Source organism: Cryptomeria japonica, chromosome 8 (assembly GCF_030272615.1).
Source record: "Cryptomeria japonica chromosome 8, Sugi_1.0, whole genome shotgun sequence".
Taxonomy (NCBI): Eukaryota; Viridiplantae; Streptophyta; class Pinopsida; order Cupressales; family Cupressaceae; genus Cryptomeria; species Cryptomeria japonica.
In genome coordinates, this window is record NC_081412.1 from 57288345 (window position 1) to 57432523 (window position 144179).

General features: G+C 37.6%; 1 protein-coding gene across 1 annotated transcript; it reads right to left on the minus strand.

Annotated features, from left to right (window-relative positions):
* Positions 1 to 6429: 6429 nt before the first annotated feature.
* Positions 6430 to 89876, minus strand: LOC131857518 (uncharacterized). The gene is made up of 7 exons (XM_059210179.1): positions 89599 to 89876; positions 47937 to 48230; positions 46929 to 47211; positions 41427 to 41714; positions 6917 to 7108; positions 6737 to 6835; positions 6430 to 6516 (listed from the first exon to the last, which is right to left on the minus strand). Exons 1-7 carry the CDS (start codon positions 89874 to 89876, stop codon positions 6430 to 6432), a joined length of 1521 nt encoding a protein of 506 aa, XP_059066162.1.
* Between the last annotated feature and the right edge of the window lie 54303 nt (positions 89877 to 144179).

A 144179-nucleotide genomic window follows, 5' to 3' on the forward strand; every position in this document is an offset into this window, starting at 1 on the left:
TCTCTCGTTCTCTCCCACTCTCTCCCTCCCCCTCCCTTTCTCTTTTTCACATAACTCTCTCTCTCTCTCTCTCTCTCTCTCTCTCTCTCTCTCTCTCTCTCTCTCTCCCATTCTTTATCTCTTAAGTCTCTCCCTCTCAACCTTTATCTCTATATCTTGCTCTCCTCTCTCAGGTGCGCATCTCTCCCATTCTCTCCCTCTCTCCCTTTCTCATTATCTCTCCTTCTCTCTTCCCCCTCCCTCCCTCTCTAGGGTCATATGGTATCCTAAGGGGCTACACGTGTTAGAACACCATATGACCCCTTAGGACACCATATGACCCATTAGGACACCATATTGTCGTAAGGGGTAATGTGTTGTCCGAAGGGGTCATAAGGTGTTTCTAAGGGTCATATGGGGTCCTAAGGGGAAAGGAATGTGTTAGTACACCATATGACCCCTTAGGACACCATATGACCCCTTAAGACACCATATGAAACATTAGGACATCATATTGTCCTAAGGGGTCATATGGTGTCATGAGGGGTCACATGGTGTCATTAAAAGTCATAAGGGGTCCTAAGGGGCCATGCATATGTTAGAACACCATATGACCCCTTAGGACACCATATGGACATCATATGGTCCTAAGGGGTCATATGGTGTCCTTAGGGCCTGCACATGTGTTAGAATACCATATGACCCCTTAGGACACAATATGTCCCCTTATGACACCATATGACACCTTAGGACATCATATTGTCCTAATGGGTCTTATGGTGTGATAAGGGGTCATATGGTATCTTGAGGGGGCACATGGTGTTGTTAGGGGCCATATGTAGTCTTAAGGGGACACACATGTGTTAGAACACCATATGACCCCTTAAGAGACCATATGGACATCATATGGTGTCCTAAGGTGTCATATGGTGTCCTAAGGGTCATATGGTGTCATTAGGGGTCATAAGGGGTCTTAAGGGCCCACACATGTGTTAGAACACCATATCACCCATTAGGACATCATATTGTCTTAAGGGGCCATGTCGTGTACTAGGATGTTAAAAGGGGTCATATGGTGTCCTCAGTGGTCATATGGTGTGCTAAGGGGTCATATGGTGTTGTTAGGGGTCATATTGGTTCCTAAGGGCCCACACATGTACTAGAACACCATATGACCCCTTAGGACACCATATGACCTATTAGGACATCATATTGTCCTAAGGGGTCATGTCATGTACCACGATGTTAAAAGGGGTCATATGGTGTCCTAAGGAGTCATATGGTGTCGTTAGGGGTCATATGGGGTCCTAAGGGCCCCACATGTGTTAGAACACCATATGACCCATTAAGACATCTTATTGACCTAAGGGGTCATAGGGTGTCTTTAGGGGTTACATGGGGTCCTAAGGGCCCACACATGTGCTAGAACACCATATGACTCCTTAGAAAACCATATGACCCATTAGGACATCATATTTTCCTAAGGGGTCATATGGTGTCATAAGGGGTCATGTTGTGTACAAGGATGTTAAAAGGGGTCATATCGTGTCTTAAAGGGTCATATGGTGTCATTAGGGGTCATATGGGGTCCTAAGGGCCCACATGTGTTAGAACACCATACGACACCTTATGACACCATATGGCCCATTAGGGCATTATATTGTCTTAAGGGGTCATATGGTGTCATAAGGGGTCATGTCATGTACTAGCACATTGAAAGGGGTCATATGGTGTCCTAAGGGGTCATATGGGATCCTAAGGGACCAGGCATGTGTTAGAACACCATATGACCCCTTAGGACACCATATGACCCCTAAAGACACCATATGACCCATTAGGACATCATATTGTCCTAAGGGGTCATATGGTGTCATGAGGGGTCACATGTTGTCGTTAGGGATCATAAGGGATCCTACCCCATTCTTTCCCTCTCTTAAGTGTCTATATCACATTATTTCCCTCTCCCTCCCTATCCCTTTCTCTTTCTCTCTCAAGTCTCTCTCTTTCCCTCCCCATCTCTCTCTCCCTCTCTTTCCCTCTCTCCCTCTCACCCTCTCACCCTTTCTCTTTCCCTCTTTCCCTCTCAAGACTCTCTCTATCTCTCTCTTTCTCTCTTTCCCTCTCTCCCTCCCCTTCCCCCTCCCTTTGCACCTCTCTCTCTCAGGTTTCTTTGTCCCATTCTCTCCATCCCTCTCTCATAATCCCTCCATCCACCTCTTAGATATCTCTATATCTACCCCACTCCCTCTCTCTCTTCCCCTCTCTCAAGTGTCTCTATCCTATTTTTTCCCTCTCTCCTTCCCCATCCCTTTCTCTTTCTCTCTCAAGTCTCTCTCTCTTTCCCTCCCCATTTATCTCTCCCTCTTTTCCTCTTTCCCTCTCTCCCTCTTTCCCTCTCTATTTTCATCTTTCCCTCTCAAGTCTCTATCTTTCTCTCTTTCACTCTCTCCCTTCTCCTCACCCTCCTTTTGACTCTCTCTCTCTCTCTCTCTCTCTCTCTCTCTCTCTCTCTCTCTCTCTCTCTCCCCCAATTCTCTCCCTTTATTTCCTTCTCTCCCTCCCCCATCCTCTATCTTCACTCTCCATCTCTCCCTTGCATTATTTTCCTCTCTCCCCTTCTCTCCCTCTATCTCTCTTCCCTTCTCTCCCTCTATCTCTCTCCCATTCTCTCCCTCCACCTCTGTCTCTCATAGGTGTCTCTCTCTTTTTCTCTCCCTCGTCCTTTCTCTCCTTGCACCATCCTCTCTCTCTCTCTATGGTATTTTCCTTTCTTTATATCACAAAGAGGGATAGAGAGAGAGAGGTGAAGAGAGGGATGGAGGGAGAGTGAGAAAGAGAGAGAGGGAGGAAGGTGGGTGTTAAGGGATAGACTAGAGGGAGAGAACCCAAGTGTAAGAGAGGGAGGGAGGGAAAGAGAGGTAGATACCTAAGAGAGAGAGGGGGGAATGTAGGGAAAGAGGAGAGACTAGAGAGAGAATGCTGATACGAGCATGTTGAACTGAAATTTAACTAATTCTGAAATTTATGTGAATTCTCTAAAAACTACAATCTGCATTATAACTCCTAGAGATCTGAAACCACTCTCAAACATCTTGACAATATATACATAAAATATCACTTAGAGTATAAGTCACCTGACTTAAACTTAAATGTTATATTTTATGTATATATTCAAAGATAGAGGAAGTGATAAAGTAAGGAAAAATTTTAGTTTCACAATTCAAGATGCACTTTCCAAAATGCAAATGCATTTGGCGCATGCCTTGTTTGGTGCACACCTTATTTGGTGTGCACCCTATTTGGTACTCACCAAATAAATTAGGCATGCCCAAACCTTACGTTCATCATGCCAAGCCTATTTGGCACACACCAAATAGGGCACCTGTCTTATTTCGTGTGCACAAAAGGTCTTGATGGGGGCCAAAAAAAAATTGGCATCTTTTTGGTCCCCCATCTTGGTGCACTTGCCCCATCGGCAACAAATATGGTATTGTTATCAATCAAGTCTTGAATATTATTTCTCAAGGAATAACACTTTCCAGTGTCATGACCAAGTTGATGATTGTATTGGAAAAAGGATTCGGCATCATAAGAAGCTGGCAAAGGCTTAGTTGTGTCAATTGGTTTAATGGGGGGAAGTTTCAATACATTCCTTTCTAACAACTGTGACATAATACTATGCAAAGATTCATTAAGAGGAGTGAATTATTTTCTAAAGTGTTTGGACAAAGGAGGCACACCTATTGTTGCAGCTGCTACTTGAGTGTTTTTGTTGTCATTGAATTTGATAAATCCCTTATTCAGTTTGAACTTCACAAAAGGTTGTTGAGCACTTTCACTTTTATCACTCAGAGCCATTGAAGATGATTGTTCCAATCAACTCATGTTAAGCTAATAATTGTGAAGTACTGTGCACAACTACGTAAAGGAAGTAAACTCAAAAAAGAGAAGTTTATCCCTAATATATTTTTGCAAATTAGAAATGAAAATTCTTTGAATATCTTGATCAGGCACAAGAAAATAAATTTGAGAATATAAATTCTTATATCTACCAATAAAATCAGTCACTTTTTATTTAACACCTTGTTTACAATGCATCAAATCAATCAAAGTAATCTTAGGACCAATATTATTGTGAAATTGTTGAATAAAATCATTAGCCAATTTTTGAAATGAAGTAATAGAATAAGAAGGCAAAGAAAAATACCATTGCAAAGCTTTATCCCTTGTTCTAGTAAATAGTTTAGCCAACAATATTTGGTCATGAGCAAAGTCACTACACAAAGTTTGAAATGTTTTCACATGATTCAAGGGATCACCTTTTCCATTATAAAGCTCTAGTTGAGGGACTTCCACATGTTTAGGAGGGACATCTCGAATAATTTCATTGGATAATGGGCTTCCTACATCAAATGTGGGCACATGATAATTAGATTGATTCATGGAAGTTATTTTTTGTTGTAAGGAAGATACTATTTGGGATAGATAATTGATTATAACTTCAATAGAAGGATTTAAATTGGACATGTTGGATTCAAAAGGAGGATTTGTTGATGGGTGTTTTGAGACACTCACCAACAGTCAAGTAGTTTATGTGAACACTCACCACCTCTCCTAAAAAGGAATGTCTTGAGAAACTAACTACTCCAAGGTCTCTATAGTCGGGTCTCGATGGTGATGAATAGCTCAATGGTTGATGTGATTGTACCTATCAAGGGGCCTGCTAGTTGAAACAACTTCCAATAACTTAACTTTTACAACAAAAGATAGATCAGGGGAACAAGAAAATAACAATTAAATCAATACAATAACAATTGAATGATCCACACGATTAGAATTTCATAGCCCAGTATTATCAATATCACTAATCAGCATTCAAATGATGAATTCCAAAAAAAATATAAAGTCAGACAACTTTACATATCAATGGAAATAAATAACATCAAACCAATAATCACCCTATCAATTTAATCCTCATATACCATTTACATGCACAATATGATTCAAAAAATAACAAAGTACCCAAAAGAACTAGTTTCTGATTCAACTAATAGAAGTTACCAGATAATGAAGAACATAACCATATATAACACACAAGTAGATCAGGAAATCCAAAAGCTGCTTTTTGCATTAAACTTCAAAGGGTATCACAAAATCTTCTAAACTCATAAAATCTACATAAAATCTCTAAAAGAATTTCTAATTGGACCTAAAATCATCAATTTGCGGACCCTTACAATGAAATAACTTCTCCAATTTATAGAGTTTCTTGTCCTACTTTCTAGGAAATAAATCTATCTAAATTAAGCACTACAAAATCAAGGAGTCACAGTTGACATGCAAGTCTCTGATTCAAACTCTAGTTAACTACTAAGAAATTGTGACTGGGTGACCATAACGAAAAATGGTGCTCCATGAACCAACACTTCATAATCATGCAAAACTTGCTCAATAATTAAAGTACATGTTGGAGCAGTAGTTGAAGTCCCAGTACTAGTGACATGCAAAATTCTCAAAAATATCATGTTGCCATTAGAAACTGTATGTTTATCTTTTACTTGTTTTTATAGCTATTGTAGTTACTAATGAAGTATGCAACTACCTCAGTAGGAGGATCAACAACATATTTGATTCTGAACTTGAACTTCTTAAAAATCTCCTTTGCGATCTTTCACCTATACACCAACTTCTCTATTATTCCTCTAGCCTGTTGACATTGAGTCACTAAGTATGTATATCTATCCATTGACTCAACACTAAACTCAGCATAAATTATAAAATAATGTGCTACATATGAGTCCCACTCATTGAGTGCATTGTTGTCCTCTAAATGTCCAGTACTAAGAATACTAATTCCAAAAATATCTAACAACTTTTCTAAAAACTTTTCATATTTCTTTATCGAACCAAGGATAGGATAATGGATATCTGTTATGCTCTTTCCATACTGCTGAAGCATCTCAATCTTTAATTCTAAAATTTATATATAAGACTACAAGTTCTCAATACTATCTCCTCCCAAGAGATCTTCCTTCATTATGGTATCTTCTTTGAGATTCAAAATATTTTTCAATATCTCATATTGTTTAGTAAAAATGTTGAACTTTCGCTCCCACTATTGAGAATGTGAAGCCAAAGCTCCTTCTATCTACGAGGCTTTCTTATATATCACCATAGTATTCTGCAAAAACATTCTAATTTTAGAAGCATTATTTTTTGCCCATGTTTTTGTTGTTGCGGCCACCTTTCTCACTTCAATGAGTTTTCTCACATCACCTTCTAGAAGCGATGAAGTTGAAGGTAAACTGTCACCTACACATGCATCCATTTGTTTGCCCATTTCTACAAGTAGCTTATTATGTTGTTCCAATTGTGCCTTAACTTCTAAATGAGAACTATGTTCTTTCTTCATTTTGCTCCTAACCACACTAGTAGCAAGTTCCAAAGTATCTAACTCTCCCCACTTGGTCTGTTTACCCAATCTAACCTGTGAAACTTGTTATTTTGGGGAGCTTTCTCCTTCAACTTGTATAGGAGCTGCAATATCAGCAAACACCTCACCCAAACTGGTTCTAGACAAATGACATATTGTCTTCGCCTTCTTTGTCTTCCTTGGCTCTTCAATGATTGCTTGTTGCAAGGTGATGTTTGGCAATACTACCTTCCTCTTCTTCTCAAAGGTGAAACTTAACCACTATGGTGTGTCTTCATCCTTATCACCTTTGTGTGCTACGATCTTTATAGTCACCTTATGTACCTTTGGTAACTGCTCTTCTCCATCATCTTTCTCTTCCTCTTGATTCTTACTTTTATCCTCTTCTTGCTCAGGAATTTGAACATCTTGGGTTGAAGTAATCTGTTGAGATTGGTTTGTTTGAAGAGCATTATTAATATTCAACTATTGTTGTTTATGAAACTCTCCTAACCTTTCACTCACTTCTTCTTCAAACCCTTTGTTGGCTTTATCTATCTCTTTAGATCCTCCTTCACCTGCTATTTCCCTAAAAAAATTCTCTTGGTCCTTGGGAGTTAAAACAAATCTTTCATCATCAAGCTCATCTTGTTCTTTCTCCCCTTTAGTCAACTGCTTCTCTTGTAGATTCTTCTCATCCACAGCCATAGGATCAACCTATTCTTATTCAGACACCTGTGAGTGTTTCTCAAGTCAAGCAGATTTCTTTCTTTTCTTTTTCTCAACCTTCCTTCGTGTCAATTATATAATAATTTGTTTATCCTCCTGATCAAAATCAGAATCAATATTATGAATGGTCACCCTTTTAGTAGTAGGAGTCATTACAGGGTGCAATCTTTTGTATTAATGGGGGTGACGTTACTGTTGTTGTAGAAAATGTATATGTGGGTGTAGACATTGGTGCTGTTATAGGAATTGTAGTAGTTGATGATGTAAAAATAGGAGCTTGTGTTGTTATAGTAGGTGGAGGTTGAGTTGTTGTGTCTGAAGGAGGTTGAGTTGATGTAGATGTTCCTTCATTAGCTTTTCCTTGCTCATCTTTCTCCATGGTGCCTTCTCTTGGTATTTTCCCAATAGCAACCCTAACGGGATATATTTCTACTAGTGGTACAGATCCTAATCCCTCCCTTATTCCAAAATCTGCTACTTTCTTTAACAACTCAGCTTTTTACATTTATTTCTTTACTTGTTCCATAAGCTCCTTTTTGGTTGGCAAATGTCCAACAGCTTCATCAGGTTTTGTAGATGTGTTGTTTCTAGAACCAGACCTTGTTCTTCGAGCGTATTCCTTGTGTACCTTTGACTGAGGATTATCTGTGGCTAATTCTTTGTGTTTTTCCTTTGAGACACTAGGTCTAATCCTCAAACTCAGTAATTGTTTAGTTCTTTTTACAATATTTTGTGTTATTAAATCTATATCTACTTCTTCTTATCTCGACCATCTTAATCAGGAAAGGGGCTTCTTATCAATTCTTTGCTCTTTGTATGTTAGGTCTAATAGCTCACCATCATCCCTCAATTCTTTAGGAAGATTTATCTCTATTTCAAAATGTCTTTTTTGTGGTACTGTAAGACAATAATAACTCTTCTCCCTAACTTCAAAATTGTCCTTAAGGTTAGCCTAGAAGTCTTCCAACTTAGGTTTATGTCCATCATATGCTTTTGGAATCATTTGCTTCAATTTACCATATGGATTATAGTATTCTCAAGCATAGTTAAATTCTTTCAAATGTAAGGCCTGTAACTCTTGCTCAACTGCCTTAGCCACTTGAATTTTTGAACAAGAAAATAACCAATTGTTATGGAAAAATCAAAACCTATTTTGGTCTTTGAAGATAATAATGATTGTAATCCGACCATCTACCTAACATACTCCAAAAGTATCACCTTATTATTACAATACCTGGGCAGCAACATGGGATTTCCTGTAAAGCCACTAACTCTTATATATGTAGAATGTTGATTCTGGAGGAACCAACATCCCCATTCCTTTATTACTATCATTGCCTCTAGGCTCATTCTATAACCTTCATCACTTGTGATCTTTGTGACAATAGGGAAGATGAAGGCATCATTTATCCTCTTAAAAAGTTCTTTTTCCTTGCTTAGAGGGAGTTGAGTGTAATACTCCCATACCTCCTTCTACCCTTATTCATCCCCAAGTTGACCTTTTGTTTGTAGTCCCAAAAACTTACCTACCCAAGCAGCTAACCAGATAACATAAGAAGTAGAGAAGAACTTCTTCATTTTATGCACATCGATCAATTGATTATGTATGTTATTTCATAATATTTGGGCCCAATCATAATATTGTTTCCAAATAAAAATAGTGGTCATAAAATATAACATCCATGGGTGAAAATATCGGTAATCTAGTTTACCGAAGACCTTGCTCAACATGATTATCAAGTCTCATTGTGGCTCTTTGAAATCATCTCTTAGAATATCACTTACATTTAAACTTGTCTTTCTCTCTTCTTCCAGCCAATGTTCATGCATATGTCTCTTACAGGAAGTTGTCTCCCTATCCCAAACCTCTACAACCTCCTCCTCAGTAGTCAATAGCACTTCATCACTAGAAGGAATACCAAATACCAAACCTAGCATGTCTACTGATAAATCTATCACTGTTCAGCCTTTGTCATCTACACATTTCTTGGTGTCTGCATCATAGAATTATGCAATAGTCATAATGAACTCTAGGGGTTGTAAATATTGTGGAAAAATTGTTGCATCCACTAGCCTTGAACTCTTGATCCTCCTATAAGGAGCATCCAACCTTGGTTTGTCTAACTGTGTTCTAATATCTTCTAGCTCTATATGATCTACATCAATATCAGTTACCCATTTGATCTGATCTTCCAATTTAGAAGCATAAGTTTGGCCCTAGTAGTGGTACTTCATTGTTATAGGTAGCTTATCTAGATCTTTAACCTTCTTTTTGGATGTTGGGTCCATTTAATTACTCTAATCTGCAAGAAAGAATAAAAAATTAGCTTATCATATAGTCAAAACATCAATTTTATCACCCACTTTGGGACTTTGAGGTTCCAATATTCCAAGGTGAAAAACCCCTTTAAAAACTATTAACTTTGGAACTTCAATGTTTCGGGGTTCCGAGGTTAGGATAAGATAAAACCACAAAGCCCAGAACTTCGAGGTTCCAGGGTTCCAAGGTTAAATGGTGAGAATGGTTCGTGGGACTTTGGAGTTCCAAAGTTCTGGGGTGGACATAGTTGAAGGTCGAAAAAATGTAGTCCCAAACTTCAAGACTCAGAGGTTCCAAGATGAAAAAGTGGCTTAAGGAAACAAATTTGGAATCCCAGGGATCTAGAGTTCCGAGGTTGCTTTCGGCAAAACAAAGGACCTCGGGACCCAAAATCCTGAGGCCAAGGCATGCAAAAAAAAATACAAACATGCAAAAAGAAGAAAAATAAAGAAAAATAAAAGAAAAGAAAAACCAAACTAGAAAAAAAAAATAGAAAATATAAACTAGAAAAACACACAAGATGGGAAGAAATCCACCAACCTGGCGGAAGGAAACACACGAAACTTAGAAACACAGAGGCACGAACTCAGTAGGTCAAAGCTAAAAACTAGAAAGCTTAAATGCACAAATGAACTTTGAAAAGTTCATTTTCCCTATTTATACCTCCCCATAGGACGTTCGTACAACTGCCTTAAACACAACCTTGAGAGTCCGAGGTTTCGGACTTCCAAAATGACAGACAAAAAACACAAACACACCTCGGGACTTCGAGGTTCCAGGGTGTGCCTCAACATCAAACAGGGCACCTTGATATTTCAAAATTCCAGAGTTTCAAGGTGAAACATGAAACAACTTCAAAATTTTGGGATTCCAGAATTTCAAAGTTCACAAACAAATAGGTGACAAAACACGAAGAACTCAGAGTTTCAAGATTCTGGGATTTTGAGACTTCAACAAAAAGAACAAGGCAAGACCTCGTGATCCCAGGATTCTAAAATTTTGAAGTCTAGACAAAGGACAAAAAACAAAGAGCCCACCTCAGAACTCTGGGGTTCTAAGGTAGAACTCAAAACAAAGAAAAGGATGCCTCGAGACTCTGGGGTTCCAAGGTTTTGAGGTCAAAAAAAGAAAAACTACAAAAAGAAAAGGAAAGGGGACCCATATTTTCAAGCAAGGAAACTAATGGGGTTAAGTATGTAGGGCATAATAGGAGTGGCATTGTTAAAGGATGGAGGAGTAACATTGTTGAATGAAGGAAGGGGTTGAGAATAAGGAGGGATATTGTTATATAAGGCAAAGGAACACTATGATAGGTAGGTATGCAAGATGATTGGGTAACAAATGGAAGACTCACTTGAGGAGGGATGAAATAATTATGACTAGAGGAGTTTCCCCCTTGACTAGCACTTGTAGGTATGACATTTTGAGTAGAGGTAGCCATGATGTTGGATGTAAATGTAGGAACACTAGCCATAGGGGTAGTCAAAGGAATGGATTGATTAACCTAACTAGGAGATGGTGTATGTTGGAGAGAGACACTGAATTGATGATCAAATGTTGTCATTGATGGAAACTTGAGTTAGATATTCAATCCATAGTTCATGATTCATTCATTCTAAAAGATTGATTGAAGTCCAACAAGGTCTAGTAAGAAGAACAATGTATCCCGCAAAGTATCAGTTTGGTGGTTAGTTGATTATTTTGGTTGAGTATTTTTCCTTCTAGATCTGGGAGATGTATTGTGGATATGTAATTTACCTTATTCTAGGTTTGTGCCCTCTATTTTTAGGTTTGGTATTGGCTGGAAGATCTAGTAGATGGTTTTTCTAGTAGAATAGTGTTTTGGTGCAGTAGTGTGTGAAGATTTGTTGTGCGGATCATGCAGAGTAATTTTGATGGCTTCTTTTGTCTTCGAGGTCGATGAGACAACATATGGGAAGCATGTGGACATCTTGTTTTGGTCCACTTAGTTGATTTTGGATCGGATTGAGCCAACTTGGGTAACACGTTTCATGTTGTGTGTTATGTGGTTTTTAGGGCAACATGGAATTGATTTAATTTGATGATGCAGATATATTAGTCTAGTTGATATGATCATTTGGCATGTTTTTGGTGATGGAAGAAGTATGCATGAGCAATTGTGCATAGTTTCACATGCGCGGTTGAGAGATTTATGCTCTGGTATATGACAAAGTAGAGAAGAACAAAGTAGTGTGTCAAAACAATGGAAGAAGACTTTTGTGCTTAACCGAAACTACATTTTGGCATTTGTAGATGCTATTCATCAGTTCATACAATTAGTTATCATTTGTAATCATTTGTAGGACAGTGAGTCCTCCAAGGGTTGTAGCCCTCTTCTTTGTAATTGAGCAGTGAGCTCTAGGCAGTGTGTCTGAATGCATGTACATTCCCCTTGTAATATTATTATACTCATGATGGGAGTATTATAATATTGTGGATCTCAATCCCACCATGTTTTCTCTCTTAACCAGGTTTCCATGTAAAAATCTCAGTGTTATGGTGTTGTTGATCTTGGCTTTGTGTTTCTACACATACTTTTCTTCATTTGAATAAAGTGGTTGTTACATCAGTTAAATTTGTTGAACATTGATTCACCCCCTCTTAGTATTCCCTTAATTCCAACAATTGGTATCAAAGCCTAATGATAGTTCTGATACTTAATATAAGTACAGATCCAATAGCCAACAAGATGAGAGGGGGGGGTGAATCATACAAACTTAATCATCCATAAAAAAAAACATTCAACCTCGTTAACATATATATCAGTCATATAACCAAAAAAAATTGTCAAACATGCAAACTCAAAAGCATATGAACAATATAAACCTCATAACACCAGATTTAACGTGGAAACCCAAATAGGGAAAAACCACTATGGGATTTTGGACCCACTAAGAAATATACTCTTCTAGAGTATGCTTGGTTAAAAGTAAATTCTGTTAAAGATTACAAACACATTGCTAGATGTGACCCGGTTAAGGGATTTCCCTTAGATCTGTTAGGATCTTCACTTTGTTAGAAGTGACCTTGTCAAAGGATTTCAAACACTCAATCAGAATGTCACCTTGTTAGAGGATTTACATATAAGACTATTAAGTCCACTCGGTTAAGATATTTCCTGTCACTTTCACAAAATAACAGTAATGAAAATCTATTTGCAACTTCACATCTAAAATGCTAAAGCAGATTCCTATTTGTTCAATACAATCTAGACATAGAACTAATCTTGTCTATCTGTTGGGCATCAATTCTCTATTATACTAACAGGTCTTCAAGCTTCTGTGCTCGGTAATCACTATGTAGCATCCTTGTGCATACATTTTCTCGCATACATTGTTTAACAACAGTTTCCTATTTATAAACAATTAGGTAACCACTTAATCTCATTGATCACATTTCCCATGATCAATCATAGCCATCAGATCTTCAATCTTGTCCAAGTTCATTGTATCTTTCGATCTGTAAATGTTTTACCCTACCTTGGAACTTGTGTTAGGGTAATGCGGTTCAATCTAAGCTGTAGATCTTCATGCCGAATTTCCATTGCCTTAGATTCGTTAACAAACTTCTTCCATGGCTTACCAATCATTGATCCGCTCCAGCTCATCAACTTCTTTCATTTAATATCACATGTAAACATTTAATGCATTCTATTATAGCTTGGTTACAACTCAGTGAATACTAAACTTCACTCGGTAGACATTCTATCTTCATTAACCGACAATGATAACCTTAGGGTTTACCAACTAGGTTCCTTAGGGTTTACCAACTAGGTTCTTTGCCTGATATCATAGTGTAGTATTAACCTTTACATTTTACAACATATGTATGATGTTAAAACAATCTAAAACATCAAGATCTCATCATTGTCTGACTCAGTAGAGTTGCCCATTGAATAACTTATCCCCTTATTCATCATATTCTTTCCTGTGTCTTTACTGACTTCTTTATAATCTTCATATCATACTTCTCAAGATATGGCAACATCATACTGAATTAGAAAATCCATTTCTTGACATCAATGACAAAATAATAATATCAAGATAGTAAAACATCTTTAATCAGTTATGTCCATAATCATCAACAGCCTTCTCAATATCCTTATTGAAATGTCAACAATCTTTAATTGTCTATTATAATGTAATATTGCCAACAATCTCCCCCTTTGGCATTGATGGAAAAACCAATTGATTTGACCTGTAAAAGATTCAGATTGTCGTGATTCTAAAATGCTTGAAATTCTCTCCCCCATACATTAGACTTCTCTTCTTTATTTCAATCTGTAGTCTTCTCTCATTCTTCTCCCCTATATTCTCAGTCTTCTCCCCCTTAGGTCTTCTCCCTCATTGGTAGGTCTTCTCCCCTATTGGTAGGTCTTCTCCCCCTTTGACAACAATGCCAAAAAGTAAAGAACTAAAACATAATTTCTTTCTATAAGAAGTTATTTCCTACTGTTTATGTATCAACTGAGTCTTGGTCAGAGCATTTGTCTTCAGTTCTTGTTCTCTGTATCATTGTTTGTATAATTCTAGTAATAATTCTAGTACACTTTTAGAAAAACATACTAAAGTGTATCACTTCAGCATCAACTCCCCAAAAGATATTCAATAGATTCATCGAAGTGATGCTTTCATCGAACTCGGTCAGTGAGTAGAAGATAAGGGTAGGACCCCTAACTTACTTCTGAGATATTCAAAAGTGTCCTTTTGTAGTGGCTTGGTGAAGATATCAGCTATTTGCTCCTTTGTGTTAACATATTCCAACACCACTTTCTTCTCTTGAGCTTCTTCTCTAAGATAATGATATTTGATAGATATGTGCTTTGTCTTAGAGTGCATAACAGGATTCCTTGAAATATTAATGGCACTAGTATTGTCACAGAATATAGTTACTGGCTCAGTAACTTTCTCATTTATACCTTCCAATAGTTGTTTGATCCATGCAATGTTGGTGCAATTTAGTGCTGCAGCAACATATTCAGCTTTGGCTGTTGACTGAGAAACACATCCTTCTTTCTTGCTAAGCCAACTCACTAGTCTTTATCCTAAGAAGAAAGCTCCTCCACTTGTGCTTTTCCTATCATCAATGTTGCCTGCCCAATCAGCATCAGTATAAACTTTCAAATCAAAATTATTTCCTTTCTGATATACTAAGCCATAATCTTCAGTGCCTTTCAAGTATTTGAGAATTCTTTTGATTGCCATCATGTGTCTTTCCTTAGGATCTGTAGAGAATCTTGCAACAATGCCTACTGCATGTGCTATATCTGGCCTACTGTGAACAACACATTGTAGTTTTCCAATCATGGATCGCTAGAGTGTCTCATCAACAGATGCAGATTCATCATTCTTTGATAGTTTACAGTTGGTAGTCATAGGAGTACTTACTGGTTTTGAATCTTCCATTCCAAATCTCTTCAAGATTTCCTTTATGTACTTGGATTGAGTAATGAAAATCTCATTTTTCATTTGTAGTATCTGTAAACCTATAAAATACTTTATCTCACTGATTAATGACATCTCAAATTCTTTGCTCATTTCATTTCCAAAGTTCTTGCATAAAGAGTCATTCCACACAATATAATATCATCAACAAATATGGCTGAGATTAGTATTCCATTTTCATCATTCTTCATGTACATGTTGTTGTTCTCACTTGTCCTTATAAAACCTTTGCAAACTAGTCTTTCTTTTTTCCGAATGACCTCACGTTTTTCATTTAGCTTGTTTCTAAAGATCCACTTTGTATCGATTATATTTTTGTCCTTCGATCTTGGGACCAGTGTCCATGTGTCATTCTTCTTGATTTGATCAATCTCTTATGTCATAGCATTTATCCAATCTTCACTATTAAATGCATCTTTCACTATTCTTAGTTCAAATTCAGATATCAAACATGTGTTCTGTCTCAGTTTGTTCCTTGTCATCATTGGATCATCCTTATCTCCTATAATCTGACTTGGTGCATGGTGTGTTCTGACATACTTGCCTAATATAGGCTCAGTAGGTTCTGTATGATCTTCATCACTCGGTAACTGGATATCTTCTTCATTTTCTTCAACAGTTATCTTGGTAGGACTTCTCGGTTGCACATAGACAAATTCATCATAGTCTTCTAGTTCTTTGGAATTTCCTTCATCATTTCTTTCTACAAATTCATCAATTTTCACATTTGCACTTTCTACTATTTTGTTAGATGATTTGATCAGACATTTAAATGCTTTGCTTCTAGAAGAATATCCTAGAAATGTTCCTTCTTCACTTTTTTGATCAAACTTGCCATTTTTATCATCTTTATGAACATAGCATTTACTTCCAAAGATCTTAAAATAACTTACATTAGGTTTCTTGCCATACCAGATTTCATAAGGTGTCTTCAAAGTACCTTTCTTCAATTGAACTTGGTTCAAGGTGTAAACTTTTTTGCTTATTGCTTCTCTCTAAAACGTTTGTGGAACCTTCTTCTCAATCATCAGTGTTCTAGCACAATCCATAATAGATTTGTTTCTTCTTTCAGTTATTCCATTCTATTGTGGAGTTCTCGATGCAGAGACTTGTCTTTTAATACCATGATCATTGCAAAATAGGTTGAACTCATCAGATGTGAACTCTCCTCCTCTATCTGATCTAAGACATTTCAGTTGTCTTCCTGTTTCATTTTCAACTCTAGCCTTGTACCATTTCAACATTTGAAAAGCTTCTGATTTTTCTTTTAAAAACTTACTTGTTACATCATTTTCTTCAATAGTTCCTCTTGCTCGTTTGATTTGATTTACAATCTCCTTTAGTCTTGTACTGTACTAGGTTATGTTCTCACCTTCATTCATCCTCATAGATTCAGGTTGTCCTCTTAGACTATCCACTTTTTCTCTTTGAACATGTTCATCTCCTCCATATACAGATATGAGCTTAGTCCACATTGCCTTTGCATCAGTACATCCTTCTAGATCATTAAACTCTGAATTGGTCAATGCAAATGTTATTTCAATCATTGCTTGAATATGTTCTTGCTTTGCCTTTATCTCTTCCATAGTCAATGGATAGGTGCTCAGTGCAACAAAATCATTCTCCAGATAGTATATAGCATATTCTCCAACTCCTGATAGATGTAGCTTCATCCTTTTCTGCCATGTAGAGAAACTTGACTTATTCAACTTAGGTGCATCCCTCTTATACATCTTTGGATCTTTAACTCAAGTGCCTTTAAACTTTCCTTTCAGAATCCAAAGCTCTGATACCAATTGATAGTTTTGATACTTAATATAAGTACAAATCCAATAGCCAACAAGATGAGAGGGGCGAGGGGGTGAATCATACAAACTTAATCATCCATAAAAACATCAGATTCAACCTCGGTAACATATATATCAGTCATATAACCAAAAAAATTGTCAAACATGCAAACTCAAAAGCATATGAACAATATAATCTTCATAACACCAGATTTAACGTGGAAACCCAAATAGGGAAAAACCACTATGGGATTTCGGACCCACTAAGAAATATACTCTTCTAGAGTATGCTCGGTTAAAAGAAAATCCTGTTAAAGATTACAAACACATTGCTAGATGTGACCCGGTTAAGGGATTTCCCTCAAATCTATTAGGATTTTCACTTTGTTAGAAGTGACCTTGTCAAAGGATTTCAAACACTCAATCAAAATGTCACCTTGTTAGAGGATTTACATATAAGACTATTAAGTCCACTCGGTTAAGAGATTTCCTATCACTTTCAAAAAATAACAGTAATGAAAATCTATCTACAACTTCACATCTAAAATGCTAAAGCAGATTCCTATTTGTTCAATATAATTTAGACATAGAACTAATCTTGTCTATCTACTAGGCATCAATTCTCTATTATACTAACAGGTCTTCAAGCTTCTATGCTCGGTAATCACTATGTAGCATCCATGTGCATACATTTGCCTGCATACATTGTTTAACAATAGTTTCCTATTTATAAACAATCAGGCAACCGCTTAATCTCACTGATCACATTTCCCATGATCAATCATAGCCATCAGATCTTCAATCTTGTCCAGGTTCATTGTATCTTTCGATCTGAAAATGTTTTACCCCACCTTGGAACTTGCACATTCACCTTGGAACTTGTGTTAGGGTAATGCGGTTCAATCTAAGCTATAGATCTTCATGCCGACTTTCCATTGCCTTAGATTTGTTAACAAACTTCTTCCATGGCTTACCAATCATTGATCTGCTCCATCTCATCAGTTTCTTTCATTTAATATCACATGTAAACATTTAATGCATTCTGTTATAGCTTGGTTACAACTCAGTGAATACTAAACTTCACTCGGTAGACATTTTGTCTTCATTAACTGACAACGATAACCTTACGGTTTACCGACTAGGTTCCTTAGGGTTTACTGACTAGGTTCTTTGCCTGATATCATAGTGTAGTATTAACCTTTACATCTTACAACATATGTATGATGTTAAAACAATCTAAAACATCAAGATCTCATCATTGTCTGACTCGGTAGAGTTTCCCATTGAATAACTTTACCCCTTATTCATCATATTCTTTCCTGTGTCTTTACCAACTTCTTTATAATCTTCATATCATACTTCTCAAGATATGGCAACATCATACTGAATTAGAAAATCAATTTCTTGACATCAATGACAAAATAATAATATCAAGATAGTAAAACATCTTTAATCAGTTATGTCCATAATCATCAACAACCTTCTCAATATCCTTATTGAAATGTCAACAATCTTTCATTGTCTATTATAATGTAATATTGCCAACACCTAGTTCCTCAGAAGGAGCCTAATAGATTGAGGGAGATCTAGGAAGGTGTCTTAATGGATTCAAGTGGTCTTAGACAAGAGCTTCCTGTTGCAATTGATGATCTTAGTCAGTCGAAAGCCAAAGTCTAGGAATTGAAAACAAATCTCAAGGATGTTGAAAATTTCATTCAGACATTAAAGGGGCAATTAAGTAAGTCCAAGGAAAAGAGAAAGGAGCTTGTTGATCAGCTCCAGGGGAAAGAAAGTCAAAGCATTGATTAAGAAGCCCTAAAAGAAAAGATAGAAGAATGTGATAAACTTGCTGGAAATAATGCACTTCAAAAGAATGAGATGGAAGCCATTGTGATGAAATTGACAAAGGAGATTGAAGAAAGGAAGGAGAATGAGGAAAGCTTGACTCAGTCACTAAAGGATAGATTTGATGAATGTTGCAGACTAAATCATGAAAATGACCTACTAAATCTTGAATTGATACAATCCAAAAATAATGAGAAAGAGCTTGAAAGACATATCATAATTCTAAGAAATGAACTTACCATTGCTAATGAGTACAAATAAAAATTCAATGCTAGCTTAGCTAAGCTAGATGAAAATGACCTACTGAAGCTTGAATTGATACAATCCAAAAATAATGAGAAAGAGCTTGATAAACAGATCATAATTCTGAGAAATGAACTTACCATTGCTAATGAGTAGAAATAAAAATTCAATGCTAGCTTAGCTAAGCTAGATGAAATTCTATAGTCAGAATAATAAAGGCAATATGGGAGGACTTGGATTTGAGAAAGGAGAAAGCTCTGGATCTGGGCAAAGCAATACTAAACATTAGAAGAATAAGAGATCTCTAGTAAGATAACCTAATTCTCATAAATTCAATGGTAAATTATTTATTTGCAACAAATTTGGTCATATGGCAAGTCAATACAGAAATAGAGCAAATCAGAATAATTCATCATTCTCCCATCAATATTTCAATTACAATAAATATGGTCATAAGTCAGTTGAATGCAGAAGTATGGTAAATAGGAGATATCTAAGATGCTATTCTTTTAGAATATTTGGACATATTTCTAACCAATGTAGATCAAAGGGAAATCAAATTAATTCCAAGCCTAATCAGACAAACAACATTGTTTTCTATGCTTGCAACACATCCGATCACATTGCTAAATTCCTATAGAAGTAAGAATGTGAACAAGAATACACTGGAAGACAAGAACAAATTTGATGATAATGGAAAAGAGAAGGTTTAAGAAATTAGAGAGGAGTACAAGAAGAAATGGGTCAAAAAGAGTGATTCTGAGGCAAGAAATGAGTCTGCACCTGATTCTAGTGTTGGAGCCTCATTTGGCAACTAAGCTAAGGCATCCAACCTTGAGGGAAGCTTTCGTGAAAATATTTCAAACCCCCTATTTGAGATCTATGCTTGATTCTGGTAGGTTGCAGAGGTATATATGACGGTTGTGGATATTTATGGTGGATTTCCAGAAGAATATGAAGGTCCATAGAAGATCTTTGTGAAATGAAGAGTACCTGGAAGTATTAGGGTTAAGTGCATTTATTGCAGTGAAAAGTTAGGTATGTGAAGGATAAAAGGTGAATTAACCATTCATTTCTCACCTTACATTCAAAGCGGAAGAGAAGAATAGCATAATAAAAGAGAATGTGCAGAGATTCTAAAGTGATATCCAGATTTGGTGTGTGATCTTGCATCTAGTTGAAAGGTATTTAACATTGAAACCCCTTTTTTGGTTGAAGTTTGAAATTTGAATTCGATAAGATGGCTATGTCTGGTACTAGAACTCCTTTGGTCATTCCAATCATTGAGTCTGCGCAACTGAGCTTCAAGAATCATCCATTCATTTTGGTGGAAGATGATTCTGAGAGCACATTTTCATCGGTGCCCTACGATGTACTACATATTGAAGATATTAGGGTATATATGACCTACCCCATTGAGGAATTGGGTAGCACACAAATGTTGAATATGTATTTAATAATCAGCTAGCAGACAAGAGTTCAATATTGAAACAAGAATTTCATGAATTGGAGAACAAGGGTTTTGTGTAGTTTGTTAGATTTCTGATGTTTTATGAATAGGAATGGATCCGGTTCATCTTGAGCCAAGTTCATGACATTTTTTTCTGGTTGGATAAGCCCAAAAAATCACCAAGATAGTCATTCAAGCTGTAATAGGAGAATTGCCATCTCTAAAAGCTATGAAAAATGAAATTGTGATCAATGCAATAGGATTAAGATTTGACAAACGAGCAATTACAATTAACGATATTCTAGAACATGATATCAAGTTTGCATCAATGGTCATTAGGTACAAAATCTATTTTCAACACTGTCATTTATACTGCATATGAGATGATGAGAGAGAACAAGAAACATGATCTTTGTGAATTGCTCCAGAGTGAGCTTATCAAGAATGTCAAGAAGATCAAATAAAATAAGAAACATCCTTTCAAATTCGGAACACTGCTTCTATGTCTGTTTTTCTACTTTATGAAAAAGGTTCTGGGTGTTGGTCCAGTTCAATGGGCATTTGATAGACCTGTAGGAGTTCAAATCCAGGAACTCCTGTACAATTCCGGTGACTCCAAAGTCCGAAGCAAGAATCTATGGGGTTATTTCAAGAACTTCCAATAGGAAATGCATGATAGGGAAAGGATACGGGTAAAAGTACAAACCTGTGTCATACTTTTATAAAGGAAAAGGTTAACACAACAATAACTGTTCAATTTTGATGTCATAAAAGTGGCATTTGTATTTTGAATTTGAAGATGATGTAAACTAATAAAATGTGTAAAATTTCATGAAATTTAAGTGCATTATTTTTTTTTTTTAAATTGTCAAGAATTGATATGTGTTTTTTACTTTTAAAGTCAATTTTTTTATTGATGAAAATTAGGGGGTTTAGTTCCCACCAAAAAACAAAATATAAATCAACTTTTGTTTTTTTGATTTTGATATCCCTAATAGATGACATACATATACAATGCATAATTTATTTTTTTTAAATCAATTTATATTTTCATTGTTATAACATTTTGAAGTTGAATATACCTGAATTTGACAGTTTTTTTCTTGCACCATATTTTGTCTAAGAAATTTATGATTATCAAAAAAAATATACCCTTTTGGAGAAGACTCTCTCCTCTAGTGAACCATATTTTTTTCAATTTTATTTGAGGTGATTCAATATTTTTTTTGTTTTTCAAACTAGCCTCTTACCGAACATTACAATACCTACTTGTAGTATTTTTGAAATAATATATATTAAATCTAATCAAAACATCATAAAAACTATAGATGAGTAGATTCTTTACTTCGATGTCTACAAAAGGGTATTTTTTGTTTTTTTAATAAATTAAATTTGCCTATTGAATTTTGTTGTAGAAGTCAAAAGTTTCAAAAATTTGTTAAATTTAGTGATGTGGCTGTCACTTAGGATGCCACTTAGCATGTTTCAACCGAAAGGGTTCTGGTCGGAACCCTTCCGGTCAAATCATTAGAGGCCAGTGCGACCGATCATTTGAGTGACCATGCATCTTCAACCCCATACAAATAATGATTTTTTTTTTTTTTTTTAAAATATGAAAATAAAGGTGTGTGAAATAATATAAGTGATTTTTGAATTAAATCAATTGTTTTTGCAAATAAAAGCGACATTTTTATTATATAAAGTGACAAAGATTTCCCAAAAAAATTAAGATTTTGGTAGAAGGCTTCAAAGTTTTTCCAGTATGTTACATTAAATTTATTTTTTTCAATTAAATAAATATCTAATATTAGAAGGCTTCAAATTTTTTTAAGTATGTTATATTAAAGTAAATATTAATTAGATCTTATTAAGCCTTATTTTTAAGATTTTTGTAATTATTTGTAGTTTTTGTACTTTTTTAATAATTGAGATAAAGGGGTCGTTCAGGTTTTAATAACTCCTAGGATGTACTAGGGGGTATGTTGTACCTACTAGGACTTTAAAAGGGATCATATGGGGCCCTAAGGGGTCACACATGTATGGCCCCTTAGGACACTATATGATCCTATGGGGTCATATGGTGTCCTAAGGGGTATGTTGTACCTACTAGAACTTTAAAAAGGGTCATATGGGGTCCTAAGGGGTCACACATGTGTTAGAACACACATGTGGCCCCTTAGGACCCCATATGACCCCTTAGGACACTATATGATCCTATGGGGTCATATGGTGTCCTATATGGTATCATTACGAGTCATATGGGCTCCTAAGGGGCCACACATGTGTGGACCCTAAGGACCCCATATGACCCCTTATGACACTATATGATCCTATGGGGTCAAATAGGGTTCGCAGTGGTCATTAGAAGTCATAAGAGGTCTTAAGGGGTCATTAGAGCTCATAAGGGGTCATTACAGTCCTAAGGGGTCTTAATGGATCTTATGGTGTTGTATGGGGTCTTATGTTATACATGATAAGATGCTAAAAGGGGTCAAAATATGTCCTAGGATGTATTAAGGGGTCTTCCATGCATTAATAGCTCCTAGGATGTACTAGGGGGTATGCTGTACTAACTATGACATTAAAAGGGATCATATGGGGTCCCAAGGGGTCACACATGTGTTAGAACACATGTGTGGCCTCTTAGGACCCCATACATGACCCCTTAAAACACCATATGACCCTATGGTTTCCTAAGGGGTCATATGGGGTCCTAAGGGTTCCCACATGTCTTAGAACACATGTGTGGCCCTTTCGGACCCCATATGACCCCTTAGGACACTATATGACCCTATGGTATCATAAGGGGTCATATGGGGTCCTAAGGGGTCACACATGTGTGGCCCCTTAGGACCCCATATGACCCCTTAGGACACTATAAGACCCTATGGGGTCATATGGTCTCCTAAGAAGAATGTTGTAGCTAGTAGGATTTTAAAAGTGGTCATATGGGGTCCTAAGGGGTCACACATGTGTTATAACACATGTGTGGCACCTAAGGACCCCATATGACCCCTTAGGATACCATATGACCCTATCGTGTCCTAAGGGGTCATATGGGGTCCTAATGGGTAACACATGTGTGGCCCCTTAGGACCCCATATGACCCCTTAGGACACTATATGACCCTATGGGGTTATATGGTGTCCTAAGAGGTATTTTGTACCTACTAGGACTTTAAAAGGGGTCATATGGGGTCCTAAGGTGTCACACATATGTGGCCCCTTAGGACCCCATATGACCCATTAGGACACTATATGACCTTGTGAGGTCATATGGTGTCCTAAGGAGTATGTTGTACTTGTTAGGACTTTAAAAGAGGTCAAGTGGGGTCCTAAGGGGTGACACATGCATTCTAACACATGTGTGACCCCTTAGGACCCCATATGACACTATATGAACCTATGGGGTCAAGAGGTATATTGTACCTACTAGGACTTTAAAAGAGGTCATATGGGATTCTAAAGGGTCACACATGTTTTAGAACACATGTGTGACCTCTTAGTACCCTAGATGGCCCCTTATGACACTATATAACCCTATGGGGTCATATGGTGTCCTAAGAGGTATGTTTCACCTACTAGGATGTTAAAAGGGGTCATATGGGGTCTTAAGGGGTCACACGTATTAAAACACATATGTGGCCCCTTTGGACCCCATATGACCCCTTAAGACACTATATGATCCTACGAGGTCATATGGTGTTGCTAGGGGTCATATGGGGTCCTAAGGGGCCATAGTGTAGCCTTTTTAGATCATATATGACCCCTAATGACACCATATGACCCCTTATGACACTATATGATTCTAAGGGGTCATATGGGGTTAGTAAGGGTCATTAAGGATCATAAGTGGTCTTAAGGGGTCATTAAAGGTCATAAGGGGTCATTACAGTCTTAAGGGGTCTTAAGGGGACTCATGGTGTCGTATGGGGTCTTATGTTATACATGCTAGGATGTTGAAAGAGGTTAAAAGATGTTTTAGGATGTATTAAGGGGTCGTTCATGTCTTAAAGCTCCTTAGATGTACTAGGGGCTATAGTGTAACTACTAGGAATTTAAAAGGGATCATACGGGGTCCTAAGAGGTTACACATGTGTTAGAACATATGTGTCACCCCTTAGGATCCCATATGGCCCCTTAGGACACCATATGACACTATGGTGTACTAAGGGGTCATATGGGGTCCTAAGGCCCCTTAGGACCCCATATGACCCCTTAGGACACTATATGACCCTATGGGGTCATATGGTTTCCTAAGAGTTATTTTGCACCTACTAGGACATTAAAAGGGGTCATATGTGGTCCTGAGGTGTCACACATGTTAAAACACATGTGTAGCCCCTTGGGACCCCATATGACCCCTTAGGACACTATATGATCCTATGGGGTGATATGGTGTCATTAGGGGTCATATGGGGTCCTAAGGGGCTACACATGTGTAGCCCCTTAGGACCCCATATGACCCCGAATGACACTAGATCACCCCTTATGACACTAGATGATCCTATGGGATCATATATGGTCATTAGGGGTCATTAGGGTTCATTAGGGGCCTTAAGGAGTCATTAAAGATCATAAGGGGTCGTTACAGACATAAGGGGTCTTATGGTGTCATATGGGGTCTTATGTTATACATGATAGGATGCTAAAAGGGGTCAAAAGATGTCCTAGGATGTATTAGGGGGTCGTTCATGTCTTAATTGCTCATAGGATGTACTAAGGGGTTGTATGATGTCTTGAAAGGTCCTAGGATGTACTATGTTCTCCTAAGTGTCTCAAGAGGTCCTATTATGTAACATCTAATTGTATATCTGTACAACATTTATAAATAATTAAGAATTAAAAGATTTTAACCATTAAAATTTTTTAAACTAATAAACTATATGAAATTATGAAAAAAAAACTAAAACATTAATATATTAACACTAATTTCTTTGCCCCCTTCTTCTCCTCGACCGCTAAACTCTAAGTTGGTTAGTGCAAAATGAGGGGAAAAGCCTTTTTTGTAGCTTATATAGAAAAGGGGTTCTGGTTGGAACCATTCTGGCTGGAAGGGTTCCAGTCGAAACCATTCCCTTTGCCACGCGGTTTCCATGTGACTACCACATTGGTCCGGCCAGAACTATTCTGGTCGAAACCCTTCCGGCCAGATCATATGAATTAGGTCTAAGTGTGACATAGATTCATATGTTTACCCATACCTAAGTCTATTTTAGAGAAATATCAAGACACTATTTGCTTCATGGTAGATACTAATCAATGTTTGATGGAATCTGTAGAGCCTCAGACTGTATGGATCATGCCTATGGGCTATGAAGTCAAAGAACAAATTTTGGAACTATATGCATAGTATATGTTGAGAAAACCAGTGGATCCCAATGAGGAAAGATTCAAAACATACAAGGAGAAAAATTTAAAACATCCTAAATAGTTTAAGAAACTAGTGATTTAGAAGAAGGTTTGGAAAGAAGTAGAAGATTTTATAAAAAGTATGGGAATTGTAGACACCTAAAATTGTCATGTCTAATTAAATAAATATTTTATTTATTTAATTATCTAAGCTTAATTCTTCTATTAATTAAATAAATCTTTATTTATTTAATTAATTCATTTATCCTCTTCTAGCCTTATTTCTCATTTAAATAAATACATTTATTTATTTAAATTATCATTTTCCTAAATTAAATAAATATCTTATTTATTTAATTGATCCCACTTCTTCTATTAATTAAATAAATCTTTATTTATTTAATTAATTCATTAGCCTTTTCTACCCATGACACATTTCATTCATCTCTTAATTTATACACTACCTACCCCTCTCACTATTTTATTATTTCTTTTACCTACCCTCTAATCATAGCCGACCTCCTTTTACACCTCTCAATCTTATCCCTCCATTTCATATAGTGTCTTCTATATAAGGAGATGCTTCCTTCATTATCAAACCCTAATCACTCAGGCTAATCAATCATTCTAATCATTCATGCTAATCATCTTTTATGCAATTGACTACACTACGATCCTACTTGCAACCACATTCCGTTCTTTGTTGAGCTCTTGTGCACATAAAATCTGAGAGCAACTATATCAAGCAAGATCAATGCAGATAGGAAGAATGGAGATCAAAACCCTATTGGACATGTGATGGTATAATCTTTGTTATTTCATTTGATTTGCATTGTCTTAGGTAATCTTCATATGTTATGGTGGATCTTTGTTGTTGTTAGGCTAGGGTTTTGTGCTTGGATTCATTTAGCCTTTCAATATTGTTATCATTGTTATCCATTTTCACCATATACATTTTGGCACACCCCGTGGGACATGGATTTTTCTTAGATCTATGTTTTTTGCAGATTTTTCAAACCCTATATTGCTATTTTGTAAAACAATTTGGAGAATAACCTTGTGCAGCTAGGGTTTTGGACACAAAATCAAGATCTTGGAGAGATTCGATCATATCTCACAAACGAATAAGAAATTTTGCACCAAATTTTTTTTGCAATTTGAAAAAAGTATCAAGAGCTCTCAATCCAAAATTCAGAATTTTTGGAGCAAATTTTCATTTTCTATGAACTTTTTATGATTTTTCATAAAAAATTAATTTTGAGAGCAAATGAGAGAATTTTTTGGATTTTCTTACATTTTTGGAAATCTCTCATAATTATACACAGGATCTATTCTTTTTAATGTTAATTTTGATGCAAAATATTTCCCTAAAAATTAGATCTTTAAAAATTAGGTTTTTTCCTTATTTTGATTAGATATCACAAAAAGCTTTTAATTTTGACATAAAATTTTGTGTGAAAGTCAAGAAATGTATCAAAAAGATTTAGTAAAATGTTCAGATTTTTTGGATTGATTTTACATTTTATATGAATTTTTTATGATTTTTCATAAAAAATTAATTTTGAGAGAAAATTAGCGAATTTTTTAGATTTTCTTACATTTTTGGAAATCTCTCAAAATTTTACATAGGATCTATTATTTGGGATTTTTAATTTGATGCAAAATTATTCTTCGAAAATCAGATCTTTGAAAATTAGGGTTTTGCATTATTTTACTCATATCTCACAAACTGCTTGGAATTGTGGAAGCCCATCAAGACTCTTCAGTAAAAAATTCAGATTTTTTGGATCGATTTTTCATTTTATATGAATTTTTTATGATTTTTCATAAAAAATTAATTTTTGGAGCAAATTAGCAATTTTTTTGGATTTTCTTACATTTATGGAAATCTCTTGAAATTTTACAAGTGTTAATTTTTTATGATGAATCAGATCTTTGAATTGGTCAACAAAACGCATTGTTGAAGGCCCCTATTTCACAAAGTCTTTTGGATCTAAAATTTACCTAACTTGTGTGCTTGCAGGAAAGGATGATTATTTCAAACAATCCAAACTACTAATAAATATTTGTTGTAGGTCCTTGGCAAGGGTTTTTAGATTTTTATTGTGTGCCTTCTTTTCATAGACTAGCAAACACTTCAATTGGTGCACTAAAATTGAATCATTGTCTTTTGTGTCTTGAGCAATAGGCTCTTTTTGTTTAATCTTTAGAGAGCCTATCTTCCCGTGTGGTCATTAGGACTACTAGTGAGAAGAGAATGACCCAAGTGGTAGCGAGGAAAACCCACCTCTTCTGAACCACTATAAACAACTGTATTCATGGTGAAAACTATGGATAACATGTGCTGATTAGTTCATACCGACACTATGTCTCCCCATAAACCCATTTGATCAAATTTATTTGATCAATTGTAGGGCATAACCCCTATCGGCTGGGAGCCTTCTATATTTACAGAGCTGAAAGTGTCGCATGTATGGCCACACGAGTGGATGCCCTTACTAGAACCTTTTTTTTTTAGAAGCCCAAATCCTTCTAGTTGTTGGGGCAGGAGGTCGGACCTTTGGTAGCAGCCCACACACATACGGTTCTTAGTAGAGATACAAAGTTCACCACGGGGAGTTTTCATGGGGACTGATGCTTGGCTGACCCAAGAAGTGAGTGTCGAGGGTGGAGCCAGTGAGGTCAAGCATCTAAGTATCCACTCTAAATAGCGTAGCCTCGAGGGTAAAACCTCATGTGGGATCAACAACTATTGTCTTGGCCAGCCATAAGAATTGTGCTTGACTTATTTTAAACATTCAAAACATTCAAAACCAAACAGCAAAACATTGTGTCTTTTGTGTTTTCAAGTGTATGCAAAACATTTTTACATCAAACAACACACTTTTCTTGGAGAGTCTAAACACTTGCAAACATTGAGTCCTCATCAACATTGTGCCCTCTTGTCATGAAAAATAGTCAAACATTCAGATTTGGTCACAACCAACAACTTCACAAATTGGAAAAATTTTACAGTCCATCAAACAAGAGCAATCAGTTTTGGAATTCTTGAGCTTCCTAGGTTATTTCTCCAGGTTTTCATCTAACATTCAACCTGTCCTTGGGTCTCACAAATTCAATCATTGCTTTACACCTTACATTACATTCACATTTGTCTAAACTTGAGTCAAAAGGTCACTTGCTTGTCCTCATCATACTTTGTCAACACACTACATACAACAACACTTTGCTAAGTGGTCCCTCATCAAGGTTTCTTACCTTTGGGTCTCATTTGGTTTTACTTAGAGTCAAGGTCAACCTACCTCATCAAGAGAAACTATCCTCTCTTTGGAAGTCACACCTACTCTACTACATACATACTTGGTCTTACACTTTGGACATTGCAAGTACACTTCAGACTCATTTACATTCCATTCAACTCTTGGTCTTCCATACTCTTCCATTTTTCATCTAGTCTCTCACATCTTGGTCAATACCTAGTTCATGGTTGAAACCCATCTTCAAAAATCTAGGAGAGAAACTAAAGAGGCTCAAGAGTCCGCAAACATGAGTTCTTATGAGTATGACAATGATATCTTTTTCAATTCTGATCATACTAGATTACCTGACATGGATGTCTATAGAAACATTCCAAATGTTGAGAACATGGACACTATAAACAACAATGCTACACACATGACAATGTGGACAACTTTTCAGTACATTCAGCAGATGTGGAAGAATCCATTATGAATCCCCATTTCAATCGATTGGTTGAGGAAATAATGAGGAGGGATAGACAATACTTCTTACAAATGATGGCACAAAGTGGAGACAAGATACCTCATGATTTTAACATGTCTCAAATAATGGAACATAGACCTTTGCAACAACCTCACTCCTATATGGTTCAAAGGAGACCTAATAGTGGAGGAAATAGAGGACCACATATGGTACCTGAATCACCATCAGCTTTGCTTCAAAAACTAGAGGTCCCACATACACATGGTCAAACATATGATACTTACCTTTGTAGACCATTATGGAAGTCTTATGCAGACAAATATGCTCAATCACATACTAATGCTAAGGATCAACCACCAAAACAATTGGATGTTCAAAGGCATGCTCAAAATTTGGACACAAGGAAACCTCATGTCAAATTTGGGGGCAACACAATGGAACATGACATGCCTGTAGAATATGGTATACATGCGCAAAATAGATATGGGGTTCCTCAACATGAATCTATACCAAGTGGTCCACATACATAGCATTACTATAGACCTCCTCCATATGAACATGTGTATGATCAATATCATCCATATATGCAACATGCTCCTCCTCCAATTGGTGCCTCAAGCATGGGGTATGGTCCAAGAAGTCGATCTCCACCTAAGAGCAGTTTGGAACAACAAATCAGGGACTTACAAAAGAAAATGGAGGGCATAAATACACCGAAGCCAACATACACAATGAGAGACATATGTCCTTATCCATTTGACAAGAGCATTCCAATGCCTCCATTTCCTACACATTTTGTGATGCCTAAATTTGACAAGTATAGAGGAAAAGGGGATCCTAAGGCACACATAAGATAGTTTTTCACAACTTGCATTGAGGTAGCAGCAGAAGAGACATATTTGATGAGATTATTCCCACAAAGCTTAGGCGATCAAGCTATGGAATGGTTCTCCCAACTTCCACCTGGAATTATGTCATGGGGTGACTTAGCAGAGGCATTTAACCAACATTTCTCCTACAACATAGAGATAGACATATCAGTCACTACTTTGTGCAACACCAAGCAAAAAGAGGGAGAGTCTTTTGCATCATTTTTACAAAGATGGAAAAATCTAGCCAGCAGATGCTCTTGTGAAATTCCATAAAAACAAATGGTAGAGATGTTCACACAAAATGTTAACAAAGACATTGGCTATGATCTAAGGAAAGCTTGTTTGTCCACCTTCAAGGATGTCATTGAAAAAGGCTTAGCAACAGAAAAGGTCCTAATTGAACAAGGAGTTATTAAGATATTCAAGGAAAACAAAGATGACTTTAAAGGAAAAGACAAGCCAAGATTTTGGAATAAAAACAAGAACACAGTCAATGATGGTGTTGTTGATGCCAACACAGTGTGACCCAAATTCATTTTTTTTGGATCAAGTTCTACAAACAATCAAGTGAATACTCAAACAACTTCCAGATCACGAAGGAAGTACACCCCATTGGGAGAACCACTTGAGTCAGTTTTCAAGAAGTTAGTGGCAAACAAGGTAATCACTATTCCAGATTTTCCTCCATATGAACCAAAGGTTAAACCAAATTGGTGGAATGATGATGAATATTGTGAATTTCATAAGAGAAAGGGTCATAAGATAGGAAATTGTCATCGACTGAAGAACATCATACAAGATCTCATTGATATAGGTGACACTGAGATTGAGGGACATTCCTCCAATCAAGAACATGAGATGTTTAAGGAACCATTCCCAAAACATGACAAGGGAAAAGATAAAGCCATAGAGGATCAAACCAACTATACCAGAGCATCTTATAACTATGATTCAACCATCAATCACATCTCGATGGACAATTACGTCTCTACTATTATCATCAAGGACAAAGCATCTGAGAATTCTACCCAGAGACCCAAGATTGTCCTAAAAGGTGTTGGATCTTCTTCTAAACCTACCTCTGAATGTCATGTTACAACCCACCAAGGTAAAATCACTTTGCAAGGTGCTCCAACTAAAAACACCACTTCTTCATCAACCAAACCTGAGTACGACCTTGTAGAAAAATTAGGGAAGACACCTACACTCATTTCAATCCTTGAGCTATTATGCATATCTCCCACACATAAAGCTATTCTTGACAAAATCTTGAGAGACACCACCATTCCTACTGATCTGAATGTGGATCAGTTTCAAGCCATGGTGGGATACCCTTCCATTCCACACTCCCTTACATTCACAAAAGCCAATGACGCCTCCATAAGTCAGCCACATAATGCACCATTACACATTGAAGCCTTCATACACAAACATAGAATCAAACGAGTCCTAATAGATGGAGGAGTAGGTCTAAACATTTGTACATTGAGCACTATTAAACAATTGGGATATTCTGACAAAGCTGTGAATTCTACAAACAAAATTACTATCAAAGCATATGATGATGAAGAGCGTTCATCTAAAGGAACAGTCACCTTACCTCTCAGAGTTGGGCCAGTTACAAAGGATGTGGTTTGTCAAGTCCTAGATCTAGATCTCACATACAACATACTCTTGGGACGTCCATGGATTCATGAGATGAGCGCAGTCCCTTCTACATATCATCGATGTATCAAGTTTCCACACAATGGAGTTGAAGTGACCATCAAAGCAGATCCAAATCCATTTATATATTGCAATAATCTGTGACCTAGATCAGAAATAACAATTCTAGCCAATCGAGAAGCTATTCCATCTTCAGCATATGTGGATCCAGAATCCTTGAAAGCTTCTACATCCAAACAAGCAGAGCTCAAAGACAAGTTCAAGATTAAAGACATGGGATGTGGCAAGTATATCTTTCATGTTGATCAACTCCCACTGTCTCCTAAGCCATTCAGTCAACAAGAACAATCTACAAGCAATATGCAAGACCAAGGAATTGGGTGTGAACCACCTAGTGTTGTGGCTACTAAGTCCAAATGCAAATCTCCTCTAGCGGTGCAAGCAACTCTTGATATCAATAGTCCTAAGAGTGGTTCCTGCGAAGAATCTATTGAGCATATCGCCAGCCCTCTTGATAACTCACATAGCTTTACCATTTCATCCACTCATTCCGTTTCCACTCCACTTCCAGACTTGGATCAACAAGAATTACAAAAGCCCTTACTCATTGGGGATCAAAAATCAAGCTTTGAAAAGAAAAATATAAAAGTCAATAATAAAGAAAAGTCCTTTAGTTCAAATCAAAATCAAAGCTACTAGACTCTGCAAAAATCAAAGTCAAGGATAAAAATCCTATGAAGCAAAAAGAGAAAGAGTTGATCTCCCCTAATATCAAAATAACTGGGGGCAAAAATTCTACAATTGCAAGTCAAAAAGATTACTTGTTGATCCTAAGTCTGCATCATGCTATCCTACTTTCACTTCTTTTCGCAATTATAAGCCTTTATCACTCATCTACTTGTTCCACACATCCTTTCCCTTTTGGTGATACATCATGGACCTTTAATGGAAATTCCTTGAAGGACTTTGTTATCAGGGATGCCCAAACTTCTTCAAGTGACACGCATATGGGCCTGTGTAGTCCACACACTAGTAATTCTATCTTAGTTCCTTCATCGAGGAAGACATTCAATCAAGCTACACATCATTCAGTCAAGGAACAATGCAGCTACAATCACAAAGACAAGCCTCGTACATTTGAGGTAGGTGACTTGGTTCTTAGAGAAAATCCCAAAAATCAGCAAGACAGAGAGAAGAAGGGCAAGTTCGAACCAAACTGGCTTGGTCCCTACATCATCACAACGGCATATGGATCTGGGGCATATCAGCTCTCAACTATAGAGGGTGAACCCTTGGAGGATCCTATCAACAGCATGCACCTTTGTAGGTTTTACACATAGCTCTTTGGAATATAAAAAAATTCAAAAATACAAAGAAATCAAAAAATTTCAAAAAAAAAAAACAAAAAAATTTCAAAAATACAAAAAAATTTATAAAACAAAAAATCGTTACTTGGTAAAAACCTAGCAAACAAGTGCCTTGTGACACAAAAAAAAATCAAAAAATCAAAAAAGTAAAGAGAAATAATTTCGTCCAACGGTGAAAACCACTTCAGTGGCGCCTTGGGCAAGTACCATGGTGAAAACTGGGTCACCAACACCATGCATAAAGACATTGCTCCTCCCTCCTTTAGGATTCTCTTTCATCATTTCACTTTGCACACACTCACAACCTATTCGTTCATAATAAACTTACCCATTCCCATCATGGCTTGTTATTGATCTACCCAAGATTGGTTAGCCATTCATAATAAACCTCCCTTTTCATCCCTTTCCATCCATAATAAATCAGATCCTATCTGTGGCTAAGGCAAATCCTACGTCTAGTAATGGGTGTGGAACTAAGAACATCACATGTTTTGAGGAGTACAGTTTCTTCCAGCTTCCTTCAGTCTATCTATGCACAATCCGCAATAAAGCAACATTTGCATCATAGATCCGCAATAAAGTTTCATCTTCTCCACAATAAAGTATCAGTTTCATGGATTTAGTCAGTTTCAGATGAGACACAGCAGCAACAATGGGCTTCAACAAATCAAATTTTTCAATAGACTCGGACAACATTATGGTTCAATGCTATCTATCCTTTCTGTGAAAGTAAACATTGTGACCACAATCAAATAAGACTTATACAGGTGACAAGAGACACTAAACTTGAGGACTACAGTGGGTTTTGGTGTCAAGTCTTGGTTTTCTTTTGATTTTATCTTTCTGGTGACATGTCTTTTAGCTTTTCTAGGATGTCTTTGACTAGAGATTCTATCTCCAGGATGTCTTTGACTAGAAAGGCGAGGATGGGGTATCGTCACCTATTTGTATTTTCTATCTGTGGATTGTCTCTTAGTAATGCTATGACTTGTCCAAGGATATGAGGACACTGTGAGTCTAGTATGAATTGGGGTATTCCTTGTTTGTGACTGTCTTATCTCCATGCAAACAGGTACAATGACTTTCTGGGTTGAACATATGCCTCGATTGTCATAACCTATTTTGCTATAATAAAGCTCAATGATGATAATGCACAAAAAGCTCTTTCACTTTCATATCTTCTATCTATCATCCCCCCTTTCTTGATTGACTTCCATCATCCTTCTCAAGTCCACGTAACTTGCTATCACATGACTGAGTATAATGACACACCAAAAACATTTACATTTCATGTAGTTGCACCTGCATTACCACATATAAGCATTTCATACATACATATAGATATCACAACTGCATCACATCCTGCACACAACACCTGTTAGCACAATTTACATTTGCATTATCATATTCATTTGCATTTCATACATTCACATTTGCATTGGCATAACATATAAAACATAAAAGAACAAAAAAAATATATATTGCATTGTATCATATACATATTTGCATCCATATCATAAGCATCACATAGAAACATACATCACATAGGTACGCATGCATATAGCTGCCACAAAGATGAATCATCTCATATATATATATAAAATGTCATGATACAATGATGTCAAAATCATATGGCTACAATCACCCACAGGTGTCTACATCATCATACAAAATGGTACAAAACTGATACAAAGGAACCCACTGATAACTCCTGCCAACACTGTTGGTAGTGCTAATCTTGTCCATGTCATGGTATCCCATGCCACTTGTCCCACCCTCATCTCCAATCTTGGATCCTAGAACACTCGTCTAAGGGCATCCCTATCTCCATCTCGATCGTACAAAATCAGCTCCCCATCAATTGGTATCTACATAATCCTGTATACATCCTCCAAGGTGACTGTCATCTCCCCCATCAGCAAATGGAATGTGCAAGTCTCGGAGTGCCATCTCTTCGCTAGTGCAATCAGCAGTCCCATGTTCACTTGAAACTCAGGCACATACAGAATATGTCACAGACCCATAACCTCAATCGCAGCTCGGTCCTCGGCTGTCAACTCAGGTTGCAACCTCTGAGTCGATGGGAATCTCTCCCGTGACTCCAACATAGGCAAATACTCCTGCAGTCAAGCAAATCAATCATGTCAGTCATCATGGCATTCACTGTTCATCACAAAATGCTACTTTTTATCTAAGTGCATATGGCATTCTATCCTAGTGACACTCACTGTTCATCACAAAGTGTTGCTATCTATCCTAGTGACACTCACTGTACATCACAAAGTGTTGTTGATTATCCTAGTGGTACTCCTTGTTCATCACAAAGTACTATGTGTGTTGCACTCCCTGTTCATCACAAAGTGCTGCTCACATTTGCACTCCCTGTTCATCACAAAGTGCTGCTCATATTTCAGTACTCCCTGTTCATCACAAAGTACTCTATTTTGGTACTCATTGTTCATCACAAAGTGTCTTGATCTATCCTAGTCTTCCCTAGAGGACCTGCTTGAGTGTATCCTCTCAATAGCATATCCAATCGACAACATATGTTCATCACAGAACTGTTGATTTGACCTAGAAGATGAAAATTCACATTTTTGAACACAAATGCGCTTTCCTGACATAAATGCGCATTTATTACATTACCTAGCATGCATTAATGACAACAATAAATGCATCAAAGTGCGAGGAGGTTTTGTGGTACTTACTGGCTCTCCTACCTCTGCTAGCCTCTGGAATCGGTGAACGTGGTCAAATCTATGAACCAAAGCCATCGCTGCTGACTATTGTTGCTCTTTTCTCTCTCTGCACTCTAATCTCTCATGGATGTGTAGATGACAATGAGGATGTATTTTCCCCCGTGGTCTATCTTATAGCCTACCCTAGCCCTCGCATTCATTTCCCGAGTCAGTCTTCGTTATCCCGTGACTTTGTCACTTTATCCGATCAATCCATTCTATCTTGTCTTTCTTATCGAGAGATTGTTTGCAATCTTTTCTGACATTTTCATCCAATCTCTCGAGGGGGCATATCATTCCCATTCTGGGGCAACTCTGTATCAGTTCATCTTATCTTCTTTGAAGCAAAGCGACAAGCCACATTGTCTCAAAGAGGGGCAAAATGTAGACACCTAAAATTGTCATGTCTAATTAAATAAATATTTTATTTATTTAATTATCTAAGCTTAATTCTTCTATTAATTAAGTAAATCTTTATTTATTTAATTAATTCATTTATCCTCTTCTAGCCTTATTTCTCATTTAAATAAAATACATTTATTTATTTAAATTATCATTTTCCTAAATTAAATAAATATCTTATTTATTTAATTGATCCCACTTCTTCTATTAATTAAATAAATATTTATTTATTTAATTAATTCATTAGCCTTTTCTACCCATGACACATGTCATTCATCTCTTAATTTATACACTACCTACCCCTCTCATTATTTTATTATTTCTTTTACCTACCCTCTAATCATAGTCGACCTCCTTTTACACCTCTCAATCTTATCCCTCCATTTCATATAGTGTCTTCTATATAAGGAGATGCTTCCTTCATTATCAAACCCTAATCACTCGGGCTAATCAATCATTCTAATCATTCATGCTAATCATCTTTTATGCAATTGACTACACTACGATCCTACTTGCAACCACATTTCATTCTTTGTTGAGCTCTTGTGCACATAAAATCTGAGAGCAAATATATCAAGCAAGATCAATGGAGATAGGAAGAATGGAGATCAAAACCCTATTGGACATGTGATGGTATAATCTTTGTGATTTCATTTGATTTGCATTGTCTTAGGTAATCTTCATATGTTATGGTGGATCTTTGTTGTTGTTAGGCTAGGGTTTTGTGCTTGGATTCATTTAGCCTTTCAATATTGTTATCATTGTTATCCATTTTCACCATATACAGGAATAACAAAGCAAATTGTTTGAAAAAGCTAGGGAAGAGTATATTCTCTCTGAGGAGTAGTCTATGAAGAAGGAAGTGCCTAAGCCAAGGCAAGTCAAAAGCACAACTCTCTCCTCCAATCCTCCAAAGCCAACAAGCAAACCTAAATCCTCAATCAAGCCATCCAGTGGTAAAAAGAAGAGGAAGATAGACAGATTTGTAGCTGTGGATGAAGAATAGATTGAATCTAATGAAGCTGTGAAGGAAGGGAAGGCCCAAACTCCAAAATTCACCAAGATTAAAAAGGAGAATATTTATGGTAGAACAAGATCTGGTAAGAAATCTAAGGCATCTGAGTTTGATGAATCTTTAAAACAAGGAAAATTCACTATTGTTCCTCCTATAACATTAGAGCATATTGTTAATGAAGTTGTTAAGAATAGTAACTTGAAACCACTATTTGAGTGGTATGACAATTTTGATAAATCTTGTAAGTGAACACTAGAAGAGGCCATTGTAGAATACCTAAATGTGTATAGTAAAGCATTGGTTGAACTAATGTCAGTCATACCCAAGAGCTTGTATGACATTTTGGATGCTAGAAGACAGACATCTAATAAGGAAGATGAGAGACTAAAGGAATATGTGTTGGTCAACTTATGTTTAGTCATTACTAGAGAGGAGATAGATAGACTATTAAATCTAGCAAAGATCGAATTCAAGAGTAAACATAGGGTAAGCAAAATAATGTTAGGAAAGATTGATGAAGTTGCCGAGAAGATTGAAAATATTTTGACAAAAGTTTTGTTAGATAATCAGTATGAGGTAAATAAGGTTATAGGGCAAGAAGAACTTCATCTGGAAGAACATGACACAACATCACAAGTCAATCTGGAAGCCAAGTAGACAATAGATGGAGCTTTTGTGCATATAGAGATCAATGTACAAGAAGAAGTTGGAGAAGAGGACACAAGGAAAACAAAGGAAGGAAAGGACAAGGTTGAGAATTCTTTGACTATTGCAATTGATCCTCTGGTTCATGAGAAGAATGCAAAAAAGGAAAAAGCGGAGGTCAAGGTTGAAATCAAGACTGAAGCAAAAGATGCTACAGAGAAATGATAGGGAAAGACAGTCAATGATGATCCAAAATTCATTCAAGGTCCAATCAATCTCCTTTCTTTGTCCCCAATTCAAGCTCTTCAACTTGCATCATTTGCACAAGACAAAGCTACTGAAGATCTTTTGAAGTCCCATACTGAAGATAGTATGTTGCTAAACATGGAAACCGGTGTTTTTGAAAATTTGATGCCCTTGTTTCAAAAGGATACTTCAGATACTCTATCTAGGAAATTAAAGAGTTTGATTAATTGTGTAGACAAAATTTTTGAGTCTTTTCAAAGGTCAGTTGAAGAAAAAGTTCAAAATTACTTTAATGCAAAAAGGATTCAAAATTTGAAAAGGATGATTACTAAAGATAAAGCCGCATTAGGAGAATGTGCAAAGAGTATACAAGATGCATTGTCTGAAGGTGGAAACTTATATAAATCATGTCTATCCTTGAACAAGTTCATTGCAAATATTGAGAAAAAGTCAAAGGTGCATGAGAATGATCTTGAATGGATATCTTAGTCAGTTGATTCTCTGATAGCATCATTGAGTAGTCACATGAGAATCAGGTAATGTCTCTACTTGAGAAACTTAGAAACCTGGACAATGATCGGGAGAAAATAATTGGGAGAGTTAGTGAAGTTAGGAGTCTTATTACTCCTAAGATGGACATTATGCAAAGTGCCTTCAAAGATACTCAAGATGCTTTGGCCAGTGGTGATCCAAATGATGTAAAGATAGTAGAGGCACAAGCTTATTTTCTTAGTGGGTTCACAACCATATTGGTGAATCTGTAGAAAGGTTGGGACAACCACTTGGACTCGTTGAAGAATTCTTATGTTGATATCTTCAATTTTTTGTGAGTGTATAAGGATTGTGTGTACTCTACCTTTTTCATTGATGTCAAAGGGGGAGAATAGATGAGCGCAAAATATTGCTCTTAGGGGTAAATTCTTGATTCTCTAATTCTTTTGAGTTCGACAGTTTGATTTTGGTTTTGGTCTGACACTTAGTCATTTTTCACTAAGTATTGCCATCAATGCCAAAGGGGAAGATTGTTGGAAAGACACTGCATTGATGATCATATGTTGTCATTGATGGCAACTTGAGTCAAATATCCAATCCGTGGTTCATGATTCATTCATTCTAGAAGATTAATTGAATTCTAGCAAGGTCCGGTAAGAAGAACAATGTATATCGCAAAGTGTTCAATTTGGTGGTCAATGGATTATTTTGGTTGAGTATGTTGCCTTATAGATCTAGGAGATGTATTATGGATATGCAATTTATCTTATTCTAGGTTTGTTCCCTCTGGTGTTAAGTTTGGTGTTGGTCAGAAGATTTGGTAGACAGTTTTTCTAGTAGAATAGTGTTTTGGTGCAGTAGCGTGTGAAGATTCATTGTGCAAATCATGTGGAGTAATTTTGATGGTTGTTTGTGTGTTCGAGGTCAATGAGCCGACATATGGGAAGTATGTGGAGATCTTGTTTTGGTCCACTTAGTTGATTTTGGATCAGATTGAGTTGACTCTGGTAACACATTTCATGTTACGTGTTATGTGATTTTTAAGCCAACATGGAATTGATTTAATTTGATGATGTAGATATATTAGTCTGATTGATATGATCATTTGTCATGTTATTGGTGATGGAAGAAGCATATATGATAGATTGTACGTAGTTTCATGTGTGTGGTTGAGAGATTTATGCTATGGTATATGACAGAGCATAGCATAACATAGTAGTGTGTCAAAACGGTGGAAGAATACTTTTTGTGCTTAACCAGAACTACATTTTGGCATTTGTAGATACTATTCATCAATTCAGACAATTAGTTATCATTTGTATGATAGTGAGTCCTCTAGGGGTTGTAGCCCTCTTATTTGTAATTGAGCAATGAGCTCTAGTTAGTATGCCTGAATTTATGTGCACTCCCCTTGTAATATTATTATACTCTTGATCACAGTATTATAATATTGTAGGTCTCAATCCAACCATGTTTTTCCCTTAACCGGGTTTCCACATAAAAATATTGGTGTTATGGTGTTGTTGATCTTGGCTTTGTGTTTCCGCACTTACTTTTCTTCATTTGCATAAAGTGGTTGTTAGATCAGTTAAATTTGTTAAACATTGATTCACCCCCCCCCCCCTCTCAATGTTCCCTTGATTCCAATAGTGTATAACCAAGGACTTCAACACAACTCTTCATAGGTGTGATATTAGAGTCAACAATATGAGCAATACAACACAAGATATCAACACCAAGTTTATCACTTTGAAGCATCCTTTTCAATCCTTCAATCAATGGGAGAGCTTCACTTTCCAGGTATTGTTACTTTTTATTATGGGAAAAGCGGGTTTTGAAGGGATCCTGAAACCCTTTACAAAATATTCTGAAAAGATAATAGCAATAAGCAACAAGAAAAGAGAAACTACCAAAAAATCACCACAGTTAAGGACAAAAATCAGCAAAAAAGCTCAACAAAACTAGCCACATCCAACCATAACAGAAAAGAGACAGAAAAGAAATTACTTAATGTTTTTAGGGCATTAGCCAAATTTCCGCTAATCCCTTGCAAATCTTTAATATTATCCCTAAGCTTAGGGATATCCTTGGAAGAGGCCACAACAACTTTTTTCATGCTTGCCCTTGTTCTTTTCGTCGCACCACCAGGAGCAATTTCCAATGATCCTACCTTGATAGCATCCTCATCAATATCTAGATCCATTACACGTTTGGGGGTGCTAGAACCATCGAGGAACTTGTTAATTTCCTCTAAATTCTTAGTCACTGAGGAAAGAATATCTGGAATCATTAGCAGAAAGTTTTTCATAGCAGTTTTTCCTTCCTCCAGGTTACCAATCTGAGCTTCTAGCTTCTCCACTTTTTCCTCCATTCCTTTATTCCATTGTTCCTAGTTTATTTCAGCTTTCTTCCCTTTCTCTTCCTGTCACTTATTAGTTTTTTATAGATTGTTTATTCCTTCATAAACCCACCTATCAAAACCCATACGAGCCTCGGACTGGTTTTTGAGTTTATCCAGAATTATCCCCTCTCCAACTTTATCCTAATCCCTACTCAAATTCTCTTTGTCCTTCTCCTACTTAGTTTCCTTGTCCTTCTCCTGCTCAATTTCCATTTCCCTTTCCTCATTAATCTTTTCATGTTCCTCCATAGGATGGCTATTAACAATTTCAATGCTCACACTGTGGATTGGACTATTTTGATTAGAGACTTCCTCAGCTCCTCCTTCCTCTTCCCCCACTTCCTCTTCCTTCCAACTCTCCTCTCCTTTAGACTTATCAGTCTCCATCTCACTGCCATCTTTTCCAATGTCCTCTGAACCCTTGTCCTCTTGAATTTTCTCCATAGTAGCTTTTTTACCTCTTTTGCTCTGTGTCCCCTCAACCTTGCTAGACCCGCCTTCCTCCAGCTTCCTCTTTCCTTTCCCCGGTGACACCGAAAATCTCTTATTTTCCTGGATAGCTAGAATCTTGCAATGCTCATAAATGAGCAGAATAAGGCTACAATGAAGCACAGGTGAAGAAGGGTTCTTGTTGTGCTAATTCAGAGACTACAACAAAGACCTAAAGAGGTAATAGGGCAAATAAATCCTCTTCTCATGTCTAAAATGATTTAAAAGCACAAAATGGTATGTGCGGACCCTGGTAAAATGACCCTCCATAGTAATATATTTCATAATTGCATTAAGCACACAACCCCAAATTTTTTTAATATTGGAAGCATCATAATACCCCCCCATAGATTTTCCTATTTCCGCTCTCTCCTTCTCTTTAAGCGGAAAAATCTTAACTGCGTTATTAGACACTTTCAGGTCTCTAAAGAAGTAAGACCAGAGTGGGGCATACCTATAACCATCACAATGAGATCCGCATCTAGCTTAAACCTAACACCATGAATTTTGAAGGAGCCATTTATCCAATTTTCAGTGACTTTGGTTACCACTAGGTTAACTCTGCCTTTATCATAGTCGACTAGCTTTTCCATAAAATTCATCATGAATCCTTTCCTTAGCTTTGCCCAAACCTTAGGCATCTCCTTCCATGTAGAAATATTATCAAGTTCCTCTCTTCTTAGACCCCCCCCCCCATTTTAGATTTACAATTTCTCTTCTTCTACAACTTCAGAGCTTTCTCCCCAATGACACTCAAATTTTTGAAAATGCATACCCACAAAGTGTGCGAAGAATTAATATTCTTGATTAGGACTCTACCCTTCTTACATGTCATCATTAATTTCTAAATATTTGAATATTACTCATTACAACATTCATGATTAATCGTGTGATCCCTCTTTCCCCATGAATCTATCCTTTTTGATAAGTTCTTTAATATTAAAATCCATATTAACTTCCCCATTCCATATACATTGAGCTTCAGAATTTACACCAAGGTTCGCTAACCCATCCACAACCCCATTTTTTTCTCTAAAGGCATGTTCTATAATAATAGATTTAAATCTAGCAATTATTTCTCTAGCTTTAAAAATAATATTTTCTATAGTCCATGAAGGCTCAATTTCACCCTTGAGGTATTTAATTATGTTAAGTGAGTCTCCTTCCAACCATAGATTATCATTATTAAGATCTTTTGCAGTAATCAAAGTGTTCAAATCTGTTGATGCTTTAGCATAATGACTTGTTTGATTGCCCAAAGGACCAGCAACTGCCACAAGGCAACTTCTAGCAAAATTTCTGACAATGTCCCCATAACCAACTTTCCATGGGTTCCTCTTAGATGCCCCATCAAAATTGGCCTTAATCCATCCCTGAGAAGGAAAGCACCATACAAGACCATCCCTACCCTTATCCACACCAATTCTATTAATGGATAAATTCCATCCTTCATTAAAATCTTCTTTAGCAGCTAAACCATGATCAGTTCCATTTAGACATTAAAAAATCCCCCTATAGATTTTATCCACCACCACTTCAGGGTTAGCACTTTTATCCCTAAAAATCTTGTTGTTAGGCTCCTTCCAAATATTCCATATTAAATTAGGGAGAGTAAGTTTCCAAAGCTCAACATTCTTAGAATTAGAAGAAGGACAATACCATTGCTTCTAGAACTCTTCCAAAGAGTTCGGGAAAACCCAGCTCAACCTCCACCTACTAAAAATAATATTCTAGATTTCCTGACTGAAATACACTGGTAGAGGATATGACAAGTAGACTCCTCCTCCCTTCAACAAAGAGAACAGCTATTAGGAAAAACAAATCCACGTTTATGGAGATTATCAAGAGTTAACACCTTATTCTGGATAAAAATCCAAAAGAAGATATTAATTTTGGACGTCAACTTCTTTATCCAAACTTTAGCCCACAAAGGGATCTCATCCAAAACTTTGTTGTGGATAGACATTGCTGAAGACACAAAATATTTCCCATCCAAAGTTTCCCTCCAAATTAGATAATCCTCAACATTGTCCACAAAAATTTTAGAAGAAAGCAGAATCTGTAGAAATTTTAATCCTGGACAAAGCTCGCTGAACTCAATCTACTTCCCATTTCTCTAGTAGTCTCTAACAAAAACTCCATACCTACTTGTGAACCAGTCTTTCCATTCCTTAAGGATAGGAATTTCCTCCAGTGGTTTATCCATAAACCATCTATCCTCCCAAAATCTAATAATTCTCTCATTCCCCAATTTCCACATTCTTCCAGCTATTGCCCAATCTTTAGCCATTTGAATTGCATTCCAAATTGCAGATCCTTCAACAAAGAAAGCATTTTCCATAAATTCTTCCTCAGATGGTTGCATGTAAAGGTATTTATTTTTCCAAATTAAATTTCATTCTCTTTCCTCCCCTTTCATTCTCCAAATTTGTTTAGCTAACAAGGCATTATTCATAGTTTTTATATTCCTTAGTCCCAAACCCCCATATGCCTTAGGAGTACAAATATTTTTCCAAGCAATAAGGGGGATTCTATTTTTATCTTCCGCTCGCGACCATAAGAATTTTTTTTGGAATTCTTTCAATTGCCTTTGCAAACTTTATGGGGATTTTAAACAGACTAAAGGCATAGATAAGAAAATTTTGAAGGGTAGCTTTAAGCAACATCACCTTTCCTGCTTGGCTAAGGAGGGCTCCTTTCCACCCCACCAACTTGGTATTGAATCTATCAACTAGCTTCATCTAGAAATTCTCCAAAGGCTTCAGGCATAGAGGGAGACCCAAATAGGTTGAAGGAAACTCAACAATTTTGCATCCAAGGATTCTTTCTATCCTCCTTTGTCTATCCTCAGGGGTATTGATAAAGAACAAAGAACTCTTATCCCAATTAATTTTTTGACCAGAAGTAGTTTCATAGGAATCCATAACACTCTTCAATTTTCTCACTTCCCTAATGGTATCTTCTCCCATAGTGATCAAATCATCAACAAATTGTTCATGAGTACAAGTTATGTTGGAAGATGAAGGTTTGAGGCCTTTGAGTTTCCCGTCTTCCATATTTCTCATAATAAATCTACCCAAAATTTCAGCCAAAATAGTAAACAAGATAGGAGAGATGGGATCCCCCTATCTTAGGCCTCTAGTGCTTTTGAAGAAACTAGAAGGGGATCCATTAATAATAACTATAGAGGTAGAAGTTCCAATCAACTGAGAACAAAACTGAATCACCTTTTCCCCAAACTCAAAAGCTTTCATAATTTTGAAAAGGAATTACCAATTCACTCTATCATATGCCTTAGACATATCTAGCTTAAGAAAAAAACCCTATTTTTTAGCAGTAGTTAAAGAATGAATGTTCTCATGAACAGAAATAATAGAATCCAGAATCTGTCTACCAAGGACAAAACCATTATGATAAGCTGAAATAATGAGGGGAAGAATATCCAGCATTCTAGAAGTAAGAACCTTAGATATAATCTTGTAAACAGAATTACAAATGCTAACAGGTCTGAACTTATTAAGTGAATCAACTCCAAAGATCTTAGGAATAAGAACGATAAAGGTAGCATTGAGTTCTTTTAGGAGCCTCCTTGAACCAAAGAATTCTTTAACTCCATTATAAATATCACTCTCCACAATATGCCAGAAGTTCTAGAAAAAGAACATAGGGAATCCATCCGGACCAGGAGACTTATTTCCATGAAAAGAAAGCACTACCTTTTTTATTTCCTGACTCGAAGGGATCTGAGATAGATTTCTGTTGTCATCCTCATTTAAAATAGGAGGGATATCTTGAGCAAGAAGATCTTGATTTATGATATCCAGTACATCCACCCCTCCCAATAGATTGCTAAAAAAATTCATAGCTTCCTTTCTTATTTCATTTCATCCGATAAAACCCCCCTATTGCAGGATAATCTGGAAATCCTATTTGCCGCCCTATGCTTAGGAGAATTTAGGTGAAAAAACTGGGTGTTTTTGTCACCTTCCTTCAAATACAATGCTCTTGATCTTTGTCTCCAAAAGGTTTCTTCATTAGAGATAATTTCATAGTATTTAGACAGCAAAACAATTTCAACATTTCTCACATCCTCAGAAAGGCCTTCCTCCTGGATTTTCTCTTGAACATATTTTATATTAGTCTTAATTTGAGCTTTACTTTTAAAGATATCTCCAAAAGTCTCTTTGTTCCAGATCTTGACTTTAGCTTTTATAATGTTACGCTTTTTGGCAACTTTGAATAAGGTCGTTCCCTCAATCTCTGAATTCCACCATTCAGAAACACAGACTTCCAACGACGGGTGGGATAACCATGCTTTTTCAAATCTAAAAGGAAAATTTTGCTTAGCAAAAGTTGAATTGGTAGTGAAAGAAATAGGATAATGATCAAATCCAATCTTACTAATTGATGCCAAAGAACAGTTATACTTAGAAAGCCAATCAGGAGAAATAAGGGATCTATCCAACCTTACTTGAATAAGATCGAAACCAGTTCTTCGATTGGTCCAAGTATAATTTATCCCTTGGAGATCCACATCCATCAAAGCTTGATCATTAATTAAATCCATAAGATCTTGTCTACCATCTAGTTGCAAAGGGAGGCCTCCCATCTTTTCATCCTCTTTTCAAAGAGTATTGAAATCTCCCATGATCATCTAGTTTTTTTCAGCAAAACTTAATCTATCTTCAGCCAGGCTCCTCCAAAATTTAGTTCTTCCAGCTTTAGAATTAAGCGCATAGACATTAGTGATAACCCATTCAAAGTTATCCTCAATATTCTCAAGCAAGACTAAGGTCCTATTGACCCCTAAAGCAATTTCCTTACCTATAATAGTGTTTTGGTTCCGAAAGATAGTTGTGCCTCCAGAAGCACCCTCCGAACTGGTTCCTATCACCCCATTACTTTTGGATATTCTAATCCTTTCCACTTTATCCTTACACATCTTAGTTTCTTGAATAAGTACTGCATCTGGTTTATTATCTCTAACAATATTATGCAACACATCCTACTTATGGGGGGCATCCAACCCTCTAATATTCCAAGAGATTATCTTCATACTTTAACTGGGGATAAGGCTGACTAAATGGAGCTTTGTGTTCCATCAGCATGATTCTTCCATCTTTCCTATTCCCTCTAATTCTTTATGGAAGGTCTCCCCTGCTTTTTGCTCTAACTTCCAACATCTGCCCCTTTCTTATTCTTGCTTCTAGTTGAGATACCTACATTGGGTCCTCCATTATTTGACTTGCCTTCTTTAGTATCGAAAATCCTAAGATTTCCCTCAATAGCCACCGTTTCCAAAATTTTAGGAGAAGTTTTACATTGGGAATTCAGGATCATATTTCCATTCTGCTTTGGACTTCCATTGGTTATTAACAACAAAGGCTCAGTATCTGAGATATTATAGTCATGCGCTTCATTAAAGTCTTCCACATTTTCTTTACTATTAGATGAAGTTGAAGCATCATCATAGGAACTCTCATCAACTTTACCCTGGATGATAGGACCAACCTTCTGATCCTCTGATTTAGATTTTTGAACCTTTTCTTCTTTCCCATGCTCTTCCTCCTTGTTGCTTTATTTATAATTGTTAGAACAGTCACAAAGAGATTTTTCAATGTTACTATTCACACCCTTCTTTTCTGCATTTTCAATCTCGGTCACTTCCTTCTTAGGGACAACCTCTAAAGGTAGTTCATCATTCTTACCTTTCATTTGCCATTTCTGCTTCAAGTTGGTATCATTTTTACTAATCTTACTCTTCTTAAGCGGGCAAGATTTCGCCCAATGACCCAACTTTTTACAATGAAAACAAACAAATGGGAGAGTTTCATATTCAATCGCTTGGGTCCATTTCCCTAATTTAGAGAGGATCTAAATAGATTGAGGCATATCCGTCATTTGATTAACATTGACACAAATACAAGCAAAAACCAACCTTGATTTAGCTGTTGTCATTGAGTTGATTGAAAGAAGTTCACCAAATGATCTCACGATCCCTTTAAAGACTTCCTCATTCCAGAATTCTAGTGGAAGGCTAGGGAGATGCGTCCACACAGGCACCGATACAAAAAAGGACTCATCCAGTGGGAGGTTAGGAGCCCATTTCTGTAAAGCCAAGGTTGACTTGTCGAACATCCATGGCCCTTCATAGAGTACTTTATTCATATCTTCTTCATTATTAAAGGCAAAGGAAAAAAAGCCCTAGGCAAAGCCACCACATCCACTTGACCTTTGAGAATCCATTTCCTCCATATGAAATTCCTTACAACATCAATGTTAGGTCTAAAACCAACAAACCTTCCCACTAAGGTCATAGCTAAGCCAAACACAATGAAATCAACCAGCTTATCCAGAACAGAAATAGCAAAAACCTCAGTTGCCGGATTAGAGATATTTTTAACTTCCGGAAGACCAGATTTCACCAAAGGCCTGACTCCAAAAAGAGCAGACCATTTATTTTCTTTACCTCTATCATGTGGGTCCCCAGTTTTGGAATCTTTCTCTTCCACCGATTTGACTGTCGTCTTGTCCTCCTTGGTATCCTGAGAAGCCTGGGGGCTAGCATGATTACCAGCTCCGCCCGTAGAAAGACTGTCATCCCCATGAATTCTACCATCCCCAGATTTAAAATTTGAATTTCCCGCTAGTCACTCCGCTTTCAAGGTATTGTTGACTCATCCACGTCATGAGAATTATGAAAAGAATGAGGATAAATGGGGACATTTGAAGGCTTGCTAGAATCACCAACATTCTCATGAAAAAAGTCATCCAAATTTGGCTCCATCTCCTCGATAATTAAACCTTGGGAAGCCTTAATTCTACAAATTATTCTCATGGGAATATCATAGGTTGGACTAATAGTAGTAAAACTCATGCACTAAGGGAGAGAAATTTGAATAATGCAAAGTTTAAGAAAAATTATTACTCAATTAAATAAGCAAATTGATTGAAACGATAAATAATAAATGTGGGAATTTATGCAATCCCCTAGGAATTTGAAATTTAAAAATAAGGCTTTTTCTAGAATAACCTCTTAATTTAAATTTAAAATTACCCACTAGGAGATTTAAAATTAAAATTAGGGCTGAAAATAACCTCTTAATTTAAAAAATTTTAATTTTAAATGATCTAAAGGAAAATTAAATTTAAAATTAGGGCTTGTAGAAAGAACCTCTTGATTTTTAAAATTTCAAAATAGATCTAAGGTTGAAATTGAAATGATGAATCCAAAATTGAGAAACACACAAGATTAATTTAAATTTAAAAATTAGGGTCTTTGTAATTAACCACTTAATTTTAAAATTTAAATTTGAAATTTGATCCAAGATTCCAATTTTGAATTGGAATTGAAATTAACACCCAAATTTGAAGAGGGAAATTCAAAATCTAAACAACCTGCAAGCTCAATTTTTAAAAAATTGATAATTAGTGTTTTTGCAATTAACCACTTAATTTTAAAATTTAAATTTGAATTTTGAAATTGAAATACACTCAGATCTGAAACAATTAATCCAAATATTTCAATTCACAAGTGGTGTATTTCAATTCACAAGTGGTGTAGGAGGACCTTGCAATTTTTTAGGATCCAATGTTTTGGTTTTGTGTTTTGTTGTTTTCATGTTGTAATAAGGTCATGTAGACCATATCATATTGATTTGATTCATGATGTAAGGTTTGATACCACTTTTTACTCTTTGCGGTCCATTAGGACCTAGTTGGTCAGCTAGGGTCAAAAATCACCCAAATGTGCATATGGGGTGCCACCTATGATAATGGTGTTTTTGAGGCATATGTTCCCTAAATGTAATGGTTTTAGGGTATTTAGATGGTTTTTGTTCATATATGTGAAGATTGACAAATATTGCCAGAGTTGCTTGAGCAACTTTGCAACTTTTTGTTGTCAAAACATACCAATATTATGTAAATCATGTTTCCAATGCCTAAGAAATCCTCTTTTGGGTTGGGGAAGTTGGAGGAAGGTTTTCCATGGTCTATAAGGAACTCTAGATTGAAGTTGTATGGTTGGTTGTTGAAAGCAAAAGAAGAAATCATTGTTTTCCCTGAATTTGACTATAAATCACGTCTTTCAGACATTTTTCCTTCCTTGTGCAGATTGGGGCTTGCTCAATATGTGTGTGGGGTTTTATTTCTTTGACTTAACTTTCTTTTGAAATCAGTTTGAGGAGTTTTTGTGTATATTTGAAGGAGAAACAGTCAAATTTGCCCAACCAGGTCAGGAAAACCCACAAACCTAGGGTTTTGAATAAAAAATGTAATAACTTGACATTCCCTCACCCAAATTCATGAAACTTGGGGGAATGTTAGTTATAAGGATTTATTTTAAGATTATTTTGGTTTCAGGGAAGTTCATGGAAGGATGCATGACAACCAAGTAGATTTGACGTAGCATCTCAATGTGACAGGTTACTCTTTGAAAGCAAATTTGTGTGCTGGGAAAAATATTGAGAATACAGAACCCAAATGTTGGTGGATTTGGTGTTTTGGAGTTGGTACAGAGGTGTTCCAAATTATGGGAAAGTTATTTGAGTGAATTTGAGCATAGTCTCTTTGTAAAATAGGCCTAAAAGGAGCTCTAGGCTTACTAGGACAATCCATTTTCCAAGGAGAAATACAAAGTTTCAAGGTTTGCAAGTGTGGCAAGTTTTAGGCCTTGTGGAAAAACTTCATAACATGTGTTAACATTGGAATTTTCACCTTGTTGTTGGTGTGTATTGGTACTATCCCATTGTGAAGGCCTACTAGGCCTAGTAGGGGTGTAGTACACTTGAAGGGTTAGTGACTAAAAAAGGGTCTCATTTGGGGTCTAAAATGTTGTCATAAACATGTTCCAATGTCCATTGAAGACTGCCCTAAAATTTCCCATGTCCTACTCACTTTGGTCTTGTGAATGAGTAGGGAAACCTTGAAAAGTTTGGTTAATGATGGAACATTGAATTGGCCCATCATGTTTGGTGTTCAATCACTAATGTGTTGAGTCTTGTGAGAGGTTTGGGGTCTGTTCTTGACTACCTAGAGTGGATCCAAGAAATTATTAATTGTGTCAAGGTAGGTTCTTGTTTTTGGTGGTTGAACCTGGAGGTTTCCTAGTTGACTCAAACCCTCATAGGGCTTCAACAAGCTCAATTTTGAAATTAAAAATTAGGGTTTTTATGAAGTTAACCTCAAAATTTTTAAAATTTGCAAGGAAACCAAACTTGTAAATAAAAATTTAAATTTTAAATTGCATACACACTCAAATCTAAGAACAAAAATAAGAAGTAAGCATAGGACACATCGGGTTCACCAAAATGTAAAGGGAAAAATTGGATTTGGCAATTTTTAACATAGAAGGGAGAAATCACCAAATCAATTTCGCTTGGAAAATATTCAAAAGAGGGAAACGATTTTACTAGATTCCATCACAAATCAAATAAGGACTAAATACTAAATGGATTGGATTAATTTTGTGAATGTTTTTCCTCTCTTTTGTAAGTTGAAATGCTGATTTAAGGTAAAATGCTAAAAAATGAAGGTAAAACTGAGAAAACAGTGAGCTACAAATGCGGGATTAAGCTGGGCACCTCGAATTGAATAGTATAAGACTAGTTGAATCTTACCCTTGAAAAATCTCCTCAAAATTTGAGATCACAATGTGGAACCATTGTCCTTCAAACTTTTCGCATGCCAAAAAGGGTTGATTCGTATTTATGAATGAAGCTTATTTTGAGAAGTATAGCTTTGTACCTATTTCCTACACATAGAAAGAAATGGAAATAGGTTAGGAACAGGGGCTTGCCTTAGGTCAAACCCCAGTTTTGGAATTAACCATGAAATTGAAATAGATGTAATTGAAATGACTGTAAGGAAAGGTTCTCCTTTTGAAGGAGATGTTGAATTATGACTAAAAATTGAATGATTAACCTCCTTGTGAAGTCTTGCTTGCCTCCACATGGAATTAGGGTTTCATGAAATAGGATGTAGAACTCCACTTCAATGCTTGAATCTTTACCTTATCACTACTCCAAGGCTTGAAGGAAGACTGAAAATAATCAATTGATCTTGAATGCTAGATCTCATATGATCTTGAATTTGTTCTTGGATGTCATGGATTGCCAAATGAGAGGGGAAATCCTCTTTATATGCTTGCCTATTAGGGAAAATTGATTAATTTTTTGAAATGAGTTGACATAGAGAGGGAATTCCCACTCATATTTGAAATGTGAAAAGGGTTAAAGGGGCCCCAAAAATGAGGGGGACCATTTGTGATATCTTGAATCAAAGTTAACTAAGAAGTCTGTATTCACTTCTTCTTAATCCTTTTCATGCTTTGGACAAGTCTTTTTAAGCCATCCTAATATATCCTTCCATAAGAAGGTGACAAGTATAATAGTTTAATTTTGTCTCCTTATACATGTGTCCTTGACCATAGTGATTCCAATGAAAAATGTGTTCCATGGCCCCTATGATATCCTTTCCAAATACTAGTACTTTAAATGATGAGTCTATTGGAATCAAGGATTACTGAGAGGGGGGGTGAATCAGTGATCTACCAATTATCACATTTTCAAACTTAACTTTTAACCATCAAAAGCATATACTTAAAATTGAAATGCAGAAACAAATAACAAACAACCACAAGATCATAACATTGGATTCAAGCTCTTGGTGCTTGGAATTCAGATCCTCCATCAAGAAAACTAGGAATCACTCCCTAGAGGAGGTCAGAACCCCTAAAAGAGTCAAAATCCAAGAGATTGACTCTGATTTGGACATTACTGAAGAAGCCAACACCCCCCGCCACTCTAGCATATTGGCCTCTAAACCCTCAGAGAAATCCCTGAGAGACCCCTCCTCACACGACACGGGAAACTCCATTCTGAATGTTATAATGCCCCTGACCCAACACAAATTGACCTCCCATTCTATGAGCTCCACCTAGATTTCTGAAAGCCCCATCTCCTCTATGAATCCGGAGATAGCCAATTTCCCATCCCCAACCTTTAGGATTGAAAAAATGCTGGTTGTTGAAGAGGCCAGTAGCATGAAGGAAGAAGATCCCAACCTGGATGAGCTTGAGAAAAAGATAGAGGCCCTCTCTGACAATGTGTAGGTGATTACCAGCAGACTGGAGGCGACGAAGTCCAAGATGCACAATGTGTCCAAGTTCGCGCTGAATGTCTTGAGATGCTCAGCTACTACGTTGTGCCTATTACAGGATACCATGACCAAAGGGAAAGGTAAGGAGGATGATGACTACAAAGGCTTGTTCAAGTTCCTCATGAAGGAATGGGCTAGAAAGTTGCTCCCTAAGAAGAGCCAAGGGAAAAAGAAATAATTGTCTGCATGTGGAGGAGATTTTTGTCTAGGTTGTGTAGTTGCGGGTTGGATAAGCCCAGTTTAGGCTTATGTTTATATTTTGTTGTTTATTGCCCTGCATGGCATATGAATTATACTCTGAGTGGTAGTTTTTTATCACTGATAAACTCTCATAGTATGGTTTTTGTTTTTGATAGAGGCAAAAGGCTGGTACTTTGTTGATTTTATGTGAACAATGGTCTTGCCATTGTTCTCTTAATTGTACCTATGGGTCAGCCCCCTCATTTTTGGCTCCTTTTACTATCAAACACATCGGATTTTTACATGGAAACCAAAATGGTACAAACCATGGTGGGATTTGAACCCACAATATTATTTCACTATGGCCAGTAGCAAAAAAATATTACAAAATGGGAATGCACAAGCATTTAGGCACACCGCCTAGAGCTCACTACTCAATTACAATAAATCGAAAGGCTACAACCCTTCGGGAAGTCTCATTGATTAAAAAGTTGTTATAGTGATGAATTATAATGTATGAACTCTAAATAGCATCTACTATGTTTAGATGAGTTTCGGTTAAGTGCAAAACACTGATTGGATCACCTTCTCTATTCTGCTCTATACATTGTCTCAGTCAGCTACCCGATCAAGAATGTGCACATGAAACTACACCAAAATGGATTCTTGATCTCTTTTCACTCACATACAATCACATCATACACAAAAAAGATCACCCATACCAAACTTATATACCGGGACCCACAAAATAGATCATACATCATGTCGGCCTAAAGGTGTAACATGTAGTTATAGGTTGGCTTGATCGAATCCAAAAAGATAAGTGTGGATCACCAAAATAATGTATCTAAGTCGGCCCAATCACCAAAAAGCATCCAAACCCAAAAATGCTTTGTTCTTTTTCGAATACCGATTAGTAGGCTATCGGTTAACACCTACTTCTAGATAGGAAGAATCATGACCACTAGAATGAATCTCCATGAAGAGTTTCGATCAATGACAACCCTAAACCAAAAATGAGGCACCATAAACCACCATAAATCATTGGATGAGTGTCAATTACCAAAAATATCCCCCTTTGGCATTAATGGCAACACTCATGAAAAATGACTGAGTGCTGATCACTGAACACCGGTTCAAAAGAATCATAAGAATCTCTAAGGCTTCCCCTTAAACAAAGAATTCCACTCTCCAATACTGTACATTTTTCACTGTTCCTCTCCCCCTTTGACAACAATGCCAAAGATGGGTTTTTGTCCAAAATTTATATACAAATGATAAACACTTTACAAAAACCTGAAGAGGTCAGCATAAACAATCTTCAAAAATCCTAGGTGAGTATCCCACCCATTCTTCAAGTTGTCCAAAACTATGATAAATGCATTAAATATAATAGCATGAATTTCTAGCTCTCTTAAATATTATGATATAGGTCAAGCCATCTCCTTCATACAATCAACCTTATTACTTAGCATAGTGCCTAACCAGGTGGCAATCAAGTTCCAGAGTTCACCTACTTTCCTCAAAATTTTCTCCTTACCTGCTTGAAGGCTTGAGATCTAATCATTTAAGGCTATAATGTGTCCTTCAATACTTCTAGTTAGTGTTGCATTAGGATCAAAGGACTAAGAGATGTTAGCAAGCTTTCCTTGGCAAACACCTATCTACTTATCAATATCAATAGTAAACTTAGGCAAAATGAGACAAGATTTATACAATTCACCGGCTTCTAACAATGTGTTATAAATAATCTACAATCTCTTATTCATTTTCACCCTATCATCTTCAATCATCTTCCGCAATGTTTGTTTCCTAACATCCTTGAACTTAGCCAAAACTTTTTTGTGTAGCTGTCTTCTCCAAAGAATCAAAACTGGTGTTTGCACTATTCATTAATTGCTATAATTTACCGGAGGGGCTGCTATTTGAATCTCACTGTACACTAGGGGCCACCTTCTGCAAAAAATATATAGACATCAAAATTAGCTTTTTATCTCCAGTCTCTAATTTCACTAGATCTTGACTAGCTTGGGCTTGCACAACAGCTACGAGCATAAGCTTCTCAATAGGAGACATCTTCCCAAGATCAACAAAGCCATCAAGATTAATTGGAATCTAAGGTAGGGTCCCCCTAACAAGAGGAGTGACAATTGTCAGACTAGCTATACTTTTTCTTTGTGAACCTCAACAACCTTAGCTTCTATTGTCTCAACATCCTTCTTCTCTCCCTTGTCCCTTTTATCTATTGCAACAGTGTCACCACTTGGTTTAGTATCAACCTATTGAATCTTAGGGGCGACAGAGCTATCTACAAATGGAGGAGCATCATCAGTCTCAACATCAAGTGGTGTATTATCTTGGTCTTCTGATTGATCCTTAGTCTAAGTCTCAACCTTCAAAATTCCCAAAACACCTTGATTATCTACCGGTTGAGATGGCTTGAATGCATCCTTGTATAGAGCATCATTTGCAATTATCTTCTTCCATATCTCTTCGGTTTCTTTCCTCAACTCCTCGACATTTCCAATCATCAATCTATTGATCCTATTTTTACTTTTGAATTCCTTCTTGTTTGTCTCTTAAATTAGCCTATTTTATTCATCATGAGGATACAAGTACATACATTTACTAGCTCTCTCTCCTTCATTTATCTATCAATCTTGCTTGTATTCATTCTTCTTGCATATATCAAAACTATACAAATCCTATGGAATGATCTTTTCTAATTAAATTAATGTTTTACTAAAATTGTGCAATTAAAGTACAACTACTTCCTCAACTTTTCTCTTATCTCCTTCATCAAAATTCTCAAAGTATGCTCCAAGGTACTTCAAATTGCTACCCACTATTATTTCATCTATCAAATGATCTATTGATAGTGGAGTAATGATTGTGTACTTACCTTGTATGTTGCCAGACTCAAGGTCTTTGTCGAGTTGAATTTTGACCTGTCTACCTTTTTTGGATCTTCTAGTAGGAGCAGAATTAGATTTTGCTTTCTTGGATTGTTTGGCTTCACCGGTCTACAACTTCCTCACCACTCTCACAAATTCTCCTTTCTTCTTGGCCTTTCTTTCCTCCTCCTCAGATAGTTTATGAGGCTACCGAAGATACTACTGTTGGAAAAATGAAGGAATTGATTATGTGTTGCATTGATGTTTTGTCATTGATATCAACACTAGTTGTTATGACTATTTACCGGCTTCTAGTAGAAGGATTGGATTGGAAAGGTTATCAGTTGATTGTTACCGGTATAATCTAGATGATGGAATAAGTTTGTATGGATGGTTCATATGCTTCTGAAGTGTGTTTCCTTCATTTGGTATTGACCTGATGATCGGATGCTATCTTATATTCTAGTATGTCTGCTTTCTTGATCCAGTTAGGGTTTCACCGGTAGAGCCTTATTGAAGATTATTGATATTACACATAAATTGTGTTAGTATGGCTTCTAGAAGGGATTCAAGATGCTGATGGTGATTGTGTTTGTACCTTGACTAAATGAAATAAATGTTGTAGCATGTGTGGATCTATTTAGGTTCGGTACTATCTAGGTTTTGGATCGGCTTCATGAAAAGTGTTGTTGATGCATCTCTAGGATGTTTTATTGGTTGGATGACATTTGTTTGGCCTCAGGCCAGCATGCCTTATGATTTTAATTTGGTATCATGTAATGGATTTTTTGTATTAGCATTTGGGTGGCCAACCTAATTGTTTAGGTCCCAGTTTTGTATAAATATGTGTAAGATCTCTTTGTAGATCATATATGGAGTGAATAATGTAATAATCATATGAGCAGAGGGTTTTGTCGATCATAGGTGATTGATTTTGGTTTATGCAATAGGTTTTAGACCTCCTATATTGAGCTTAACCGGAATTGTAATTTGGCATGATTGATGTTATCTCTGGCAGTTCATCTTTTCGGATTGTTGTCCAATTATTTTCAGGTGGCTAACCTCTTTTGTAGTCAGTGAGACTCCATTGTGATGAGAAGTGTTCTCTTTTGGACACAATGGATCACTGAGAGGGGGGTGAATTAGTGATTTAAACAATTTTTACTTAATCAGAGCTATATTGGTACAATATGAAATAAACAAAATGTAGACCGGTTACCAAAATAATGCAAACAAGATGTGTATGAGAAATATCTAAAAGATTAATACAACACACACATGAAGATGCAACACATAACACCAGATGTATGAGGAAAACCCAATGTGGGAAAAACCTCAGTGAGAATAGTTGTTGGAGATCTTCTGCTCCAATCTAGCCTCACAATGAAAAGATCCGATTACAGATTTTAGGGAACCAACCTAAGGAGAACCAACCCCTAATTTATGAGCACCAACTCAAAGGTGCACCAACCCCTACACAATTTATAGGCTTCAACCTAAAGGAGCTACAACCCCTGCACTAATCACCTACTTAGAGAAAACAATATGAAAATTCAAATATACAAATGAGATCCCTGTTGCAAATGAAGTTTTGCAACTCTTCCAATACTCTACTCTATCAGTTTCAATCTTACTGGTTTGTGATCACTCCACGCACAATGCAACTGAGAATATTTGTTGATTCTAACTCTTCTGAGTCTTCTCACCCTCTTTTTGTTGAATTGAAATTACACTTGATCACACTTTATTAAGTTCTATCTCAACCGATTTGTCACCTCTACATTCTGCACTCTCTATCAGTTTGTTCCTTGCATCAGTTTTCCCTACTTCTCCTTACCGGTACAATCTTCACTCACAAACACTTTAGATGTTTATCTCTTCAACTCTCAGCAATTTCACTCTATCCTTCACACTTCAGCAGAAACAACTATCTATCTTAGGTTGCCATATTTAAACTGAAGCTTTCCTACCAAGAATCAATTCAAATAGAGGGTGACTAGGGTTTCCCTCCACTGATCAAATCTTCACTAAATCTAATCTAATTTGCCTTGGATCACTCACCTTCTTTTTAAGGATAAATCATCATATTTTTTTAATTTGTCCAATGCATGCTTGCTTAAAATAGAAAACCTAACCTTGATTTTTGGCCTTGAATCTAGTTGACACATTTATGATCCAGTTATTTACTGTTCAAGGTCATCCTGCAATTTGATTTCATGCTTTGATCATGATGCCAACAACCGTCTGATCTTCCTCTATCGTCCATCCTTTATCAAGCTGCAAACACCTGCAATAAATCTATGATTTTTCCAATCACATTAAATGTTGACCTATCACACCTACCATGATTTAACAATGCACACATTGACCTCTACCTTTTTTACAACTGGCATCCACCTGTCAAACATGTCGACAATCAACCTACTGACATTGAGTCAGTTCATGCTCATTCATTCAACAAATCCTCATACCAGCATAAACCCTTACCAGTAAAACCTTCTCATGCTGCTATCCAGCAGCATACACTACATCGATAGCTCAACTTCACCTTTAGTGGTTTGTGATCTCTTGACACTCTACCTCATCATCATAGACATTATCCCAAACAAAAAACTAGCCTACATACCAGTTACAACTTGTCATGCCAACACACAACTTCATATCACCTCTTACCGGTGATTTCACTTATAATCTCAATACCTTCTTGTCTTCCACGCCTTCATACCAGTTGACATGCCTTCATGTTAATCGTCCTTATGTTAGGTACATCCTTATGCATACCAGTAGACACTTATTTGACATCAATTGACCATACCAACAATCACCTATTCATCGGTTGACATCAATGACAACTCAATGCCAACAATCTCCCCCTTTGGCATTGATGTCAATATTTTTTGTTCTGGTTTCTCTCCCCCTTTGATAGTAATGGCAAAGAGAACCTTAGTCTGACACCAATCATACTGCCAGAGTCTACCCATAATCTATCTCTTGTCTACATCTGGTTAGGACACATTCTCCCCCTATGTCCATGCTTCACGATTCAAGAGTCATAAGATAGTAACAATTGTTGACTCCCCCTGAGCCATACATCCTCCTACACATTTAAGTGTTGCCAGATGGTGGGAAAACTCCCAAATTTTGTCTCAAGTACTCAAATGGGCCCAAAGGAAGTGTTTTGGTAAATTTATCAACAATCTGCTCACCAGTTGGAACATATTCTACTATGACCTCCTTGTCTACTACATTCTCCCTCAAGAAGTGATACTTGAGTGCAATGTGTTTTGTTCTTGAGTGCATTATTGGATTCTTGAAGATGTTGATTGCACTTGAGTTATCACAATGGATTGGAATAGGTTCTGGTATCTCCACCTGTATGTCTTTCAGTGTCTTCTTCATCCACAAAACCTATGAACAACATGTAGCAATTGTTGTATACTCTACCTCAGTAGTAGATAATAACATTGAATCTTGTTTCTTGTTGTGCCATGATACTAATTGGTCTCCTAAGTAGAAATCACCTCCATTTGTACTTTTTCAGTCATCAATACATCCTGCCTAATCTGCATCAGTATAAGCCTGCAAAGAGAAGTCTCCTTTCTTTGGATACCACAAGCCATAACTGGTAGTTCCTTGCAGATACCTAAAGATTCTCCTAACTGCATTTAAGTGAGACTGTTTAGGAGCACCTTGGAATCTTGCTACCATGTAAACAATTTGTACAATATCTGGTCTAGATGTTGTTATATATAACAAACTATAAATCATAGACCTATATAGTGTTTGCTCAACTTTCGGTGACTCATCTAGTTTGCTCAACTTACAACTAGTAACCATGGGAGTACTTACCAGTTTTTTGTCCTCCATTTGAAATTTCTTCAACATGTCTTTAAAATACTTGGTTTGTGAAATAAAAATTCCTTTCTCCTGCTGTGAGATCTACAAACCAAGAAAATAGGACAACTCACCCAGCATGGACATCTCAAATTTTGTCTTCATCTGATTTGCAAATTATTTGCACATGATGTCCTTGTCTCCACCAAATATAATGTCATCCACATACACAACAACTATGATCATATGGTCTCCATTTACATTGATGTACAAGTTATTGTCTGCATTCCCTTTCTAGAATCCTTTCTCCTTCAAGTACTTGTCTAACCGGTGAATACCATGCTCTGGGGGCCTCCTTCAAACCATGCATGGCTTTCTTCAACCGGCATACAAAACTCTCATCATCATGTAATATATATCCTTCTGGTTGTTCCATAAACACTTCTTCCTCAAGGTTACCATTCAAAAATGCATATTTAACATCCATTTGGTAAACCTTGTATCCTTTATAAGCAGAGAAAGCTAAAAACATTCTTATTGCCTCTAACCTAGCAACTGGTGCAAAGGTTTCTTCAAAGTCAATATCTTCCACTTGATCATATCCTTTGTAAACTAACCTTTCTTTATGCCAAATTATCTTTCCTTCTTCATTCTTCTTATTCTAGTCGACCCACTTGGTACCTTGACATTCTTGTTTGTCGGTCTAGGAACAAGTTCCCATGTTTGATTTTTCTCAATTTGTTTCAAATCTTCATCCATTTCATCTACCCATTTCTCACTTTTTCTAACTTCATCAAAAAATTTGGGTTCTAATTCTGTCATGAGGCAGAAATTTACCTACTCATCATTTTGGGCTAGTCTCTTTCTTGTCTACACACCTTCATTTTTATCTCCTTTGATCTATTCTTCTGAATGGTTCTTCTGCACATACTGGTTAGAGTTCTTGCTTGGCACTTCTTCTACTAGTCCATTTTTAGATTGATCTCCATGCTCATTATCTAAAACTTCAATAGAGGGTGTTGGTGCAGATTCTTTCTTGTGTAGGTCTTCATCTATCCTCACATTTATACTATCAACCATTTTTCTCAATTTCTTGCTATAGCATTTGTAGGCTTTGCTATTTGTTGATTAACCCAAGAAGATTCCTTCATCACTCTAGGAATCAAAACTTCCTAATCCATCAACATCTCTCTTGATGAAGCACTTACTTCCAAACACTCTAAAATGTTTGAGTGATGGTTTTCGGTCATACCATAACTCATAAGGAGTAATTCTACTATTTAATCTTAGTTGTACACAGTTTAATATATAGATAGCAGTATGAACTACTTCCTTCCAGTATGTATCTAGTTGTAGCATCGGAATTAGGAATCATCAAAACAATATATCAATCAAAACACTAGACATGATAACTCAATCAAAAGAACACTCATTGAAATGAACCTAATTCCAAGCACACTCAATAGAGGCATAAAAACAAAGCATTTAAAAGAAAATATCATGCAAACCATATAACAATTTGAATGCTTCTTCCATGCGGCTCCATTGTTGTTCTTTCCTCTTCAATGGATTTGTGGATCTCACCTACAAATGCACACACAATTGAAAGCAAGATTGATGAAAAGCTCAAGAGTACTAGAAGCGTAAGTTTGGTAGTTTGATTAAGGATTCGGATTAGGTTTGATTGAAAATCATCCAATTTATAGAAGAATTGGACAAGTGACAAGATTGGCATGATGCAATTCAAATGGAAATTGCAAATCAATATGACAAATTATGCACTTTCCATGCACAATTTGATTGATTGATAATTGATGACAAATTATGACACATTCTATGTCAAAATTGATTGATTATCAATTATGACAATTTCATGACAAATTGAAATGTCATTCCCATAGAATTAGGAGATGAAATAGGAGGGAAAAGAAATTAGAAATTAGAAAATTAGAAAATTGAAATTGATGACAATTAGGAATTAGAAATTGATGGAAATTAGGATTTAGTGAATTAATCAATAATTTTTCATTTATTAATTAATTCACTCACAAAGAGGAATAATTAGCCAATTAAATAAAGATTTAATTGTAATGAGGAAACTTAGGATTAATAAATAATTTAGTAATCCTAGAGGAAGAAATGACAAATTAGGTTAAATGAACAAATCATAAAACCTTAGAAGACAAATTAGAAATGCGAAAATGACAATTAGGTCGTGATTGAAGATAATTAATGTCATGACCAATGTGACAAAATGATTTGATTGATAAATGCGCCAATTGACGAGGAACAATGACAAATTGATCCAAATTGACATAATTGAGACAGACAACGATCGATGACAAATCGGTCACAAAATGACAAGATCGACAAGAGGACAAGAACCGATGACAAAATGGATTGCAAGATGACAAGATTGATAATTACCATGATCGATGACAAATTGATCGCCAAATGACAAAATTGGAGAAGACAACGATCGATGACAAATCGATCGTAAAACGACAAGATTGACAAACCGATCGCCAGATGATAAGATTGAAAAGAGGACAAAACCCTAATTAGGATTGACGATGTCCAAAATGATAAGATTGATGATACGATTGATAAGATTGATAAGATTGATAGGAGGACAAAACCCTAATTAGGATTGATGATGTCCAAAATGATGACAAATTAGCACGCTCATTGATGCAACAAGATAAAATCGATCAAAATCATGACTGGATAATGTTGTCGACAAGACCAAATTTGAGGACGAGATGATTGAAGAATGTAGAAGAATGACTTGATGCTCGCAAATGATAAAGACCAAGTGCGAATCATAGGAGAAATGTTAATGCGACTCAAAAACCTAAAATGAGGCAATGCGCAAATGTTAAAGTATGACTTCACAAGCGTTGACCATTTTTGGGTGTCTACATTTTGCCCCTCTTTGAGACAATGCAATTCTGAGCGTTGTTTCAAAGAATAATAATGAAAATGCCCCAAACAATAATAATGACATATGCATGCCCCCTCGAGGAATCGGCCGGAAACATGTGGAAAAGAGGCCAATTGATCGATAAAAATGATAGGATCGAACGGACTGACAATTGGAGATCGGATGCATGAAGGACAAGCAATGTAAGGTGCACAAGACCGTGACCAACATAAGATGGAGAGGATGCACGTCCATCTATGCAATGACAAAGAGCTATAAATGGGACCAAGAGGGTGAAAATTGCTCATTTGCACTAGCTAAAGAGGAGGATTTGTTGCTCTGGACAAGGACACTTGCAGACAGATGGTGAACATTCCAATGGCGGATCACCTTAGAGAACGTGTACGCACATTCAGATGACCGGAGGATGCAGGAGCAGCAGTATGTATCTCTAAAACCCATGTTTTGAATTACATGAATTTTGACGGCTTACGGGACATTGCGGGGCCCACAGGGGATGCAAAAATGAACTCCTGCGCTTGTGTCATCTAGTTCTACGCTTGTACAGGGAGTTCTACGCTTGTGTAGGAAGACACAAGTGCAATTCATCTAACACAGGTGCAGCTTCTATAACACAGGCGCAATAGTTCAGAAATGACTCACTTTTGATTCGAAACTGCATGCAAATGACCTAAAAAGGGGGGACAAGGGTGGGATAAGTCAATACGGATGAAAAACACCCTGATTGAGACATGAAAATGAGGATATGCAACTCGTAGGAGCAAACCCTAAAACTGACAAAATGATGCCCTGATTGTGATGCAGAGTCGACAGTATCCGTTGATCACGCGGGAGAATCATCTTGACTACTTCATGCTACGACACAGACTCAGGAGCACAGAGAGAGACACATTAGCTGGACTGGGGATATATTACATCACATACATGCCCAAGATTAGGGCAAACACAGGATTGCTTACCGCATTGGCAGAGCGATGGCACTTGGAGACCTCCTCATTCCATTTGGCAACTGGCGAGGTGACAGTGACTCTAGAGGATGTATGGCGCATCCTCCGCATTCTGATACATGGGGAGATGATAGAGTATGACCCAGTGACAGGTAGAGATGCATTGTGCAGACTGTTTGAGTGTGACGCAGATGATCTGGACATTGTCGAGAGGGAGATTCGCTGGGAGACTATGGCTGCCGAGTATGACCGACGATATGTGGTGATAGCAGTTGTGATAGCATGCCTTCTAGCAGGTGACAGATGAGGACATGGATTCCCTATTGGCTGGGGAAGAGTGCTAGAGTGGATGGCGATAGAGGGGACAGTGTATGCATGGGGACCATGTGTACTTGCTATGTTGTATTTCCAGCTGCATCAGATAGCGTATCAGGGAGTTCAGACTCTGAGCTGTGGAGTTACATTGCTTCAGGTATGGGCATTCGAGCACATTGCCATATGTCAACCGATTACAGATAGACAGGTTGTACCACACCGACCATATGTGTACAGCTATGGTGGAGCACTGAGACAGGGTCCATTTGGATACATATTATACTCGCGACATGAGCTAGACTGACTGACAGAGTTCATATGGAGGCCATATCGAGATTGCCCCAGATGGTCAGATGATCAGGATGAGCTACCATACTATAGATAGGAGAGGTACCTGATTGGGTGACTAGTGAACTGCCAAAGAGTGATTGAGTTGTACCTGCCAGAGAGAGTCAGGCGACAGTTTGGAGAGTGACAGGATGTACCTAGGAGGACTACATGCTTTGCCCGATCTCACCGAGAGACGAGTTAGTGGGGGAGTATGATCCAGCCACATATAGCATATGCTGACTTTGCACAGTTACAGCAGAGACAGTGGGAGTGGTGGTCAGATGTGGTGGATGCTGGGACTACAGAGGAGTATGAGACATGGTTCGCACAGTGATGGCCAGTGCCTTTGACTGATCCTGACATTCCAGTACCAAGGAGACAGGAGGACTTCCCACTCACAGGAGAGGAGGGAGATGATGAGGACGAGGAGGATGAGGATGACGGAGATGGGGGAGAGGATGGTGATGAGGATGATGAGGATGACGAGGATGGGAGAGATGATGGTGATGAGGATGATGAGGATGACAAGGATGGGGGAGATGATGAAGATGGTGGTGAGGACGATGAGGAGCCAGACTCAGCGGATCAGGAGACATTGCAGGATATTCCCATAGAGCCAGAGATAGCTAGGACAGAGGAGATGGACAGGTGCAGGGCTACCATAGCGAGCCAGCAGGATTATATTGCGACATTGGAGAGACAGAATGCCATTTTGAGGATAGAATGAGATACAGCACTAGCTCAGGCACAGCGAGAGGGATAGAGAGTCACTGAGTTCATTGGGTCGATTAGGGATGCCAGTGCACGAGATATGGCACAGATGCTGGTAGAGACCGGCGAGGAGAGACTGTATTAGAGGACACTATATGAGACTGCAGTTCCACCAGAGTGGAGAGCACCTTCATATCGGGCATGATCGAGGACAGAGAGCAGGTCACGCTCTCGGAGGTCATTGAGCAACATAGGAGTGAGTGGACCGATGAGACCACCACAGCCAAGACCAGGAGGGACATCATCTACCAGACATGGCAGGGATGAGGAGGACAGAGGGAGCACCGAGTGATAGAGGCACGTACTCCATAGGACAGACAGGGGACATTATGTAGTTTGACATGTTGTAATCAGCCTGCGGGCCATACTTAGGACAGACAGTCCGATTTTGTACTCTGACATTATTATGATATGTGATATGATATGCATCGATATGATGGGATGCAATGTGTTATGACTGATGTTATTTTCCATGTATGGATAACTTATGCACTTATTTATGAACATGTATGGATGCATTTTTTTATTGTATTTTTTATGCATTTATGAAATGAAATGGATAAAATGCTTGATGTAATGCTTGATGCAAATGCGAATGTACTAACCAAATGGATGCAGGATGCAGCATATGTGCTCGAATATCGGAGCACTAGACCAAAATGACTATCCAATCGGACGGAAGAAGTGTTAGTAAGAAATGAGATAGAAGACAGTTAGAGATGATGAAAACTTGCTTTCAGTAATGCACTTTGTAGGTGAGAACCTTTATTTTTATTTAGCAAAATGGATGCGTAGCATCATGGCATTGAAGGCCAGAGCTAAAATGCAACCCTTTTTGCAAAAGACAGACACAGCATAGACAAACGACAATCACAATCAAAAAAGAAAGAGACCATGAGCCATCCCAGTCACTCTAAATCACTCAGTGACATCATCGAGCAACATAGGAACATGATCGAAGCCAATGATAAATCAATTAAAAAGATAAGATGCACAAATTCCAACAAATCAAACAAACATCTTGATCTTTATTGTCAAAAGTTGAAAGTGCTGATAGGACGATCATGCTGTCTGGTTTCAGGAAATGCGGTACCCCGTCTAAGACAGGACACAGTCTGGTTTCGAGTATACCACACCCTGTATAAGACCCATGATAATAGGAACAAGGACAAATGATTTGGATACTGATATTCGATCCGTATGGCGATAATTTTGATCAATTTGAATGTTTGGTTTGATTGAAAAGGTTCATCTATTTATGCATGATTTCATTAAAGCATGATATTGGATTGTGAGTGTCGCTGGATGAATGCTCAGTTATCTGTTGATGCATAAAGGGAATACTTTATTGCAAAATGCGTGTTTTTGTGAGTCTTACAATTTTTTTGTGTTCATTTTTTCAGGACTTTATATGACCTTTTTAGAGATTTTTTTCAGGACATTATTCGATTTTTTTGGATTATTTCAGGACATGATTCGATTTTTTTGGATTTTTTTCAGGACATGATTCGATTTTTTTGGATTTTTTTCAGGACATTTTTCAAATTTTATGATCTTTTTTCAGGACTTTTTTCAATTTTTATGACTTTCTTCCGGACTTTTTTCAATTTTTATGGCTTTCTTCAGGACTTTTTTCAATTTTTAAACGCTCCAGTGATTGATCATGACGAGGGAAAAGCACCCAATGCGCACTTGAAAAACACATAAACCAGGACCAAAACATATGTACAAGACACTGGAGTAAGCAAGATAGTGATGTTGACCAATAACAGGCCTGGAATAAAACATTGAGTTGAGACAAAGATAGGCATGATAACTGGCCGAGAGAAAGCATGGCTAAAAGTCATGATAGATGACGGAGCAATAATCTCATTACTCATGGTGCCTGATTGCCAGGTTTTCACCATGGTACTTGCCCAAAGCGCCTGTTTGCCAGGTTTTCACTAGAGGGCGAATCATTTTTTGCTCTTTACTTTTTCCTCTTTTTTTTCTTTCTTTTTTGCTTTTTTCATTTTTTTGTATTTTTTTGATTTTTTGATTTTTCATTTTTTGTATTTTTTTCAGGATCATATTTGAAGAAATATCTGACAGAAAACTATGCCCAGTACTTGCGAAGATGCATGCTATTAATAGGATCAGACAGAGGTTCACCTTCTGGAGTCGCAAGCTGATATGCCCCCGAGCCATAGGCTACAGTTACTATGAAAGGCCCAACCCAATTAGGTTCAAACTTGCCCTTGATGACGTCAGTAGACTGTGCATTCTTGGGATTTGCCTATAAAACTAGGTCTCCCACTTCGAAGTGTCGCCCTTTGACCTTCTTATTATAAGAGCGACGGAGACGGTTTTGGTATGCTTGCAAATGTGTCAGAGCTGTCTGACGCTTCTCATCTAACATCTCAAGCTGATGCAGCCGAGAGACTCTGTGTGTCTCATCATCAATCAGGTGTTGCAAAGAAACTTGCAAGTAAGGAATCTCCACTTCCAAGGGTAAAATGGCTTCCGCACCATACACCAAAGAATAAGGTGTTGCGCCAGTAGGTGTGCAGATAGAAGTACAATAGGCCCATAGTGCTGGATTTAACTGTACGTGCCAATCTCGACCAACGTCATTGACAACTTTCTTCAGGATCTTGATAATGGTTTTATTTGATGCTTCAGCTTGACCGTTACCCTGTGGATAGTATGGGCTAGAAAAACGGTGTTGAATATGAAATTTTTCACAAAGTTCTTTGACATCTTTATTCTTGAAGGGTCAACCATTATCTGTGACTATGGCAAGGGGAACCCCATATCTGCATATGATATAATTTAGCAAGAATTTTGAAATTTGGACACCAGTGATATAGGTCATGGGGATGGCTTCAATCCATTTTGTAAAATATTCTATAGCTGTAATAATGAACTTGCGTCCATTTGCAGATGTTGGCTGAATCTTGCCAATAAGATCCAATCCCCACTGGGAAAAAGGCCATGGAGATATAATAGAATGAAGCTCTTGAGCTGGTACATGAATATAATTTCCATGGATCTGACACTTGTAGCACTTTTTAACAAAATCATGAACATCCTTTTCCAAAGTGGGCCAATAATACCCAGCACGAATCAACTTTTTGGCTAAGCTAAGACCATTGAAATGGCCCCCACATATACCATCGTGAACCTCGTGTAAAGCCGTTTGTGCTTCGTCAGAATCCAAACACCTGAGGAGGGTATGGTCAAAAGAACGGCGATAAAGGGTGTCGGCGATGATGACATATTTGGCTATTTGTCGAATAAAGGCTTGGCGTTGGTTAGCGGAAAGGTTAGGTGGTAAGGTCTAGGATTTCAAATACTGATATATGTCATTGTACCATGGGGAATTGGGACCAACAAGAATGCACATCACGTCAGCTGTCGGAATGTCAAAAGAGGGGACTAGCAATTGTTTGACCAGGAATTCACACTTGTCCATATTATGAGGCATATTTATCATGGAAGCAATCATAGCCATTGCATCTGCCGACTTGTTTTGCATTCTTGGCACTTGACTAAAATGGATAGCTGTGAATTTTGTTTTGAAGAAGTCTACCATGTGCTTATAAGGAATAAGCTTTTCATCTTTTGTTTCATAGTCATCATTCACTTGTCGGATGACTAGTTGAGAATCTCCATAGACTTGCAAATGCTTGATATTCCAGTGGACTGCCACTCGAAGTCCTGTAACCAATGCTTCGTACTCTGCAATGTTATTAGTACATTGGAAAGTTATTCTGTAGGACTTTGGAATAGCATCACCTTGAGGGGTGACAAACAAAATGCCTGCGCCGGATCCGAACTTGGTGTGGGACCCATCAAAGTATAACTTCCATTCATTAGATGGTGTGAGAGCAAAGACTGATTCATCTGGGAAATCAGTCAACATGGGATGATCGTCTGAAATAGGAGCATCTGCCAGTTGATCTGCTATGACTTGTCCTTTTATTGCCTTTCGGTCCATATACTCAATGTCAAATTCACTGAGAATCATGACCCATTTTGCTAGGCAACCTGTCAAAGCTGCTCGGCTGAGCAAATATTTTAAAGGATCAATTTTGGCAATCAACAATGTTTGGTGGCTTAGCATATAATGTCGGAGCTTTTGTGTTGCAAATACCACTGCTAAGCATGCCCTCTCAATAGTTGAATAGTTTAGCTCATAGCCTACCAGTGTCCGGCTGATATAGTAAATAGCTCGCTCTTTGCCGTTCTCATCTTGTTGGGCCAAGAGAATGCCTAATGTTGTTTCAGTTGCAGAGATATACAATAAAAAGGGCTTTCCTTCAATAGGAGGCATTAGGATGGGTGGCGACAACAAATAGTCTTTGAGAGCTTGAAAAGCTGATTGACATTGCTCAGTCCATTTAAAAGCGACACCTTTGTGTAGTAGATGTTGGAATAGATGACATTTGTCGGCCAACTGAGCTATGAAGTGATGAATTGACTGGAGCTTTCCTTGCAGACTTCTTAATTGCCGGAGGTTGGAAGGTGGAGGCATATCCATTATTGCTTTGACCTTTGCAGGGTCGACCTCAATGCCTCGGTGAGAAACAATGTATCCGAGTAATTTGCCAGCTGTAACACCAAAGACACACTTTTTTGGATTGAGCCTGAGTTTGTAGGTCTCCATTCTGTCAAAGATTGGGCCCAAGATGGCTAGATGACTATCTCTGGTAACAGATTTGCACAACAAGTCATCAACATAATCCTCCATCAAAGTGTGCATGAAATCATGAAAAATTGTCATCATTGCTCTTTGATATGTTGCACTGGCATTTTTGAGACCGAAGGGCATCACATTCCAGCAATAGGTGCCCCAAGCACATGTGAATGCAGTCTTATGCTGATCTTTAGGTGCAATGCGGATTTGATTGTAGCCGGAGAAACCATCCATTAGTGAAAGCATCTCATATCCAGTCGTCATGTCCACTATGATGTCTATGTTTGGCAATGGAAAATCATCCTTAGGGCATGCTTTATTCAGGTCCCTGAAATCTGTGCAGATTCTGATGCCCCCAGTTACTTTGCTAACTGGTACTAAATTGGAAATCCAATATGTGTAATCAATAGGTCTGATGAAGCCCACATCTAGCAATTTTTTTAGCTCCACTTTAACCAAAAGAGCCACCTGAGGATGCATTTTTCTAAGTTTTTGTTTGACGGGTTTAGCACCTGGTTTCAGTGGCAAATGATGAAGGACTAACTCTAGATTGAGGCCAGGCATATCTGCATAAGACCACGCAAAGCTGATCTTCTTCTCCAGAAAGAAATTGATAAAATCTATTTTCTCTTGTTTTGACAGGGATGCAGCAAAATGAATGACCTTGGGGTTATCAGGTGTTCCCAAATTGATTTCCTCAGTAATCTCTACCAGCAATGTGGATTTGTCCTAAATTGATAGGGGTACATCCACTCTTCCACCTTTGGGCACCTCAGAAAGGTTTTCACCTCCAGGTACGTCTTTTATTTTTACTTTTGTATGATCAGAGAGCGCCTTACGGTTTTCACTCAAAGATCTATTCTTTTGATTTTTTTCTTTTTCTTTTTCTTTTTCATGACTGGAAGAGGGAGTTGACTCCCCAAAATAGGCCGTTGAATCCAGGTCAATAGCAAATCTTGCCTTATGATCGCCCTGTGGTATGCCTTCCCGTAGTCCCAGGAACTCTGCAATTGCTTCGTCATTTTGAAAATAGTCCAACGTGAGCGGTTCTTCTTGGTCATATTGGATAAGTTGGGGATATGTGAGGGGCATGTCATCATCGATTGTAAGGATAGAGAGGGTTGATATGGTAAAAATGTGAATGTCTGTGGTGTCACTATCCGAACTGCTTGTGTCAGATTCGGAGCTTGGATCCCAAAATGATTCTATCCAAGCATGAGGACATGTTTTAGGAAGATGAGTTATTTCATGTTTATCCTCCATAGGCAAGTTATCAGGGTCAATGAAGATATTGTCAAGGGCATAGGAGCCGGACAAAAAAGAACTCCACTCCCATTCATTAGAATCAGTCTCGGGTTGGGTATCCTCAGGTGTTATTTCATCGTCAGAATCACACCCTTTTCGACACGTGGACCTTTTGGTAGATGTGGATCCAATTCGTAATGGTACAAAACCCAACCCTAAAGTTGGGGGTCACCTTGTAGGTATGACAGGTTCTAGCCTTCCATTGTTGTTCAGGCCTAAGCCACTATAGCCATCGTATCCTTTCTTTTGCAGCATAGTAAATCCTTTGCCATATAATTCCACTGGCAGCTTGACAGGTGAGGCTTCAGTTGGATCTTTATAGAGCCAATCTATGACACCATCATCTACAGTTTCTTTGTCAAGTTCTCCCCATCTTGCAAATGTAGTGGGAGGCTGATATTGAATAATGACCTTGGGTTCCTTTTGCAATAAATGTGGTTTTCCATATGATTTTGGAGACATCAGCAAATTCCCAATGAGGAATGTTTGGTCCATTGAATATTCTCCACACCCTTGGTCTTGTATCTTCAGTTTTCCTTTGACAGCATCTAACAATGCATTGGGATCCACATAACTATCTGATTTGGCCTCTCTATTGACTGGGACCTACTGCTGAGGAGTATCCTTTAGGGTAGCACAGAACTGGAATGGTTATCTCAGTTCCGTTGTAAGGATATTTTAGACATTGATGATAAGTGGATGGAACTGCTTTCATGGCATGGATCCATGGATGGCCAAGGATCATATTATAAGGGAGATCAAGGTCTAGGACTTGTAGGAAAGTGTTTTCCGTCACTGGACCAACTCTGATAGGCAATAAAATTATCCCTTTGGATGGGCGCTCAGCATCATCATAAGCTTTGATCGTTATCCTTTTGGAAGCATCAATGTCATTTTCTGAATATCCGAGGCCAATGACCACTCTTAAGGTGCAGATATTAAGACCCGCTCCACCATCTATCAAGACTCGCCAGATTTTGCAATTGTGGACAAAGACTTCTAGGTGCAAAGGGTCATTATGGGGAAGCTTGTCAGGTGAGATATCACTATCAGAAAATGCAACACTTTGGGAAATGGCTAAATGTCCAATCCATGCTTGAAATTGGTCAACATCAATATCTGTCGGGACAGTGGACTCAGTCAAGGCTTTATCTAGGACTGCACGATGCATGGGAGACATTTTCAACAACTCTAGAATGGATATTTGTGCAGGTGTTTTTCCTAGATGATCCAAAAGATTATACTGACTTGCAGGAACTGGTTTGGGAGGAGCTGCAGGAGCTCCTTTCACGACTATTTTGGATCGATGAGTGGTGACCGCACAAGAAGGATCTTGTCCTTTTATTCTCAAGGTGGAAACATATTCATTTGATGCATGAAAACAATTAATGACATTGTGATAACCGGTATTTGCATAATTGGTCGTTTGAGTAGAATTGGTCGGATTTAGGAATCATCAAAACAATATATCAATCAAAACACTAGACATGATAACTCAATCAAAAGAACACTCATTGAAATGAACCTAATTCCAAGCACACTCAATAGAGGCATAAAAACAAAGCATTTAAAAGAAAATATCATGCAAACCATATAACAATTTGAATGCTTCTTCCATGCGGCTCCATTGTTGTTCTTTCCTCTTCAATGGATTTGTGGATCTCACCTACAAATGCACACACAATTGAAAGCAAGATTGATGAAAAGCTCAAGAGTACTAGAAGCGTAAGTTTGGTAGTTTGATTAAGGATTCGGATTAGGTTTGATTGAAAATCATCCAATTTATAGAAGAATTGGACAAGTGACAAGATTGGCATGATGCAATTCAAATGGAAATTGCAAATCAATATGACAAATTATGCACTTTCCATGCACAATTTGATTGATTGATAATTGATGACAAATTATGACACATTCTATGTCAAAATTGATTGATTATCAATTATGACAATTTCATGACAAATTGAAATGTCATTCCCATAGAATTAGGAGATGAAATAGGAGGGAAAAGAAATTAGAAATTAGAAAATTAGAAAATTGAAATTGATGACAATTAGGAATTAGAAATTGATGGAAATTAGGATTTAGTGAATTAATCAATAATTTTTCATTTATTAATTAATTCACTCACAAAGAGGAATAATTAGTCAATTAAATAAAGATTTAATTGTAATGAGGAAACTTAGGATTAATAAATAATTTAGTAATCCTAGAGGAAGAAATGACAAATTAGGTTAAATGAACAAATCATAAAACCTTAGAAGACAAATTAGAAATGCGAAAATGACAATTAGGTTGTGATTGAAGATAATTAATGTCATGACCAATGTGACAAAATGATTTGATTGATAAATGCACCAATTGACGAGGAACAATGACAGATTGATCCAAATTGACATAATTGAGACAGACAACGATCGATGACAAATCGGTCGCAAAATGACAAGATCGACAAGAGGACAAGAACCGATGACAAAATGGATTGCAAGATGACAAGATTGATAATGACCATGATCAATGACAAATTGATCGCCAAATGACAAAATTGGAGAAGACAACGATCGATGACAAATCGATCGTAAAACGACAAGATTGATAAACCGATCGCCAGATGATAAGATTGAAAAGAGGACAAAACCCTAATTAGGATTGACGATGTCCAAAATGATAAGATTGATGATACGATTGATAAGATTGATAGGATTGATGATAATATTGATAAGATTGATAGGAGGACAAAACCCTAACTAGGATTGACGATGTCCAAAATGATGACAAATTAGCACGCTCATTGATGCAACAAGATAAAATCGATCAAAATCATGACTGGATAATGTTGTCGACAAGACCAAATTCAAGGATGAGATGATTGAAGAATGTAGAAGAATGGCTCGATGCTCGCAAATGATAAAGACCAAGTGCGAATCATAGGAGAAATGTTAATGCGATGTAAAAACCTAAAATGAGGCAATGCGCAAATGCTAAAGTATGACTTCACAAGCATTGACCATTTTTGGGTGTCTACACTAGTATGCTAGCCTCATTCAACATTGTTCTAGCCATTTTCATTACTACCCTATTCTTTCTTTCTACCACACCATTCTGTTGTGGTGTTCTTGCTACTGAATACTGTCTCTGGATTCCATGTTTCTCACAGTAGTCAATAAACTCATTTGAAGAATATTCTCCACCCCGATCAAATCTTAAGCAGTTTAATCGGTGTCCACTAAAATTTTCAACAATCCTTCTAAAAATCTTGAATCTTTCAAATGCCTATGATTTTTCATGCCAAAATGTCACCCGTCATCCTTGAGTAGTCATCAATGAATAGCATGAAGTATCTCTCACCGGTCAGAGCCCTTTTCCTTGTTGGTCCACACAAATCTATATGTACTAACTCCAGAGGTCTTGAGGTATTATACTCTTTTTTTTTGCAACTCACTTTGATTTTCTTGCCTCTGATGCATTCATCACAAAAGGTACTTGTTGCTTTAGTTATTTATGGAATATTTCTCACATACTGGTTTTTACTTATCTTCACTAGATTATCAAAATTCACATGACCTAATCTCTGATGCCACAACCATTCTTCATCAACCTATCCTATCATGCATTTGGACTCATAACATTCCCTAAGATTGTAGATATTACCATATATTCTCTTTCCTTCCACCACAACTTGACCGGTACTCTTCTTTCTTATCTGATAACTGGTAGAGTCAAATGTGAACTTGTACCCTTTGTCACACATCTTACTTACACTCAATAGATTATGCTTTAGTCCTTCCACGTAGTGCACATAATGAGCCTTAATATTGTTGGTGCAGGATCACCTAAGGGTGAGCAAATACCCTTTTCAATTTTGGCAGTTTGGCATAAGGACTGGTTCTAGTCCATTAGGTTGTCTATTTTTGGAGCTTGGAGTGCATTTTTGTCTTCTTTGTGAAGGTTCATGTTTTTGGTGAGACTTACCCCGATGAAACTACCAGCATGAGGAGTGAAACCATCAGCCATTGGAACAATTGGTTTTACCCTATCCTGATGCCTTGATGAGTTTGCAGAAGATCAGAGTGGAGCCATCAGATATCGAAGGGAGTGTTTTCTACCTACCCCAATAACCCGATAAAGTCGCTAGTGGTTGGAGAAAGTCAAAGTGGAGCCATCAATTATCAATATAAGATGTTTGATGCTAACTTGATAACTTGATGGAAAAGGCATATGGTTTGGAGTGCACCATCAACTACCGGTATAACATGTTTTCTTCTAACCTGATAACCCGATGGGGAAACATACGGTTTGGAGTGAGTAGAGTGAGTTCAGAGTGCACCATCAGCTATCAGCCTAACATGTTTAGGGCTACACCGATAACCCAATGGAACATCATGTTGTTGGGAGCACGCCATCGGATATCGGCAGGGTGTTTTGATGCTACGCCAATAACTCGATAGGAAGGTGCGCACTTTGTAAACTATCATCGGTCATCGGAGTGAGTGTTTTTACGCTATCTCAATGACCCGATGGAAATTCAAAATCAGTTATAGTCAGAAACCGAATTGTGTTGAGTTTGATCTTATTTGTTAGGGATGTTTCATGACATGTCTTAGAGGATATAAAAGACCCAATGAGCATTCTATAAGGAGGTTGGATAGGTGGAACAAACAACATCTTTTCAATAGCAATTTGAAAACTGTTTTCTGGTTTCTTTTCTCAGAGTTCAATTTGACTTTGTAAACTATACATAATGTCTTAAATCTTTAAATGCCTGTGTAGATAGAGTAGATGTTTCTTTTTTGTGTTTTGTGAGTTCCAATTTTGAAGTTGTGCCAAGCTCGGCTCTATAGATAATGTTATTTTTTTGTTCTTATTTTTTGTTGGCGACAAGTAGTATAAACATGGCTCTGTCTTGACTCTCCATCATGGGATCCGCACTACCATTGGAGGTTGTCAAGAAGGGATAGCCATGTATAGTAAAGTTCTATTTGTAGCAGACCATGGAATGGCATCGGTCATTTCAGCAGACTAGCCCTAGGTGAGCTTGATGATAGCCTGACTAGGTACTATAGAGGAAGAGGAATCACTTGCAGGGTAGACTGGAGTCTATGTTGTTAGCCTCAGACCAGAGGAAGATGGGATCAAAGTGAGAGAAGATCCAAGGATGAGGAGAAAAACAACTTAGCAGAAGTTGTAGGTGTAATCCATGGTAGAGAAAACACTACAAGGTGGCTGGTGAGTTGGTGGATTTATGAAAGTGAATTCACATAGAGCAGAGTATCAAACCTTGGTAGTGAGGACCTAGAGTGTATTAGGGGAATAGTGAGAGGAGCATTGTTGGGATAGGCTAGGAAGAAATCCTTAGAGTGAGTCAAGCTAACTCAAGCAATCTAGGGTCCTCCCTATGAGATTGGTATCAGAGCAAGTTAAAGATTTGGGGTGAAGAGTGTAAGACTGATCTAGTATCAGAAGAAGGAGTAAAGATGGTGTCCAATGTAGAATTGGCTAAGCAGGTCATTGACAAAGAAGATGAAAACCGATTGCTCAAGGAAAGGTTGTAGCAGTTGGAGCAGAAACTAGGTGTAATGGAAGTCATGACAACAGAAGTGAATGGGAAGATAGAAGATAAGGGTAAAATGGTGACAATAGAGGATGAAGTCCCTGCCCTAGACCCTGTTATTGATCAAGAACCATTCTTGAAGGCAATGAGTGGAAAGTCTTTGGAAGGAGTACCACTATCTAGTGGCAAGATGGACGCAGAGTCGATAATGGAATGGATAGAAGGTATGGAAAATAATTTTGAGTGTGAAGGTGTGATAGAGGCCCAAAAGGTTAAGGTGGCTAAGTAAAGAATGAGAGGTGATCTCATTACTTGGTGGAAGTTTATACAAAATGTGAGAGAAAGAGAAGGAAAGATCCCCATCTCTACTTGGAAAGGGATGGTAAGAAAAATTAGAGAGACTTACCTTCCTGAGAATTATGAAGTGTAGTTGCATAGGAAAAGACAAAACCTAAGGAAAAAGGAGTTAGATGTAAGTACCTACACTGAAGAGTTCCAGAAGTTGTGTCTAAGGTCAAAAGTGATGGAGGATGAAAGAATTAGAGTAGCAAGGTATCTTGACAGTCTAAGATGGAACATACAAGAGGAATTAAGTTTGTTGAGTCCAAATACCATTCACAAATGTTATCAGTTGGCCCTAAAAGTAGAAGAAAAGAATAAGAAGAAACATGAAAGAACTAGTAGAGGTAGAGGTAGAGGCCGAGATTCAAAAGGTTATAGAGGAAGCTATAGTGGCAGAGGAAGTGAAGTAAGATCTCAAGGAGAGTTAAAATTGACTAATAAGACTAATGAATCCAGTGGAAGAGGTCATAACAACAACAACAGAGGTAGGTCTGGAAGTTCTAGTGAAGGTTCATACTTTGCAAACATGAAGTGTTACCACTACAGTAATTTTGGTCATCTTGCCTATAGGTGTCCGGAGAAGGAAACCTCATCATGTTCAGAGAAAAGAATCAATTATGTGCAAGAGGATTCTAGTAGTGTGAAGTCTCCTGAAGTAAACCTTGACTCAAAGAATGGTGATAATCTGATGGTTAGAAGGGTGCATTTAAGGGAACCGGTTAAGGAAGGGCCTAAACAGAGGAAGTCTCTTTTCAGAGTAAAGTGAAAGATACTTGGTAAGGTCTGTAAAGTTATCATTGACTCAAGATCAACAGACAATATCATCTCTAAAGATGTAGTAAGTAAACCTAGGTTGAGTAGCATGCCACATAGTCACCCTTACAAGGTCACATTGTTGAATAAAGGACATGTGTTAGTAAATGAACAAGTATGGGTTGAATTTGCAATTGGGAAATATTTTGACAGAATTTTATGTGATGTTCTACCCATGGACACCTATTATTTGTTGCTAGGCATACGGTGGCAATTTGATAGGAAATATATCCATGATGGAGAAAAAAACTCTTATGCATTCACAAAGGAAGGGATGACATACAAGATTCAATCTTTGGTAGAGGATGAAGGAACCAAGACTAGTGGTCCTAATGTGTTGTTGACCAGAGGAAAATAATTTTTGAGAGATCTCAAGAAAGGAGATGGAGAACATTATGCTCTCTTAATGAAACCTAGTCAAGAAAAGAAGACTGAACAAGAAAGTTTACCTACAGAGGTTCAACAGTTTCTAGAACAGTTTAAGGACATTGTGAGTGATGGAACACTCGCAATACTACCTACCTCCTCCTAGAGCAGTAATTCACTAGATAGACTTTATACTCAGAGCATCATTGCCTAATAAGGCTGCATATAAGATGACTCCTGAACAAAACAAAGAAGTAGCAAGACAAGTACAAGAGATGCTTGACCAAGGTCTAATCAGAAAAAGTATAAGCCCATGTGTTGTACCAGTGGTGTTAGCAACCAAGAAAGGAGGTAAATTGAGATTATGTACTAATTCTCAGGCAATAAACAAAATCACCATAAGATACAGATTTACTATCCCTAGAACTAAGGATTTAATGGATTGTCTTGGAGAAGCAAGGTATTACACTAAGTTGGATTTAAAGAGTGGATATCACCAAATCTGGATTAAAGAAGGGGATGAATGGAAAATAGCTTTTAAGACTACAAAGGGGTTATATGAGTGGTTAGTTATGCCATTTGGGCTTACTAACGCCCCTAGTACCTTCATGAGGTTGATGAATGAGGTGTTGAAAGAATACATAGGTAGATTTGTAGTGGTATACCTTGATGATATCCTCATATTCAACAAAATAGAGGAAGAGCATCTAGAACACTTGCAGATTGTATTAAGGAAACTACATGAGGAACAGTTGGCAATCAATCTTGAAAATGTGAATTCATGAAACAAGAACACACTTATCTAGGTTTTGTAGTATCCCAAGGCACTTTAGAAATGGATCCTAGCAAGGTGGAAGCAATAAAGAGTTGGCCTACACCAAACACTGCTACTGAGGTAAGAATTTTTCATGGACTTGCCCAATTTTATAGAAAGTTCATTCGAGGTTCTACTGAAATTTGTGCTCCTGTTCTTGATTCAATTAAGGGTGGGTTGAAAACTAAGTTTAGGTGGACTAAAGAATTCAACTAGGGGTTTGAGTTGCTCAAAAAGAGGATAGCTACCCAACCCATCCTATTTTTACCAAGTTTTGATAAGTTGTTTACCCTAGAATGTGATGCTAGTCATATAGCAGTAGGAGTTATTTTGAACCAAGAGGGAAGACCAGTAGCATTCTATAGTGAGAAATTGAATGACACCAAGAAGAGATACTCATCTTATGACTTAGAATCATATGCCTTAGTGAAAGCTCTTAGGAAGTGGAGGCATTATCTTTTGCCCAAAGAATTTGTAGTGTTTACAGATAACCAAGCCTTGAGTTTTATCAATTCTCAAGAAAAGTTGAGCAATAGACACATCAAATGGATAGAATACCTACAAGCATACACTTTCACTATCAAGCACAAAAAGGGATAGCTAAACAAGGTAGCAAATGCCTTAAGTAGAAAACTTCTCACTATCCAAGAAGTGACTTTGTAGAGCATAGGTGTGGAGAGTTCCAAGGAGCTTTATAGAGAAGATGAAGACTTTTCTGAGGTATACAAGGTATGCAGTGAGTTTAATAATTATTTCAATAGCCAGTATGCAGATTACACATTGTAGAGTGGTCTTTTGTTTAAGGGATGTTAGTTATGTGTGCCAAGAGGATCTATGAGGGAAAATCTCATATAGGAAAACCATAATGGAAATCTTAGTGGACATTTTGGTATGAATAAAACACTTGAATTGGTGCAAAGATTTTATTATTGCCCGAAAATGCATAAAGATATTAGGAAGTATGTTGAGTAGTGTTTTGTGTGTCAGAAAGCCAAGGGTACTAGTTCAAATGCTGGACTATACCAACCTTTACCAATTCCCAAAAGACCATGGGAGTGCATCAGCATGGATTTTGATGTAGGTTTGCCAAAAACCAAGACTGGCTTGGATAGTGTTTTTGTCATTGTTGACTGGTTTAGTAAAATGAGTCATTTTGTTCCATGTAAGACTACGCATGATGTTAGTTATATTACACATTTATTTTTCAAAGAGGTGGTAAGAATTCATGGGCTGTCTCTCAGTATAGTTTCAGACAAGGATGTGAAGTTTATGGGACACTTTTGGAAAACTCTGTGGACAAGATTGGGCACTAACCTTTCTTTTGGTTCTTCTTATCATTCGCAAACAGATGGTTAAACTGAGGTCATTAACTGAGTACTGGGTAATCTTCTGAGGTGTCTGACAAAAGAGTATGGACACATGTGGGATCAAGTGCTACCACAGGCAGAATTTGCATATAATGATAGTGTCAACAGAACTACAGGTAAGAGTCCTTTTGAGATTGTTTATGAACTCCACCCACGTGGTGTTTATGAACTTTTATATTTGGGAAGCCTGAAAGGAAGAAGTGGACATGCAAAAAATTTCACTCAATCTATGAAAGAGGCACATGAACAAGTGCAGAGAACCTTGATCAACACTATGCAGAGGATTAAGGCTAAAGCAGATGAGATGAGAAAAGACATTCAAATTGCAGTTGGAGACATGGTTATGGTACATCTAAACAAGGCAAGATTGCATAAGGGAGTCCCTAGTAAGCTTTAGATGAGGAGAATAGGACCTTGCAAACTTTTGGCTAAGTATGGCTCCAATGCTTATAAGGTAGATTTACCCACAGATTTGGCATTGTCCCCTATGTTTAATGTCCAAGACTTGGTTCAATTTAAAGGTCTTGTAGTAGTGCCCGATGGACCAAATATAGAAGGGGAAACTACTCTCAGTGATACTCTAGTACCACCCATTTCTAAACCATAGGAAAAACAAATTTTAGATTCCAAGGTGAAGAAGAAAATGAGGCATGGCATGTATATGGAACACTTAATCAAGTGGCGCACCTTACTTGAAGCCAAAGCCACTTGAGTTGTAGAATGCGGTTTCAAAAGACTGGGCATTGATGTTGCCTTGCTGCCCCCAGGGGGGCTTTTTTTTTGTGTGGGGAGTATGGTGCAAGAGCACCTAAGGGTGAGCAAATACCCTTTTCAATTTTGGCATTTTGGCATAAGGACTAGTTCTAGTCCATTAGGTTGTCTATTTTTGGATCTTGGAGTGCATTTTTGTCTGCTTTGTGAAGGTTTATGTTTTTAGCGAGACTTACCCTGATGACACCACCAGCATGAGGAGCATAACCATCAGTCATCGGAACAACCGGTTTTACCCTATCCTGATGCCTCGATGAGTTTGCACAAGATTGGAGTGGAGCCATCGGATATCGGAGGGAGTGTTTTCTACCTACCCCGATAACCCGATGAAGTCACCAGTGGTTGGAGAGAGTCAAAGTGGAGCCATTGGGTATCAGTATAAGATGTTGATGCTAACCCGATAACTCAATGGAAAAGGCATATGGTTTGGAGTGCACTATCGAATATCGGTATAACATGTTTGCTGCTAACCCGATAACCCGATGGGAAAGCATACAGTTTGGAGTGAGCAGAGTGAGTTCAAAACACACCATCAGCTATCACCCTAATATATTTAGGGCTACATCATGCTTTTGGGAGCACGTCATTGGATATCGTCAAGTGTGTTTTGGCACTACGTTGATAACCCGATAGGAAGGTGCACACTTTGTAAACTTTCATTGGTCATCAAAGTGAGTGTTTTGACGCTATCTCGATGACCTGATAGAAATTCAAAATCAGTTACAGTCAAAAACTAAATTGTGTCAAGTTTGATCTCTTCTATTAGGGATGTTTCATGACATGTGGTAGAGGATATAAAAGATCCAATGGGCATTCTGTAAGGAGGTTGGATAGGTGGAACAAAGAACATCTGTTCAATAGAAATTTGAAAACTAGTTTCTGGTTTCTTTTCTCAGAGTTCAATTTGACTTTGTAAACTATACATAATATCTTAAATCTTTAAATGCCTGTGTAGATAGAGTAGATGTTTCTTTTCTCCATTTTGTAAGTTCTAGTTTTGAAGTCATGCCAAGCTCGGCTCTGTAGATAAAGTTATTTTTCTATTCTTATTTTTTGTTGGTGACAAGTAGTATAAACATGGCTTTGTCTTGACTCTCCATTGTGGGATCTGCAAGACCATTGGAGGTTGTCAAGAAGGGCCAGCCATGTATAGTAGAGTTCTATTTGTAGTAGACCAGGGAATGGCATTGGCCATTTCAGCAGACAAGCTCTAGGCAAGCTTGATGATAGCCTGGCTAGGTACCAGTGACCAAGAGGAATTACTTGCAAGGTAGACTGGAGTCTAGGTTGTTAGCCTTAGACTAGAGGAAGATGGGATCAAAGAGAGAGAAGATCCAAGAATGAGGAGGAAAACAACTTATATGAAGTTGTAGGTATAATCCATGGTAGAGAAAACCCTGCAAGGTGGTTGGTGAGTTGGTGGATTTACGAAAGTGAATTCACACAGAGAAGAGTATCAAACCTCGATAGTGAGGATAGTGAGAGGAGCATTCCCAAGATAGGGTAGGAAGAAAGCCTTAGAGTGAGTCAAGCTGACTCAAGAAATCTAGGGTTCTCCCTATCACTTTCCATCAATATTCTATGTACCACGACCTTTAATCTTGATGGAGTTGTCACCAAACTAGACAGAACCACCATTCCAATCATCAAGCTTGATAAAAAATTTCTTGTCTCTAGTCATGTGATTTGAGCAGCCACTATCAACTACCCATAAATTCTTCCTTTTGGCATGTAGAGAAGTCTACATAATCAAGCTTGACATTGTCTTGTTTTTCTCCTTCTCTATCCAGACCTGTTTCTCTTCTTTCTTATCCTCTTCTGTCATCTTTTGTTCCGGTTTAGTCTCTATCTTCTAATCTGGTACTATTTTCTTTTGCTCACTAGTTCTCAGCTTACAATGCCTTGCTATGTGACCAAAATTTTGACACTTGTAACATTTTACATTAGCATTGAAATATGTATCCAAAACATTCTTGTAGGATATCTGCACATTTATCCTACACTCATAACTCTTATGAACAAACTCATTGCAATTATAACATGTGACATTTGTACCTTGTAATGCAGAAAATGAGTTTCTACTCTCAAAACTGGGGTTTACATTCATTTTCCTACAATCTGCCATTCTATGACCAAACTTATTACACCAATCACAATAACCATGATTGTTTGGAACATGCCAGTTAGATTGTAATTGGTCTTGCAAATGACTACCTCACTAGGGGTCTTCCTTTCATGCTTCTAACTCTGGTGAATCCTTCAAGATCATCTCTTGCATTTCTCCTTGGATCTGCATGTCAGTGCATTGAGTATGGTCTCTGGTTCATTGATTGTGTATATCGATTTGCGTGACAGTTCTTAACAACATCTGCATATGTCTTCTTACTGGTATCTTTTCTTACCATGAATGTCTTCTTCTCTTCACCTCCATTCAAAGAAGTAAACAATGTCTCCTTATTGGATGTGTCTTTGCTATTTCAAATTTGACCTTCTTCAAATCCTAAGCCACCAGTATCTTTAGATTGCTTAAGTGTTGCCTTCATATTTGCTTCTCACTTTCATCTCTTCCTTACTTTTCTCGAATTCCTTCTGGAGCTTGGCAATTTCTTCTTCTAGGTTCTGATGATCCTTCTCCTTTTTACTCAAGTCTGTACTAGTAACTTCATAGATCCTTTTGGCCTCTTCCAATTAAAGTTTTAGATCTGCAATTTTTTTCTTAGATTCTTCAAGAGATTCTTCCAACAACTCTTGTTCTTTAGCTACAATCTTTTTCACCTTCTTCAGATCTCTTCTTTATTTATTTAGTTCTTCCAAGGCATTGATGAGCTCTACTTCAAGGTCTGCTTCTCCTTCTTTCTCTTCTTCTTCTCATTCTTTAGGTGTCAGGACCTCTTGATCCATAAAGAGGTTTGCATTGACTTCATCTTCACTGCAACAGTCATCTGAGGCACTTTCCTCATCTGTGGTATCAATTTCATGTGTAAAAAGACTTCTTTGCATCTGGTAGCCTCTTCTACCATGCTGGTAGACATTATTCTTCCTTTCCTTACCATATGATCTACTACCAATTGATTGGTCATCTTCATTCTTATCAGCATAGGGATATTTAGTAGCAAAATGTCCAATCTTTCCCTAGTTGAAATATTTCAAAGGCAGCTTGCCTTTGTACTTGCCTAAACCCATCTTGAGTCTTCTGACAAAGTTTTCCATGATGTCATTAGAGTCTTCACTAGTTCCATCATGAGTAGACTCTTCTTTTCCTTTTTTTGATGTTTTGAATGCAACTTCTTCTTCATAGCCTCAGTACCAACAATCCTCATTTCATAGGCAGTTAGGGAACCATACAACTCATCCATTGTAAAGACTTTCAGATCTTTTGCTTCTTCTATTGCTGAAATCTTTGTCCCATACTTAGGTGTGAGGGATCTAAGTACTTTCTTCACTACCACCTCATATTTTATTTCTTCTCCAAGCCCTCTAATGGTGTTTGTTGTTTCATCAATCCTTTGGAGATAGTCAACAATCTTCTCTTCATCTCTCATCTTCAAACCCTCAAGTTGTGCTCTCAATGTCTATAACTTGGCCTCTTTGACTTTAGCATCACCTTCAAATATCTTGTGCAACTTATCCCAAGTTTCTTTGGCAGATGAGCAGTGCATGACCTTAACAAACTCATTATCAGATAGCCCACTAAGAATAGCATTTTTTTAGCATTGTTCTCATATTCCTTCTTAGCATCTGGATCAGTAGGAGGATTATTAGGGATTGTATACCCATTCACAACCAACATCTAGACATCACAACCTAGAGAGGACAAATAGGTTTCCACTCTTCTACTCCAAAAGGCATAGTTGTCACCATCAAACATAGGGGCTTTTTAGGAGGTTGATTCAATGCTCGCCATTGTGAACACTTGATAGGATCTACCCAAGATAGAGAATGCTTTGACAAAATAGGGTACCTATGCTCTATACCAATTGTTGGACACAATGGATCACTAAGAGGGGGGTGAATCAGTGATTTAAACAATTTTTACTTAATCAAAGCTATACCAATACAATATGAAATAAACAAAATGTAGACTAGTTACCAAAACAATGCAAACAAGGTGTGTATGAGAAATATCTAAAATATTAATACAACACATGCATGAAGATGCAACACATAACACCAGATGTATGAGGAAACCCAATGTGGTGAAAACCTCGGTGAGAATAGTTGTTGGAGATCTTATGCTCCAATCCAACCTCACAATGAAAACATCTAATTATAGATTTTAGGGCACCAACCCAAGGAACACCAACTCCTAATTTATGAGCACCAACTCAAAAGAGCACCAAACCCTACACAATTTATAGGCTACAACCCCTACATTAAGCACCTACTCAGTGAAAACAATATGAAAATTTAGATACACAAATGAGATCCCTATTGCAAATGAAGTTTTGCAAGCTTTCAATACTCTGGTCTACCGATTTCAATCTTACTAGTTTGTGATCACTACATGCACACTACAACCGAGCATATCCATTGATTCTAACTCTGTTGAGTGTTCTCTTCCTCTTTCTCCTAAATTCAACTTACACTTGATCACACTTTATTAAGTTCTATCTCAGTTGATTTGTCACTTCTGCATTCTGTAATCTCTGTTGGTTTGTTCCTTACACTAGTTTTCCTTGCTTCTCCTTACCAATACAATCTTCACTCACAAACACTTGAGATGTTTCTCTCTTTAGCTCTCAATAATTTCACTCTATCCTTCACACTTCAGCAACAAAAACTATCTATCTTAGGTTGCCATATTTAAACTGAAGCTTTCCCACCAAGAATCAATTCAAACAGAGGGCGACTAGGGTTTACCTCCACCAATCAAAACCTCATTAAATCTAATACAATCTGCCTTGGATCACTCACCTACTTTTTAAGGATAAATCATCATGCATTTTTTATTTGTCCAATGCATGTTTGCTAAAAATAGCAAACCTAACCCTAATTTTTAGCCTTGAAACTAGTCGACACATTTATGATCCAGTTGTTTCTTATTTGATGTCATCCTACAATTTGATTTCATGCTTTGATCATGATGCCAGAAATCATCTGATCTTCCTCTGTCATCCATCCTTCATTGAGCCACAAACACCTACAATCAATCTGTGATTTTTCCAATCACATTAAATGTAGAACTTTCACACCTACCACACCTTAACAATTCACACACTGACCTTTGCCTTTTTGCCAACTAGCATCCACCTGTCAAACACGTCGATAATCGACCTACTGACATTGAGTCAGTTCATGCTCATTCATTCAAAAATCCTCATACCGACACAAACCCTTATTGGTAAAACCTTCTCCTTCTGCTATCTAACAACATACACTACATCAGTAGCTCAACTTCACCTTTGATGGTTTGTGATCTCTTGACACTATGCCTCTTCATCACAAACATTATCCCAAATAAATATCCAGCCTACATACTGGTTATAACTTGTCATGCCAACACACAACTTCATATCACCTCTTACCGATGATGTCACTTATAATCTCAATTCATGCTTGTCTTCCATGCCTTCATGTTAATCTTCCTTATGTCGGGTACATCTTTCCTGCATACCGGTAGACACTTAGTTGACATCAGTTAACCATACCAACAATCACCTATTCACCAGTTGACATCAATGACAACTCAATGCCAACATGCTCTAGGTAGTGTGCCTTCCTACATGTGTAGGACCCTATTGTAATCATATACTCACTACAGAAGTATTATCTGACTGTGGGTAGGGTTTCCCACCATGGTTTTTCCCTTTACCAGATTTTCCATGTACAAATCATGGTGCTATGTGGTATGGTTGTATGGTATTGATTCACTGGTTTATTGTTATGGTTTTATGCTTAATCCGCTATACCGGTATATGTTTTCTGCTATTCTGTTAAAAGGTTCTTAGTGCTTTAATTTCGCATAATCTATTGACAACTGATTCACCCCCCTCCCCCTCTCAGTTGTCCATCAGTTATCCTAACAATTGATAAATTTATGCTACTACTCAGGGGGAGTAGTCAGCCTTGTGACTTGGAGATTTCATATTCTATTCGATGTCTATGTCATATATTTGGCATTGATATCAAAGGGGAAGAGATTTATGTGAAAAATAGGTAGAAATTAATTGTAATCTTCAGGGGGATCTTTGGTGGTATTGTGTGGCAGTATTTGGTTTCCTAATTTAGAATTGGTTCAAAGCTTTATCGCTATATTCTTTCAAAGTGATTGTTGGCATTTCTTGGAACTTGGATGTTTTTCACATCTAGTGTTGTCATCAATGCCAAAGGGGGAGATTGTTGGCAAAATGAAGGAAGTGATTATGTGTTGCATTGATGTCAACACTAGATGTTATGACTGTTTACCGTCTTTCAGTAGAAGGATTGGATTGGAAAGGTTATCAGTTGATTATTACCGGTATGATCTAGATGATGGAATAAGTTTGTATGCATGGTTCTTATGCTTTTGAAGTGTGTTTCAGTCAGTTTGTATTGACTTGATGATCAAATTCTATCTTATATTCTAGTATGCCTGCTTTCTTGATTCGGTAAGGGTTTCACCGCTAGAGCCTTATTAAAGACTCTTGATATTACACATAAGTGGTGTTGGGGTGGCTTCTAGAAGGGATTCAAGATGTTGATGGTGATTGTGTTCATACCTCGGCTAACTGGAATCATTGGTGTAGCATGCATGGATCTATTTAAGTTTGGTACTATCTAGGTTTTGGATCAGTTTCATGAAACGTGTTATTGATGCATCTCCAAGATGTTTTATTGGTTGGATGATATTTATTTGGCCCCAAGCCAACATGCCTTATGATTTTAATTTAGGATTATGTAATGGATTTGTTGTATTAGCATTTGGGTGGCCGACCTAATTGTTTAGGTCCTAGTTTTGTATAAATATGTGTAAGATCTCATTGTAGATCATATGTATGGAGATAATAATGTAATAATCATATGAGCAGAGGGTTTGGTCGATCATAGGTGATCAAGTTGGGTTAATGCAAGAGGTTTTAGACCTTTGGTATTGAGATTAACTAGAACTATAATTTGGCATGATTGATGCTATCTTTGGTAGTTCATCTTTCTAGATTGTTGTTCGATTATTTTGAGGTGGATAACCTATTTTGTAGTCAGTGAGACTCCATTGTGATGAATAGTGTGCTCTAGGCAGTGTGTCTTCCTGTATGTGTAGGCCCCTATTGTAATCATATAATTACTGTAGAATTATTATCTGACTGTCGGTAGGGTTTCCCACCATGGTTTTTTCCTTTATTGAGTTTTCCACATACAAACCATGGTGTTATGTGGTATGGTTGTATGGTATTGATTCACTATTTTATTGTTATGCTTTTATACTTAATCTGCTATATCGGTATATGTTTTATGCTATTCCAATATAAGGTTCTTAGTACTTTAATTTCTCATAATTGATTGACAATTGATTCACCCCCCCCCTCAATTGTCCACTAGTTATCCTAACAACTACAACATAAGTTCTTTTTGGCTTTTCTTTCTACTTAAGCACACCTATTCTAGATGGGCTAGGTTTTTCAAGTTGTGCCACTGGAGAAGGAGAAAACTTAGTCTCCTTTTGCACATATTTTTCCCTTCCTTCTTCACCTCCTCCTTGGTGAAACCCATCTGAGAAACCACTTCCTCTGCCATCTTAGTAACCTTTCTTTTCTGAGCATGAGCAGTAAATTGCATATGCAAACTGAGGTCTTTTTCCTTCTAAGTCCCAAATCTCCATCCCTTCATACCCTATGGGTGTGATCCATACTATCTGAGGCTCCACTACTTCCATCAGACACTAATCCTTGTCTACCATGAAGCAAATGGTTTTCTCATATTTTTCCACTACCTCCTTAGGAATCATTTCCCTTCTCTTCATTACAACTTGGAAGGTTTTGAAGTATCCCCAGAGAGATGATATCCTTGTGGTTTCATCTCCAACTCCTCATAGTCCTTCCTTGATCTGCATGGCAAACTAGTCTATCATAGGCCCATTGGACCTTACCTTTGATACCGGGTATCTCACTCAGGAAGTGCAATGATAGAAAAATAAGAAGTGTACCATATTTAAATGTATGCTTCTTATCCTACTTGATCTTCTTCAAATTAATTAACAATTCATTCAGAAGTGTAGTGCATAGATCATACCTTTTATCTTCCTTGAGCATTTGGTACAAATAGTAAATAGCAGTACTAGAGACAGAGTTGTACCTATTGGACTAGTAAACCTTGTATCTGACTACCATTGATGCAAACTTCACATCATTCTCCAAAATATTGTTAACAGTCATGGCTCTGTTGTCAAATTTGGATCTTGTGGTGGCTATGACGGTGTCATTTGACACTTTCCTCAAACTGGGCACATCACCAATTTCTGCTAAGTCAATTACAACATAGATCACCTTCTTGGTGATTTTGTGTGATCTGTCAAGCCATATGAACTCATCATGCACATGACTAAGAATGTAGCAGATCCATTCGGCCTCATCAAACAATGACAAATGCATGAACTATAAGAAACACTTTTTTTGAAGCACCTTATATGTAGGTTTGAGATTTCCCAAACCATTAGCCAAATGCTTGTTGTAAAGATCCAGCATGTCCACATTTCCAATCTCTTCAAGGTCACAAAGAATGTAAGCCCTGATATCTTTGTTATGCAGCACATCATAGGGCACCGATGAAAATGCACCTTCTGGATCATCCTCAACTGATTTGAAAGGGTTTTTCTTGAAGACTAGTCGAACTCTATCATTAATCTCAACCACCAATGGGGTAGCAACACCAAAAACTGAAGCCATTTTGAATGCTAGGGTTTGTAGAAAACTGAGAGTCTAAATAGATAAATACCTTGCTTCACAACTAGGCACTGAAATTCACTCATAGAAATTGCCAAATTGCTTTACTCTCTTCTCTGGTCTACTCACTTGATTTCATTATGACAAATGAAGCTTCAAAATGCACTTTTATCCTTCGAAAACCTAATTTTCCACTGTAATAAATGCAGCAACCGATTATAATGATTTTCATGAAATCACATATCTGATCACCAAATCTTCTTAGAAACTTTCGGACTTCATCTCCACTCATGGTTGAAGCCTTTTGTAATCTTCTAGAATTGATTGTAGACCACCAAAGAGGGGGTTCTTAGAATCTACATGAAAAGATCCCCCTAAGACATAAAGCCCTAGTTACTGGATTAAGATCTTGCACCGGATTCAGCTACAGACCCATTGTTAGCTCTAGATTCATCCTTTCTTAACCACATATTCTCATTCTTCTCCTTCATCTCTTCTAGTTTTGTTTTTCCTTTTTCATCTAAGTTATTCTTCTCTGCTGAAGCACTGTTCTTGCTTATGTAGTACTTTGCAATGTGACTAGTTTTGTTGCATGCTCGACAAACAACATTATTCTAATTAGGTTTGAAGTTGATTTGATTTGGTCTCATCTTTCACTGATTAGAGATATGTCCAAACATCCCAAAGGAATAGCATCTTTGTTTTGGAAGTTATTAATTTCTTCTCTACACACATTTGACTTGTGACCAAAATTATTGCATATGAAACACCAACTAGTAAAGGTAGGAACAGTATTCATGTTGTTCACTCCATTATTCATCCTACTTTTGCATTGATTCGCCATATTACCAAACTTATTGCAAGTAAAACATCTACCATTGAATTTATGAGCATTAGGTTGTCTTACTGAAGGATTATTTCTCTTCTTTTGATCAGGTTTTGCATTACCTTGTCCAGATCCAAAGGATTCACCTTTCTCAAATCCAAGACCTCACATGTCCTTTCCATGCCTCTAACTTTCCAGCATTTCATCAAGACTTGTTGAGATAGCTTTGAATTTGTCTTTGTATTCATTACTAGTAGCAAGTTCATCCCTTACGGTAGTAATCTATCTTTCAAGTTCTTGACCATTATTCCTTGACTATGTCAGCTCAAGCTTCAATTGATCATTCTCATAGGTAAGGCTGAAGAATTCATCTGCTCTTTCTATCAATGGTTGTGCCAGATTTTTTTCATTTTTCTTTCGATCCTCAATCTCCTTATTTAGCCTCATCATAATGGATTGCATCTCATTCTTCTAGGTAGCATTCTCTCTTTCAATCTTGTTAACTTCATCAGCTTTACTCTGATATTCCATGATCTGGTCTTCTTTCTCCTTTAGCTTGTCCATTAATTCCTTCCTCTTCTCTCTAGAGATGTTATCTTAATCCTTCATGTCATTAATGAAATCATCAACAACATTCAAGTTCTTCTTCAAGGTACAAATCTCATTTTTTAGCTATATCAAAATCCTCAAGTGCCACACTGAGTTGTCTTTGAAAACCGAAATCCATTGAATCTGTTAACAATTGACACTCATTTGATTGGTTTCATATGTTTTCATTGATGGCAACATATATCGGCTTTCATCTCTTGGTTTGGTTGTTTACTGGTAGACACTTCACCGACACCGGCACAGGCAGGTATCTTCACCGGTAGGAAGGATTCTTTAGGTACTGACATTGGAGGCTGACATGACTTACAATAGGATACCGACATAAGAGGCTGAGATCATTGGGAGATCCGATAATCGGCAGTTGATTTTGATATTTATGTATATATGTAATCAGTCAACATGTATATTCATTTTGTAATTATCTATGTAAGCCGACATGAGTCATGGAAGATTGTAAGGGTATATAGGTCAGTTGATTAGATCATTTTGTGATATGAATGAGGAATATGCAAGGATATGATGGGGCATGATTGTAATGATTGTAATGAGAGGAATGCTGTAATGCAAAGATTATGTAAGAGGTTATTCCAGTAAGAGTTTAGGATTTCATAACTAAAATAGTCAAAGCTTGAACCGAAACTCAATCAAGCATAAAAGATGCATTAAATGAGTTTAGTTTTATGTTTTCTTATTCAAAGTGATTTTAGTTAGTGAGACTCCTTTGTGATGAGTAGTGTGCTCTAGGCTGTAAGCTTTCCTGCAAGTGTAGGCCCCCATATTATGTAATGTATTTTCATATGGCCAGTGGATTGATATTGTGGGTCACAAATCCCATTGTGGTTTTTCCTCTTTGAGGTTTTCCATGTATAATTCTTTGTGTTATGGTTTCTTTACTTCTTTCATTTATATATGTATTGGTTTACCTGTTAGTGAATGCATGTTATAATAAGGTTAAAATTGAACATTCTGGTAGAACACTGATTCACTCCCCCCCACTCAGTGTTCCTGGATTCCAACAATTGGTATCAGAGCCTTGTGCCTTGGAGGAATTCTAATAGCTTGAGGGAGATCCAGAATCCAGAATCCATGGATATGAGTATGGAGAGACAACTTGAGGTAGCACTTGAATATTATGTTGTTGAAAGAGTGAAGAACTTAAAGTTACAAGATGAATTGAATTCTTTCATGGAATTCATTCTTATCCTACAGGAGAGGTTGTCATTTGTTCAAGCTAGGAGGAAGGAACTTCTGCAAAATAAGGATAATGAAGAGAAAGATGTGATAAGATGAGTTAGGAGAACATGGTCATGAGGAATAAAATGCAAGCCCTAACTGTGAGGATTTCAAAGGAGATTGAAGACCGAAAGATGAATGAAGAAAACCTTGGGAGATCTCTGAAAGATAGATCTAAAGAATGCATCCGGTTGGTTCATGAAAATGATATGTTGAGAACATAATTAGTGCAATCCCAAAGCAATGAACAAGAACTTGAAAGACAAATGATAATTCTGAGAGATGATCTAACTATTGCAAGTGAGTACAAGGAAAAATTCAAGGTTAGTTCAACACAGCTTGATGAATTATTGAAAATTCAAAGACAAAATGGAGATTCCAGTGCACTTGGATTTGAATAAGGTAAATGCTCTAGTACTGCAAATGAAGATCAAAACTAGAAGACACCGGTAAGGTAGCTTAATGCTTACAAATTTAATGGTAGATGATTTGTTTGTAATAAATTTGGTCACATGGCTAGGCAATGTAGAAATAGAGAAAATCAGAACTATAATTCTACTCCTGGTTTTGGGAAGAGACAGTGGGCATTTGATATCTCGGTATGAAGAAAACTAAAACAATCTATTGCTACTCTGGGTAGTCAGCTAGATGATAAGGTTTGGGGTTACTTCAAGGCATTCCAGAAGGCAATGAAATCCAAAGAGAGGGTTCCAAAACAAATTGTTGAAAAATACTCAACTGAGATCTGCTTTATGGTTAAAAAGGATGAGACCTTGATGGAAGTAGTCAAACCCTGGAAGATATGGATAGAGGAAATGGGATATGAGGTTGATGCTCAAATTCTAGATTCTTATGCAAAGATGTTAATTGATACACCTATTGATGAAACTGAGAAATCCTTTGGTACTGCAAAATAGACGAAGCAAGAGGTTCAAATTGAATTTAACTAGAAGAAGAGGGAGAAACGGAAAGGGAAGGACAACAAATTTGTTGAACAAGTATCTTGGGACATCAAGGCTTTAATAGATGTTGTTCCAAAAAAAGGAAGGAAGAGGAAAGAGCCTGAAGTTTTTATTGAGCCTATTCCATCAAACTCTAGAACTGAAGATGACATACCTTTAGCATTCAAGAGGGTATTGAGGAAGAAAGGTGAGGAGTCTAAGGAGGAAGCAAGGAAGCAACCGGTAAGGAAGGTCACAATCAAGGTACTGGTAAAGAAAAGATCTCCAAAGGAAACACCTTCTACTCCATCTGGTATTGGAAGAAGAAAGAAGATGGATGACACATAATTTAATATTGTATCTAGTAATGTAACTATTATTCCACCCAAGACTTGTGCATAATCGGTAGATGAAATCACTAAGGATGGTATGTTGAAAAATGTACAGTTCTATTATGAGCATTTAGATAATGATGAGAAAAGAGAAGTTGAGGAAGCGGTTTTATTATATTTGGATATATATAAGAAATATTTGTTGGAAATTGAGAAGCAAATACTGGCACAACTATATGACAACCTAGATGTTAGGAGATTGTCAGCTATGGAGGAAGATAAGCGTATAAATATTCAAGAGTTATTGACTACTTGTGGATCCATTATGCCAAATGAGTTAGATATGACACTTGAGGTTGCAAATAGAAAAAAATTTCATAGCAAGCACAAGATAGTTAGTCTTATGTTAGGTAGGGTTAATGAGATAATCAGTGAGACCCACAAGGCATGGGTTCAATTCTTTGCTAAAAACCCTAGTTTCTACACTTCACTGAAAGCTAAAATAGACACTACTAACATCTCGGTTGAAGGGAAAGACAAAGGTATAATGGGTACCTCATCTACAATTTTGAAAGATAATAAGACATTGGATGTAGAGCCCTTGGTAGAATATAATATACAAGACATAGAGGTGATACTGAAAAATGTGGAGATATCGGTAGATTCACAAAGTGTACAGGTTACAAATATTGAGGACAATAGTCCTCCGGATCAGAATGTACAGGTTGAGGATACAGTTCATAAGGAGGAACTAGTGGTAACTGATACTGCACCAAGTGGTGAAGCCACCATGGAAAAGAGGAAGCTAAATTAAAGTTAATCAACCATCAAAGGAAAAGAAAGAGGAATCTTACAAGGAATCGGTAGTGAGAACATCATTCTTGTCAATTGACACCTCACTGGTAGAGAAGAAGAGCATAACTTAGATGATTTCTATTGAGCTCATGATGATGGTTGCTTAGAAGATGATGAAGGAAGGATCCGTGGACAAAGAAAGTATTGATCAATGAATCCCAATTTTGCATAGACTTGTCTCGAAGTGCTATTTTGACAAAGGAGCAAGCCCATCTAGAAAGCTCAAAATAATCATATAGCACATTTCTAAGGACTTTCAATCTTTACAATAGACATCTAACCGACAAGCATTGGAGAGATTCACACAAGCTAAGAGAGCTACTTTTGATTAGATGATTGAATCTGAGAAGAAAAAGATTTTTGATAAACTAAAGTTGATTGATAATGCTTTAAGGCAATGTACTAATATATACAGAGTATGTTGTAACACAAAATTACTTACTACAGGTATAGGTAAAGGGATTAAGGATTCACAGGAGAAAATTGTAGGTATAGTCAATTCTTTTGATGGTTCAAATTCTTTGACTGCATCTATTGATGGTCAGGTTTTGGTATTGGAAGCTCAAGTTTCAGCTCTTGAAAGGGAAAAAGACAAACTTATAAGGAGAGCTAAAGCACTTAGAGCTTTGGTGAGTCCCCGATTGGACTCTTTGAGTGTACATAAGAAGGAATACGTTGATATGTTAGTAGGCCCACAGCAGTAGAGCTTAAGGATAAAAAGTCATATGCTCACATGATTAATGGACTTGTATCTATTTATGGCACATTCAAATCCAGTTGGGATACTTATCTAGAGCTTTTGGAGAAAGCCTATCCAAAAATTTTCAAGTATATTCAGCTCGGGTAAGGTATTTTGGGACACATTCTTTGTACAAAATTTCATTCTTCATCCCAGGTTTTGGTTATTTTTTTGGCATTGATGTCAAAGGGGGAGGTATAGGTGAAAAATATATTCTTGACATCAGGAGATATGGAGATATGGAGTATTTTGTATAGATCATGATCACAGATGGATATTCAGCTCAGGGGGAGCAGTCTTAGGGTGAAACCAGCAGATGGAAATCATTATCATTTTTCACATGAGTGTTGCCATCAATGCCAAAGGGGGATATTGTTAGCAATTGACACTCATTTGACTAGTTTCATATGTTATCATTGATGGCAACATGTTCCGAATTTCATTTCTTGGTTTGGTTTTTTACTGATAGATACTTCACTGGCACCGACACTGACAGGTATCTTCACCAACTTAGGAAGGATTCTTTAGGTACCAAAATTGGAGGCCGGCATGATTTACAATAGGATACTGGCATAGGAGGCTGACATCATTGGGAGATCCAGAAATCGATAATTGATTTTGATATTTATGTATATATGTAATGAGCCGACATGTATATTCATTTTGTAATTATCTATGTAAGCTGACATGAGTCATGAAAGATTATAAGGGTATATAGGTCAGTTGATTAGATCATTTTGTGAAATGAATGAGGAATATGCAAGGATATGATAGGATGTGATTATAATGATTGTAATGAGAGGAATGTTGTAATGCGAAGATTATGTAAGAGGTTATTCTAGTAAGGGTTTAGGGTTACAAAACTGGAACAGTCAGAGCTTGAACCGAAACTCAATCAGGCAGAGCAGATGCATTAAATGAGTTCAGTTTTATGTTTTCTTATTCAAAGTGACTGTAGTTAGTGAGACTCCTTTGTGAGGAGCAGTGTGATCTAGGCTGTAAGCTTTCCTGCAAGTGTAGGCCCCCATATTATGTAATATCTTTTCATATAGTCAATGGATTGATATTGTGGGTCACAAATCCCATCGTGGTTTTTCCTCTTTGAGGTTTTCCACATTTACTTCTCTTTTTTATGGTATTCATATGTGTGATTGGCTTATTGGTTTCTTTACTTCTTTCAATTATATATGTACCAGTTTACCGGTTAGTGAATGCATGTTATAGTAAGGTTAAAATTGAACATTCTAGTAGAAAACTAATTCATCTCCCACCCCCTCTCTCTCAGTATTCTTGGATTCCAACAAAATCAATCTCCCAGATCTTACTCAATCAATTAGGATTATTCATAGGAAATAAGATATGATACCAATTGTTGGAATCAGGTATCATTGAGAGGGGAGGGTGAATCAGTGATCTACCGGTTATCAAATTTTCAAACTTAACTTTTAATCATCGAAAGTATACACTTAAAACTAAAATGTAGAACAAATAACAAACAACCACAAGATCATAACACTGGATTTTTACCTGGAAACCCAAATGGGAAAAACCACGATGGGATTTGAACCCACAATATTATTCCACTATGCCAAATAGCAAAAAAATATTACCAAATGGGAATGCATAGGCATTCAGGCACACTGCCTAAGCTCATTGCTCAATTACAATAACCTGGAAGGTTATAACCCTCAGGGAAGTCTCACTGACTTACAAAGTTGTTACAGTGATGAATTACAATGTATGAACTCTGAAATAGCATCTACTATGCTTAGATGAGTTCTGGTTAAGTGTAAAACACTATCTGGATCACCTTTTCTATTTTGCTCTGCACACTATCTTAGTCAGCTATCAGATCAAGAACGTGCATGTGAAACTATGCCAAAATGGATTCTTGATCTCCTCTCACTCACATAAAGTCATATCATACACTAAAAATATCATCCATACCAAACTTATATACCAGTACCCACAAAATAGATCATACATCATGTTGGCTTGAAGGTGTAACATGTAGTTATAGGTGGGATTGACCAGATCCAAAAATATTAGTGAGGATCACCAAAATAATGTATCTAAGTCATCTGAATCAACAGGAACATGATTCAATGCACCACAATCACCGGAAAGCATTTGGACCCAAAAATGCTCTATTCTTCCTGGAATACCAATTGGGATGCTACCAGTTAACACCTACTTTCGGATAGGAATAATCATGACCATCGGACTGAATCTCCATGAAGAGTTTCCATCAATGACAACCCTAAACCAAAAATCAGTCACTGGAAACCACTAGAAATCATCAGATGAGTGTCAATTGTCAACAAAGTCCATTTTTTTCCTCTTTTTTATTTTGGAATTGCAAAGTGGCGAATTGTTTATTATCTCTTTCTTTATGCTTCTAAATTTAGGGGATTTATGCCCTCTACCCTTTTCTCTTGCCAACTTTATCTGAAAGAATTCTCTCCAAAAGTTTCTTTTCAATCTACTCCCTTCTCCTCTTATTTTCTTGTTTCTTCTTTACCCGATACTTCCTCAACTAAAATCATCCTAGTGTTATTTGGTATAGGGGACGGATCCTAGTCTAGGGGTTATGACTTCTCATAGAATCTCTTCATTTTCTTATTTGTTAATGATATTCTATTAGTTATCAAACATAACTCTCCTCCATATTTAACATGGCTTTCTTTTCTTTTTCAATTTCTTCTCTTCTCAATTTCTATGTACTTTTATTGAATAATTCCTCCATATATTCCTCTTGAATGGATAGAACTTTATCAAGTACCTTAAGGAATTAAAGGAATATATCATCTAACTTGATTGTTATGTTTGATGGATCTAGCTTGATTAGTGGATTTTAGATAGTTGTGAAAGGGATTGAGCCTACGTGCTACTATAGTCTCCTAACAACAAATTTTCATGCTTTTCATAATTATTAATGTTGTTCTCCAAACTTGTTATGAGTTGTCCTACTTTTTCAACATTGTGAATTCAATTTTTTCAATCTTTCATTCTTCTTCCCTAGTTTCCTTGGCTTTCCCCTTTTTGGCAGTTTCCACCATGGTACACTTAGCAACACCCTCATTGGTGCACTCTCCTCTTTTCCACATTTTCCAGCCCACTGTGTTGTCTTTCTTCTTTCTTCATCATTTGGAATTCCATGTTCACTTTCCTTGTTAATTCAATTTTCTCTCTAACCTCTCTTGAATACTTCTCATCTCCTTTGGCCATGGATGTGTTTGATTTGGAATTACATTAGTCTTATATTTTTTCCCATGGTAACTATTTTCTATCATTTTCTATTAGTCACATCCTTTCAGGGGTTCCTCTCAAAGATATTCGCATTTCCATTTTTCATCCCCCTAGTGCCTAACCCCGTCTCATGAGTTAGACACCAAAGAGATAGTGCAATATATTGTCAAAAATATTCCCTCTATTTTTCTACTTTGGTACCTAGTTTAAAGTTAGAAAATTTAATTGTATCCTTCTTGTACTTTATACAACCTAAATGTGGAACCAATGTTAGTCATAAAAAAAGGAAACATAGACCAAATTTTTGAGCCCCAGGTACTTTTTGTATGATGTATTTATACCTTAGACTTAGTTATACAAGGGGACAAAAGTGTTAAGCTACATTGCATCTTAATTAGTTAACAAAATCCTAAAACATAGAACATTCATAATAGATATCACATGTAGAACTTTAGTATATTTGTATCATCAAAGATTTTTCATATGCATTTATATAGGTCTTCCCACCTTTTATATATCCTTATATTATCATTACATATATTTATATATTTATTCTCACACTATCTATCTATTCTCACAGTTGCACTAAATTACATTACATCTTTTCATATACAATATCTATATAATGTGAGATGACCCATTCACACTACTCCTAGACTACATGATGACCCTTCAATATGGGGTTCTACAAGCTCTTTGTGGATAAGTATGGTGGGATATACAGCAATTGTGTTTGCTTTATTAAATTCTTGCCAACAATTATTATATATTGTAATCGTTAAAAAATAAAAAATAAAAAGACCATTCAAATTCTTTTTTAGATCGACACAATTCTCAAGGTTGCATAAAAAAAACAATTTTTTTCTTTGCAATAGGCATTTTGGTTTTAGGTGATTTTTGAGAGCTATGGGGTTCACAAATCAACTCCAACATTCTCTCCTAGTTCATATATTTATATTCAATCACCTATATAACAAGGAGTTCTCTCATAATTCAAATAATAGAATCATATGCATACATAAGAATAACACGAAAATGATAATTCTACCATGCGCTATATATTTGTTATATTAATAGCTTTTTTCTATGATTCCTAAACAATGATAAATCAACCATTGCACTTGATTAGATCTATGGGAGCATTTTTATCACATGTTAGATTCAAGATAATTATACAATAACTATTTTGTATCAATTATTATTCAGGAAAGAAGGTGAAACAATCACATGGTATAATTAGAGAAAGCTCAAAATAATCAACACTAGCTCTCTCATTAACCACTCCTTGCACTCTACCATAGAAACTCTCTCTAAAATCTGATTTTCTATCCCAATTGCTAGAGTAGGCTGAAAATAACAATAATCTAGTGTACACATTTGGAGCCACAATGGGGAAGGAACAGGAAGTGGCAATGGGGGAATTCAAAATTCAAACTCTCTACAAGGCAGGAATTCTGGTTCCAATGATGGGAGCGGGCAGATTGTAACTGGTCCCATAGGAGAGAAGGATAAGCCTCCAAACTTTTCAGAAGCTGCTGCTATTCAGTAGACTGGTGGTACTCTGCCAGAGAAGATAGAGGGTTCCTCTGGGCCCTTGGGGGAAGGGACCAATGGGGGGCCCATTCCACGTGATGGCTCCGGGGAGAGCAGAAAAGAATCAAAAAAATGGTCTTCCCTCTTTGGAACTAGACCAACTGGTAAATCCTCATTTCCTCTTGTCAAGAATATATCTAATCCTTCTGGAGGTAAGTTCGCTATCTCTATCCCTGATCTAGTTTTGCATCATAATATAAATAGTATGTTGAACTCTTTGGTAGGCAAATTTATGGGACCGTGTCCTAACTTTGAAGTTGTTAGGGCCTATGTCAAACCAAAATGGGCCCTTAAGGGTAATGTTGAAATTTCGGCCCTACCTAAAGGCCTTTTGTCCTTTTCTTTTTATTGTGAAGAAGATAAACTCATGATTCTTTGTGGAAGTCCCTGGATGGTAGGAAAGACATCTTTGGTTCTTCGTAAATGGCAACTGAATCTGAATATGAAAGACTCTCTCTTAACACAAGTTCCATTTTGGGTAAAGCTGCCAGGCTTGCCTCTGGAATATTGAGCTGAAAGTATCTTCTCTAGAATTGCAAACTCTTTTGGTGAACTGCTTTCTATAGACCTAGTAACAGCTTCAAAAAGGAGACTCACTCATGCTAGGTTTTGCGTAGGGGTAACCCATGATGCAGATATGATGGATCAGATAGATTTAGTATCAAAGCTAGGAACATGGAAGAAACATATTGAATATGAATCTATTCCCTTTGCCTTCTTCCATTGTAAAAAAGTAGGGTACTGGGTGAAGTCCTATCGCACCAAACCCAAGGCAGAATCTAGGCAGCCTAAGCCCCATTCTAAGAACGAAAGGGCACCGAAAAAAAAGGAATGGCAAGTTAAAAACTCAGATAGTAAAGAAGAAAACTCAAATCATTTTAATCCCTTGGGGGAGAAGAAGGAAGTTCCCTTAGCCTCTATCTCCAGTCCTACAACCCAGGAAGCTCTAAGAAATGATCCCACCAAAGTCAATCTCTTGATTACTTCTCAAACAGGGGAGCAGAAAGATCAAACTGATTACCCAAATTATATAGTTGAAGTGGTAGCTGATACTTATGAAGGAAATGAACTACAAGAGAAAAAAGATCAACTAGAGGAAGGGGAAATCCCTATTTCCCAAGAAGAAAAGACTGATTCCTCTTTGCTCATGCCTAGTCTTGAAATACAAGAAGCCCAAAAATGTTCAATTTTGGGCCTGAACCTCTTGGACTCAGTCTCGAGTTCAAAATCAGCTAACAGTGATTTAAATGATTCAAATGCTTCTAGAACCCCTAACTGGGGAAATGAAAAAGAAATTTCCAAAATCCTAAACAACCCAGTAGCGGCTCCTGAGATAGATGTTGAATGGAAAATACCAAAGCAAAGGAATAAGAAAGGAACTACTCCCTCGACTTCTCTTCCTAGGAAATCTAGCATAATAGCTCAAGTGGATGTCGGGTATACCTCCTCCTCCCTAGGTCATCCCTCTAATCACATAGATAGAATCAAGGAGGCCAACAAGAACATTGCAAATGGAACCTAGAAGACTCTTAAGGAGTTAGGAATTGGTAAGTATCTATGAAGATTATTTCTTGGAATATTAGGGGACTTCATAACCCCCATAAGCATGACATTATCAGGAATGTAATAAGGGATAATAAACTTGATATCTTTCTAATTCAAGAAACCAAAATGAGTAAAGAGAAAGTTGAATCATTGAAGTTTTTCAAAAATGGAAATGTCAGTGGCGGTAGCTCTAAAGGTGCTTCAGGAGGCATAGCAGCCATTTGGAATCTTAATTCTGTCAAAGGGCAAGTTATCATCCAGGACAACAATTTCTCATGTATCAAATTTGAGCACCTAAAAGATGGTACTTCATTGGTCCTCACAAACGTTTATGCTCCCAACACCTTGAAGGCTAGAAATTCCTTCTAAAAAAAACTTATTCAAGCTAGGGACAGCTTCAGGAATCTTAGCTGGCTGGTTATGGGAGACTTCAATACTCCTTTGAGAGAGGAGGAAAAATATGGTGGAAGCCCCCCTTAGCTGGAAAGCGGGTTGGCCCTTATGGATTTCATTAACTCTCAAGCCCTCAATGACTTGGAAATATAGGGATGTAATTATACTTGGACTAATAGGAGAACTGGTACTGATCTTATCCAAGTTTGTCTTGATAGGACTCTCATTTCTGATGACTAGTTTAGTCATTATTTATGTTCTCTGTCAGCCCACATCCAGGTTGGTTCGGATCATTTTCCCATCACCTTTATTGCTGAATCCATCAACAGAAGGAGAAACTTCCCCTTTAGATTTGAAAAATGTGGACCCTCCACCCAGACATCAAAAGTAATATCCAGAAATGGTGGAGCATTCAAGTTGAGGGAATTGCTATGTATAGAGTTGTTAAGAAGCTTAAGAGTGTAAAGGACAACATAAGAATCTGGAATAAATCTAGATTTGGGAACATTTTTGAGGCCAAAAGAAAAGTCCAGGAAGACCTCAAAGAAATACAAACTCAAATCCAGAAAGATGGTTTTAGAACTGTGTCCATTGTTGATGAAAATGAGACTCTCAAAAAATATCATGATATCATTGCCAAAGAGGAATCCTTTTGGAAGCAGAGATCAAGATGCATCTGGCTTAAGGAAGGAGATAGGAACACAAGATTCTTCCACATGTTGATTATCAAGCATAAAGCAGTTAATAGGGTTACCAAACTCATGGTGGATAAAGGGGAGATTATCAAGGAGGAGGAAATTAGAAAGGAAGCTAAAAGGTTTTTTTCAGAATTTCTAATGAGGGATAATAGATTAGATGCTGAAGCTCAATTTTATTTTCTTCTTAACATCCCTTGTCTCATTGATGATCATAATAATGCCTCCCTTTCTTCCATTCCTTCTAATCAGGAAATCAAAAATGTTGTCTTCTCCTTTGATGGTAACAAAGCGCCAGGCCCGGATGGTTTTCCAATGTTCTTTTTTAAAGATTTCTGGGACATTGTCAAGAAAGATGTTACCAATGGAGTCAAGGAATTTTTTGGGGCTAGGAAACTTTTGAAAGAAATCAATGGCACTTTTCTAACTCTCATTCCCAAATCTCAAGGTGCTAACTCTATGGACAAATTTAGACCTATCAGTCTTTGCAATTCCTTTTATAAGATTATCTCTAAGGTTCTTACTTCTAGATTTCTTTTTGTCCTTCCTGCTCTTATTAATCACCAGCAAAATGGTTTTGTCCCTGGTCGTCAAATTCTTGACTCTATTATTACTGTCCATGAGAACATTCTCTCTTGTTAAAGCTAAGAAGCAGGGTCTCATCTTTAAGCTTGATCTCTCAAAATCCTATGATAGGGTTGACTGGTCTTTTCTCTTGAAGGTTCTCATGTCTTTTGGTTTCTCACCCAGAGTTTTGGATCTCATCACCCAACTTATCACCTCTGCTTATTTTGATGTCATTATCAATGGTTCACCTTCCCCTTTTTTCCAAGCTTCTAGAGGTCTTAGGAAAGGGGATCCTATTTCCCCCATCCTCTTCATTATTATGGCAGAATGTTTTGGAAGGAGTATGGAAAATTTGGTTTTGCTAGGCTCCTTTAAGGGTCTCCACCCTTCCTCTACAGATCTTGTTTGTTCTCATCAACAATTTTTCGATGATACTATTATCATGGGGGAATCTAGTATTTATGAAGCTAAAATTTTGAAGAGTACTCTTTGTAAGCTTGCCTCTACATCGGGTCAACTTATCAATTGGACTAAAAGTGAAGTTTTTTTCATCAATACCCTAGAGAGAAGACAACAGAGAATCAGTAGAATCCTAGAGTGTTGGATTGCTGATCTTCTTGCAAACTACCTTGGTCTCCCTATGGGCACTACTCCTCCTGACTTCTTCTGGAGTTCTCTAGTGGACAAATTCTAGAAAAAGTTAGTTGGATGGAAAGGACCCCTCCTAAGTTCGGTTGGAAAGCTCCAACTTCTTAAAGCATCTCTTCTAAGTATTCTGATATATTCTCTTAGCCTTTTCAAAATTCCAATTAAGTATGCCGATGCTATCAAGAAAATCCAAAGAAGATTCCTTTGGTCTGGGGTTGAGGATAAGAAAAGAATGTCCTTGGTGGCTTGGGACCAGGTCTGTAATCTAAAGAGCCATGGCGGTCTAGGCCTGAGGAGGATCCAAACCCTAAATGAAGCTCTTCTATTCAAACAAGTCTAGAGAATGTTTTATCTTGATACTGAATGGTGTAAAATTTGGCGAAGTAAGTACTCTCTTCAGTCCTCTTCCCTTTCTTCTTTTATCAATTTGGATATTAGTATTAATGGTTCCCACATATGGAATTATGCCTCTAAATGTAAAGAAAGTATAGCTAAAGGAGTGATCTGGAAAGTTGGAAATGGTAGGAAAGTTAAATTCTGGGAGGATCCCTAGCTTTTTGTTAAACCTTTGATAGAAATCAATGAATGGACCCCCTATGCTCCCTCTTGTATAAGATCTTTTGGCTCCTTAGTTGTTGAGTACTGGACTAGTAACGAATGGCAGAATATTGAAAGCATCCACCCAAGCCTCTCTAAGCTCAAGATCCATTTGTCTGCGGTTTGGTTGAACAAAGAGGTTGACTCCCTGATCTGGAAACATGATCCCAAAGGTACCCTTACTGTTTCCTCTATGTATTGTGTTTTTTCCCCTGATCCTTTAGGTAATCCCTTCTAGTCTAAAGTTTGGATTAGAGGCCTTACCCCCAAGATCAATTTCTTCTTCTGGACCATCCTCCATAATAAAATCTTGACCCTTGACAACTTGAAATGTGGAGGCTTTGCATTCCCTAATAGATGTGCTCTATGCCTTCAGGAAGAAGAGTCTGTGGACCACCTTTCCACTCACTGCCTCTTCTCAACCTCAATCTGGGAAAGATTTCTCAATAGTTTTAGCATTGCCTGGGTGTTTCCCAACATCATCACAGATCTATTTTCCTCCTGGAACATAAAATGGACTTATTCTTTTTTGAGATCTTTGTGGAATAATTGAATCTTTAGGGATGTTCCCCTCAATAAGGATATTGTGTTCCAGAAAATCCAATGGGTGATTCAGGAAAATATAGAGATCATTGAGGGTCCTTGTTTTTCGAACAATTCACTAGAAGGAAATATTTTAAGGGTGTGGAACATGAAGAGTACCAATAGTCCAAACCTCAATCATAATAAAAGGTTTGAAGCCAAATGGCAAACCCCCCCTCATGGTTGGTTCAAAGTTAATTTTGACAGTGCTGCCAAAGTTAACCTGAGTCCTTCAGGCTGTGGAGTTCTTCTAAGAGATGACAAAGGAATGTGCAAGGAAATGGTTGTTGTCCCTATTGGAATTCAAACTAATAATAAAGCCAAAGCTATGGCTACTCTCCAAGGTATCCTCCTAGCAAAAAAATGGAATTTTCCCCACCTATGGATTGAAGGGGACTCAAACAATATTATAATTTGTCTTAAGGGGGTTATCAAAACCTTCATGGTCGATCAACAACATTATCATCTCTACTAGAGACCTTATTAGTACCTTTAAAAAAAGATACATTTCCCACATTTACTAGGAGGCCAATGGCTCTACTAACTGGGCTGCCACTGCGGCAGTTAACAAGGAAGCAATTACCACATGGACGGGAGAACAAGGACTCCCCAAAGATGTCAGGCTAATCATTTGCTATGATCGATATAGAAGTACTCCTAAGATACTTGATGGACATGATAATTATGAAAAGAACTGACTTGAGTACTTCGAGTCATTATAATAATGAGAGACTCATTTATTATATTACCAATGCCATAAGTTCCCATGCTAGCTTTCTAGGTGACTTTGATAGTTCTGAAAAGATCACCGGCTAATCAGCTCTCAAGTTTCAAAATTTGGTGTTGAACAGTGACAATATGGATGGTAACAAGAGGCAATATGAACCAAGTAGCTATAAAGAATGGAAACAGAAGGAGGAGGTTTGTGGTATTCTAAAGAAGGGTGGTTTCTCGAAATTCATGGAGAGACTCCACGGTCAAGATGACATGGTCACCAGTTTTTTTTGTAAAAATTGGAAAATAGGGAATGCTGAAAATGGGAGACCAAACTGTAGAAATCGATGAAGATTTAATTGCTCAAGCTACGGGCCTCACAAGAGAAGGGTGTAACTTCTACAGAGATAGGAAAGTTATTAGGGAAGCTATTGAAAGATACCTAGACACTAAGAAAGAGAAAAAATGACTGGTAAAGTTAAGCAAAATCTACTACCTGCCCAGGGCTTTTGTCAAACCCTGACAGGAAGTCCTCTTTGTTTTAATGCAATACATCACTCTAGATGGTAGGTTCACTAAAGTTTATGGTTATCACTTTGTTCTACTAAATCACTTTAGGCACAATAATAAGGTTAAATTCCCTTATTTTCTTCTTTGTTTGATGAATGCGTCCCTCAAGGCCTACAAAGAGAACCCATGGGGTGATATGGCCATGCACCAAGGCCTTACGGTACTAATCTATGACCATCTTAAGGCCAACCAAATTTCTCGGATGCAACCCTCTATGCATTCTGAGGATGAGGGGTCTGATCCTGCCTTCTCAAAGGAAGAGGAGTCTGAAAGTGACCCTTTGACTGATACTAAGGACAGCATGGATGTCTCAGATTATGAAAGTGGGAAGAAGAGGAAATACATCAAAACCAGACCCTCATCCTCTAAGGACAAAAATCCTAAAGGTAGACCCCTAATTAGCATTTCTTTGGAAGAGGAGACTTCGGATGACTCTGAGGAGGAGTACCCTCAAGGGTGGCTGAAGAAGAAGACAAAAGCTCACACCCAAGCTAGGAAAATGCACAAGAAGAAAGAGGAAACTGTTAAGGAACCGGAAGCCCACAAGCAGGTAAGGGCCCTGGAAGATGATCAAAATCTAGAAAAGGAGACCATGGAAGAGGCTCTTAGGACTATTGACACAACCATCTAGCACACCCCTAAAGAGGAAAGGCAACCCCTAGAAAAGTTGACCCCCCCTCTAACCTTCCCCTGAGGGTTTGCAAGGTTTCATGGAAACTATGGAGTGGCTCATCAATGGTTACAAGAAAGCTATGGATAAAAATAAAAAACTCTATAACAGAATCTTGATCTTGGAAACCATCAATACAGGGGAAGGGAAGACCATGGCCAACTTCATAGAGGACCTGAAAAGCACCATTGCCAAAGCTGAAGGCATAAGAGATGCTTTCAACCCCAGGTTCAAAAAAATTGAGAAGGATTTGCTGGAAAGAAAGAATCTTGCTGACACTAATGACCACACTCTCATGGAAACTGTTAGCAAGATTGGTAAAATTGAGGAGTGTCTGAAGAACATTGCTGAACAGAGCCTTAGCATCCTGAAGATTTTAGCCAACAACACCAACACTCTCATTAGCAAACTGGATGATGAAAAGGAAATCCTGGACATTGACCCGGAAACAAAAGGAAAAGGGGAATCCCAAGGCCACAAAACCTGCACCAGAGGCAAAAAGAAAGACAAAAAACCTAACAAGGATCTGGAATACCTTAAAACTATCGAGGCTACTTACGATGAGCTATTGACAAAGGCAGAGGACTTGTTGAAGAAAATTTTTGTGTAGCGCCTTCTTAGTTTCTTTTCTATTGTTAGTTTTGTTGTCCTTTTGGTTCACTGGCTTTTTGCCAGTCTTTTTGTATGCGGTTCTTAAGCACTGATCTTTTTGGTGTCTTATATTGATATCTTATGTTAAAGGTTTCGGGTCCTGAAAACCTATTTTTTTAATTAATCAGAGCAATCACATGGTATCAATTATTTTCTATTGATTTGGTAGTTAAAATAGGCCCTCTTGAAAAAATCTCATTTATTCTAATAGTTACAATATATTAATTTACTAAAAGGGTAGAGTTTTCCTCATTAAAATCAACCATGACCTCAAATACTTGTAACTTACAATGGAAAATATTATTTCATGATTTGAGATACCTACCACCATTATCATAAATAATGAAACACTTAAAAAAATAGAGAAATAAAAAAGCATAGAAGTTTTTTATAGTGTCCAAAACTCAATTTTGGTCATGTTCTATTGAAACCCACTTTCGATCAAATGCAAAAAACGCGTTCTACTGAAACTCACTTTTGTTCGAATGCAAAAGACTATTTTGCGCCAAGGGGTTTTGATAGAAAGGGGGTTTGATCGAACCCCTTTCTATCGAACATATGTTCTATTGAAAGTCCTTGTTAGAAGTTTCCCCTCCAAATTCTCTTGGAACCTACAAATTTCTAGCCTTCAAAGCTCAAATTGGGGGCTCAAATGGATGAATTTTGACAAACCCAAATGCATGATAATAGTACTCAAAGTGAGCTTTCCAATTATAGGAAATGGATATTTTTCTCTCCTTGTTAGCCATAAATAAATAACCAAGTAAATTCTAAAAAATATAAATAAGGAGAAACATATTGAAACTTCATCAAAGTGGATTATAATCACCTTTATATGACTCTCCTACAAATTCTCAATGGCATGGGTGGACCTTAAATAACTAAGTCAAGTTTCCTTGATTATCTCTTGCTAGTTCGTTACCAAGTGTTTATATATTGTTTCACCTAATGTCTAGGTTTTAAAATCATAGTAAGGCCTTAAAAAAATAGATAACATGACTCTCACAAGTTGGGAGCTAGTGGATGATGTTAAGGACCTACCTAATATGAAGGGGAAAATGTAACCCTAATGATTGAGATCCCTCTCATTGTGTTATTTTTATAGTTCTAAATGATTCAATTATGTTTGGTAAAAAATTAAATTTGAAATGAAGTAATTATCTCCTTTTCGAGGTCATGATTGATCATATTGCATTTATTTCCTTCCTGGGGTTATATGACATATTTTTGAGGTTAAGTTGCATGTGTGTGTGTTTGTATGTATATGTATATGTATATGTATATGTATATGTATACGTATACATATACGTATATATGTATATGTATATTTATGTATGTGTATGTGTACATATACGTACATGTATGTGTATGTGTATGTGTATGTGTATGCGTATGCATATGCATATGCGTATGTGTATGCGTATGCGTATGCGTATGCATATGTTTATGTGTATGTGTATGTGTATGTGTATGTACATGTATGTACATATACATATATATATTCATATACATATATATGTGTGTGTACATATACATATATATATGCATGTACATGTATATGTATGTATGTATATATGTATGTACATATATATATGTGTGTGTGTGTATGTATGTGTATGTATATATATATGTATATATGTATATATACATATATACATATATACATATATACATATACATACATATATATACATATACATACATACATACATACATACATACATACATACATACATACATATACATCTGTGTGTGTATGCATGTATGTATATATGTATATCTATGTATATATATACATATACATATATGTATATATGCATATGTATATGTATATATATACATAGATATACATATATACATATACATATATGTGTGTGTGTGTGTGTGTGTGTGTGTGTGTGTGTGTGTGTGTGTGTGTGTCTGTGTGTGTGTGTGTGTGTGTGTGTGTACATACATATACATATATATACATGTATGTATAGGGTATGTGCATCAAGTTGTGGTACCAAAAGGGGGTCTTAAGATGCCACTTTTTTTTTTGAAATCAGAAAAGTCTGAACTTCAATGACAAATTGAAGATAGTTACACTCCAAATTTGAAGATGCAACAAGAAAAAGAGTTAGAGTGCTTCGAGTCTACTTTCTAAACTACTAATTTTTTTTTAAAACGGTGGAGATTAAGGGCTTCAAAAAGGGGGGCCACAAAAAGTGGTCCTGTTTTTATGCAAAAAACATAACATAGCGTCTGTTGTGGCCCCCCTAAAATGTTAACTTTTTTTTTGAATTTTTAAAATCACTTCAATGAGAAATTAGCTAACACCTTGTAGTTTATGCCCAAATTTTCAGCTAATTTTTTAATGATTATATGATTTTTTACTAATTTTCGAAGTGGACACATCTTGAAAAATAGAAATTTGAGCGTGCTCCCACCTAAAATCATCGAAAACAAATCAAAAATTAATTTAATTTTTTTTAAACTGTGTAGAATGGAGTCTAGTTTCTAAAAATGTAATTTTTTTCAAAATCCGATGAACATGTAAAAATCTATATCCAAAATAGTGCATGTTGGTTTTTGACAAAAAATGGACATACTAACAAAAGAAATTATAAATGAAAGACTTAACAAAATAAAAATTTGAAATAAATTACATTTTTGGATAGCTAAGAGGGAGCTCAAGATTATCACGGTATTTTTTTTAACTTCATTGAAACACGTGCAAACCTGATGAAGAGCACGACCAAAAATATGTCAAAATTTTCAATGTTCTGACAAAAACACATCTCTAGCCTGAAATGGTTGTCCAAACCTTTGGGTTGGATGCCCAAGGTAAATCCAAACCATAGGTTTGGTGTTTCCCAAAGCGGGCCATTTGGCACTTGCCAAATACGGTGAGCGCCCTATTTGGCGTGCACCAAATGTGATGAATGGATATTCCATTTGGCGCATGCCAAATAAGGATGAAGAGGGAGATAGCTTGAGGGATAGAAGAATAAAGGAATTGTGAGAGCTAGAAAGGGGAGGGACAAATAAGAGTATGTATCTATAAGAATGAAGAGCCCGAGAAGAGGTAAGGGGAGAGAGAGAATATGAGACCTAGTTCATAGAGAGAGATGGAACTACGAGGGAAGGGAGATAAAGAAGGGAGAGGTGAGATGGGGGTTTCTATGTACACATTTGGCACTCTCCCTATTTGGCACGGGCCAAATGTGGAATAGATACAAACTCTTCTTTGTCCCTCCCCTCTCTATCTCTCACCTCTTTCCCTCGATTTTTTCCTCACTCCCTCATCTCTCTAGGTCCTAAGGGGTCATAGGACACCATATGACCCCTTAGGACACAAAATGACCCCTAATGACACCTAAGGGGTCATAGGACACCATATGACCTCTTAGGTTACCATAGGACCCATAATGACACTATAGGTTACCATACGACCCATAACGACACCTAAGGGGTCATATGGTGTCATATGGCCCCATAGGACACCATATGACCCCTTAGGTGTCCATATGACCCATAAAGACACCATATTGTGTCCTAAGGGGTCATATAGTGTCCTAAGAGGTCATAGGAAACCATAAAACCCCTTAGGACACCATACAACCCATAACAACACCATATTGTGTCCTAAGGGGTCATAAGACACCTAATGACCCCTTAGGACACCATACAACCCATAATGACACCGTATTGTGTCCTAGGGGGTCATACGGTGTCCTGTCTTATGACCCCTTACGACACCATACAACCCATAACGACACCGTATTGTGTCCTAGGGGGTCATATGGTGTCCTAAGGGGTCATATGACACCATATGACCCCTTACGATACCATACTACCCATAACGACACATAACGGGTCATATGGTGTCCTATGGCCCCATAGGACACCATATGACCCCTTAGATGTCCATACAATGTTGTTATGGGTTGTATGGTGTCCTAAGGGGTCATAAGACACCATATGACCCCTTAGGACACCATACGACCCATAACGACACCGTATTGTATCCTAGGGGTCATATGGTGTCCTAGGGGTCATAGGACACCATATGACCCCTTACAACACCATACGACCCATAACGACACTGTATTGTGTCCTAGGGGGTCATAGGACACCATATGACCCCTTACGATACCATACTACCCATAATGACACATAAGGGGTCATATGGTGTCCTATGGCCCCATAGGATACCATATGACCCCTTAGGTGTCCATACGGTGTCGTTATGGGTCGTATGGTGTCCTAGGGGGTCATATGGTGTCCTAAGGGGTCATAAGACACCATATGACCCCTTAGGACACCATACGACCCATTACCACACTGTATTGTGTCCTAGGGAGTCGTATGGTGTCCTAGGGGTCATAGGACACCATATGGCCCCTTACGACACCATACAACCCATAACGACACCCAAGGGGTCATATGGTGTCCTATGGCCCCATAGGACACCATATGACCCCTTAGGTGTCCATACGACCCCTAAAGACACCATATTATGTCCTAAGGGGTCATAGGACACCATATGACCCCTTAGGACACCATACAACCAATAACTACAACGTGTTGTGTCCTAGGGGGTCGTATGGTGTCCTAAGGGGTCATATGGTGTCCTAAGGGGTCATAAGACACCATATGACCCCTTAGGACACCATACGACCCATAACAACACTGTATTGTGTCCTAGGGGTCATAGGTCACCATATGACCCCTTACAACACCATACGACCCATAATGACACCTAAGGGGTCATATGGTGTCCTATGGCCCCATAGGACATCATATGACCCCTTAGGTGTCCATACAACCCATAAAGACACCATATTATGTCCTAAGGGGTCATATGGTGTCCTAAGGGGTCATAGGACACCATATGACCCCTTAGGACACCATACGACCCATAACGACACCGTATTGTGTCCTATGGGGTCATATGTTATCCTAAGGGGTCATAGGACACCATATGATCCCCTGGGTCATAGGACACCATACAACCCATAACGACACCGTATTGTGTCCTATGGGGTCATATGTTGTCCTAAGGGGTCATAGGACACCATATGACCCCCTAGGACACCGCATTGTGTCCTAGGGGGTCATATGGTGTCCTAAGGGGTCATATGGTGTCCTAAGGGGTCATAGGACACCATCCAACCCCTTAGGACACCATATGACCCCCTAGGACATTGTATTGTGTCCTAGGGGCTCATATGGTGTCCTAAGGGGTCATAGGACACCATATGACCCCTTACGACACCATATGACCCATAACAACACCTAAGCGGTCATATGGTGTCCTATGGCCGCATAGGACACCATATGACCCCTTAGGACACTATACGACCCATAATGACACCTAAGGGATCATATGGTGTCCTAAGACACCATATTATCTCCTAAAGAGTCATATGGTTTAATTTTTATGGTTGTGGCTATCAAACTATAGGGTATAGAGTATAAATTTATCAAAGGTTAAAAAATTTCAATGGAAGTCATTTGGCTAGCGCCATATTTGGTGCTATTCAAATGAGCTTCACAAAAAAAAGGTTATAGGGTAGAGAGTAGAAATTTATCAAAGGTAAAAAATTTCAATGGAAGTCGTTTGGTGCCAGCCAAATGAGCTGCACTAAAAAATGGTTATATGGGACCCTTGACCCATGATCCAAGCCCACATTCTCTCATTTTGTCTTCTTTATGCACATGATCAGACAACAAAATACTTTTTGCATGCTGTTGACATTTTATGCAAGGTTATTTTATACATTCCATTAGCTCTCCACCACCTTTTTTTTCATTTGGCAACATCAAAGAGGAAGAACATAGTATTTTTTATCAAATTTGAATAATTAAGGTAATATAATTTTTTTTTTTTAGAATTCAAATACTTATTAAGTATTATTTTGTTTAAATGTTAGAATAAAAGTGTGAGTCAAAATTGATTATAATCCTATTAGATTTGCTTTAGATTTAACAATGCATTTGAAGGAAGTTGCATAAGAAAATTATTTGCTAAGTGGTTTAAAACAAAATTTGCAATTTTATACATCCTTTTTAAGATCAAATGAAATAATTTAGAAAAGGAATACATGAAATAATTTCAATTTCATATATCCATTTTAACATATGCATAATTAGGACAGTCATAGATGCATAATTTCACTTTATTCTCTTTTATGTGCATGTACATGTAGAAATCATCATCATGCCGAGGAAACAACCAAAAAATGTAACACCGAAAGAACGTGAAGCTAAGAATGCAAAAAAAAAGAGAAGGAATGAAGCAACTTCGTGAACAAAGGAAATTGAATACCATAGAAGAAGAGGTGCCAATTGAAGAGGAACATGAAATATCCATCCAATCTAAGAGAGAGACAAAATTTGCCACACAAAGGCAACAGATGCAAAACCTTCATGCAATGAGACAATTGAATCCCGAGGTTGAGAGCATTTCTACCACAATTCAGGTTGAAGGCACCCCATCTCTTACATCTCAAGTTGAAGGCACACCATCTCTTATTGGCACACCGTTGGTGTCTACAACATCTCATATTGAATGCACTCCCTCTATGACATTTGACATTGCAAGTACTTCATGACTGACATCAAGTATTGGAGCTACACCATCTTGTACACCTCAATTTCAAGGTATGTCATCATTTTCATCTCCAGCTGAAGGTATGCCACCTATCCCTAATGTTGTTGACATTCCTAATCTTGAGGTAACTCAAAGTTTGAGAACACCTACTAGAGTTTTGCATAGAAAGCCTAAGTATTTTATTGATATTGATGCCAATGTTTTGAAACCAATGATTGACAAGATTCCGAAGCGTACTTGTCAAAAACATGCTAATCAGATATGGAAAATATTTTTTGAGCCTTTAAATGAGACAGGAAGATGTCAACTATTTGTTGAAATGATGAGAAATCTGAAATTTAGGCCTATAATGAATATTCTTGGGCTAAGAACATCGATTGAATCAAGAGACAAATCTATTGTGAAGAATCTGATGAATGCATATGATACTATTGGTTCTAACTCACGCACAAAAGATAGTAATGCCACATGGTGTGTCATTACATCAACAATTGTAAGCTCTCAAACTAAGAAAGCTCGCCTCCTTAGAAAGACAAGTAAACAATTGAAGATAAGTAGACAAACTCTAATGAGAGCTTTGGGAAGGCGACAAAGAGCGGAGGATCCATATAACAATGAGTTATGGGCATTTTTCGGTAGATTACCACGGAAAGATAAAGCAATTGATGAAGCCTTGAGATCCCTAATTGAAGATTTTTGGAAGAATAACACAAGTGTCTCTCCAAATCAAAGAGATGTTATAAGAAGGAGGATTGGTAGTAAAATCCGTGATCCACATCTGAAACATTTTTTGGATATGACTCAAACACAATTTTTTGCCAAGTTTCAACGTATGTATCCTCAAATAAAAATTAGTCAAAGATTCTTTGAAATGGTAAAGCCTTTTTATGTCAAAATAAATCACACACACACAACTTGGTGTTGTAGAGTACATATTGAATTTTCTAACCATTATGATGTTTATCAACGCATATGTATAGATTTGCATGCTAACAATGTTTTGCACGAATGCAACATAAATGGTCCACCGACATCTTCAAGGGAATTCATATCTAGCATCTTATGTGAAAGAGTAGATGGTCAAGTATATTACAATAAGTGTTGCTTGGATGGCAAATGTGTTGATTGTGGTGGATTGGGACATTTACAAATTTGTCAACATATGGATATTGGACAAGAAATTGGTAATGAATTAGTAGAATTTGGAAAATATAAGACAATGGCCTACATGCTAAAAGATGGAAAAGAAGCAAAAAGGTGTGAATTGGTTAGTGAGAAGATTCCAATGTATCAGTTTATGGGCATCTTTCATGAGAATATAGTGTATGAGTATGCAATGCATAACCATCGAGCTCGTTGCTTGGACTCACAATTTAAGCTATGCAAGGAAACATTTCTACTTCATACAATCATTTCAATTGTTGACTTTGCAGAGAAATACACACTACAACTGTAGAACGAGGTGCAATTACAATATTACAACTCCACACAAGTTGCCATATTTGTGCATATAGCATTCACTCATGCACATGATAGTATGGAAGAGGATAGGAAGATATTGAGGGAGTATCATTTTTACATCAGTGATGATCGCTCACACTCTACAGAGTTTGTGCAAGGTTGTTTTCAGATATTCTACGATCATTTGGCTAGCCGAGGCATATCATTCCATCAACATATCATATGGTCAGATAATTGTGCATCACAATTTAAGAACTCTTGGATGTTTTATTGGTTGAGTAGGATGCATAAGTTGACTGCTATTCAACATATGTGGAATTTCTCTAAGGCTGGGCATGGAAAAGGGGAGCATGATGGTGCAGGAGCATGTATTAAAAGAGCTTTAGCACGAGAAGAGTTAAAGTACAAAGGGAATACAAACTTGAAAGATGCAAAATCAATTGTTAAATGGTGCAATGGTACAATTGGTCCAGGTAATCAAGGTAAGTCTTCATCTTGCAGATTTTTTTGGTTGGTAGATGATAATAACATTGCAAAATTAGAAGATTGTTGTACATTGATAGGATCGAGTGAGCTACACTCTTTCAAAAGCTCTAATGTAGGTTCATGAACTATCCATACATGGCGGATGGCATGTTATTATTATTCATGTAGAGATGGTGCCTATAATGACTATGAATCAAAGGAGTGGGTGGACGAATGGTGTATGAGACCTCTAATCCCACTTGAGACATACTGACCTCCGAGTGCACTACAACTCACACAGATGGAAGCATCAATTGACTTTGACCATGTGTTAGATTTAGTTGAACCAGGTAAATTATCCACGTGCAATTTTTTATACTTTAATATTTTACCTTAGTTGTTTGCTAAATTCTTCTCACTTTATCATTACAGGGCATGTTTATGTCGTAATTGCAGCTGAAGACAATGAAGAAGGAATAGATTATTACCTATGTCATTGTGTGGATGCGAAAAAGAAATTGGATCGCCCTGTGGTAGATGGAGAAAATATTGAGTACCACATAGGATCAGTAGTTGTTACTAGTACATGGCTTAGAAGGTACCTAGTGAAGAAGTCTAACTTGTGGTTGTTCAAGGACTTCGAGACACATAGGAAAATTCTTCATTATTCTAACCTTGTTGTAGCTTCAAATGTTCATTTGATCAGATATGAGGGTAGACCACTAAAAAAGAACCTATGGAAGGTTTGTGAGTCTGACCATGAGGCCATACGTGACACGATAAAGAGTAGAGCAGATCCAGATGGTTCATTGGATTAAATGTAAATGTAAAAAATTATGATTTCAATCTTATTTGGATATATGTACATGACTTGTATTTTTGACTACTCGAGGAATTGTAATATTAAAAATTGTGTTTTTGTCTTTTTTTATGTGATTTTATGTAAATAATGTCATTTTGGACCATTACAGATCACATGGGATCATTTCATGAAGTATACCCTATTAATATGGTAAAAGATGTAAAAAATGCTCATTTGTTGTCAATCACTCAAAGTGTAAAAAATTGTCAAAATTTGGCATGGTTTTTCTCGATGTTAGTGACATGTAAGAATGATCCATCTGATCTTGCGGGGTCATGTTATGGCACTCTAAAAAATCCTATCTCGGTTTTGGTAGACTCAAATCCAGTTGCTCGTGGCGACTCTTTCTTGCTTGCAACAAAAAGCGTAAGATGAGTTCAATGAAAAGTTGCACAATGCCCCATATTTCAATCCGATCGTCGTGGCACTGAACTGTCAACTCGTACGCATCAGGGTGGTTGAGTTTATGCTAGGAATGCCTTCTTTTTTCTCTCCAACTCGCTCGATCATTGTCGGACACACCCTAGTAGCAAAATCGCCCAAGTGCTCAAACTGCTCAAAGTTGTCAATATTCGGCATCATGTTTCTCGATGCTTGTTAATCATAAGAATGATCCATCTGATCCTGTGGGGTTGTGTTATGGCAATCTAAAAAATCCTCTCTCGGTTTTGGTAGACTCAGATCCAGTTGCTCGTGGCGACTCTTTCTAGGTTGCGACAAAAAGCGTCAGATGAGTTCAATGAAAAGTTGCATAATGCCCCATCTTTCAATTCGCTCATCGCAGCACTGAATCATCATCTCATACACATCGGAGTGGCCATTTTTATGCTAAGAATACCTTCTTTTTTCTCTCCAACTCACCCGATCACTGTGGGACACACCCTAGCAACAAAATCGCCCAAGTGCTCAAACTACTCAAAGTTGTCAATATTCGACATCACGTTTCTCTGCACTCGTTAATCATAAAAATGATCTGTCTGATCCTACAGGGTCATGTTATGGCACTCTAAAAAATTATCTCTCAATTTTGGTAGACTCAGATCCAGTTGCTCATGGTGACTCTTTCTCGCTTGCGACAAAAAGTGTCAGATGAGTTCAATGAAAAGTTGCACAATGCCCCATCTTTCAATCCGATCATCATGGCACCAAATTGTCAGCTTGTACACATCAAGGTGGCTAGGTTTACATTAGAAATTCCTTCTTTTTTCTCTCCAACTCGCCCGATCGTTGCGGGACACACCCTAGCAACGAAATCGCCTAAGTGCTCAAACTACTCAAAGTTGTCAATATTCGGCATCGCGTTTCTTCATGCCCGTTAATCATAAGAATGATTTGTCTAATCCTACAAGGTCATGTTATGGCACTCTAAAAAATCCTCTCTCAGTTTTGGTAGACTCAGATCCAGTTGCTCGTGGCGACTCTTTCTCGGTTGCGACAAAAAGCATTAGAAGAGTTCAATGAAAAGTTGCACAATGCCCCATCTTTCAATCCGCTCATCGCGGCACTGAACCATCAGCTCGTACGCATCAAGGTGGCCAATTTTACACTAGTAATGTCTTCTTTTTTCTCTCTAACTCACCCGATCATTGTCGGACACACCCTAGCAGAGAAATCGCCTAAGTGCTCAAACTGCTCAAAGTTGTCAATATTCGGCATCACGCTTCTCGATGGTCGTTAATCATAAGAACAATCCGTATAATCCTGCAGGGTCATGTTATGGCACTCTAAAAAAGCCTCTCTCAGTTTTGATAGACTCAGATCCAGTTGCTCGTGGTGACTCTTTCTTGGTTGCGACAAAAAGCGTCAAATGAGTTCAATGAAAAGTTGCACAATGCCCCATATTTCAATCCGCTTGTCGCAGCACCAAACCATCAACTTGTACGCATCATGGTGGTTGGGTTTACACTAGGAATGCCTTCTTTTTGCTCTCCAACTCACCTGATTGTTACAGGCCACACCCTAGTAGCAAAATTGCCCAAGTGCTCAAATTGTTCAAAGTTGTCAATATTCGGCATCGCGTTTCTCGGCGCCTGTTAATCATAAGAATGATCCGTCTGATCCTACAAGGTCATGTTGCAGCACCAAACCATCAGCTCATACACATCAAGGTGGCTTGTGTCTTGGATTACAAACACATATTTAAGTTCAAAGCTTAAGTAACAATAAACATTGTACAATTATTCATCTAATCATTTATACTGCAATTATGGATAACCATGATAAATGATTTGCATTAACCAAAAAGCTACAATCCATGCAACATTGTATATTGTTAAAACTATCAAATATATCCAATACAAACAAATAGGTTTGCCAAAAGCCATATGGACTTAGAATTTCACATATTCATAATGTTATCACTGTTTAAAAATTGGGTTTTCCTTTCCCATAATTGGCTATGATTTTGAATTTTTGAATAAGACATGCTAGCAATTGCTTCAGCTCTATGTTAGGTCTTAAGGGTTTAGGGTTTTTAGTTTTAAAATTGCTCAATGTGTTATCGAAAACCCTTTGGTTTCTATTTCTTCGTTACTTTATCCACTTAAGTAATGGGTCTCAGGTTCGTCGAAAGTGTCCCCCCTTGTCATTTGCCTAGGCGGTCATTTGAATTAATCATAAAATTTTACGCCTTATATATTTCCCCCATAATGTTGTCTAGCCTAGTAAGTGGTGCACATCTCTCAGGAAGATCTATGGTTTTCAGTATTTTGCTAGGCGAAGTTGCGCGTGGTTTAAGACCCGCAAAATGGCGAAAAGGCTTTGCGTTCAGAATGGTGATTTTGGTCCGGTTTAAAGAGGTCTCATCTTGTCCAAGATCCAACGGCTGGCGTTATTTTGTAGCCTAAACTTGCAAATGAAATACCTTTCGTGAAATGGAGAAAGCATTTGGTGGGACCCTACATGCGAGGATTTTCTAAAGTGACTAAAAGGCGATCAATTCCCATTTGATCTGATGGTTCGCGCTATTTCACAGGATGAAAATGCTCAATAGTTATCTTTCGTGAAGTAGTGAAATGATGTGGCACTCCAAGTAGACAATCCAGCTGGTCTAAAGAGTGAGTGAGATGGTTGCACATGGCAGAGGCCACAATAGTCAGCAAGGCTGGTCCAAGAGTTAAAAGAAGGTGGGTCCCAGGTGGTGAGTCTATTGAAATGTGGTGACTGATCAGCAAAGTACTGTACACTCAGCACGTATCCTCACCGAGGTCCGAGGCCGGGCTAGGCCCCGGGCAAGGGTTCGGGGGCGGCAGCCCCCAAGAAAAGCAGGGGTTCAGGAGTGGGAGCCCCTGAGAAATTTTTTTTTGGGTATTTTTGATGAAAACTGACATTGTAATAAAACCCTAAAAAGGGCGACTTTGTTTGTTGCCCTAAAAATCACATGTTATAAGTGGTTGGGATGCTTAAGGCATTGTAAGGTTGATGTACTATTTTTGCTAGATAATAAGAAAGATTGGATGGCTATATATGGTGGACGTAACCCATTCTGGGTGAACCACGTTAAATCTCTATGTTATTTGTGTCCTATTTTATTTATTTATCTTTTGTATTTAAATCTGCATATAATTGTTAGTTCATATTTGCTTCGGATCTGCTTGAAACCCTAACAATTGGTATCAGAGCGAGGTTTTCTGTAAATTGGTAGGACTTTTAGATTTGAGTGGGAGCAATGGAGGATTCCAAATTCAAGGTCGAAAAGTTTAACAACCAGAATTATCAGTTATGAAAAATGCAGATGGAGGATTACCTGTATCAAAAGGATTTGTGGCGGCCATTGGAAGGAAAGGCAAAGAAACCGACCACAATGTCAGATGAAGAGTGGGACATTTTAAATAGAAAGGCACTGGGATCCATTTGATTGTACCTTGCACCGTCTATAGCATTCAATATAACAGAAGCAAAAATGACTATAGATTTGATGGCAACATTGGCTAAGTTGTATGAGAAACCCTCAGCTTCGAATAAGGTATTTGTTATGAAGCGTCTGTTTAATTTGAAAATGAGTGAGGGGGGATCTATAGTGGAGCACTTAAATGAATTTAATACAATTACCAGTCAATTGTCTTTGGTAAAAATTACTTTTTGCAGAAGAGGTTAGGGCTCTCTTGATTTTATGTTATTTGCCAGAAAGCTGGAATAGCTTGGTTATGGCTGTAAGTAACTCTGTCTCTGGTAAAAATACTTTGGTATTTGATGATATTGTTGGTGTTATCCTAAGAGAGGAAATGTGAAGGAAAAGCACAGGTGAAACTCCAACATCATCAGGTAGTGTTTTGAATGTGGAGAACAGAGGAAGATCAAAGGAAAGAGGAAAAGGCCCTGGGAATGAGAAGTCACGAGGGAAGTCAAAGAAAGTATGCTCTCAATCTAGAGGAAAGAAAGATTGTTGGTACTGCGGAAAGCCTAGTCATCTAAAGAAAGATTGTTGGTCTCAAAAAAACAAAAAAGGAGACAAAAATGAAAACGATAGTAAGGAAGCTAATATTGCAAGTAATACTTTACAAGATGTTTTAATCTTATATTTGGATAATGTAAATTATTCTTGGGTAATAGATTCTGGGGCTTCATTTCATGCTACACCCCATAGAAAATATTTTCTAGATTATGTTCAAGGTGATTTTGGACAGGTATATTTGGGTGATGATGAGCCCTGTCAAATTGTTGGAAAAGGAAAGATAAAGATCAAGTTGCAGAATGGAAATAACTAGTTTCTGCAAGAGGTAAGACATGTTCCTAACTTAAAAAGAAATTTAATTTCTGCAGGGCAACTAGGTAGTGAAGGTTGCATAGTTACCTTCTCAGATAGTATGTGGAAGGTCGCTAAAGGATCATTAGTAATAGTTAAAGGTGCGAAGGTAGGCACATTATATCTGTGTACAGGTAACACTTACTCTACCCTAGCTGCTACAAATAAAGTTACTGCAGGGACAACAACAATAAATGTTGCAAGAACAAATTCGATAATGTGGCACCATAGGCTTGGGCACATGAGTGAGAAAGGGATGAAAACCCTTCACGCCAAAAATCTATTTCCAAGACTAAAGAAGATTGATTTAGAGTTCTGTGAAAATTGTGTTTATGGTAAACAGAAAAGAGTCAGATTTCTCAAGGTTGGGAAAGAGAAGAAGAGTGAGAAGTTAGAGCTTGTACATTCAGATGTATGGGGACCGGCTCAGGTATCATCTCCTGGTAGCTCTTGTTATATGTTATTTTTATTGATGACTCAACCAGAAAAACATGGGTATATTTCCTAAAACAAAAATCAGATATTTTTGAAACTTTTAAGAAATGGAAAGCTTTGGTTGAGAATAAGACAGGAAAAAAGTTGAAGTGTCTCAGATCGGATAATGGAAGTGAGTATTACAGCAAAGCATTTGAAGATTACTACTCCTTCAATGGGATTCGAAAGTAGAAGATAGTTCCAGAAACTCCACAAGAAAATGGTGTGTCAGAGAGAATGAATAGGACTATCATGAAACGCGCGAGGAGCATGAAATTGCATGCTGGATTGCCCTTACATTTTTGGGTAGATGCTATACATACTACTGTCTATTTGATAAATAGAGGACCTTCAACCCCTTTGGATGGTGGTATTCTAGAGGAGGCATGGACTAGTAAAAAGGTAAATTATTCTTTTCTAAAAACTTTTGGTTGCAAAGCTTTTGTCCATGTTGATAAAGAAAACAGAACCAAGCTTGATGCTAAATCTCAGAAATGTACCTTCATTGGATATGGGATAGATGAATATGGCTATCAGTTATGGGATTTTGAAAATAAGAAAATAATTAAAAGTAGACATGTTATATTCAATGAGAAGGTTATGTATAAAGAACAAATGCAGGAAAAGAAGCATGAATAGGACAAACAAGAATATGTGGTGTTGGATGAGATTCCTGAAAATGAAATGTCATAGGTACCTGATGCTCAGCAACAACAGATTGTCCCACAAACTACTGTAAGTGTTAGATGTTCTACGAAGACAAGTAGACCCCCTGAAAGATTTTCTCCTTCTTTGTATTCTATTTTATTAACGGATTCTAGTGAACCAGAAGAATATGAAGAAGCAATGCAGGTAGATGCCAAACAACAGTGGGAGCTAGGCATGAAAGAGGAGATGGACTCCTTAATGAAAAATAAGACTTGGGACTTAGTCCCTTTACCTGCAGAAAAAAGAGTCTTGCCTAACAAATGGGTTTATCGGTTAAAGGAGGAGGAAGGAGGTCAGAAAAGATATAAGGCTAGACTTGTGGTAAAAGGTTTTGCACAGAAAAAGGGTATAGATTATGATGAAATATTTTCTCCAGTTGTAAAAATAACTTCAATTAGAACTGTACTTAGTCTTGTGGCTGCAGATGATTTACATCTTGAACAAATAGATGTCAAAATAGCTTTTCTCCATGGAGATTTGGAGGAGGAAATTTACATGTTGCAACCATAGGGATATGAGGTCAAAGGTAAGGAGAACTTGGTGTGTAGGTTGAAGAAAAGTTTGTATGGCCTAAAGCAAGCACCCCAACAATGGTATTTAAAATTTGATAGTTTCAAGGTTGAACACGATTATCATAGATGTCATTGTGATCATTGTGTATATTTTAAGAGATTTGATAATGGCAGTTATATTATTCTGTTGTCTTATGTTGATGACATGCTTGTTGTTGGGTCCAACATGCAACATATAAATGATCTTAAACAGAAATTAGCCAGGTCATTTTCTATGAAGGATTTGGGTGCAGCTAAGCAAATTCTTGGTATGAGGATTACACGAGACAGGAAAAATAGAACCTTGAATTTGTCCCAAAGTGAGTATATAAAGAAGGTGTTGAAAAGATTTAACATGCAGGATGCAAAAGCAGTTAGTACACCTTTGGCTAGTCATTTCAAATTGACTAAGGAGATGTACCCAAAGGCATAGGAAGAGGTTAATAAAATGTCTAACATCTCATATTCATCGGCTGTTGGAAGTCTAATGTATGCAGTGGTATGCACAAGGCCAAATATTGCACATGCAGTGGGAGTTGTGAGTAGGTTTATGAGCAATCTAGGTATGGAACATTGGAATGTTGTGAAATAGATTCTTCGGTATTTGAAAGGAACTACTACAAAGGCATTATGTTTCAAAGGATCTAATGCTACTCTAAGTAGATTTGTTGACTCTGATTTGGCGGGTGATATTGATTCACAGAGGAGTACTACAGGGTATGTTTTTACTATAGGGGGAAATGCAGTCAGTTAGATTTCTAGGCTACAAAACGTTGTTGCACTTTCAACCACTGAAGCTGAGTATGTTGCTGCTATAGAAGCTAGCAAGGAGATGATTTGGTTACAATGTTTTTTGGAGGAATTGGGTCAAACACAAGAGGATAGCCCATTGTATACTGATAGCCAGAGTGCCATTCATCTTGTGAAGAACTCTGCTTTTCATTCAAGGACAAAGCACATTCAACTCAGGTACCACTTCATCTGGACTATTTTGGAGGAGGGTCAGTTATGGCTTGAGAAGATTCACACAAGTGAGAATTCTGTCGATATGTTCACGAAAGTAGTTCCACTGGAGAAGTTGATTTCTTCATCAGTTTGTGTTGTCATGGGACAGAGAGGATGCTAGCTTTTTAAAATTTGATAAATATTTTGCATCCAAGATTAGGACTCTCCTCTGCTCAGAGAACCCAATAATCCCCAAGGTTCTTTTGGAATTTATTAGACCAAAAGAATTTGCAGAGAATATAAAGATTGTTCATAATTGGGGTGACATTTATCTATACCAAGTCTCAACTATTTTCAGAATTTTTGGTTTTAAAGACACTCCATTCTTGTTGCCCTATCAGGTCCCTCTCAAAGTAGGAATTGCAGAAGTCCTCAGACAGATTGGTAGTGTATAAGAGGTAGAGCTGACAGGTAGGGGTAAAGGGACTATTTTCCCTACGGTTACCATAGCCCATCAATTTATAATAACCAAGGGAGGTTGGAATTGTTTTGAAGACTTTCTCAAACCCTATCATTTCACAACTGCAATATCCAGGTGTGTAGATCTTGAAGAATTCTTCAATGGCATATTCAGAAAGAGGGCAGTGTGCAGAGGAAGACCCCATCAATTTCAGTTTTCTGAGGACCTCATTAGAAATGAGTTTGATTTGGATGAGCAAGAACTAAGGAAAGAGAAATGGGTGGCTTATAAGAAAGCCTTAGACTTTGTGCATCAGTTTGATGCCAGGTATGACCCATTGTCTAGCTTTTTTCCTCTGGAGGAGAAAATAAAGTTTTTAATTGTTTGTTTTGATGATGTGATGCAGACCTTGAAGGAGAAGAGGGAAGTTGTGATTAAAAGAAACACTAAAAAAGCAAGAATGATTCTAAGCAGGTCTGCCTCCACCAAAGCAATCCCTCTTAGTAATTACACACTGCATAAGAAATCTAGTTATAGTGTGTTGATGCCTACAACAGGGGAGCCCTCTACCTCCAAAGGAAAGAGGAAGATACAAGATGTCGTTGACATCCAAGAGAGCCCTAAAAAGTAGAGAGTAGGAAAAGAAGTACAATCCGATACACGTTTGTACTCTCCATCCCAATCCCCTATCCACATAGGAGATGAGAAAGCAGCAGCTGAGCAACTTTTACAGTTGGGCAGTTTAGGGGAAATTGCCTACACATATGATGAGGTAGAGGAAGGAATGCCAAAAGAACCCCTTGCTGCTGAAATGAACATCACTACCACTAAACTTAAAGGCCAGGAGTTGGATCCTGAGATAAAGCAAGCCAGTGATGACTTCTTGGCTGACAATAATTTTGTCACTTCAGGAGCATTTATGCAGTTTGTATGGAAACAAAACATAGATAAATATGATGCAAGATGTGAGAAAAGAAAAGGTGAGCAGCTTAACAAAGATCCAGCTCTGGTAGAGGAAGAAATAAAATAGGAAATGATGGAATAATTTAAGACCATCACTCCTGAGCAAGGAAGGGACATGGTGGCACAAGTTGGAGTGCTTATTCTCCCTGAGTGAGACATAGCAGATGCCCTAGTACTAGAGGCAGTAAGGAAAGAAACTAAGCCCATGGAGGGAATCACTTTTAGCAAGGATAATGTTGCACTCGTCATGTGGTCTCTCAAGAGAGATGAAACTAAGAAAAGCAAAGATATCCAAGGGTCAAGCTACCTTGGAGGAATGATAGTAAAGAGAGTGCAGAGCACAAGGGTGGTAGAAGTTGCTAGTACTGTGTTAGAGACTGCAAAATTCAGTGTTGCAGTAGCAGAAAAGGAGGCCAAGGAGAAAGCAGACCTCAAAGTCAAGTTGGAGACAATTTTGAAAGCCTATAACAATGTCAAGGAAGAGGTAAGAGGTAGAGATAGCATCATTGCTAAGCTGCAAAGCCAGTTGACAGTACAGTACCATCAAGGTGAGTCTTCAACACTGATGATCTCCTCTTCTCCTGCAAGACCTCCACTTAGTAGTCCTATCATTGAGTTCCCACCATCTCTAACACCCTCCAGCTCTCAGATGATTGAAATTACTCCTTAAGAGCTAGAGAATTTGAAACAGGCTCAGGCCTTGTATGCCAAGAAATATGAGGATAAAGTAACAGCTACTATTTTAAGTTTTGCGGATACAATGAGTGCCTCATTGTTATATAATAATATAAGCAAGATTTTGGATATGAGGAATGAGCTCAATGGAGATAAAGCCATTTTGACACTTATTTTTGACAAATTGAGGCCTAGAGAGCAGGGCTTGGATTTTATTTGTGCATCTTATGATGAAGCAGGGGCCAATCCTATCATCAAATCCACTTGTGATATCACCAAGGATCTAGTGAAATTAGCAGAAGGGGTGGATAATGTTGATAGGAAAATTAATTTGTACAAAAAGGAGTATACTGATCAAGTTTTTGAGTTGCTCCCAGGAGTTTTTGCTAGCCCAGATCAACTGAAGGACAAACAAGTGTGGCTCAAGGAAGTAGAGGCCAAATTGTCAACCTAGATTAAAGGAATTGTTGATCTAGATGATGCTTCCTTCTTTATTGTGATAATTCAGGAGATTGAGAAAATCAAGTCTCATTATGGTTTTCTCAACTCAGAAGTCAACAAGATGAGAAATTCCTAGAAAAGGTTGACCAAGGCTAAGATAAAAGTGATTAATTTCACATGGCCCACTGATGATGTGTACAATGAATGGACAACAAAATATGCCATCCAGGATGCAGAGCAGCTAGAGGGTACTCCTGAATAGTTAGAAGAGGTTGCAACCGAATAGCAAGTAGAAGAAGTTGGAGAGGTCGAAAAGGACTTGTAACCGTTTTTGCAAAAGGTTTTGTAACTTTTTCTTGAGAAGCAACAATTGTTACAAAATTATCCTAGGAAAGTCCAAAGCTATGTGCATCCATATTGTTATAAATGGATACTAGGACTAAGGAAAAAGGATCGCAAAAGAACTGTAAGAAAGTGCTACAGAAATTTATCTGAACTTTTCTAAGTGTAATGGAGAATACTCAAAAGTTTATGTAATACTTTCTTGAAAATATATCAATATACAGACCATCGGTTTTGAGTAAAACTTTGTGTCATCTTCGAATGTGCTTGCAGTTGTTTATTGTTTCATTCTAAATAATCCAGGGTTATTTTGTTTGAATGGGGATTGTAAGGTAATTTTCAGTAGATGTGCTCACTAGCTTTTCTCTTTAGGAGGGAAATTAAATATGCAAGGATCGCCTCTACCAGTAAATTCTTCATAGGATATTTTGAATCTTGATGAGCATAGTTTGATTTGGTGTGCATAAATTCTCATGTATGTCAGGCATATATAGGGATTAACAGAAGCCGAGCCAATGGGATGTGTAGAGATATTGTGTTTGGGAAGTATTGTTTGAATTTTGATGACTCTGTGACCCTGGATAAGGCACTGGTATAGATCAAGGTTGTCTATTGCATGTTTTGTAGATCAAAATACTGAATATGAATATAATTTTCATTCCTTTTTTCAGTTGGTTTTAAGGTGATTAGATCCACTGGTTTTTTGGACTGGTTTGTTGTGGATTTATCTTTTGAAAGTGTGAATTTAGTTCACAAAGGTATACCCGCCTAGACTCTGAGTGAGTTAGAAGTGTAGAAGGTTAAATCAAACCTTGTCATATGTTGTCATAAGAGTTTCCTTCCCTTTAGTATCTCTTTTGCCCAGAGTTTGAATCATTTTATTATAAGGATGTTGAGGTGAATCAGATTTTGAAGACAACACATAAAACAAAACATATGTTCAAAATTGCTACAAAGGCATACAACATGATATCCAATAAAGTCAAAGAGGGGCTTGCCAAAAGCCATATGGACATAGAATGTCACATATTTGTAATACAAAACATATGTTCAAGTTTTCCATATAAGCATACAACATGGTATCCAATAAAGTCAAATAGGAGCTTGCCAAAAGCCATATGGCAATGATTGTCACATATTCGTAATACAAAACATATGTTCAAAATTGCCATATAGGCATACAACATAGGACCCTATTCTATTCATTTCACTCTAGGGGAAGGAAACAGATCATGAGATATCTTTGTCTGTCGAGGGGATGGAGATGTATATGATGCAGGTGTCTTTCGAGTACGTCCACTCAACCTCCTCTCTAGACATTTTGTAATTCAACCTGATACAATGAAAACAATGATGTTAACATATACAAAAATTGAATTTTAGAATGACCTACAATAGAATAGTCACTTACCACATACAAATAATCATGATATTCATCCACAACAGGTGCACGTTCATGATCTGGAGTGATAAGCTCCTCCTGTAAGCATCACAATATAAATTAAACTAAATACAAGTGTCGTTAAAATTTTCAATAACATATTATTAAAATAACAAATGTAATGCTAAATTTACTAAATTTACAAATATGTCTCATACTTTTGTTAAAGCAGTTGAACTTGCTACTACTGCAGCTGTAGACACCCAAAATTGTCATGTCTAATTAAATAAATATTTTATTTATTTAATTATCTAAGATTAATTCTTCTATTAATTAAATAAATCTTTATTTATTTAATTAATTCATTTATCCTTTTCTAGCCTTATTTCTCATTTAAATAAATACATTTATTTATTTAAATTATTCCTTTTCCTAAATTAAATAAATATTTTATGTATTTAATTATCTCACTTCTCCTATTAATTAAATAAATCTTTATTTATTTAATTAATTCATTAACCTTTTCTACCCATGACACATGTCATTCATCTCTTAATTCATACACTACCTACCCCTTTCATTATTTTATTATTTCTTTTACATACCCTCTAATCATAGCTGACCTCCTTTTACACCTCTCAATCTTATCCCTTCATTTCATATTGTGTCTTCTATATAAGGAGATGTTTCCTTCATTATCAAACCCTAATGAATCATTCTAATGAACTAACTACTTGATCAATTTGACTACTTGGCATATGCGATCCTACTTGCAACCACATTCCGATCTTTGTTGAGCTCTTGTGCACATAAAATCTGAGAGCAAATATATCAAGCAAAATCAATGGAGATAGGAAGAATGGAGATCCAAACCCTATTGGACATGTGATGGTATAATCTTTGTGATTTCATTTGATTTGCATTGTCTTAGGTAATCTTCATATGTTATGGTGGATCTTTGTTGTTGTTAGGCTAGGGTTTTTGTGGTTGAATTCATTTAGTCTTTCAATATCGTTATTATTGTTATCCATTTTCACCGTAAACATTTTGGCACACCCTATGGGACTCCTGTCCCTTTTGCATTTAACATCCTTGTTGTAGATTTTGTGTTTTGAAGTTGCAGATCTGACATTTTCGACAGCATCTTGATATTTTTGCATCTGCGTACTTTCGGATCACGTTTTTGATTTTTTGTTGCATCTGTGACATCTAGAATCGCGTCTATGTCTTCAACAGTATTTTATTTTGCAGATTCTAAAAACCGCATCTGTGTTCCTCAGTCGCGTCTGCAGTGTTTTTAGACACGTCTATGTCCAGAAGTTGCATTTGGGTTCTGGAGCCACGCCTGTGTCTCACAGAAGCGCGTATGCATCAGAGAGTCGCATCTATGTCAGAGGTAACGGTGTCTATGTGCATTGATTTCATTTTTGGAGTTTATTGATTTAGTTTTTGGTCTTGCATTTAATGTTTCAAATCCGGTTTATTTTGAGCTAGCATTTTCAGATCTAGCTAATGAAATTGGTGTAGCTTTTCTTGAAAGCAAAATCGTTTGGTTGAAGGCCCCTATTTTCACAAAGTCTTTTGGATTTAAAATTTACCTAACTTGTGTGCTTGCAGGAAGGGGTGATTATTTCAAACAATCCAAACTACTAATAAATCTTTGTTGCAGGTCCTTGGCAAGGGTTTTTGATTTTTTTATTGTGTGCTTTGTTTTCAATAGACTAGCAAACACTTCAATTGGTGCACTAAAATTGAATCATTATCTTTTGTGTCTTGAGAAATAGGCTCTTTTTGTTTTTCTTTGGAAGGCCTGTCTTCCCGTGTGGTCATTAGGGCTACTAGTGAGAAGAGAATGACCCAAGTGGTAGCAAAAGAAAAGCCATCTTCTTCCAAACCACTATAAATAACTGTATTCATGGTGAAAACTATGAATAATGTGTGCTGATTAGTTCATACTGACACTATGTCTCCCCATAAACCTATTTGTTCAAATTTATTTGATCATGTAAAGCAAAAAATCGCGATCGAACCCTAGCTACTCTCCCCTCTTCCAACTCCAAGGAGAGAGAAGGGAGATTCGCTAGGGTTGATGGTTTTCACTTAGGGGAGAGACTTTACATTCAAAAGAGGGGTTGAAACCCACAAGATCCAATCCCATGCAATGCAAGATTGGATGCTAAATGAGTTTCAAGGGTTAAGAAAGCAAGGCTACCCTCTTTTGTAAAGAATGTGCATAGAAGAATTAAGCTAGAAATGCATAGAAAGTGAGAAAGATTCGCTTATAAACTGAGATAGGGATACAGTATGAAGCTGCGGACCTGGAATTAGTAGTAAAATGTCGATACGGTGCTGTCCTGCAAATTTGAGAAAAAGTTGTCAGGACGATGGCGCCCGGTGGCACGGTCCTCCGAAAAATCTGCGAAACGAAGGGGGATCTGTTCGTCTCTGCACAAGGATTCCAGATCTTCAATTTCAGCCGCGTACCTACAACCTACACACAGAAAAGTGAAGACGATTGGGGGGTTAGGGATTAGGGGTTTGCCTTTAGGTCAAACCCTAGTTTTGGAATTAACCAAGAAATGAGCAAGTGCTGTAAATGTAAATGACTGTAAAACAAGTACTAATACCTTGTTCTAAGGATGTTTGTATCCTTATGTGCGAAGGTATAGATGTTGTATGTTGTTGTAGTATGTTGTAAGTGATCTCCTCTTCAATGGTTGAATCCTTGTCTTGAATGCAACACTTAGCCTTGAATGGAGACTTGAAATGATCAATTGCTTGAAGGAATGCTTGAATGCTTGAATGCTTGAATGCTTGAGTATAGTTTCCACGCTTTGTACACATGTGTCCTTCTTACCCAAATGGGAGAGGACAATGTAGTTTATATACTTGTCATTTAGGGCTGATAGATTGATTTTCCCGACCTTAGGCCGACCAGGGAAAGTTAATTTCCAAATTGCAAACAAAAAGACCCGAAGTCCAAAAGAGACCGGGCCCAAAATAGGACCCAGGGACCAGGGCGCTGGGCGCCCTGGTCCTGAAGGACCAGGGCACTGGGTGCTCTGGTCCCACCTCTCAGGACAGCAGGGTGCAAAGGAGGTTCAGGCCAGGGTGCAAGAAAATGCAGTTTTCAGTGTCATAATCAGGTTTCGGGGTCTCCATTCAGGTTGCGGGTTGCGTCACCATCGTGAAGACCGAAATGCAGTCAAAATTGCAAGTGTCACAATTTTAGGACGCTACATTTAGCCCCCACTTTAGCGGGAGTATAGGCGTATGCTCATACTTCCGGTAAAGTACAAGGAAACAACATTGAAAGACTTTCACCACGTCAAGGAGGCAAGACACACCAAGCCCCCAGTGGACTAAGGATCTTGCGACTTTGATTGACAAAGTAAAAGGGAAGATCACGAGGGAGAACCATGATTGTTAGTAGTAAGGTTCCCTCACTATGAGTCATGCAAGAAAGATATCAAAAATTTTCAAGGCAAAGCTAAATTTGTCAAGAAATTTTTAAGTATCTTGAAAAGATATGAACAGGATGTATGCCCCCCTACGTTAAAGCGATCGCACACGCCTCACCGGGGGTGATTGCTTTAAGGTAGTGATACATATAAGAAAATGAGAAGGGAAAGGAGCACGTTATCACAAGGATTTAGCCCCCAAGTGTGAGATAAGCCCAAGGATAATAGACACAAAACACAAAGCACAAGGTGACTTCGCTTTCCTTGGGGTCAGTATGCTGTATGATAATTCATGTATATATATCATATGTATGTATGCATAATTGTTCTTCATTCCCCAATCAAGGAAGGTCACCTAGAAGAAGGGAACACATGTGTCTTTTGAGTCAACATGAGAGAGACCAAAAAAGATCTCAATGCTTTGCATCGTCCTCAAGTAGACAACACTAAGGACAACAAATAGAAGAATGAGAATAACATATAGAAGGAGTAACACAAGAGAGGAGGAGAGAATCTGCTATGCTAATGTATCTAGTCTAGCACGTCATCTACCCCCCGATCTTGCTGATCAATGTTTCGGGAAGGCAGGGAACACGCTAGAGGAGGAACATCCAACACAGCAGATGGAGCTATCACAAGATCCAAACAAGGGCTATGTTCATGTTCCGGGCCACATTGTTCTTGTCTAGGAGCTAGGATAAGTGCTTTAGAAAATTCATTGGATAAATGGTTATCAATATCAACAAGTTCATATTCACTATCAGAAGCAAGAGAAGTAACATTTTCATCATGAATAACATTTTCATCTATATCATCATCAAGATTTATAAAAATAGGATCTTTAACTTGCACAGGATCAAGACCATCATGCATCTTATGTTTAGGAGATTTTGGCTCAATTTCCAGCTGAGGAAAAAATGGAATAATGCTTGTTGAAGGTGTTTTTGAAGATTGCAAAGTTTGAGCTCTAAGACGACGTTTTCGTCGGCGTTCATGTGCAGAACGATTTCGTCTAGTCTTAGTAGGAAGTGAAGAAGATTGAGGAGGAGGAATGTTCTCATCCTTATCACTTGGGTGTTTAGGTTGTGGTCTCTTAGGCTGGATAATAGGAGAAGAAGAATGTCTCTTCTCTCTATAAAAGGAAGGAGGAGGAACTGCTCCATATAAAGGAGGAATTTTTGGTTTAGGAAGAAGACCAAGTCCATCATGACGAGGAGAGATAGGTCTACTTTTAGGAAGTTTATTAGATATAGACATAGTCACATCCATAGGGATGGGTTGGGAATCTTCTTGAGGAAAGACATTAGTTTTATCTTTCAAAGGAAGAACTTCCTTCTCAAGAATGATAGGAATGTCAAGTTTAGGTGTTCAAGGTTCACTTAAAGATAGGATCATATCTGTTTTCCATTTTTGATAAGATTTGAAAAGATGATCACTTCACAGAGGAAGAGATTGGAATTGTTTAGGCCAAAAGTAATCAATAGGAATGCTAGAAGTTCTTTCAGCTGGTTTAAAGAGACTATGATTGACAGTAACAACTTCACCATTATGGGGAAATTTCAAACACTTATGTATAGGAGAAGCAATAGCTTTCATGGAAGATAGCCAAGGATAGCCAAGCTTCACATGAAATTGTTCGGAAGATGGAATAATAGCAAAGTTCACATCAAGGGATTTGTTATGGACCTCAATAGGCAATGTAATAGAACCAATTGCAGGAGAAGAAAATGCATCAAATAGTTTCACAATCACATCTGTTTTGTCATATATCACTTGATTCAATTGCAAAGTAAAAAGAAATTCTTCAGTAATAACATTAATCATGCACGAAGGATCAATAAGCGCTCCACGGCAAGGTGTATTCTTGACTTTTGCAACTATGTATAAAGGACCATCAGGTGCCCTGATGGTTTCACTGGAATCAAATGTGATGGAAGGTTCTTTAGGGTTTTCTTGCTGCTCTACAAAGTTAATCACATTCGGAGCCATAGACACAAGACCATCAGATGAGAGAGAGGAATCATTAGCCTCAATCGCATTAGAGGTATGAGAAGGTAATGGATCAGTGAAAATCTGAAGATTTTGTGTCATGCCCAACTCTTGGGCACGAACGGGAAAAAAAAATTTTAAAATACTTAACTAATTATCGGCTAACTAAATTAAAATAATGCAACTTTGGTTTGGTCGAAACTACATTTGTGCCAATCTGGTAATTAAGTTCGATTTAGTAATAAGGATAACTAAGTTATTCCATGCGCTAAAATTTCTCCCAAAAAGGAAACTCACTAAGCTTCATTAATAAATAATTAAAAGTTCAAGTGTAACGATAAATTTCAAATTTAAGCGTTTTAAATTTTATCCTATCTTCTTATCCACTAGAATTTTTACGTTAATATTCATCGTAATTTAAAACACCTTATTTAATTGAGACCCCCATAGTTTAAAATTACGTTATAATCATATACTTAATTTTGGCCCTCTTTGGCCCTACAAAATCTTAGTGTTTGCACCCCTTTTTTTTTAAAAAATCTAGTCCACCTAGGCAATTAAATCATTTTATAACGTTTCTTCTTATAAAAATTCTTCTAACTCATTAAAAGGGAAATTAACATTTCCTAATTCAAAAAAAACGATATATGAGTCCGGTTAAATAAAGAAATTTAACTCCTCTTGGAATTAAATCCACTCTTAAAAAAAAACCCTTATAAAGTTCTTCTACATATGCCCAACATTGTAGGACTTAATTTAACAAAATTTATTCCTATTAAATACCATGTTAAGACTGCTTTTATACATATATATATATATATATATATATATATATATATGGACACATATATATTTACACACACACACACACATATATATATATATATATGTTTTATAAAATCATTTATATGTTTAGTTATAAACCCCATATATCAAAAGAAAACTCACATGTTGATTTAAATTGAGAGTGTTGCCCTAACCCAAAAATTAGGGTTAGGGCGAACACGTTAATACTCCAAAACTTTCCCTTTTTTTGTGTTTCGTTGAGTGCGTGTGTGTGTTGCGAGCGGAGTGGGTCGGCGGCCGAAGGACAACGCGCAAGGCGGGCCGAGCCGAACCCACACCCCACCCGTTCCATTTTTTTTTTTTTTTGCGTTTGTTAACGCGTATACGGCGGAGGATGGCTGAGTATCGCTAGCGGCAATGTTTATTTGAAAACCGCAGAGAAAGGAAGGTAACGGGCGGTGCGGGGGGAGAGGGTGCTGGCAGCGCGGCACCGCCGGCTGCGGACGGCGCCGCCACAAGCTGTGGCTCCCCGCAGGCTGCGGCGTCGCCGCCCACAGTCTACGGCCGCCGCCGCCGGGTTCTGCGGCGCCCCAACTTAAAAACACTGCTCGTTTTTTTTTTTTGCAACGTTTCTTGCTATGAGGTTAGAACGGGGTTTGAACCCTCGTGGCATATGATGGGGTTTAACATGGTTTGTTTTAAATAAAAATGCCAATATATATATATATATTTATATATATATATATATATATATATATATACAGGTATAAATGAATTCAGTTACAGTGTCTCAGTTTGGCAGATTCTTTATTAAAATGTATATATATATATATATATATATATATATATATATATATGTATGGATATATATATATATATATAAATATATATATGTATTTATATATATTGGTGTAGATATATGTTTTAAATGACTTGTATATCAGGTCTCTGTTTCTGTAAATTAATATTATCAGGGCTACAAATGTATATATTTTATTTTTGAAACAGAACCTTCAAATAACATTTAAGGGCTAAAAACATTTATAAATATCTCCTTTGTGTTACCATTTATTTATATATTTTTTTTTTTTTGAAAGAAATAAGCTGCTGTAATAAGTTTTCATTTTCTGCAATAAATGGGGGAATTACATCTTGTTTTGTAAGCCACATAGCTAAGACTACACACAAGCAATAGACTTTTTAATAAATTTCTTTTGCAGTATTAAATAGATAAATAATGGACTGTTTTCATTTAAATTTACAGCAACCTAGTTTCATCTATTTGCAGAATACAAGAAAAGAATAAATTACATCTACTTCTCCTTCCTGTTAAACACAAAAAATTTTATACAATCTAATATTCTTTTTCTTTCATTTGCAACTACTAAAATAGGAAAACATCATGTATTTCATTTTCTTTTGCAAAACTACCAAGTAGGGAAAAAAATAAAAAACATGAGTATTCATTGACAATATAAATACAAAACTGACAAGGATACAAAATAAACATTAATACAAATGGGATGAAATCCCAACAAAGCTTTTTCTCTACATAATAGTTTGAATATAATACAACACTTTTCTCTTTCTTGAAAGTAAATACTACACATGCTCTCTTTTCTCTTTTTATACAAATTACTACATTTAATCTATCTCTTTTTTTTTGAAACTCCATTCTGCAACATAAAACAGCCACATAGCTCTTTAATCCATCCTTTCCCATTCCCATGCAACCTGCAATAAACACATTTTTGACCATGGGAAGCTCACCTCCCAGCCTAGGCTTACTAGAAGCCACCCCCGAGCTTGGAGAACCAAGCACTAGATGGGCTACAAACATGCAAACCCCACAACGAACATAGGAACACATTTACATTCAAATATCCCTTCCCAAGCTACACATTCACCACTTTCATGGTGACTCTTCCATGGGTGGAAGTGGACCAAGTACCAATGGGGAGAATGCATGCCAAAACAATACAACATAAGCCACCTCATGGCAACACAAATGCAACCAAAAATACTTCCTCATTTCCTTATGCCCCCCCAAAAGGCTCATGGCCATATTTACTCCCCTTATGACCCCCAAATGCATACACAAGGCTATGCATCAAGGGTCACCAAGGACACCCTTGAGAACACTCTCCATGAGGAGAGCCTCTCACCCATGGCTGTCATACTCCTTCCACCCCAAGATCTTCCTACCCTCCCAAGGATAGGAGATCTTGGACACTCCCAAAAACAACAAGAAACACAAACAAACACATAGAAAAGAAAACTACACATTTTAACTTCAACACAAAAACTTCATAAAACACAATTTTTCAAGCAACTCTTTTCTTTTACAAAACAACATAAACTAACATTTACAACATAACAAGAGGAAGAAGGGAGTAACCAACCTTATTCTGCCAAAAGGTTTGCTAAACTTAGTTGGGGATGAGCTGCCCAATTCCACACTAACTTTCTCCAATTTCCACCAAAAATGCTAAACTCCTACTAACTTTCTCAAAACAAGCATAATCTCCAAGAAAGGAGAGTGGGTGATTACTCACTAAGTTTCCAAATTCTTGCCTAAGAAGGCCTCTCACACACTTCCCAACCCCTTGGGTGAGGTGTGAGTTCCCATTGGTTGCCCTTCCCAAACTCTTGCACATTACTCAAATTGGAAAGGGAAAAGGTGGAAGAAGATGGGGAAGAGAGTTTAACTTCTAAAAGGAAGGTTCTCTATCCTAGGAAGAACTTTCTAAGTTCAATTTTCGTGCATCTTGAAAACACCACTTTTTGAAGTGACTACATAGTCACATGGGAGAAGCCACATGTTTCAAAACACCCCTAACCCATAGGCATACCCTTTGGACCTTTGGAAAAGCCTAAAAACTTACCCTAGGAGTCCATTAAACCCTTTGGAAACCCCACTGAAGTTTACCTACGGGTCAAACTTGAGTTGACCACTCCCAAGACTCCCTACCCAAGGCAAATTTGGGACCACACTCATGTTTTTGAATGGCTTTGGTAGAAACAAAACTCCCTCCAAGAGACAAGTCAAAATCAATGACACTTAATCAGCACATGTGTCAAGTGACACAACAAAAATACAATATAAAAATCACACATGGAATTTGTCTCTTGAAGGATTTCACATTTACATATAAATTAAATTTTACACTCAAGCATTATACACATCACAAATAAAATACATTACAAGGGGGGGGGGGTGTTGTCTCTCCAAATAGACAACTCCCGGCTTAACAAACACACATTGGTCTAGGCTTGGTTCTCCATTAAATTCCATGGTCACATGGATAATTTTCCTGCACATCTCAATTAACACATTAGTAATTCCAAGTAATCACATTTATACATAATCAAATACATGGATTCCATTGCACATCAAACACTCATTCATTAGGCAACAATAATTCAATATCTCATTTGTTTTCAAATTCAATTTCACATAAGCAATTAACATACTTTCCCAAAATTGAACCATTCATAACTATGCATCATTTTTCTATCATCAAAATAAAGTCCTGCAAATTTCCAATAATGACATTCACCATCATAAGGTAATTCTATTCTAGTAACATATCTAAAGTTTCATAATCATCATGCATGAAATAAAGCATCAACATATGTCAGTGTGATCCAAATCATGTAATCATATAAGTTCTAAGTCCATAATGCATAAAATAAAGCAACCATAATAGTCTCAATGTGCAAATAACTGAAAATGTCAAACTGAATCGGGGTAGGGCCTCACACCCTCCCCCTCTAGGCATGAACTTCCTCCTGGAGTTCATCAAAAAGGTGGGGGTACTGTGATCTCATAAGTGTTGCATCCTCCCATGAGGCTGTGACCTCATCATAGCAATCCCACTGGACCCTAACCTGGTCCAGCTCTCGCCCTCGAAGGCTTAGCGTCCGGCGTGCCAAAATGCGAATGGGCTCCAAAGCTAGCTGCCCGTCCGACTCCACCTGCAAGGGATCCCAATCTAGAATATGAGACTCATCATAGATATACTTCCTCAAAACTGAAACATGAAACACATCGTGGACGCGTGACAGGCTAGGTGGCAATGCTAGACGGTAGGCAACTGGCCCTATCCTCTCAAGGATCTCAAATGGTCCTACAAATCGAGGTGCGAGCTTAGAACCCTTTCCATAATGGATTGGACTCTTATGTGGTCGCACTCTCAAGAAGACTCTTTCTCCAACTGAGTAGCTACGATCAACCCTCTTTGCATCTGCATATTTCTTCTGTCTATCTTGTGCCTCTCTAAGACGCTGCCTAATCAAATCCACCTGCTGCTCCATATCCCGAACTATCTCTGGACCAATAGCAACTCTGTCCTCTATGCGGTCCCAACTCAAAGGTGTCCTACAAGGCCTGCCATATAATGCCTGATAGGGTGGCATCCCCGAGGACGTGTGATGCCCATTATTATAGGCAAACTCCACTAAGGGAAGATACTCTTCCCACCTGGTCTGGTGATCCATGACGTACATGTGAAGCATATCCTCTAACACCTGATTAACTCTCTCTATTTGGCCATCCGTTTCCGGATGATAGGCTGTACTGAAATTGAGCTTGGTACCCATAGCTGCCTGTAATGCCTTCCAAAAAGAAGAAGTGAAGAGGGAATCCCTGTCGGAAATGATCTTACGTGGAACACCATGAAGTCTGACAATGTCTCGCAAGAACACCTGTGCCACTGCTGGTGCTGTGAAGGTGGTACGAACTGGTGAAAAGTGAGCCACTTTGGTCAACTTGTCAACCATCACCAAGATGGCATCATGGCGGCGAGATGACATAGGGAGACCAATGATGAAATCCATAGATATAGTGTCCCACTTCCACTCTGGTATAGCATGAGATTGGAGCAACCCACCTGGATGGCAGTGCTCTGCCTTGACTCTCTGACACTCAAGGCATCGGGCTACCAACTCGGCAATAAGCTGTCGCATTCCTGGCCAATGATATAATTCTCTCAAGTCTGCATGCAACTTCTTGACCCCGGGATGTGCTGCATAAGGAGCTCTATGAGCCTCTGTGATTATGAACTCTCACAATCCCCCAGTAGAAGGTACATAGATGCACCCTCTATGGCGTAATAAACCATCAGGCTCTAAGGAATAATCCACATATTTCCCTTCTAAAGTTTCCTGAGATCGAATAGCTTGGCAAACCTCTAAATACCATTTGTCCTCTGGCAATCACTGCATGATCCGATCTCTCAAATCCGTGCTCATAGACATGGTGAATACCTCATGACGTCTCCTACTCAAAGCATCTGCAACTACATTTTCTTTCCCTTTGATGTAGTGAATGTCAAAATCATACTCACACAAGAATTCCATCCATCTCCTCTGACGCGCATTAAGATTCGGCTGAGTAAATATGTACTGAAGGCTTTGGTGGTCTGTGTGCAACTCAAAATGATGACCCAAAAGGAAATGTCTCCATCTCACAAGTGCATGCACTATGGCTGCAAGCTCCAGGTCATGAGTAGGGTAATTAAGCTCGTGAGTCTTGAGTTTCCTAGACTCAAACGTTATAGCTCTGCCATTCTGCATAAGTACTGCTCCTAAACCATCTAGGGAAGCATCTGTGCAAACCATGAAATCAGCTGATGGATCTGGTACTACAAGGATAGGTGCGGTAGTAAGTGCCTTTTTAAGTTCCTGAAAGGCCTTCTCGCACTTCTCTATCCACTCAAACTTCTTCCCTTTGTGCTGAAGAGAAGTGATAGGATGAGCAACTCTAGAGAATCCCTCAACAAAACATCGGTAATAACCTGCTAAGCCCATGAAGCTCCTGACCTCTGTCACACTGGTAGGTGCTGGCCAATCCATAATGGCTCTGATCTTGGATGGGTCCACTGAGATCCCATCACCGGATATAACATGACCAAGGTACTTGATCTCTGTCCTAAAGAAAGCACACTTTGACAAACTGCCATACAACTGATTTTCTCTCAAACACTGCAAAACCTGTCTCAAGTGTTCCTCATGTTCCTCCTCATTCCATGAATGTATCAAAATGTCCTCAAGAAACACAATCACAAAGCGGTCGAGGAATGTATGGAATACTCCATTCATGAGACTCATAAAGACTGCTGGGGCATTCGTAAGACCGAATGGGACCACGGTGAACTCATAGTGGCCATATCTAGTGCGAAATGCGGTCTTGTGGATATCACTTTCCACTATTCTCAACTGATGGTACCCTGACTTTAGATCAATCTTGGAAAATACTTTGGCACCTTGAAGTTGGTCAAACAAATCGTCGATCCTGGGCAATGGATATCGGTTCTTGATGGTTACTTTGTTCAACTGACGGTAGTCCATGCATAGTCGGAGAGATCCATCCTTCTTCTTCACGAAGATGACTGGTGCACCCCAAGGGGATACACTAGGGCGAATGTGGCCCTTCTCTAGGAGTTCCTCAAGCTGAATCTTGAGCTCATTAAGCTCATTTGTGGTCATTCTATACGATGCTCTTGAAATTGGTTCAGCTCCTGGAACCACGTCTATATGAAAATCAATCTCTCTACGGGGCGGCATCCCAGGTAGCTCTGAAGGAAATACATCAGAAAATTCCCTAAGGATAGGATGGTCGTCAATAGATGGTTCTTTTTCCTCTTCTTCTTCTCTATCACTAATGGTGATGGCAAATAACTGACATCCCTTTCGCATGCTCCGCTTAAGCTACATGGTGGAGATCATACGAAGAGACATGGGTCTCTGAATTCCAGTGATCACTATAGGAGAGCCATGATCATCCTCACACTCGATCTTTTTCAGGCGACAATCCATCTTGGCTCTGTGGGCATAAAGCCAATCCATGCCAAGTACAATGCCATATGATCCAAGTGGTGTAACTCTAAGGTCTACTAAGGTGGTGATGTTGCCAATCTGAATCTGACATCCCTTAACCTCTGATTCCACTGACACTCTAGCCCCTGAAGCTAATTCCACTTCCCAACTGACCTCTTGCCTAATTGCCACTAGCCCGCAACGCTCCACAACCAATGGAGATATAAAAGAATCAATAGCTCCTGAATCAAATAATATAGATACACTGCTACCTCTGATCATACCTGCTACCTCAATAACCGTGGCTTGATGCTCTGCCTGGCGGTTGTCAACCGCTGTGAAGACCCTGTGGGACTTGCCCATGTCCCCAACTGTCGGCTCTGATGCTACCACCCTCTGATTCCCTGTCATCTGACCCTGAGGACACTCTCTCGCTATGTGTCCCATGGCTCCACATGTGAAGCAAGGGCCTCGTGCCTAAAACTGTACTCCCTGTGGTCTGGAGAAAGACTGTACCCCTGTCCTACTAGAACCACTGTACCCACCTCTAGAGGACTGCTGAGTCCTAGCTGGAGGTGTGTAAGGAGCCTGAGATTTCTGATCTCGCCTCTGACCCTGTGACTGCCACTGCTTGGGCTTTGTGCCCTGCTGATTCTGTGGAGGCTTTTGCCTCTGGTTTTGCTGTGACTGCTACGGAGGAGGGGGTTTGGAGAACCCCGATGAGTGCTTGTTGTTACCTTTCCAATGGGGTTTCTGAAACCCATAAGTCTGTGGTGAAGGGTTACGGTTCTGAAACCGATCCTTTGAGTCATGTGGTCTGGCCTGAATCTCCTCGGCTATCAAAGCCTTCTCCACGGCAACCCGGAGGCTCCCTGGAGCGGCCATTCTCACTGGTCCTGCTATGCCGAAATTCAATCCTCTGATAAAGCGGTTGATGAGAAGCATTTCATCTTCCAGGTAGTCTACATAAGGTAAGAGTTCAAAGAACTTGTTCTCGTACTGTGTCACTGACATACCCTTCTGCTGGAGGTCATGAAACTCATCCACCCTACGCTGTCTGAAATGCTCTGACAAATACCTCTCCCTGAATCTCTCTGTGAAAATCTCCCAAGTGAGGGTCTCTATCTCTAAGCCACACTTATATTCTTCCTGTCTCCACCATGTGGAGGCTGTCCCTCGCAATAGGTGAACCGCTGCACGTGCTTTTAGATTGCTCTCATAAGAGCGCAATGCAAAGCACCTATCCAGGCTTAAAAGCCATGCCTCTGCCTCTACCCCATCGGTAGATCCCCCAAATGATGGTGGCTGAAGACGCATAACCTCTCTGATTAGATCCCCTGGATCTCTACGTGCCCTCTCAATATACACTAGTGCTATGGCTGGAGGTGGTGCTGGTAGGTGAATGGGTTCGGGCTCATGCCCAGCCTGACTCTCCACGGGATTAGGAGGTGGACTCCTACTCCGTTCCCGTTCTACTGTTCTATGACTTCCTGAGTTCTGGTTTTCAACATTATGATCTACTGCTGGAAGCCTATCCTGTACTAATCCAATCAGGTTCTGAAGGGCTACCAAGATGTCTTGGTTTGGGTCAACTGATTGCTCGGGAGGAGCTGCTGGGTCCACTTCCTGAACCGATTCCTCCCTAATGACCTCTTCGCGTGCCATGCATGCACGCCTAGGGCCTCTACCACATTTGCGAGCTTGTCGCGTAGTTGGAGGCATCCTTTTTAAGAAAAGAAAAAAAAATGAAATAAATATCTATTTTTTAGGAGAAAATATTTTAGCTAATTTAAAAATAAAATTAAATACAATTTAATTAATTAAATAATTATAGCGAAACGTAATGGAGTAAGGTTCCCTAGTGTTGGCAAACTTGGCTCTGATACCAAAATGTCATGCCCAACTCTTGGGCACGAACGGGAAAAAAAAAATTTAAAATACTTAACTAATTATCGGCTAACTAAATTAAAATAATGCAACTTTGGTTTGGTCGAAACTACATTTGTGCCAATCTGGTAATTAAGTTCGATTTAGTAATAAGGATAACTAAGTTATTCCATGCGCTAAAATTTCTCCCAAAAAGGAAACTCACTAAGCTTCATTAATAAATAATTAAAAGTTCAAGTGTAACGATAAATTTCAAATTTAAGCGTTTTAAATTTTATCCTATCT

Excerpts from the sequence above, each read along its gene's own strand:
- LOC131857518 (XM_059210179.1), bottom strand. The coding sequence starts at position 89,876 with ATGGCTTCAGTTTTTGGTGTTGCTACCCCATTGGTGGTTGAGATTAAT. Across the intron at positions 41,715-46,928 it reads CTCCTAAAATTTTGGAAACG|ATTCTAGCTATCCAGGAAAA; the intron begins GTGGCTATTGAG and ends GAGCATTGCAAG. Across the intron at positions 6,836-6,916 it reads ACAAAGGGTTTGAAGAAGAA|ATTACTTCAACCCAAGATGT; the intron begins GTGAGTGAAAGG and ends CAATCTCAACAG.